Source organism: Antechinus flavipes, chromosome 1, assembly GCF_016432865.1.
Source record: "Antechinus flavipes isolate AdamAnt ecotype Samford, QLD, Australia chromosome 1, AdamAnt_v2, whole genome shotgun sequence".
Taxonomy (NCBI): Eukaryota; Metazoa; Chordata; class Mammalia; order Dasyuromorphia; family Dasyuridae; genus Antechinus; species Antechinus flavipes.
Genome location: NC_067398.1, coordinates 14,097,437 through 14,241,615, shown reverse-complemented (window position 1 = coordinate 14,241,615; position 144,179 = coordinate 14,097,437). Strand labels below are relative to the sequence as shown.

Sequence of the window (144,179 nt, the reverse complement as noted above, 5' to 3'; positions counted from 1 at the left end):
CAAATCACTTCTGTCTTACTTTTCTCCCCTAGGAGGAGAGGGTTGCTCTAGATATGCTCTAGATATCTCTAGAGTACCAACCAGCTCTAACTTCCCAGGAGTCTTTCTTTCTCTCTCTCTCTCTCTCTCTCTCTCTCTCTCTCTCTCTCTCTCTCTCTCTCTCTCTCTCTCTCTCTCTCTCTCTCTCTCTCTCTCTCTCCTTCCTTCCTTCCTTCTCTCTCTTTCTTTCTCTCTGTCTTTCTCTCTGTCTCTCTCTCTTTCTCTGTCTTTCTCTCTTCTCTCTCTGTCTCCTTCTCTCTCTCTCTTTCCTTCTCTCTGTCTGTTTTTCTCTTCTCTCTCTGTCTTTCTCTGTGTGTGTCTTTCTCTTTCTCTCTTCTCTGTGTGTGTGTGTCTTTCTCTTTCTCTCTTCTTTCTCTCTCTCTGTCTTTGTCTTTCTCTCTGTCTCTCTGTCTCTCTGTCTCTCTCTCTCTCTCTCTCTCTCTCTCTCTCTCTCTCTCTCTTTCTTCCTTCCTCCCTCCCCCTATCAAACCAGAATTCCTTCTCTTTCTTCTACCCCTCAATGAGCTGGAAAAGCCAGAAGTCTTGTTTAATGATCGACCCCCTAGGTAATGGAGAAAGGCATATGGCAGACTCGGAAGAAGCCACAAAAATGATTTTACCCAACCTCCTTGGCCCCAAGGAGCTACCTTGCCAAAATCCCTGACAAGCCCAGGCCAAGTGTTTGAACATTTCCGATGATGGAGGGCTCACTACTCCATTGGCCAGTCACAAGGCAGGCTGACTGTTCCATTGCTGGACAGTTCTCAAAGTGTTAGAATGTTCCTGTAATGAATCACCCGGGAAGAATGTGGAGTCAACCTTCACAGCTGCCGGTCCCTCTCTCCTGGCTGCCCGGCTCCCTAGTCTCTCGTTCCTCACCCTTGCCAAGTTCAACAGGGAAACCCCTTCCCCCAACTCTTAAGTCTATATAGCTCAGACAAGGGCAGAGATTTTTCCAAAGGAATTGTGATCAAGAAACTGAAACAATCAAAATGTGGAATTCAGGACTGGCTGGAGGACAGAGGTCAGATCCAAACCTCCATGAGATCTAGCCCCAGATCGACTTGGCTGGCTAGGGTAATTCCTGTCCCCTTTGTTTCCTTCTTCAGCCCTCTCTGGATGGCTCAGAGGCCATCCAGTCCAACTTCTCATTTTACAGATGAAAAAACTGAGACCAAGACTGAGACCAAGACTCATCTAAGATCACAAAGATGGCAAGTAGAAGTCAGAATTTGAACTCAGTTCCAATTGCCCTGAAATCTATTGCCCGATTCATTTCTGGTTGTTGGGCATTTCCTCCACCCACAGCCTTTGGCTTTTTCATCCAACAAATGTATATTTTGTACCTACTGTGTGCAGAACATTGTGCTAGGTACTGGCTTAGGTAGAAGAGCCTGAGGTTTTTGGGTAGTGAATCTCCCTCAGACTCTAGTAATGTCAACAAGTTAGGACAGAAGGAGAAAAAAAAAAGTATAAAGACAAATGTTATTCCTCCCTTCGAGGAAAGAGGCGTGGAAGTTCCTTGGGGGCAGAGGCCCGTTTTTGTCCTTTGTGTGGTCAGTGCTAAGCACAGTGGCTGGCACGCAGTAGGTGCTTCTTTGATAATGGCTCCACTACCGTTTGAAGCCAGTGACCTTGTCCAAGAGACAGCGTGGTATATACTGCAAGGAGCTCTGGGTCTGTGGCCAGACAAGCCGGGCCTGGATCCTGCCTCCGCCACCTGTCGTTCCAAACAAGTCACAAAACCTCGGCGTCTCGGTTTCCTCATCCGTCCAACAAGCGAGGCCGGGCTCAGAGTCCCAGAAGTTCTAAATCGTCATCCCCCTGTCTTCTCTTCTCCTGGACAAACCACCTCCAGCCCTGAGACCTTGGCTCAAGTGACAGAGACTCTGGACCGCACCACCGTATCGGTCACCTATTTTGACAACATACGTTTGTCAATGACCCTCGAAAAATGCAGCGCCCGGAACTGAGCGCAATGCTTCACATGTCATTTGACCGGGACAGAGGACGGGGAGGGAGCTGGCTGATCCCCTCATCATTCCGGACACCAGATTCCTGCTGCTCTTGGAGCCTTAGCTGGCAGGAGGGCTCGGAACAGGCGCGTCGCCCTGTTGGCCAACACCGGCTTTGTGGGCTAGCGAAAACCCCAGGGAAGCCGGCCAGGCCAGATTTCACAACCCTCACATTTATTTTCTTTTTCTTTTTCACTTAAACGCTTACAATCCGTTCCGATTTAAATTTTTACTGATCAGATCAGCCCACTTCGAACCTTGCCAACCCTGAAATCCTAACTCCTGTCCCCATCTCCTTCTCTCCATTCACACATCACCTCTCACCCAGAAACCATTGCAAGACTCCTAATTGGGCTCCCTGCAACTAGACTTTCCATTCTCAGACCAATCATCCACATGGCTGTCAAAATAATTTCCCTAAAGCTCAAGGAGTAAGGGGTAGCAGAGAGAGTGCAGGCTATTGTAATTCTGACACATTAACTGCGTGACTCTGGGCATGTCACTTAATCTTTGCCTCAATTTCCCCATCTGTAAAGTGGGGATAATAAAACCGCCTATTTTCTAGGGTCGTTGTGAGGACCAAATGAGATCATAATTATAAAGTGCCTTGGGAACCTTAAAGTGATTATAACAATTATTACAAATCTTATTTTCCACCAGTATTTAAGGAGATTCCATGAAGGTAGCCATTTTAAATGTTTTTGTAATGTCAGTGCCTTGTATATAGTAGATAATAAATGCTTGTTGAATGAGATTGATTTGGGTCATTCATCATATTCATTATTTCTCTCATCTCTGAGTCACCTACAAACTGATAAACAAATGCTAAAATAGTTCCAGTTCACATTTAAGGACAAAAGACCTGTGGCCCGCCACTACGAAAGTCCTTTTTAGGCTGACGCCGATCAATAGCCCAATACGCAATAGTGTAAACATCACAAGCCTCAGAACTGGAAGGAACGACGGATGGCATCTATCCCAGACTGTTCATTTTACAGATGGGGAAACCGAGGCCCAGAGAGATGAACGAGTTTGCTCAGAATCACAGGCACTGTCTCTGTCGAGGCAGATCTAGGTCTGAGCCCATGTCATCAGACTCCGATGAAGTGTTCTTTCCATCTCACCTGCTTGACCACGTGGGAATCAGGCCAGTTTTGTTCAAAGGGATGTAAAGAAATACTCTGCCAAAGAGTCACAGGCTCGGAGCCAGGAGGACCTGAGTTCGAATATTGCTTGTAAGGAAGTTCCTTAACCTCTTTTACCCCTTCTTTTCTATAAAATGGGAGTAAGAACTTGCCTGCCTCATCGTAAGCATTTAATAAATGCTTGATGACTGACAATAGGGTTGTTGGGAGGACTGAATAACACAATACATCAAAACCACTTTTCAATCTTAAAATTCTATATACATATTATTATTATTATTGTAAAATCCACATCCATTCTATCTGTGGCGCTAGTCGAATAACCCAGCCAAAAGAGATGGTTATTTTTGTGTTAGTTTTTCATAGGGAACCTGGGCTAGGTCTTGGTGATCACCTCTCTTCACCAAGTGCTCATAAAACATTTGCTTCATTATCCTGCTAGAACCTGTTGAGGTTATTGGCGTTATCTAAAAGGAGTCATCCCCCTGTCTTCTCTTCTCCCGGACAAACCATCTCCAGCCCTGAGACTTTGGCTCATGTGACAGAGACTTTGGATGGCACCACCATATCGGTCACCCATATTGACAACCACACCTTTGACATTGTTTGGACTTAATGGCATTGTAAGAGTGGAAAGACCAAATGGAAACGTAAGCGTATGGAGAATACCTGGGGGAGTCAGGGGAGGAGGGGGTTCAAGGTCCAAAGTCATGTTCTGAGAGTGTCCTCCTCTCTACCTGACCCAAGATCCAGGTCAAGTCTTGCCTCCTTCTTGAAGCCTTCCCCAGCCACTCACATCGATCATCTTTAGACTCCTTAGTGTCTGCCCCACTCACTCCGCCACCCAATCATACACTGCCTTGTATTATTACCCAGAAGTAAGCAAACGGCGATGGACCTCAGAAGCCACACAGCCCAGCCCCTATATTTTCTAGAGGCTCAGATAAGTAAAGTAATTTGAGATCACAAAATGCGTCTTTTCCAGACCCAGGTCTCCTATCTCCTAACTTGGTTTTTTTCCCCATTTCCCCATATAACTCTTGGCAATCCAATCTTGCTAAAGGGGGCGCACCCCTCTGCCCGTGCCTCTCTGGCCCCCAACTCCCTCATCACTCTTCTTACACTCCCTCCCCCACACCCACTCAACACTCCGGCCAAACCAGACCTCTTTCTGTCTCTCATTACATGCCTATTTCCAATTTCCATGCCTTTGCACAGGCTGCTCCCCAAGCCTGGAATCCATTCTCAGACCCCCTTTCTCCCTCTAAGAGGGCAGCTCAAGCACCATCTTCTACATGAAGCCCTTCCCCGCTGGCAGCCCCAGCCAGCACCTCCTATCTGTTTTGTCCACATTGCACCTATATTCATATCGTCCAGACTTCTGATAGAACGTAAGCTCCTTGAGATCAGAGCCATTTCCCAAAGGCAATAACCATTGAATGTCCAGAGCTTAAAACAGGTCTGGGATGCAGTTGTATCTATTAAGTGCTTGTCGATTGGCTGATTGATTGACAGTGATATATTATAACAAAGCTTCCAAGTTCCATAAGAACTAAAGAATCACCCAGTTTTTAAAAATCGGATTCTTAATAGAGGGAGAAGTGAATTTCCCAATAATATTATGTAATAGAAATAATGTAATACTACCTAACGATAATAATGTAATAATAACACCTTATGTAACACTCCACATCCTAAATCTTCACCTCTACACATGGAGTCTCTTGGGTGTCCATGATTCCTCAAAGATAAGGCACAGAGTCACCCATCCAGACGAGTTTTGTTGAAAACCCTCTCAGTCACTATTTCCCCTTTCTCACTGGGCCCAATCAAATCTGTTTCCACAGGACAGATAAAAGTCTGGTGTCTAGTCTGGGAATAATCCCAGATCTATTTCATCCCACCCAAAGGAAAATGCTTATCTCTCTATTTAGAAAAGACACAAGCAAAGTCCAGACTCGGATTTCCTGATATTTCATACTTCAGCAAAGTCTCCGAACCCCCATAAATCCCTGGGATCTCTCAGTGGGGGCCTCCCTTTCCATTTCTCCCTCTCCCCCTCCCAGGTACAGTCCAAGCTCCTCCCTGCCTTCCCTCCTCCCCATAATCCTCATTCCCAACTTCATTGACTATGTTATCCCAGGCAGGTCTGGTCCCAGTCCCACCTTACTGGAGCTGTGTGATGAGCGCTTTCTAAATCAAATGACTATTATTTGTAATAATAATTTTGGTTACTTGAGTTGGATGGAACCTCGGTCATCTGGTCCAACCCATACCGAGCACAATCTATATGATATTCTTTGAAAAGCCTGCTAGTGACAAACGACACATTGCTTAGCAAAGTACCTCACTCCCCCTTTGGACAGCTCTAACAATTAGGAAGTTTTTCCTTACAGCAACTGAAATCAGCCTCTTTTCTGCTCTGGCTCCTGGTTCTGGGATCATGTAGAATGGGCTAATCCCTCTCTCCCCATTCACCCCGTGACAGCCCATCTGAAGGCAGCCACTATGGCCCCCGAGTCTTCCCTTCTCCAGGCTACACTTCCCTAAATTCCTTCAACAGATCCTTGTTCTGCAGGATTTCCAGTTCTCTCAACGTCCTGGGAGCTTTCCCCTGGGCCTGCTCTAGTTCATCTGTCTTCTTCCTGAAATCTATCTTTCTAAACTGGACACGATCCCTTCCAGAGACCAGGGAATCTGATTATTTAAGAGTCTAAGGCCCTCTCTGCCTCCCCTCCCTACTTTCTCTAACCTGAAAAACAATAGTATTGCACTTGATCTCTCAGGGCTAAGTATTCTCAGATGGAAGAGCCGAAGAGGAGGAGGACACAGTAATGGAGACGACAGACAAATGTGTCACCCCCTTCTGGGTGACATGAATGTATTTCAATAGCTGCCTTCTGACAGGAAGACTTAAACAAAGGAATGAAATGCTAAGGGCAGAAATTTAGGCACTTGGGTGGGCTGGTGGTGAGACAGGGGGGCTTTCTCAGCGCCTCTTAAATCAGGGTTGGGATTATTCTTTAAGACAGCTATTCACTTCGTCTAGATATAAGACCGGCTCTGGGCAGCCTACTCAAAGGTCCTTTTTTCAGCTAATAAGAACAATATTAATAACAATCACAACGATCTGCATGTATTGTGGGTTCTTTGATCAGATAGACTGAATTCAGAAAGACCACTGAGGTTATCCAGTCTATGCTCCTTACTTTACAAAAGGGGAAACCGAGGCCCAGGGAAAGCAGCTTTTGTGCCTCCCAGTTTTGTTTAAGCTCGTTGCCTCTCAGACTCACTAATTTCCTTTGGATCGATGTATCTTTACTGCCTTCTAACAATGGACAGAGAGCTGGACATTGAGTCAGGAAAATCCTACCTCATGCACTTAGCTGTGTGACTGTGGGCAAAGTCACTTCCTCAGCTTCTGTTTCCTCATCTGGTAAATTGTGACACTAATAGTATCTACATCATAGGATTCTGTGGAGATCAAATGAGTATTATATCTATATCTTTATATATAGGGATCAAATGAACATATATATCATCTATATATAGGATTGTTGTGGGGATCAAATGAATACATATATAAACCCCCACACATATATATATATATATATATATATATATATATATATATATACGTATATATGGCATTTCACACATTTTTCACTAGCTATACAAATGCCAGCTATTATTCTTTTGGAAAACAGTTTTAAGCTAGGCTGATTGGAAGCACGGCTGCGTAGACAGCCCTATTCAAAGGTAGCAAGGGGGAAATGCTCTGTGGAGCTGTTTCTCAATCATGTTTTCAGACTTTATATTAATGCATCTATTAAGTGCTTCCTGTATGCAGAGACGTGCTTTGCTGGGTAAACGATTACATTTCCTTGGGATTCAGCATCTTTATCAGTAAATGGCTTGGGATCAGAAGACCCTTTTTCTGGGATCGGAAAACCCTCTTTCTGGGACGAGATCCAGGGATTTAGGGAGGGCAGATTTCAGCCGCTTTGGGGAGTTTCTAAAGTCTTCTCCCAGGAAATTCTCAGGTGGGTCCGGACTCCTTTCTTTACCTCCTCCTAGGGTTAGATTCGGAGGCGGGCTAGCCCAGCGGGGTCCTGCCTTAGCCCAGCGGGGTCCTGCCATAGCCCAGTGGGGAGCCGTTCCCGGGAAGTCCCGGCGTGGAAAAGCCTCCTCCCTCGGGCGCCGGCTGGCCAAAGCGCACGGCGCAGGTGAGGCCGGCGCGGCCTCCAACTGGCTGGCGAGGCAGCTGGGTTTCAGTGAACGTCTTTCTCCCGGGCCCCTCCACCGGTCCTGAGGGACGTTTGTGCCCAAAGCCTCCGAGAGAAAAGCACGTGGGCCAGAGGATGCCTTAGGGCAGGGGAGGGAGCCCGGGCCTGGCGGTGCCGAACTGCCTGCGACTGCTCTCCGGTCCCATTCGTGGGGTAGGGGAAGCAACCTCCCGCCGCACGTTCCCACGCAGGGACTCCCAGGACCTAGCAAGGAGGGGGATGGAAAGGGGCCCTTTCAGCCCCATCTTCAGTCTCCAGTCCCCGGCTCAAGTTAACCCACTGGTCCCGGGACACCGGGGCCTCCAGAAACACGCAGAAACGCCTTCACAGACGGCGAGGTGCTCCCCCCCAGCTCCATTAAGAGAGAGAACACAGAGTCAAGAACCATCTCTAACCACCGCCCCCTCCAGCACAGGTAGTAGAGATCTCTTCCAGTCCAAGTCACAGCACACGACCAAAAGGCTTTGCACACAGTAGGTGCAAACGAAAAACCGTTTCAAAGGTATCTCCAAAGAAAGCGAGATCTTTCTCTCTTCAGAGAGATTATCGAGACCTCCCCCTTCCATCCCCCCACTCCCCTACACACACACACACACACACACACACACACACACACACACACACACACACCCCAGAGAAAACAGTAATCGGACAGAAATCGGGAAGACACCTGCTCCAAAGATGAGGGGACCTCTTCCCACCATTCCAAGCTTCTCTTGCCTGTCAGCTAACGTCCTCCCCCTCCTGTCCAACCTGAGAACCCCCAGTCCCCGGGAGCCCCCTCCCCCAGTCGTTCCCTCCACCCCCCCACCCCCAAGCCAAGGCTGTTCTGACCTTGGGGGCTGCTCCGTTCCACAAATTCAGGGTCCGAGTCTTCCTCAAACCCCAGAAGAAAAATAAAAACCACGATAGCTGGGGAGGGGGGGGGGCTCGAAAAATCTAAGCAGAGCTTCTAGTTCCCTTTCTTCCACTGGCCCCCAACATCGCCACAGTGACGGAAGGAAGCTTCTACCAGGGGACTGGGACTGAGGCGGGGGAGAGGGATGGGGGGGGGGGAGACGAGGACACTATTGCCTGGAGACGTTTCCTGAGCACCCGGAAGGTTGGGGAGGGGACGAGGGGTAGAGAGGAGGGATTCCTTCAAGCTTTGGCTAGCTGCGTCCCTGCTTTCCCGACCTGGGGAGGGGGGGGGGAACGAAGTCCAGGATAAGGGGTCATGGGAACGCAGAGGGAGACTCCGGGGGAGGGGATTCTCCCAGGGAAACCTCTGGAGGGGGTGCTGGGGAGCCCCGGAGGGGCGCGGGAGGAGGAGGGGTTAGCAGCAGGGGCTCGGCGCACCCTCGGTCCCAGGGGGGCCGCCCGTAGCGGCAGCAACGGCAGCAGCAGCGGCGGCGGCAGCAGCCCCGGGGCCGCGAGGAGGGGCAGCATCTCCAGCTCCGGGGCAAAGAGCGAGCCGCCGTCGGCCAGTCCGGGGACAAGAAAGTTGGGCGCCCCGAGACCCGCAAGGCGCCCGGGACGACGGCTGCCTTCAGTCCCGGGGTACGGGCCCGCCCGCGGGGCTGCTGTTATAGCAACAGCCCCAAGCGCTTGTTTCTCACCTGCTCACTCGCCGGCTCGCTCTCCTGGCCGCCGCCTCCCGTTCGCTCCGGCTCCGGCTCGGGCACCGGCTCCGCCTGGCGCGGCTCGTTCCCCACCGCCCGGCTTCTGCGCTCAGTCGCTCGCTCACTCGGTTCCCGGCCGCCCGCTGCTGCTGCCGGGGCCGCTCCCGGGGAGGCGCGGGCAGGAGGGCCGGCGGGCGGGCTGCCTGCCTCTGGGGGCGGGGCGGGGCGGGGCGGGGCGGGGCAGGGGCAGGGTCCGGCCTCGCCCGCGGCTCCGGGCGCTCGTTCGGCGCTGCGCCGCGGCCGCCTCGCCGGTGCTGGGCTCCGGCTCCCCGATCGGCGGCGCTTCGCCTGCTCTCTGCGCCGGGCTGCGCGCTGCGCGGGGCTGCGCGCTGGACTGCGCTCTCCTCCGCAGCTCCGGGCCCCACACTGCGCTCGCCTCCTCCGCTCTTGCCCCTGCTCTCGGCTTTGGGCCGGGCCTCGCGCCGCTCCGGGGGTGGGGGGTGGGGCGGAGGTGGGGGCTGAGCCGCTCTGCTCCTCCCTGCCCAGCTCCTGCTCGGGACCGGCCGGGAACTTCTCTTACTGGGACGCGCTGCTCCCTAAGCTGAGACACGTGGCGGCCTCAAGGCTGGGCTCAGTGCCGCTTGCACGCCCGCTCTAGTACCGTGCACCTCCACGGGTCCACGCAGTGCCCCCGCCCGCGTCCTCACCAGCACAAAAGACCCGGACGGGAACGAAGCCGTGTGCGGTCCTCACGGACTCCCCAACACCCCCAGGGGTATCCACAGCTGGAGAGCCCGGGCTTGGAGTCAGAGGAACGAGGCTGCAGCCTCCATCCGACGCTGAGGAGCCTCGTGTCCTCGGGCCATTCTCCAGAGCTCCCCGAGCTCCTCTAAAATAAAGCGCAGGCCCACCTTTCACCTTTGACGCAAACTAGCAGAATTTGGCCCTAATCTTTCTGCTGTTTTGTTGTTCGAGCGTTTCAGTCGTGTCCGACACTTTGTTGATCCCATCTGTCTTCCTGGCAGAAATCACTGGAGGAGTTTGCTATTTCATCGCCAGCTTATTTTACAGATGAGGAAACTGAGGCAAACAGGATCAAGTGACTTGCCTAGGTACATGGCTAGTAAGGTCCGAGGTTAGATTTGAACTCAGGAAGAGAAATCTTCCTGATTCCAAGGCCGGCATTCCCTACGCTGTCCCGCCAGCTGCCGTAACTTCTAGGACCCTTTACTGAAGGCATCGTAGTGGGCATGAAATGCCCAGTTGTGATCCAGCAAATGGAGGAATTAGCTTAGACAGATATCCTCTAAGAATGTCTCTTTTAATTCAAACACTTTTGATTCTTGTTTCTTTTTCTTTTCTTTTTTTACTTCCTTTACTTTGGCATCTCCAAGATTTCCTGGAGATCAAATAGAACCAGCTTCAAGGGGGCAGCTTCTCCACATCCCTCCAGAAATAGGGGGAGGACGTGGCCTTTGTCCTGGCAGCTGAGTCTAGACTGACTCTGGGGAGTGCTAGATTGCTAGGCTGGTACTAGAGAGATGGCTGTGGGTGAGCAGGGTAGGGATATGACCATTTCGAAGAGGAAATCAAAGAAGGTGACAAGGAGAATGGGAAGGGATTCAATATAGCACAGGGGTAAGAAGGCACATGGTGTGTTTGGGAGAGTAGTCAAAGCTAGCTCCAAGGTTGTGCATGAACATGGAAGTCAGGGGAAAGGGCAGTACCACGGACAGAAATAGTGAAGAAGGAACATACCTAGTGGAAAATGTAACAAGCTCAACTTCTGGACCTGTTGAGGTGGGGGGGGGGGGGGAGGTGGGATATGAGGGGTGGATATTCTGGATGTGATGGAACATAGGAGTTTGAAGTTCAGAAGAGAGGTTATAACTGGTTTCTTGTCCATAGGGAAGTTGAGGAAGGTGGAGGAGGAAGTGAATTATTTTTTCAAGGGAGGAAGAATGAAGGGAGAAGGGGAATTAAGGGCAAACCCTTGGGGAAATCCTATGTGTGGGACCAGAAAGAAGACTAAGGATCCTTGAAAAAGATAGAGAGGATGCTGCTCGAGAAGTAGGGAGAGAACCAAGAGACCAAAGTGACTCTGAAGCCAAGGGAGGAGGGAACTCAAGCATTAGGAAGTGGTTCAGTCTTGAAAAAGCAGCAGGGGGTGGGAGAAGAGGAATATGGGAAAAAGGCCATTGGTTGTGATAAAGAGAAAGTGTTTGATAGTTATGGAGGAGTAAAAGGATAGAGGCTGGGTTACAAGAGTGAGGAGGCAGTAACAGTTTTGGGTATCAATAACTTTTCTCCCAGAAGTTTACCAATAGGAAGAGGAAGGTCATGGGTTTGAATACTACTTCAGACATGTAGGACCGCAACATCCTCTATCCATCATTGGCAGGGATCTCACAGACCATTTCCTGGACCTTCTTATTTTACTGATATGGAAACTAAGGCCCAGGGAAGCTGGGTTCCCAACATTACTCAGGCAGTTAAATTCTGGAGCTAGAATTTGAATCTAAATCTTCTGTCTTTAGAGACAGTGCATTTATTAATTACATGGCCCCGTCATTTCCCCCTCTCTCAGCTTTAGTTCCTTCGCTTGTAAAATAGGAAGAAAATTATAGCATCCGTCTCAAAGGATTACTGTAAGGATCCAATGAAATAATATGCAGACATTGCTGAGTGATATGACAATATCTAATATTTATATGGTGCTTACTATCTGTAAGCATGGTGCTTGACAGATAATATATTATATTAATTATTAATATAATATAATCATTATTATCTCCTTCAAACTTCACAATTTTGGGAGATAGGTGCTATCATTACATCCATTTCACAGATGAGGAAACTGAGGCAAACAACAGACAAGTGATTTGCCCAAGGATATACAGTTAATCCTTGTCTGAGACCAGATTTGAATTCATATTTTCTTGAATACTCTATCTACTGTGTCTACTACTGGTTATTACCATGATTATCTAAATGGTAGATGGGTCAAGAGAAAAAATAATTGGGAGATCTGGATATGTTTATTCCAACGAAGAGAGGAAGGAAGGAAGGAAAGAAGAGGAGGAAGATGACAGATCTGGTAGCTAAAGGGAAAGAGAAGGGAGGGTGAGGAGAAAAGCAATAAAATATCATGTTCAGGAAGTAGAGCCCCTGAAAAACATTCATTATTACTTGGATGGACATCAAAGGACAGAGGCAGAGCAGTCAGTGTCTTCTGTAAGGGAGAGTGAGCTGCAGTTACACCTAGGGGCGGTGACAGTGAAGATAAGTCACTTCCAGCCCCTTGGAATCACCTTCGACTAAAATGATCATCGTTGCTGTGTTCCCTGGATTCCTGGGTGGATGGTGTACAGAGTTGAAAGGACCCTTGTTACATGGATCAGATGTCTCCTCCTACTATAGCCTCCTCCACCTCCCTCTGTCTCCTGCAGGAACCACAGCTTTGCTCTCCCTGTTCGTGGCTCCAACCACTCCCATGTCCACTCCCGAGCCTCCGTTCCCTTCCACTCACCTAGTGAATGGCAAATGCCAGATGGCTGATACTCTGACCTTCACTCTTGGAGGCAGGGAGAGCAGCTCCTGGATTCATATCCTGCTCTTCTCTGGATCTCAATTTCCTTGCCTGGAAAATGAGGGAGAGATGGTACGATGCAGTGAAGAATGATGGGAGTCAAGAGGACCCGAGTTCAAATCCTCACCACCACTTTTACTCATGTGATATTGGCTGCCAGTGTTTCTCTGTGAGCGTCAGTTTCCTCATCTGTAAAATGGAGATTTTTAACTTTATGGTCTCCAAGGTCTTTTCTGGTTCTAAATAGATGAGCCCGTGATCCAAAAAAAAAAAAAAAAAAGCTACAAAATTCACCCAGGCACTTACAGTCAGTTCTGAGACTTCAGGGACACTCATTTATGCCTTCTACAATCCTGCTTCCTTGAGTCAAATATTTACGCATGCTAAGTCATCCAATGAACGAATGAATGAGTGAGTGAAAGTATTTATAAAGCACTTACTGTGTGTCCAACATTCTGCTAAGCAAGGGGATTCAGATATGAACAAACAAGAGAGTCCCTGATGGGAAGGTTAAGGATATATGTGAATTGAGAGGTCATTGAATCCAACCCCACTGGTTTACAAATAAGGAAACTGAGTTCCAGAGTGATTTGCTCAAGATCATTCAGATGGGATTTAACCTCCTATCTTCTGACTCCAATATTGCACTTCTTTCCACTGTGCCTCGGTCTTTCCATTATGCTGAGGCTTCCTCCTGGGAAAAGTTCTTCAAATCTGCCAGGAGGAAGAGAAGAGACAGTGCACAAGAAGCCCTGGACAGCTGCTTGTTGAAAAATGGGAACTAATCAGTGGATAGAGTGCAGGTCTGAAGTCAAGAAGACTCATCTTTGAATTCAAATCTGACTATGTGATGCTGAGTGAGTCACTTAACTCTGTTTGCCTCAGTTTCTCCATCTGTCAAATGAGCTGGAGAAGGAAGTGGCCAATCACTCCTGTATCCCTCCCAAGAAAATTCCAAATGGAGTCACAAAGTTGGATATGGTTGAATAACAAAAATATTGACTCTTGTCTAATAATTCAACTAGGAAATATTTGCTGTATTTAATGTCCATTTAAAAACTGTAATCCAGATGATTTTGTGTGATTATAGCAAGTAAAGATCGGGGACCAGCTTCTGAGTAGAATCCATACATCTTTAAGTTTTTTGGAGGTAGTTTGGGGCTAATGGTACAAATCATCCAATTTCCAATAGTGTGGGAACCAAGCCGGCTGAAGGATGAAAAAAAGATCTGGAGGGAGGGCGCTTTGGAGGCGCCTGCTGGAACTCAAGCCCTCTCCTGCTTCTGGCCCTCTCCTGGGGGATGCTTGGGCGTGTCAGCCCTTTGCAGACAGGGCCTTGGGAGTTTACAGCTGGACACTGCCCACCGCTGGCCCGGAGTTTAACCAACAGCTCCCACTGCTGGCCTTCGAGGAGATGGCTGAGGATTCTTAGTCCTTCAGTTCATCCTGCAAAGGAAGGCCAGGATGGTTAGTGTGGGCACAAAGGGAGAGAAGGAAGGAACCCAAATTCTGTTCAGTCTGCCTTTGCTTAAAATCCGGGAAAGCAGGGAAATGAGGCTGGGAACCTAAAGACTCCCTGATCTTTCTTCCTAACACCAAGGAAGACCCAAGGGGAAGGAAGGACAACTTTGAAGGGATATATTGGGTCCTACTCAACAAGGATATTTTAATATTCTACCATGTGTCGGGCTTGCCGAACACCAGAGTTCAAAGTTCTCTCAGTGGTCTTAGAACAGAGACAATTCCATTCTTTGTCTTGACATTTCCAGTGTGGACTGTCTGACACATGGGAAGTTCTTAGGAAACATTTGTCCCTTGATTGATTTCGTTCCGCGTTCCTCGGTGGGATCTTAATGCCTTAAACTCTGCCTGAGACAAAGGAGAAGATTAATAAATGATTCTTTGACTGAGTCAACTATAGGTAGACATTATGATGATATTTTAATAATATGAATTTTAATAAAATAAAATTTAATAATATAAAAATAATATTTTAATAATAAAAATGTACATAGTTTTATACAGATTAGATCATTGGCGTCTCACCACAACTCTGGAAAGTAGTAATTAGTACTCTAAGTAAGGTAGTACTTTTAAGTATTATCATTTCCAATTTTATAAATGAGGAATCTGAAACTCAGAGAAGATAGATACTGCCCATGGTCCCACAGCCAGGCAAAGGTGAGATTTGAAATGTTCAGGAATCTATCTGCTAATCACCCTGTCTCCCAGATGAGTTAATATGAGATAATTTGAGGAGAGGGAAAATGCTAAGGAAGTGAAGATTAAGAAAAGCTTCCCTTAGGAGGTATAGCCTAAATTGACAAGTAGGGATTTGAAGAGATTGGCTGTGTGACATTGGGCAAGTCATTTAACCTATCTGCCTCATTTTCCTTAACTGTAAAGAGAGGATAATAACAATACCTACAGCTATTGTGAGGATCAAATAATATCATCCTTGTAAAGTACTTAGCATAAAGGCTGACACATAGTAAGTGTTACATAACTGCTTCTTTTGCCTGGTTCTCCCTACCCCTCTCAAGAATAGAGCAGTTTCTTTTGAGATTTTTTAAAAATGTAGTTTAATTTTCTTTTAGTTTTCAACATTTACTTTTATAAGATTTCTATTTTGATTTTTATCTCCCTCCTTCCCCTCCCCAAACTCTCTCCAAGATGGTAAGCAATCTTATATAGGTTATACTAGTACAGTCATATTAAATATTTTCCACATTAGTCATGCTGTGAAAGAAAAATTGGAACTAAAGGGAAAAACCACAAGAAAGGGAAAAAAAACCCAAAGTGAAAATAGTATCTTTTATCTGTATTCACACTCTATAGTTCTTTCTCTGGAGGTGGATGGCATTTTCCATCATGGTTTTCTGAAATTTTCTTGGATCACTGAATTGCTGAAAAGAGCTCAATCCATCAGAGTCGATCATCGCACAATGTCGCTTTTACGGCGTCCAAGGTTCTCCTGGTTCTGCTCACTTCATTCAGCATCAGTTCGTGTAAGTCTGGGTTTTTCTGAAATCAGCCTTTTCTTAGGGCACAACATGGTTCTATTACATCGATTTACTGCAATTTGTTCAGCCATTCTCCAATAAATGGATATCCTCTCTGACTCTTGGTTTGGAGGAGAATGTCAGGAGTGATGAGCTGTCACAGAAAGGATACAGAGTTCGTGTTGGGTAAGACGAGTGATCTCAGTTTCTTTATATATAAAATACGGACTGGATACCTCCAACCATGTTACTCTCTTTCTCAGTGACTTCAGTAGCTCCCTAGTGATTCAAGCTAAAATGCAAATTTCTCTACTTGTTAAGACCTATCCTGCTCATCTCTCTAGACTTATTACCCATGATTCCCCCTCATGTTATCCTCAGCCGGGTAGAGTACAGCCACACCGAATCTCTGTACACAACATTGTCTGCCACCCTGCCTTGGCAAGGGCTGGCACCCTTGCCTGTAATGCCCTCTCTCCTCATCTCTACTCCAGGGAACCTCTAGCCACATTCTCCCATTTAAAATTAACATTTGATTTTGAAAATAATAATAGATAACATTCAAGTTATGCGTTAAAGTTTGCCAAGAAGCTTTGGGGTATCACCCTTGGGGTAATCTTTTTATCCCTTTACCTCTTAGATTTAATCTTTTACCAAGTCCTGGAGGCTTCATTTGTTCAGCCTCACCTAGTTCCCTGGTCTATCGTGCCCACTCTCCTCTTCCTCAACTTCCCAATTTCTGCCTTTCTTTTGAAGTACCAGCCACTCACCACCTCCTCTGAGGAAACCTCTTGTGACCTTGCCCCCCCATTTGGTGACATCTCCTTTCCCTTGGCCCTTTGCTGGCACTATGTTTCATTCGGTATTATAGGTGTTTATCTGAGGATATAGTGAATAGGGAGATGGACTTAAGATCTGGCTGAAATCCCATCTATCTTTGGTATTTCTTACTTTTTAATCTATCTATCATCTATCTATCTATCTATCTATCTATCCATCCATCTATCTATCTATCCATCTGTCCATCCCTCTGTCTGTCTATCTTTATTAAAGCTTTTTATTTTTCAAACATATGTGTGGACAATTCTTCAACATTGGCCCTGGCAAAAACCTTGTCTTCCAAATCCCCCCCATGCCCTCCTCTTGATGACAAGTAGTCCAATATATGATAAACATGGTACAAATCATGTTAAATCCAATATAAGTATACATATTTATACAATCATCGTGCTGCACAAGAAAAATCAGATCAAACTGGTAAAAAAAAAAAAGAGAAGCAAAATAAAATGCAAACAAACAACAACAAAAAGCGTGCACATTTGGTATTTCTTAGCTGTGAATCTAAGGTAGAAGACCTGGGTTCAAATTTGGCCTTTGACATTCAGTAACTGGGTGATCCGGGCCAGTTATTCTACTTTGATCTGCCTCAGTTGTCTCATCTTTTAAATGGGAATAATAATAGCACTTATTGTCAGATTCATGATGAAAATTAAAAGGAGATTTTTTTTAATAAAATTCTTTGCAAACCTCAAAGTGCTATGTAAAAGCCAGCTGTGTTGATGGTGATGATGATGTCTTTATCCCCTGGAGCCTCTGGCAATAATTCAGGCTGCCAATGGCAGACTGGTTGCAACCTTGCTTTGGGGAAGGATGCCATCACCTAGGAAACCACAGGTCCTTGCCTTCCTGTTTCCCCAGTACACTGGAAGTTCCATGAGGGCAGGCTTGTTTTTCCCAGGAATCCCCCTCCAGGCAGCTCTTAACAGAAGCTGATTGAAGTGTATTGAGTCTTTTCTCTGCTCTCTGTTTCCACTTTCTTTTCTCACCTCTGTTGCTTCCTTTCCTGATTTCCTTTAAGACTCTGCTGGAAAGCAGCCCTCTTCAGGGGGCTTTTCCTGGGCCCTGCAGTGGTTTGTACCTTCTCCTCTAAGGTTATCTCCTGTCTGCCATTGCATGTATCTTATATTGTGCCTGCTTTTATAAGTGATTTCTTCCTCTTTAGACTGTGAGCTCCTTGAGGGCAGGGACTGTATTTTGTATCTCCAGCGCTGTAGGGGCTTAACAAATGTTTATTGATCATTGGTTGGATTCTATAGTTGGAGGAGATGTCTTTGTGCTTCTGATCCAGCCCAACTTAAAAAAGGACCCCTCCACTATAACACACTTGATAAACAGTCATCCGGCTCCGTTACTGAGGAGAACCTCCTCCCTCCCAAGGATAGCGGTTCTGCTTTTGGATAATTCCTGTTATTCAGCTGTTTTTCCTGCCTTGTGACCCGTCTCCCTCCTCCTGGCAACCCTCTGTGCCTGGTTCTATCCTCGAGGGCAAGATTAATGCCTCCACGTACAGACAGCCTTGACACATTTGGACTTGGCCACCTTATTTTGGGGAATCTTCTTTTCTCCAGGGTAGCTATTGGCAATTCCTTCCCTTGGTCCTTTTATGAGGTACACTGATGTGTAACCTCGTGGGAACAGAGATTAAAGACGAGACACTGAAAGCCAGAAGGGACCTGAGAAATTGAGACCAATCCTCTTATTTTACAAATGCGCAACTGGAAACTCAGAGAAGATTCAATCACGTGCCCAGGTGCCCAATTGCCTAGAAATTGGCGTGGAGTTCTGACCAGTTGTGGACGTTGGACGGGGACCATCATCCCAAGGATCTTGCCTCGTGCCCCTGGATGGCCTGGATGGGAGGTGGCAAGAAGGTGACTTCCTCTCCAATTTATCCATCTCCTAGCTCAACTGGGGCTCTCATGATGTTCCAGATGTCAGCTGAGCAGGGTGGAAGAGAAGGGGGACACTCATCCTCCAGGAAGCTCTCAGAAGTGCCCCATAATGCAGCCCAAGGCACTTATCACCACGTCAGACCCGGCAGGACACTAAAAGCCCCAGAGATTTTCTCTCAGTATTTAAAAGTGGTTTCTGTCCCAGCTGAACACTGTGCAGGCCCCAGTCCCCACCCCCTCTGCTGGCTTCTACAGGAATAGCTTCAAGCGTGAGGACCATGGGAGCATCCTCAGGCCTTCTAAAACCTGCCACAAAACATCAGAAAGCATGATGGGCTCTGCTTCCGCTAACACCCCGCCCTGTGCCGGAGCGGGGCCCCCATCCCTCCGGTTTTTACCTGTGACATTTTTTTGTTCGGCTGCCTCGGAGAGGGAGCTTGCTAAGTGCTTCTCTCCTGGCCAATCTTTCTTCCCACAGTAACAAAGCAGAACCTGTCATGTCACTAGATGAGATTTTGGTAGGGAAAATGTAATTCATAACGGCTCCGTTTCACACTTAGCAAAAGGAAAGCTCTGACTCGTGTCACTGGGAATTAAAAGCCTTGGGTTGGAATACCGGCTCTGCCCCTTATTGCCTCTGGTGATCCTGAGCCTCGATGTCCCCGTATTGGATCAGGATGGAGATCATCCAGATCTGTGGCCCGGGATCTCTTAGGTGGAGCTTGGCTTTCTGGCATTGTCAGGCAGATTGACGGATACCCCCGACTGGGGCTTCCTCCTGGTGCTCCCAAGGATCGTCTCCCCCAGGCTGATTTCATGAGATCCTGCCGGTCTATGGCTAATGAGGGAAGCTGCTTATTGGTTATTAGACAGGATGGGAGGAAGCTTCCTGTCACTGTTGGCCAGGCTTGAAGAAATACAGAGCACTGTATGGGCAGCCTTTTTCTGGGTTATTTACCCTGAGTCTGGCTCTCTACTTCCCTTTGCAGAGCTTTTCATGCTACAGTGAAACAGGGGTCAGATTCCCTCTGGAGGCTAGGAGGTTGGCACTGGACTGTGTGTGCCGTGCCTTGTGCAGGCCAGGATCCCCCCCCGGCCCCGGCTGGAGGGACTCGGTGCCCAGAAGAGATTTAGGGAGGCCCTCCCAGGAGTGGGAAGCCCAGCCAGCCTGATGCTCAGCTGCTGTGGGTTTTTCAAGGGACCTCAGTCATCCTACCTACTTGGCTACAGCACTTGGAGGCTGAAGCCTGGGAAACCAGAGTCCTCGTCTTCTTCCCAATAATGGAGGAGGGAGTGACAGGGGTCTGGTAACAGTTGACTGAGTCCCCCACCCTCGCAGCCATTGAGAGGAATAAGAAATGTGTTCTCGCCCTAGACTCTGAAGTCAGTCAGTCAGTAAGCATTCATTGAGCACTTACAATATACCGAGGCCTGTGCCTCTCCTCTGCCGGCCCCTTGCCTAGAATGCCCTGACTCTAGGATTCCTCTCTTCTTCCAGAACTCGGTTCGTGGGCCTCCTCCTCCAGGATGCCTCCTCCTCCAGGACGCCTCCTCCTCCTCCAGGATGCCTCCTTCCACCACTGCCAAATGGCTTTGTTTTGTGAATACACTTACGTGCACATGAAGCAGAAGCTTCTCCAGGACAGGGAGGCTTTCGTTTTTGTTTTTGGATCCCTCACATCCTGCACGGGACCTGGCGTTGAATGCTGAGTCTTGATTTGTCCCCTGCAAATGCCGCCTCCAGATGTCAGAGTTGAGTGTTTGCAAAGTGAAGAGGGAGCCAGCACCCGAGCTGCCCTCAGCAGAGCCCCTCAGACTCGAGAGGGGGGGCCTCGCTCCTCTGCACCCCTCAGGGACCATGATGATGCCCCCAGGGAGAGACTCCGAGAGAAGTGAGCTCAGGGAGGGTGTTGTTGACCCGGGGTGATGCGGGCCTTGATGATGGTCCCATCCAAGGTCCACAAGTGGTCAGAACTCCCCGCCAATGAGGCTCTTGCCTCGTGCCCTGGATGGCCTGGGTGGGAGGCGGCAAGAAGGCTACAGTAGCTACTTGCTCCCAACAACTCCTCACCCACTCATCCAGAGCATGAAATGAATAGGTGTCGCTCCTGAGACTCTAGGCCTGGAACCCTCAGAGGCCATCAATCTAACCCTCTTCCTTACAAATAAGGAAACTGAGGCACAGAGAGGTAAAATGCCTTGTGATACTCACACACATAGGAAGAAGCAGCAGATACAGCAGCCTGGCTCCAGCAAGTCAGGGAGACCCCCCCCTCCCCACAATCAGAGTGCTGTGGCTAAAGGGTCAGGGTCACAGCTTTCAAGTTGGGAGAGACCTCAGAGTCCCCTAATTCTGTAGGTGAGAAGTTGGGGTCCAGAAAAATGGTGAGACCTTAGGAGCCAGGTGCTCTGACTCCATGCCCGATACACACAAACCATCCCACTGAGCAGTGGCTCTCATTGTCAGGGCATCTTCCCGAACCTCAGGCTCAAATGTGCCTCCTCGGCTCCTGCCCCTTCCTTGTGCCTAAGGCTGCAGCTAGAGTCAAGGAGAACGCGCCAAACCCTCCTGTGATGGTAAAGGCAGAATCCTCCAGGCCAGAGAACCCCAGCTCCTTCCACTGTTTTGCCTATGACCCCATCTCGGGGATCTTCCCTGGCTGGTTGCCCACATCTGAACACTCTTCTTCTCCAGGTGAAGGGGGCAGAGTCTATCCGATTTCAGCCTGGGTCGCTGGTCCAGAGCGCTGACACATCCCCACCGAAGCAACCACAAAGGAAAGAGGAAGAAAGGAAGGAAGACATGAAGCAAGAGGGAAGGAAGAAAGGAAACAAGGAAAAAGGAAGAAGAGAGAAGAAAGCGAGGAAGGGAGGAAAGAAAGAAAGAAGGGTTTTCCTTCGGAGACAAGCCTCAGGTCCCCAGGAACAGCTCTTCTCCACACTATAAATTGTAAGAACGATTCATTTATAACATAGCTGGCTCTGAAACCAGGATGCTGGTAGACAGACCTCAACTTTGACCTTGATCTTGAAGGATGAGTAAGGTTAAAGTGGGAGAAAGCAATGCACACATCCCTTAGTGGGAGTCACAGTGTGTTGAGCAGCTGAATGAGCCCCCCCACCCTTGTTGGGAGAGTAGTGCAGAGGAGCCTTCCCCCCTCAGGCCTTCACCATCACCTCTCACTCTCACTATTGCTATAGCCTCTTAATTGGACTCTCCTACTCCAAACTCCCAGAATTGGGCCACTCCTGTGCTTGCTTTCCACTGTTTCCACTTTGCCTTTAGGACAATATAAGTCCATTCAAGAATTCCCACAATCTGGTTCTGGGTTACCTTTCCAGACTTACTTCCCATTGCTCCCCCTCAAGCACTCTTCCAACGGAACTGGCTTTCTGACTCCCAATACTCAGCCTTCCATCTCCTACCTGCATACGTGCATTCCTCATCTCCATCTTATCTTTCAAGGTGCCACATTTTAAGGAAAGCTTTTCTTACCTCCCAGTTCCTGCCCTTAAATTGTCAGGGCAAACTGTTGAGTAAACTGAGGGATGGAAATCATACCCTTCTTCTAGTCATCTTCTGTTGGGAGCCAGATTTTAGTTCCCTTTTGATCTGCACTCCAAGTCCCTGGCACATAGTAGGTGTGGCGAGAACAATTTTATCGGACTGACTCACAAAACAAAATGGCGGTGGGGACCAGATGAGACTGGAGAGACGTTGAATCAGTGCAGACCAAAAAGAAGGGCTAAGGAGAGATGGTCCCGTCCAACATCCACAAACAGTCAGAACTCCCCGCTAACGAGACTCTTGTCTCGTGCCCCTGCTCCGGCCACAGGAGCAGCACCAGGTAAGAGAATCTCCCTGCTATAGAGACAGGCAGAACACGAGCATGGTGGGAGCAGCGAAGGTTCTCCAATGGAAAGACTGGATTTTGACACATCCCACCAGTCTGGCTGATTCTCCTTTGCAGGGGCTGTGGGATGATACCCTCCCTTCTAGTTCTTTCCTTGTTTCCTACACCTTTTGACTGATGAAGTCACCAGTAAAGCCAATGACAGTTTTTATCCCAGAGCGTGCTTTTAGCTGAAAAGGTCTTTCAGCAGATGGATGAAAAGCTGAACTTCCGTAGCACAATTGTGTTTTGTATCCGCTGACAGCACCTGCACATCTGGGGCTGTCAGGTCACAGAAGAAAAAAAGAGACAAAATAATCCGGGGGAGAAAAGGAGCTCAGCAAGAGCCTGGAGCAGCTCATTGGGGTAGTGGAGGGCACTAGTCTGAAGTCACAAAGATAAAAGTTCAAATCCCACCTCAGGTACTTACTACCTGTGTGATCCTGGGCAAGCCACTTGTCTCAGCAAAATGGGGATAATAACAGCACCTTCTTGTAGGGTTTTTTGAGGAGCAAATGATATAATATTTATAAAGTGTTTTGGACAGTGCCTGGAGCACAGTAGGTGTTCTGGAAATACTCAATCCTTTATCCCTTTCCCTTCATTTAGGAGATGGTGCTTGAGAAAAGCTTCCCCCATCCTTCACTACAAACAGGCTACCATATTGGTCTGATATCCATATCTTTGGATAGAATGGAAACTCCTTGAAGGCAGGAATTCTTTTGCTTCTGTTTTTGTATCTCTAACAACCAGCACAATCCTTGGCACGTAGTAGGTGCTTAAAAATGAATACTTGTTTGTGTCTAGGTAGTTGGTACATATGAACCTGCTTACAGAGCTGCCTGTTTCCCTCTAAGTTTCTTATTTCCCTGCCTTTGCTCCCATGATTTCTCCAAGCACATTTTCAATTGTATTAACAGCTATTTAGGCTTTATTAATAATAAGCATTTTGGCTGATCTCCCGCTGCTATCTCCTTTCTGGAATGTTGGTCTTTGCCTCCCGGGCTGTCTAACCAAACATGGAAGTGAGCCTGGCAGAGGCCCCCTGGCCCTGGTACCGGTGCCCTCCGCTGCCCTGCTGCGGATCCCTTGTCAGGCCAGCCAGCCAGCACCACCCAGTGGTCAGCTCCTGGGCCAGTTCACCAGCCGGTCCAAGTTTCCACCTTGGCCAGTTCCGAGCTGGAGGCGGGAGGCATTCTGTGAGTGGGAGGCATTCTGTGAGTGGGAGGCAGCTCCAGCCCTCCATTCTCCTGTCACTCTGCCTTTGAGAAAGCTGGCTTCCTGAGCCCACCTAGCTATTGGGAGCTGCGCACTCCACAGCTCTTTCTTTCACAGGCTGATGTGCCCTTAGAGAGAAGGCAGTTGTGGCTCCTTCATGCTGTTCTGACCTTTCCAGTTCTTTGGCATGAATTAAAGAGGTAATGTTTCTACACAGTCAGTGTACTGCTGTGGAAAGTTCCTGGGCTCTGGCATCGGGCTGAGCTCCAATCCTGGTTCTAAACCTTCTTTCCTCCGACCTGGGACATGACTCTTGTCTCTGGACCTCAGTTACCACACCAGGGAAAGCAGAGGGCTGGACCAGCTGTCCTCAAGGGCGTCTTCCAGCTCTCAACCCCACTGTCTTCAGTTTTCCTTCTCTCCCTCTCTTCTAACCCTGCATCGTCTGGTTTCTGACTTCTTCACTGAAGGGAAACTGCTCTGTCCAAAGTACCAATGAGCTCTTCCTTAATTGCCAAACTGACCAGCCCTTTCCTATCCCTTAATGGCTCTGGAGCCTTGGACCCCGCTGATCACCCTCTCATCCCTGGGTTTGTACAGCTCAGTTCTTCCTCTCTGTTAGGTCCTTCCTTTCTCAGTTTCCTTTGCTGGTTCTTTCCTCAGGAAGTTCCACTAACTGTGGGTATGCCACAAGGCTTTTTTTTTTTGCCACCATATGTACTTTTCTCCCTCCTTTGCTCCCTCCCGATTTGCATCCTCTCTCACAGATGTTTATTGATAGGTGAGGGATGGGACTAAAGCATGTGGGACAGATGCTCCCAGACCCTGGAGGCTGGATTACTCGCGTCCTCTCCTTCCCCCAACCAAAGAGTTCTAATGTTTATCTTAGACCTGGTCCCTTAGCCCTGTAATGTGCTCCAGCTCCCAGAGACACTAGAGGGCAAAAATGAGTCAGATGCCTGCACTCTGTCTCTTGGTCTTGGTCTTTGGACAGCAGAGGGCTCAGCAAGGCAGGCAATGGCCCATCTTTCCACTGAAGCCCCCTCCTTACCCCAAGGCCTGTGCATCCCCCCTCCAAATTAGTGGAGGAGGCTACTTCTTCTTCTTAAATAGCTTCTTCCTGTTCTGGGAATTTCATCTCACCCATCCTGCTGCCCAGTATCCTGATGGGGATTCCGATGTTTTCTGTTTGATTCTATGAGTTAACTTTTATACTATTAAGTTTCATAATAATGAGAGGCAGTGTGGTATAGTGGATAAGGAGTGGGTCTTGTTGTCAGGAAAATGTGGGCTTAAGTCCTGTCTGTGATACAAATACAGGTTGCATGACCTGCCACATAGAGTCAACTTCTCAGGGTTCTAAGATATCCCTTTAGAACATATCAAAATAATACAACATCATTTAGAGGCTGATGCATTTGCACTGGGAGGAATCATAGAGAAAGTTAGGTGTAAAAAGAGATCTTAAAGGAAGGACCCACATGTGTGAAAATGTTTGTGGCAGCCCTTTGTGTAGTGGCAAGAAACTGGAAACTGAGAGGATGCCCATCAGTTGGGGAATAGCTGAATGAACTATGGTATATGAAGGTTATGGAATATTATTGTTTTGTAAGAAATGATCAGCAGGATGATTCCAGAGAGGCCTGGAGAGACTTATATGCACTGATGCTGAGGGAAGTGAGCAAAACCAGGAGATCATTGTACACGGCAACAACAAAATTATAGGATGATCAATTCTGATGGACGTGGCTCTTTCCAACAATGAGGTGATTCAGGCCAGTTCCTATGGTCTTGTGATGAAGAGAGCATCTACAGCCAGAGAGAGACTGTGGGGACTGAGGGTGGATCACAACATAACATTCTCACTCTTTTTGTGGTTGTTTGCTTGCATTTTGTTTTGTTACTCATTTTCTTTCCTTTTTGATCTGATTTTTCTTGTGCAGCAAGAGGATTGTATAAATATGTTTAAACATATTGGATTTTTATATATTTTAACATGTATAACATATATTGGATTGCTTGCCATCTAGGGGAAGGAATGGGGGGAAGGGGGAGAAACCTGAAACATGAGACTATGCAAAGGTCAATGTTGAAAAAATTATCCATGCATAGGTTTTGAAAATAAAAAGCTTGAAAAATAAAAAAGAAAGCTGGGCATGAGTTGGATTCTGAAGAAGGGTAGGCATTCTAAGGGGTAGATGTGATGAGGGAGTGCATAGGAGTCATGGAGCACAGCCTGTGCAAATGCATGGAGGTGGGAAATGGGTGAGAAATAAGAGCAAAGAGGCCAAGTTAGCTGATTATAAAATGGAGAGTGAGAGCACAGAATAATCCTGGAACACCAATTTGGGGAGCAGCCCTTGGGCAACTGTGAAACGCAGATCAAAGGAGAGATTTGAGGCAGGGGACTAAACTGGAGTCTTACTTAATGAGTCAAAACTGGCCATGGGAGGGGAGAGAGAAAAGTTTCTTCCTGCTCTCAAGGAGCTCCCAGTTTAACAGGAGATATAGCAAGCAAACAGCTATGTCCAACCAAGCTGTACAGGAGAAATTGGAGACAGAAAGAAGGCAGCAGCATTGAGGGACCAGGACAGGTTTCTTGAAAGTGGGATTTTAGCAGGAATCCAGCAAAGCCAGGAGACAGAGAGGAGGAGGAGGGAGAGCAAGTCAGGCTTGCAGGACAGGGAGAGAAAATGTCCAGAGCTGGAAGACGGAGGGTCTTGTGTGAGGAAGAACTGGGAGGCAGCATGGGGCACAAATCTGTAAGATGGACTGGAGTAGGATGGGTGGTTCCCTGGCCACCCAAGGGCCCTTCCTCCCACCCTCCACCCCGAGAATCAGATTCCAGAGGAAGAACTGATGATGTCAGACATGGGGATCTGCATGAGGGAGCTTGTATTTTATTCTAGGGTGAAGATGGAGCCCCTGGAATCTCAAAGGCAGAAGGAGGAGGCAGAGGGCTCCAGAGGTGCGGAAATGAATGAATAATCATAACAATAACAATGGCATTTACCTAGCGCTTAGAGGTTTGCAGAGCACTCTCCCAACAATGAACCGCCTACCCCTGACTTTCCTCCAATTCCTAAGTCCTGCTCTGGGCCCCATCCGGATGCCAGGAAAAGCTTAAGGGAGCCGGGGAATGGCAGAGAGCCAAGAACTCAGTCCCTCCCTGAGAATTACTTAAGGGGACATGCTGATTTCAAAGAAATTAACTTTAATTCAGGAGAATGATTGGGCTGCCAGGTCCCTCCTGGAGAATGGCTGTGTTCCCAGAGAACAGGCCAGCTCAGAAGGCAGAGACCTTGGCAAGCACACGCAAGGAAAGGCTGCGGTCAGGTCATCTTGCCTGTTCCTTGGAGAAACAGACCTGCCCACCTGGCCCCGACAAACAAGTTGAGAGCAGCTGTAGGATATGGGGACCCTTGGTCTCCGCATTCCCCAAGTCAGTTCCTCACCTCCTGTTCTGAGGAATAAGCCGGATCTGCTTGTGAGTCATGATCAGCCCCTGGACAGCTCAGCTCTGTGATGCTGGACTGAAGCTAGTTGGGGATGTGGGGTGAGTCTTGTCTCACAAGTGCAATGGTATCCTTGGGAGTCACCTGACCAGCTTCTGGATGGCAAGGCAACACCAGACCGGGCCCTTCTTCTGATCTCTCCCCACATCCAACCGCACAGGATCTCAATTTGCTCCTGGCAGCATCTTGGGGGTTTGTCTGAACCCGTTATCCTAGCAGATACTTCCTAGACCTTTCCTCTAAGATGTGTCTGGTGGTCCTTTAGTTCATAGACTCTCTAACAAAAAAGTAGAACTAGGGTGAGTGAATCAGTGCTTTGTCTCAGGGTGTTAGGTTTTGAGGGTGCAAATGGCATCCTCATTCTAGAGAAACACAAAAACAAATATATTCAGCACTGAATTTGGGGGATATTTAAAAATGGATCTGTGATTATAAGGAATGTCTGCCCCTTCTCTGCAACTTACATTTAGGGAATAGGGGTGATAGGAGGGATGAAACAACTTTACACAGGGACTGGGATTGTGATTTCATTGGTCAAGGGAAGTCCCAGTGAGGAAACTTCCTTTAACAAATGCAGGTCAGCATTTGCAACCTCTGATCTTTTTAAAAAAAGTTATTTATGTTTATTTATTTTAAATTAATATATATTTATATTAATTTATATATTTATATTGATTTCTATATATTTATATTTAATTAATATATTTTTATTTATTTTTAATTAATATATTTTTTCAATCTCTGGTTTTAGAGAATTGCCTGGAACTCTAGGAGGTTAAATGCTCCTCCCAAGGTCACACAACCAGGATACATCAGTTAGTCAATAAATATTATCTGCCAGGCACTGTGCTAACCTCTGAGGATATAAATAAAGGCAGAAAGCATCCTTGGTCTCAAGGAGCTCATAGTCTAAAAAGGAGACAACTTGCAAATAGTGATGTGCAATCAAGCTATAGATGGGACAAGTTGGAGGCAATAAGCCAAGGGATGGCGCTCTCATTAAGGGAGATCAGGAAAGGTTTTTAATAGAAGGTGAAATTTTAGCTAGAACCTGAAGGAAGCCAGGAATCTGACAAGTGGAGGATGAGGAGGAATGGCATTCCAGGCAGGGTGGAGCACTGGAGAACATGCTTGGAGGCCAGAGAAGGAAAGTTTTGTTTGAGGAACAGTCAGGAGGTCAGTGTTGCTGGATTGCAGACTAAGTGGTAGAGACTGAAGCCTAAGGTATAAAAAACATAGAGGGTGGGGTGGGCTGGTTATGCATGACTTTGAACACTCAATGAATTTTAAGCACTAAATATAAGATTTTATAACTGATCTTGGAGGCACTAGGGAGCCACTGTGGTTTATTGAAGGAGGCTGTTGATGGTGATGATACCATCAGACCCAAGCTTTGGGAAGGTTACTTTGAAGGCTGTGGCAGGCAGAGCAGCCAGCTAACACCTGAGTGTTCCAAGTGTGAGATGAAAAGGCTTTCAAATAGCCCGGGTTGGAAGCAGCGGCAGAGAGGACACGAGTATGGATCCAAGGAATATCATCAAGAGCAAATCCACTGAAGTTGGGAACAGATGAGATGGGGGCAAGGGAGCAGGAGGAGCTGAGAATGATTACTGTGAAGTGCTCTGCAAACCTCTAAGTGCTATGTGAATGCCATTGTTCTTGCTGTTGGGATTATTCATTCTATTCTTCATCTCTGGAGCTGCCTCCTCCTGCCTTTGAGGTTCCCGGGGCTCCCTCTTCATCCTAGAATAAAATACAAGCTCCCTTATGTAGCATCCCCACATCTGACATCATCAGTAATATATTTAAGATGTACAACAGGAGCCCCGGTGTTGCATAATGTGGGTCCCCTTGTTTATAAACCACATCTCCACATGGCTCAGGCTGTAGAGATGAGGAGTAGATTGGTCTGTACTTCATGACTGGCTGGGAAACTTCCCTCCTAGGGAGGAAACACTGGCTTAATGCACTAGAAGGTTTTGTGTTTGTTTTTTTAAAGCAGAAGGCCATGGACAGTCTGGGAAGTCTGTACTAAGCTGTCTCTTCATCCTCATGTTATAAAAAAGAGCAGAGAAAAGCAAGTTAAAAAATAAAAAGAACAGAACATGGTATTCTTAGATGAAGAGCAAGAATAAGGCATCTTCATGTCCCAAGCAAAGTCTGGAAATCACCATCTCTGATGTGACTGTCCATGGAAGGCTTCTAGCCTGAAGTAAGAAGCCTTAGCTAGTTATAAATTATGGAAAACTGGTCTTAAATATATATTCACTTATTAAAAAAACTCATATTAAAAAGCATTCTCTCTTGCTCCTCCCTAAATACTATTCCCTAGGAGGCTCCTGTACTTCCTCTCTCTAGTTCCAGCTCTTCTTGAACATTCTTCTCATTGAAGAAAGCTTCTTTTTTAAATAACTTTTTATAAATTTTGTAATTTACTCATTGTCGTTGAAAGAACACTGAACTGGGAAATCAAAGACCTGATTTCCATTTTGGCTTAGCCTGAGATAGTAGTTGACTTGCTCTTCATCCCCAGGATTACCATCATGACTCAGTAGGATTCCTAGGAGTTGGGGAGGCCCAACTCCTCCAAAGGCAAATACCCAGGCTGAGACCTTGCCGTGTCCTCCACATATTCCGGATGTTGGGGGCGTCAAAGAAGACTAGCTACCGTCCAATGGGTGAGGACCTCGGCAGCTCAGGGTGAAAATGGAGTGGGAAACTCCTGGAGTGCAATCCTGAGCTAACCGGGAGGAGCAAATTGCTGGAGAGTTAGGGACGAGAAAGAGAATGTGTATTTATTCTCTGCAGTGAGCCCTAATGTGAAGGGGGGAATTTCAAGTAAGTCTGAATTAGAGTTCTTGGGCTTTTTGCAAATAGTGAGATCACTGGCAGGAGCAGAGACCATTTAAATCTGTATTCTTAGAGCTGAATACCTGTGCTTGTCACTTAGTAAGTGCTCAGCCAATGCTTTTCATTCATTCCTTTTGATCTGAAGGGTCAATATCTGTTCTGTGTGAAGTCTTGGCAAGGGGATCGAGGGTAGTGGGCTGAGGATGTGGGGGGTGAGCACAAGGTGGCAGCCCCAGCATTCAGACCGTGTGAGAAGTCAGTAGTAACAGTGTGCCCGATGCCCTGTGAGTGCACGTGAGTGGTCTATGGCAGGCACTATGGGTGGGACAGCCCTTTGCAAAGCCCTGTGCAACTCCAAGGGATTATTTTAGCATAATTCTAACTATTTTGGATATATGAAATGGGCTTTGCCTTCAAGAGATTGTATCCTACAAAGAGAAAAACAACTTGTAGACAGATAATGACAGGGACTGGTACTATGACTGTAGTGGTGGAGGGAGGAGGGATTTAATTCCTTGTTACCCACACTGGTGGGCACCTCTCCCTAATTCACAGTCTTAAAGAGTTGTCTGGAGCACTGAGAGATTTAAGAGGGCATGTAACTTGCTCAGAGTCACACAGCCAGAATACATTAGAAGTGGGTAACTGTGGAAATATAGGTCTTTGAAAATCATTGTTAGTCAAGATTAGTTATTATTGCTGTTATCATTTTATCTCTGCTGCCATGTTATGTTTTCTTGCTTTTACTATAAATAGTGGATTAAAAGAGAATGCCCTAAATCTTGTTTTTCTGCTCACCTGCTTTCTCCTTTTTTAGGGACTAGAACAAGGAAAGAAGGGGAGAGTACAATGGTCATGGTCAGTGAGCAAGGGAGAAGGAAAGGGTGTTGAGAGTTTTCTGTACCCAAGGGAATATTGGGTCCTGATTCTGAGCTGAGCTGAAGAAATGATATTCACTAAAGAATCCTAGGTCAGATCAGCCCGGCTCACTCAGGGACTGGAGGGACTCCTGGACTTGCTTCTCCTTTCTTCTTATTATAGTCAACATCCTACAATTGCCTCCCTGATGCTCAGTTTTCTCATTTAAAAGGTAAGGGGCTGAGATTAGAGCGAATCTAAATGTTCTTCCAGCTCTAGAGTCAAAAAGGCACATTTAAGCTTGATGTTGCAAATGTCCAAAGAGTAAGAGCAGTAACCTCTGCTCTCATGGTCTTGGATACCATCTCCCCAAGAGCAATTAGAAGTAATGACTGCAATTAATCTAGCTGTAAAACACCAAAGGCAGAGGAAGGGAAGAGGGTAGTGTTAATGATAAATACCAATCTCATTTCATTTTAAAATGTGCTTTAAAATGGATTGTTGGTCTTGACAGTAAATCTCCTTTTTTTTAAAAAAAAATCTACTTTAATAGCTGTACCAAGTTCTTTTACAGCATCTCCAGGGAGTAGTACATTGGGCCAGAGGGGTGACACTGGATCTCTAGCATGCAGCCATGCAAAGTTTTAACTAAGGTCTCAGGTCCCCATAGGTGACGCTTGCTGGCCTGCCTCTGAACTCCAACATGCTGGTAATCATTCCGATCCTGAGAGTTTTCCCCTTCGGAGTCTCTGCTCCTCTTGTCTTCCCAGCAGAAAAAGGTCAGAGGAGAGAGGAGGAAACTCCTGGTGGTCTCAGTGACAAAGCTCGGAGAATAAAGTTCTTTATTCTTTATAGAGATGTTGGAATTCACATCTGTATCCCACCCTGTCCATGATGAAGATTGAGTCTTAGGGCAGGTAGGTCAAATAAAAAATTAATAAAGTTCAAGGGGTGGATTTTCTCTCTTTATCCTCTCCAGGATTGTAAGAAATCCAGTTTCAGTTACCAAAATTAAGAAGAAAAGAACATGAAAACGCAATGTCCTTGTTTTGATTTTTAAATGAAGTTGGGGCTTCGGGACTTCCAGCAGAACAGTTAGTTCTCCCCAACTAGGGATGGTGGTCCTGATATATCTATATGCTCTTTCCCAGACCTCCTTCCCCCTGGCCCCTGGCATGCATTTATGAGAGATGGGCTGAGCCTGAGGGGCCATCTGTGGTCAGGAAAAAAAGCTAAGGGTGCATTAAGAATTGTGTACGAGTCTGCAGAGCAGATTTCGGAGCTGTCCAGGGTACTATATTGACGAGGCTTTGTCCACGACCTGGGACGGCTGCTCATAGCCAGCATCTTCCTCGTTTATGCCGGTATCGGATGTGTCCAGCTGTCCTTCCTCACTGAGGCCTCTGGTGACACTGTCATAAGATGGGGGGAAGGACATGGTCGATGCCGTTTCTGACTTGTCTGGAAGCCCGCTGTTTTCCTTCATCATGAATTCAATCAAGCCTTCATCTTCAGTGGCCCTCTCACACACCCGTTCCCCAGAATTATTAGGACGTGCATCGAGGACCTGTCGGAAGGACTGCTGGATGAGGTAATTTCTGTAGGCCCTTTGAATGATGGAAGCGGACACATTTTCCTGTTTTGATCTCAGAGTTGTTGCGATTGGTTCATAGGACTCTTTAGAAGGATTAGCTGCCATGAACTTTTCCTCCATTTGGGCTTTCAGTGTGTCCATATCCCCAGATTCTCCCAGCACTCTCTTGGTAAAGGCAAACAAGATGTCTAAGCAGTGGATCTTGTCCCCCGTGACCAAAGGCAGGTCCATCTGGATGAGCGTATTCTGGTTGGGTTTTGGAATGCGAAGGGGTTCTGTCAGAGCATCTGCAAAATCTGAGAGGGCTGAGAACGTAATGAACTGTGTGGCCTCCGGGTCAAACTTTTCCCAGGTCTCATAGAACATGTCGAAGTCGTCCTCGCTCAGCGGCTCCGTGCTCTCCTCCGTGGCCACGTTGAAGTTCTCAAGGATGACGGCGATGTACATGTTGACCACGATGAGGAAGGAGACGATGATGTAACTGACAAAGAAGGCGATCCCGATTGTGGGATTTCCGCAGTTTCCTCTGGATTTATTGGAGTGTATTAGATCTGGGTCACAATATGGCTGCCCCCTGTTGAGGATGGGGCTGAGCAGCCCGTCCCAGCCGGCCGACGTGGTGATCTGGAAGAGGCAGAGCATGCTGTTGGCGAATGTTTGGAAGTTGAACATGTCGTCGATCCCGGCCTCCCACTTGACGTAGGCAAAGTTGGCCATGCCGAAGATGGAGTAGATGAACATGACCAGGAAGAGCAGCAGGCCGATGTTGAAGAGGGCGGGGAGGGACATCATGAGGGCAAAGAGCAGCGTGCGGATCCCCTTGGCCGCTCGGATCAGCCGCAGGATGCGGCCGATGCGGGCCAGGCGGATGACTCGGAACAGCGTCGGGGAAAAATAATTTTCCAGTGACTTCATGATGCCAGAAAACACCAAACCTTTAAAAGAAAGGGGGAGGGGGCTGTAAATTTTTAAAATTCTAGGATCCAAATCAGAACAAGGACAACATAAATTGTCATCTCTTGGTCAGTTTCTTGACTACTATATTTCTTCTTTCCTCCCTTCCCCTTTTTTCTTGCTTGTTCCTTTTCTCCCTCCCTCTTTCTCTCTCTCCCTTCCTTCTCCCCCTTCCCTTCCCCTCCTTTCTACTTTCCCTCCTCTCTTTCTCCCCCGTCTCTCCTCCCTCCCTCCCTTCTTTCTTCATTCCTTCTCTTTAGTACAGGGCCCTGTCCATAGTGGATGCTAGATAAATGATTGTTAACTGAGAGGCTGATTGAATGCTACTATATACATCTTAGAAAGGCATTACTGCCAGGGATGTCACAGTGAACTTGGATGTAAGTTCTGGGAGAATTTGCTAAGCAACCATTGTCCAGTGCTAGTCTAGAAGCTTTTAGTCTCTTTGAAAATGACTTGGGGGAGAATCCATTTGGCGCTAATGGAAGCTAAAAGAGACTGGAGAAATGAATAGGGAGAGGGGAGCATGATGTATTTCCAGGTATTTTTCCTCCTCTCCATTTCTACCACCACAACCAAGTGAAATTTTGGAAAGGAAAAACAAGGACTTATGATAGTTTTGTGGTCATGGTTATAATCTGAACCTAGATTAGGGAGATTTTTACATAACTGAGTATCTGAAAAAATCAGGTTCCAGTTTTCTTTCCATCAGGAAAATATCATTAGAACAAAGCCAATGATTATGGCAACAAAATACAGAGTTTTCTTGAGAACATGACCCCTGGTTTCCATCTGGGAGGGACACCAGCAAACATGGCTAATGTCTACACAAACTGGTTCACTTCCCATAATGCATTCTCTGGATTATATAGAACAGTTCTCCCCCCTTTTAAAGGGGGTCTGGATGTATGATTTCACTGTTACTGGGAATCCTCCATGAGGAAATTCCCTCTTTCAATGGCGATGGGCAAGTGTTCTGGAATGTGGAGTTTCAGAGAGTTGCCTGGAACATTGAACGATCAAGTCACTCTATGAAGCCCACATAGAATTCCAATCCCTCTATTTTTGTCCACCTGCATTTTCGATTCCCTTCACAGGCTAATTGTACACTATTTCAAAGTCCAACTCTTTTTTGTACAGCAAAATAATGATTTGGACATGTATATTTATATTGCATTTAACTTTTACTTTAACATATTTAACACGTATGGGACTACCCGCCATCTGGGGGAAGGGATGGGGAGAAGGAGGGGAAAAGTTGGAACAAAAGGATTTGCAATTGTCAAGGCTGAAAAGTTACCCATGCATATATCTTGTAAATAAGAAGCTATAATAAAAAAAAAAGAAAGAAAGATCAAGTCACTTTCCCAAGATCACATGGCCCTGACACATGTCAGAGATGAGATTTGAACCCAGCATCTCCTGACTGTGGGACCAATTCCTTCACCACTCTCACGGCACACAGTTTGCTTTAACAATCTCTGAAGCACTTGCTCTAAGCAAAATGTCTCAGCACTAAGAAAACTTCAGAGGTCAAGGGGACTTTGAGCTGGGTTCCTGGATCAATGAGGTAAGTTCAAAGAAGCATCCCATCGTGGTTCCCTCATCAGTTTCTAAGCCAACTCTGCCCAGATCACAAGCTCAGGGCTCCCCCTCCCTCCACACGATCACTTACTTGTGATTGAGAGGACCACAACAATTAAATCAAATATGTTCCACCCATTGATGAAGTAGTAATGTCTCAGAGCAAACACCTTCAGAACACACTCTGTTGTGAAGACGGCAACGAAGAACTGATTGATCCGGTTAAGGATTCTGGTTTTCTCTTTACTCTGGTCATCTGTCTCCACCATCATGGTGATCATATTAAGGCAGATGAGAACCATGATGGCCACATCAAAGGCTTGCCGGGTCACGATATCAAACACGAAGCCTTGGTATTTATTCTGGGAAAAAGAGAAGAGGTCACGTTAGCCAGCCAATAAGCATTTATTTATGTGTTAACAAGGTTTGGAAATGGGAACTCCATAGCATGGTAGAATTGCTGATGCTTTGGACAAGCACTTCACTCCAAAATGCTTTCAGGATAAGAATATTGGGAATGTGAATGTGTGTATTTGTGTGTGTGTGTGTGTGTGTGTGTGTGTTCTTTTATGTGTGTTTTTATAGAGGGAGTGAAGATCGAGCATGGACAAGACTATGAACCTTAGAATATGAGGCATCTCCTATCGAAGAGGAGGAAGCTTCCCATCTAATAGATGAGTCTAATTCACTATGTCTGGTAAAAAGAAGTATTTTCCACATCCTGGAGCAAACTCTGGACATCCTCCCCTGGTCATAGGTCTGGGTAAGGGTTCTTTAACTAGTACGTATTTTCTTCTTCTTCTTCCTCTTCCTCCTCCTCCTCCTCCTCCTCCTCTTCCTCCTCCTCCTCCTCCTCCTCCTCTTCCTCCTCTTCTTCTTCTTCTTCTCTTCTTCTTCTTCTTCTTGTTCTTCTTCTTGTTCTTGTTCTTGTTCTTCTTCTTCTTCTTCTTCTTGTTCTTGTTCTTCTTCTTGTTCTTCTTGTTCTTGTTCTTCTTCTTGTTCTTGTTCTTGTTCTTCTTCTTCTTCTTCTTCTTCTTCTTCTTCATCTTCATTTTTTGCTGAGGCAATTGGGGTTAAGTGACTTGTCCAGGAAGTGTCTCAGGTCCTCCTGACTTCAGGGCTGGTGCTCTATCCACTGCACCACCTAACTGCTCCTTATATGTATGTTCTTACCTTTGGCTTCCTGCTTTTTTTCTTCCTTCATCAATCTGCTCCCAAGCTATGCTGATTCTTCCATCAAAGAATCTCTCCATCCTCATTATCACAATCAAATCTAATTCTTCAATGTCTCCTACCTGGATTAATTTCCTGGACCCTTAAGTGTTCTTCCAGAGTCTTGCACCCTTCCAATTCATGGGCATTAAAAGTAGGTCCGAGGCAGCTGGGTAGCGCAGTGGATAGAGCACCAGCCATGAAGCCAGGAGGACCTGAGTTCAAATCTGACCTCAGACATTTCCTAGCTGTGTGATCCTGGGTAAGTCACTTAACCCCAATTGCCTCAGCAAAAAAATAAAAATAAAAAAAAGTAAGTCTAATGAAAATGATGTTGATTTTGGAGTCAAAGGGCTTAAGTTTGAATACTGGGTCTGAAACTGACAATGTGATCTATCTTAGATAATTTTACCCACTTAGCTCTCCTTTTCCAGACTTCTAAAATGAGGGACCAGATGATCTCTGACTTTGCTCCCTGCTCTTCATCTATTATCCTACAGTCCTATGACAAGAATTATATTTAGCGGTAATAAAGACAGCAAGATTGGCAACAGAAGAAGAGATTGGAAAGGGCACAAAAAGCAAGTTGGTGACCATGGTTTAGTTCTTTCTTAAACAACTGTGAATACTCTGGAGTTGATGGAGCCATGTGGGATTTTATTTTGTATTTCCTTTTCTCATCTGAAGTTTTGCTGTGTCAGTGGCTTTGTGTTGAATTGGTTCTTTGGCCATGTAACCGCATTCTAATATGAAAACTTCTTCATCAAAGCAGACCAGGAACAACACCTCTGGAACTTAGAGTCTTGGGGAGTTCACTGGGAGCATCGAAAGGCTATGCATTGCCCAAGGTCACAAAGCCAGTAAGTGTCAGAGGTAGGATTTGAATCCTGGTCTTTTTGGCTCCAGGACTGATCTGTTAGCCACTATACCACACTGCCTCCCTGTTGATGACTATTAAGTTTATAAGAAAAAAAATATATACATATAAAAGCACAAGTAATTCTAAGACTTACCAGTGGTCTTGGGATTGGTTTTTGAGGCTTCTTGGATCCCAGTTTTTTCATGGCGTTATAATATTTCTTTTGTTCTTCGGTCATGAATATATCTTGACCACCTAAGTACAGCAGTTAACATTACCATTAACAAAGAGAATGGCCAGCTGGACACACACACACACACACACACACACACACACACACACAGAGAGAGAGAGAGAGAGAGAGAGAGAGACAGAGAGAGAGACAGAGAGACACAGAGAGAGAGAGAGACAGAGAGAGAGAAAAAGAGACAGAGAGACAGAGAGAGAGAGACAGAGAGACAGAGAGAAAAAGAGAGAGAGACAGAGACAGAGACAGAGAGACAGAGAGAGAGAAAAAGAGAGAGAGAGAGAGAAAGAGAGAGAGAGAGAGAGAGAGAGAGAGAGAGAGAAAGAGAGAGAGAGAGATCAAATTTCAAAGAATTTGAAATTGGAAAGGACCTAAGACAGCTCCTAATCCAGGCTCTAGAAGTCCATGGAAAGTCACTCTTCTGGACAGTGACCATATTCAACTTCACTCTCCTCCCCTAATGACTTAAACTCTTAATCTCATCATCAGCTCCAAGTCTAGGACCACAAGGCTATGTCCACCTGTAAATTCAAATTCTCTTTCCACAAAATTCATCACAGCCAGTCAGGGGCCAGACCTTGTTTGGGACAAACCTGTGGCCAGCTATAGAGGCAGAGAAGGATGCCCTTTATCTAGTCTTGGGATTGTAGTCATACACAATAGCCTCAGACAACTGCCCATTCGACCTGCCTTTCAACCCGGCTGTCCCCAGTCCAGCGACACATGTTTATGTTCGATCCTCATCCATGAGGGTACAGACCATGCCATAGGCTAAACCTTTATCCCTCCATTACCAAGTGTACACAGTAGAGAGTCAATAATTGTTTTCTTGAATGACTTGAGTGAATCCCTGGATAGAAGAGAAATAGGGACCCAAAAGGTTCTTTCCTGGCCACCTCTACCCCCAGGCTACCACCACTAGTCAGAGAGAAAGAATTGCATTAGAATGGGAGTTCCCTGAGCTCAGACTGTCTTTCCTTTTTATCCCTTGCAGTTAGCACAGTGTCTGGCACTCAGTTTGCAATGTTTATTGACTATTGGCTATTGCAAACGACTCCTGCACCAGTCTTTGAGGGCTGGAGCTAGCGACTCAGAAAGCCACAGGTAGGATCATTGAAGAGCTTCAAGAGATTATCCACTTAAGAGAGACTTATCTTTTTCTTTTGTTGATTGAAATTGTCGATTATAACTCCAACGAAGAGGTTCAGTGTGAAGAAACCCCCGAAGATGATGAAGATGACAAAATACAGGTACATGTAAAGGTTGGCCTCCCACAGGGGCTGCTCCTCTTGCTATGGCCAAACAGAGCAGAAGCATTAGGAGCCCAGGCCACAAGCTTGTGTGGACAAAGATAAGCTGAGTTATCATGAACCCAGGGACATCCTCCAAGGATTGGCAGCCCAAGGGTTCAGGTTTGCCTCAGTCCCAAAATGGACCTAGAAGGGAAGCTCATGGCAGGAAATGAGATAAAGTCATGAAAAGATTTGATTGAAAAGCAATAAAGCCCTCCCAAATCCCAAACAAATCAAAATAAAACAAAAAACCAAACCACAAATGAGGCTTTGATGACTGAGCAGAATCTTGACCACTCATAGGTGGCCATTGATAGGACTCCTGGGAGATCCTGTGCCTGTGGGGACACTAAGAAGGGCTTCCTTTCCTTTTTGCTTCAGTCACCAAAGTTAAAGGTTGTTTTGAGATCTCACTTCTCCAGAAGCTAAAACCACAGGGGAAGGAGGTGAGAGGTTCTAAGATGGCACCTTTCTCTAAGCATCTTTCCCCTCTCCTGACACCAGGCCTGAAATCACCCCCCTTAAAGAGTCATTCCTTGGCTAAGTCATGGGCTTATCTAGGTCATTGTCTCAAAATGCAAATTTTGAGGGGGAGAGATTGGAGAGACATGGTCAGTTTGTATTATTTTCCAGAGAATGATTATGTCAAATTGATGCAAGGGATTGTTGGAAAATATCTTCACCTCTTCCCACCCTCCCTCCATCCCTTACATGGGTATCTCTCTCTCCAAAGCTCCCTTCCCACTCCTCAGCATTTATGTTGTATCTACTACTGCTTTGTCGATGTTATTTCCCTCATTGGAACGTAAGCCCCTTGAGAACAGAAATCATTTTTGCCTTTTTTTTTTTTGGCATCTCCAGTATTTAGCACAGCTCCTGGCCCAGAGGAAGCCCTTGAAAATGCTTGTTGACTGATTGATTGATTGCCTGAAATGCTACTATTAATTACATCACATCAAAAGAAGAATTGCTCTCTCTAGTCTCCTCTTTTCCAATCTCACAACAACTCAGGGAGAACCTCTCACAATCTCTAGCCTCTCATCAAATCCTTCTTCTGAGAGGAGGCCCAAGGACAGAGGGAGCTACAGCGGTTGGGATGCTTTGGCAACAGCTGGTGCTATGGACAAGAGATCCCCTTTCCTCTCTGGGGCAGCTGGGAAGGGCTTTTTTGGAGGTGGGAGGAAGACAGTTCCAGTCACCTAAACCTCATTCCCAATCCACAATAAATTCTAGCACGTGGCCACTTCTTTTGCCGTCACCTATGGAACAGGGGGATCATGATGTTGGTACAGGCTGAGAACGATTACATGAAGACGTGAGGCGGCAAGAATTCTACTCCAAGCTCACCGACTCACCTTCCGGGAATCCACAGCAGCATACATGATATCCATCCACCCTTTGAATGTTGCCTGCAAACAAGGGCAGATGGCAAGTCTCAGAGTCGGGCAGCAGCACGGGCCTGAAATCCTATTTTCAAATACTTTCTATTTTATGTCCCCAGACAATTGGCAAAGAGTTCTTGCCTCAGTTGTCTTCATGAGATATATATATGTGTGTGTGTGTGTGTGTGTGTATATATGTGTGTGTGTGTATATATGTGTGTGTGTGTATATATATATATATGTATGTATATATATATACATACATACAAACTGCTTTGCATATGGAACTGAAGGAGCTTTCAAGGCTCTAAAACAAGGTTAGGAGACAGGAGCAGGGCAGAGGAGAAGGTTCCTAGAGATGTGGATAATCACTTAATGTCAGGAAATGTGGATTCAGCCATTATGTGGGTCTGACCCAAAGCCCTTTGCATAGGTGGGGAATAGTGGAAAGAATGCTGGATTGGGCAATTCCCAATCTGGGGATCTGGGTTAAAATCCTGCCTCTGACCATACCTGGGCGACCTTGGATTTGACACTTAAAATTTCAGACCCAAGTTTTCTCTTCTGTTAAACAAGGGAGTTGGACTAGATGAGCTTAAAGATTGTGTTCGGCTCTACATTTATGGTTTAAATCCCAGACCTGTTATTTACTGCCCATGTGTCATTAGTGGCACCGTGGATAGAGTGACAGGTTGGGAGTCAGGAAAAACCGAGTTTAAATCCAGCCTGAGACACTAGCTATGTGACTGGGCAAGTCACTTCTCCTTAGTCTCCTCATCCCCCACACGGGGATAATAATAGCTCTTACCTCCCAAGATTGTTTTGAGGACCAAGTGGAATAATTACTGTAAAATGTTTAGCACAGTGCCTTGAAAGTAGCAGGTACTAAATAAATGTTAGATTAACCTCTGTGGGTCTCAGGTTCCTCTTCTATAAAATAAGAAGGCTGGACTAACTGATCTTTTAGGAGCTTTTCCATTCTAACTTTGTGATCTGATGATTCTAGTTGATGCCTGACATATGTTTGATGGGGAGGAGGAGTCCGTTTTTTATATTTTTCTATATTTCTACTTTCTCTAAGACTCTCCATAATCATGGCTCTGGCACGTCATTCATCCTGGCTTATATCTGAACAAAAATCCCTCCTATATTATCCCTAACAAGCAGTACTACAGCTTTCCTTTGAAGACCATTAATGGTGAAAAGCTCATGACATTTCAGGCAATGCTTCCCATTTGGGGGAAATTTTCCTTAGAACCTGAATTTGCATAAATCAGAATAGTCAATTTCCCATAACAATCTTGTAGGTATTTGAAGACAATTATCCCGTCTTTCCCAAGGTTTATTTCCTCCAGACTAAATATCCTTGGTTCCTTCAATGGCTTTTCCTAAAACATGGTAGCCAAATGAAGGACCTCGGGTCAGATATGTAGGGTGAGCAAGGAACGCACCTTGAAGCCAGTGGCTCTCATGTTGAAAATATATTGGTCAAACAAAGGAATGGGAACTCCCATTAAAGAAATCCCCTTTGCTAATATAGAGCAATACCCACCCTATGACTTAAAAGTCTTGTAGGGTTTCCTGCATCACTAAGAGCTTAAATAATCTGCTAAAGGTCAAACAGCCAATATTTGTCAGAGACGGGATTTGAATTCCAAGCCCATTTCTCTAGCCATCCTTTACCAGAATGGTTCTTTTTCTGGACACCATGCTTCTCTCAGATTAGTTTGTCTCCTTTGATTATCAGGCTATACTTCCTGTTCCTACTGAGTTTATAGATCTCTATATGTCTCTAGTGTCTTATCAGATGGCTACCATCTTACTTGTACCAACCTGCCCTTTATACATAGCTGTCACTTGACACTGGAAGAAACATAAACATTATATATTCTCTGTAGTCCCTGGAAAGTTTCTCCTAAAGAGGAAGTGAAACAGTTTCCTTTCCATCCCTCCTTTCTCTGTCGTTCTTAATAGTAGCTCTTGTGGATAACAGTCTGTTTGCCATAACCAGGGATTAGTTGTGATGGTGAAGGAGTGTCTTTGGTGAGGTTTTATTTATTGAAAAGGTTCCCCCCCTTTTCTTTTTCTCTCCATTTCCCCAGTTTTCTTGTGAGCTTCCTCTTGCTTGCTCAGCTGGCTTTTATTCCTAATTAGTAGAGGTAGGATTCCAAGGCTCCAATGCCAATAGATTTTGCTGGCAGCTATTGTCTGTAAGCAGCTCTTAAACAGAAATCAAGCCGACAGGCCTCTCTCACCTCTGAGATTGCCCACTTTAATCCTTTCCCAGGGTCCCTCTGTTCCTGGCATATTACTTGAGCAAGACTCAGATGGGATGTTGTCTATGAAAGTAGATGTAAATGGATGATTGACCCAAAGCACAGCCTCAAGATGTCAGGAAGCTAGTGCAGGAAGTGCCAGCAGTAGGCTGTTTTCATGAAGGGTTGCTATTGGCCAGTTTCGGCATGGCAGCCACCCCAGGACATCAACACCGGTATTGGCTCCCTAGGGATGTTGAGTGATGTGAATTGTGCCCATGGGGTCCTCTGTGTCCATACCGGCTGATGTTCTGTTAGAGAACTGGTCGCCATGTTTGCTTTTACCATCTTGGATAAATCCTTGTGTCCCCACTGCTGAGCTGCCACGCTGTAGCCTTTTTCCAATGATTTGTGAGGCCCAATCTCTTAGTGGAAAAGGGATAGAGGAATCTGGAACATGAGGGAGATGGCCCAGCCACCTCTGCTAGGAGGGTCCTGAGTTCCCTGCTGGTGAACTGAGGTATAGCCCAGGTGGAGGAGCTGTTCAGTCTTCTGGCTGAGATAGTATCAGGATGGTGTTGGAAGATATCCATGTTGTACAGTGGAAACTGTATGGACTTTAGAGTCCATATCACTCCCAGACAACCATGTCAACCTCTCTGAACCTCAGTCTTCTCATTAAAATGGAGAGAAAGACCCTTGCCTTCTGTGCCTTACAGAGTTGTGGAGATGACATCATTGTAGGGAATGACCAGTGTAGAAACTCCTTTTGACGGTCAAGAAAGAGGCTGGTTTTGGGATCAAAGGACATAAGCTCAAAATCCAATACTACCAATTTTAACATGGGGGATCTTGGATAAGTCATTTTTCTCTAAACCTATATTCTCCTCTGTAAGATGAGACCTGAAAGCATCAGAAGAGACTTTAGAAGCCGGCCTCTTCATTGTGTGCACAAGGAGACAGAACCACAGAGGTTGAATGAAAGGGTTGGGCCAGCTGGCCCTGACAAGCCCCTCCTAGCTCCAGATCTAACAGCCCACCACACAGAGAGCTGCTCTCCTGCAGCTTTTTTATTCTTAGAGAGATGCCCAACTTGCCCAATGTCTCACAACCTGCATGTCAGCAGAGGAACTTGAGTCTCCTGAATCTAAGACTAGACAGACCTCTGTCCACCTGTGGAAACCTTAAAATGCTATAAAATCCTGTGAGTTCTCGGTACCATGCCCCGGTTCCTGGAATGAGGCAGTGGCTTGATGGCATCTAGGAAGGGCAACAGAGCAAAGTTTCGCAGAATCACAAATTTAGAACTCTGCAGGACTTGAGTCATCTGGTCCAAGCCTCTCATTGTAAAGATGAATTAACACACAGAGCTGGGTCTGTGTCCCAGGTCCTCTGGCTTCAGACCTGATGCTCTTTCCCTGGAGTTTGCCTGATCTCTTACTGATTACATTTAATTAATTAAATGTTCATTAACCCTTTGCTTATTCTGTTGTTGCTGTAGACTTGAGAAAGATGCAGCAGATCCCTCAGGATTCCCATAGTGAGAGAGGCGATACAGGCCCTGGGAAACAACAGCTTTTGTACTGGACCCAGTGAGCAGGAATTAGATGTGCTTTCTGTTCTGAACCTTGCGACCCAGGGCAAGCATCGGGGAACAGAAGCAAAGAGCTCAAACTGGAGAAGTCATTTTCTGGGGGGATCTGTAGGAGAGGATACCATTGCATGGCCAGGGGGATGGGGTGAAAGTTTCCTTTCTCATCTCTTCTGCTCTGCTTATTCTTTAAATATCTTTTGCCTTGGACTAACAAACCTCTGGCTGGTTTAGTAAAACAACATTTGTAAAGGTTTAAATGAAAGCTGATTTAAAACATGCCTTTAACCTAAAGTTTTTTATGCTTAGAATCTATAATGATTAGATTACTTAGATTGAATAGAAGACTTGTCCATTTCTTTCTATCATTCTTTTTTTTTTGTTTGTTTGTTTGGATTTTTTGTTGTTGTTGTTGGTGTGGCAATTGTTAAGTGATTTGCCCAGGGTCACACAGCTAAGAAGTATTGTGTCTGAGGTCACATTTGAACTCAGGTCCTCCTGTCTTCAGGGCTGGTGCTCTATCCACTGCACCACCTAGCTGCCCCTCTTTCTGTCATTCTTAAAGACAAATGGAATGGCAGAATGCTCGGTGACCTTCGGTTTTTGCAAACTCTTGCTGCCATTTGGCTTTTGGATGCCATATTTCTATGACTTCTCCTTGGCCATTGTCGCCATCACATTACTCTCCCAATGACAATAGACAAGAAAAGGACTTACCACCTGCAGAAGAGCAAGGTAACCTATTCCCACATTATTAAAGTTGACTTTCACAGTGTCCCAGAAGAGACCTGAAGCACTCTGGTTATTACATTGGGCCTTGTCATTGGCGATGGACACATTCACAGGGGAGAAGTCTCCCACAGTGAGGTTAACGCATCTGCCAAATTTTCCTGAAAACAGATTCACTCCCATGATGCTGAAGATGAGCCAGAAGATAAGACAGACCAGAAGGACATTCATGATGGAAGGGATTGCACCAACCAGGGCATCTACAACCACCTGGAAAGAGAGAAAGACACAGAGAGGGACAGAGACAGAGAGGGAGAGAAGTAGAGACAGAGAGACGGGGAGAGACAGAGATACAGAGAAAGACAGAGACCAAGAGAGAAAGAAACAGAGAGAGAGACAGACACAGAGAGAAGAAAGACAGAGGCAGACAGAGAGAGATGAGAGAGAGATTCAGAGAGAAATGAAAACAGAGACAGAGACAGAAAGATAGAGACAGAGAAGAAGGGGAGAAGGAAAAAAGGGAGAGGAAGAGAGATAACAATGACTATTGTTATAAAATGAACAAGTTACAGAAAAAATGTACTGATTGGACAGTAGAATACTTTCTGTCTTTGGTAAAATATCAAGATTAGACACTCATTAAGGCTGCAGAATTGGATTTCTGGAGGGTTTTTAGAAAAAAAAGTTTGACTTTCACTAGTTAGGGATGGATTCAAAATACTTCTCCTGGGACAAAGAACACCAGAGTCCAGCAGTGGAATGGATAGAGCACCCCACCTGGAGTCAGAAAGACCAGGGTTCAAATCCTGTCTCAACCCACTTGTCAGCAATATAATTCTGGACAAATTTATTAACTTTCCTGAGCCTTTTTCTTAATTATAAAAAAGGAGATAACAAGATTGCTTTGTCAATCTCACAGGATTGTTGGGAGGCTCAAATAAGGCGATATATGTATAAAGCTCTTTACAAAGCTTCAAGGATTATGTGAACATCAGTAACTAAGAGATAAGGACAATTTCATAAGCATAGTGAGCACACACACACACACACACACACACACACACACACACACTCTCTCTCCACATCCTTGCTTTGATATAATGAATCACAACCTGGAAACTGGTGCTGTGTCTCTCCAAAGCAGACCCAGATGCACCTGCCACTGGCGACTGTAGCTGCTTTTTCCCCCCAAGCATTTTTAGGTTTGAAAAGTGCTTTCCTTACATTCTCTCACTGGAGCCTCCCAGGAGGTGGCTACTCTCCATATGATTATGAATGAAGAAATTGAAACACAGACAGATTAAGTACAGAGTGACAAAGGGAGCAAGATTGCAGATTTGTCATTTGAACTCAACTTCATTCTGACTTCCAGTCTATGGAGTTCTATCCATGCTAACGTGATTCCTCTTCAGCTGTTGTTGTTTGTCCCTTGTTCTGGAAGAGGACCATGACATCAGAGAGCTGATGCCATGACATGTAAGGGAATTGGATTTGAATGAGGGAGTGCTGGGCAAAATCACCAGCCTCAGTTTCCCTTCCAGAGCCATCTAGGTTTAGTGGCCAGATAGATCAAGACCATGTAGTTGTCTCTACCTCAAGCATCAAACTATGAGAGTCTTTCCTTTTCCTTTTTGTGGTCTGCATCTTCCTCTTACCCAGGCATCTATACTTGGACTTGAGCTCTAAGCTACTTTTACCAGTTACCAGTTACTAAGGTAACCCTGGTTCTCAAAGTTCTTAGATGGAGCAGGACCTTTCCCTTTTTCAAACATCAATGGTTCCTCTGTGGCTACTCAGTCAGCAGCACTTTCCTTTTAGGATAGGGTTTCTACCAAGGATCTCTAGAGAACTTTTTAGGTGTATATAACTTTAGGGCCACTTTTGGCCCTTTTTGCATTGGGGAAAGTGGGGAAATTCAGTGATACCAATCTTCTTCCTGAATCAAAAACCTCTCCTTAATATGACATGGCAATAGAGAAAATTCATGGGTAGGGGAGCCACAGTGAGTTGAACTCCTCTCCAGCACTCAGTCTCACACAGATGCTTGCCTGTCCGCCCATACGTGTGTGGTAGAACCCCAGTCTAGCGCCTACAATTATAATTTTTATTATTCTTGTGACACATTGCTTTTATTACCGATCATTGTTGCAGGAATTCTGGAGGCAGGGCAGACACACACATGCACATTAAGGCAGATTATGGCAAGAAACCAGCCACTTTGGAAATTTGGTAGATAGGACCTGCCCAGGTAATAATCAGAACTGACATTTGTAGAGTGCTTTGAGATTTGCAAAATGTTTTATGCATTATCTCATTTACATAGGACTACTTGATTCGAGACTAGAAATACAGTCAAATTAATTTTAAAAGCCCTTTTATTTGATAAAAGTTACAACTGTGACTTCAGAAATAATTGAATCAATTAGGATTGCCCTTTTCCTCATTATTAAAATGAGGAAAGAGTGTAATATTCTCGAAAGAACCACTACCCCAGAAATGAGAAAGTGTGAGTTTGAATTTTGGCTCTGCTCCCAAATGCCTGTTTAACATTTGCATGAACAAAGATGATGTGGTGGGAAAGAGGGAAGGAACATTTATTTGGAGCAGCAGCAAGCAGCTGGTTTGGATGCATTGTCAGTTACCTATGCATAGAGAAAGTGCTTATTCAATTTTTCTGGGATTGGATTGGGTCAAATGTAGGAAAGAAGGAGAAAGTAAGACTGACTAGGGAGGGTAAGACTACATAGTATAGGGTCTTTAATGCTGGGATGAAGAAACTAGAATTTGTCCTATAAACAACAGGGAATCATGGAAGATTTTGGAACAGAGAAGTGACATAATTGGAACCACACATTAGTTGGGTTCCTCTGCTGGTGCTGTAGTTTGGATTGGAGAGAGAAGGCAGGAGGCTTTTGAGATAAAGAGCTCAGATTTGTCTGGTGAGGCAGTTCTTGGATATGAACCTTAAGGAAAATAAATAGGAGTAAACAAACAAAAAAAGAATGAAAGAATGAATAGATAGATAAATAATTAGATAGATAGATAGATAGATAGATAGATAGATAGATAGATAGATGTGAATCATTGCATTGAAATTGACTATGATGTAGGTCCAGCTTGGAATTCTTTCCAAGGGGCTCTTTCTATAGGGATTAGGAGGACCTGACCCAGCCTTATTCCAAGTGTATTTACTTACCAAAAAAATGTAGCCACTATCAGAAACATAATAGCATCTTAAGGTTTATAGAATGTTCCTATACATTATTTCATTTGATTCTCATAACAAGCCTGAGAATTGGGTGCTACAAATCAGCCTTTCTCCATTTTGCAAATCAACAAATTGAAACTTGGAGAGGTTGAATGGTTTGCCCAGGATCACCTAGACAGTGAGTCTCTGAGGCTAGCTGTGAATTTATCTTCTCGACTCTAGATCAAAGGAGTGAAAGGACACTCAGCTGTGGTGGGGACTTTTATTCACATGTTTTATTCACATTCACAAGGGTCTGTCCCACTTGATGGATACAGCGGGATAGAAATTGAGAAATCTTTCTGAATATCTCAGTTGGATATCACTCTTTCCCTGTAGTGGAGATGGAGAGATTTTAAATCCAAGTAGATTTTGGAATAATTTGGCCATTTCTCAAATGTTCCTCAGCAATAACTCATTGTTTTTCTTAACCTTATCCAGACTACGATAAGCACCATTTTTTTGTGTGTATCAGGTTTGATAAATGTCAGTCTGTAGAAAGAGATCTGCATTTAAGTCTGAAGATCTAGGTTCAGATCCTAACTTTGCTCTCTGTGTGACCTTCAGTCAGTCACTTCATTTCTATGGGGATCCATTTCCTCATCTCTAAAGTGAAAGGAGTTGGACTTGATGGTCTCTAAGGTCTATTACAGGTTCTTAATCTATAAACCTAGGGGAAAGGAAATGCTTTGGAATGGAGATCATTTTACCACGTTTCCCATTTCAGCCTTACCCTCATGCCTTCAAAGCGTGACAGCGCTCTCAGGGGCCTCAGCGCCCGGAGTGTCCGGAGGGATTTAATGGGACCAATGTCAGAGTAGCCAAGAGTACTTGCTATGAGGCTTATCATTGAAACCTGAAAGAAGGCCGAAAAGTTAGAGAAGGTCATTCTTTGAATTAGTTTTCTTTACAAAGAGGAAAAAAACCAATTCACAGAGTTGGGAGAGTGAATGCAGTGGAGGCTATCAGGGTTCTGCCGGTAAAGGTTTCACTGACTCTTTGGGGGGAAGGAGGGAATGTATCCATGACACTTTTAATCCGTTGTTAATTTTCCATCATTTTCTCATGTCCAATTAATAAAAAAAAAGCCAACAACAAATTAACTTAACTTGTGAATTACTCACATTGAAAATTCAACAATTAACTCCATGAGCTGGGATAATTTGACTCCAGCATAGGCTTGGGCCACGGTGGAAATCTCAAGAGATCTCCACACACTAAAACATTGGCTGGATCACATCAAATAGGGACAAATGTAAAATTGTACACTTGGGTTAAGAAATTGAACTTGCCAAATATGGAATGAATGAAGCACAGAGAGAAAACATTTCATGTGAAAAAGGTCTTTGTGTTTTCATGGACTAAAATTCTGGCTTCTCCTCTGGTCAGACACAATCCTGGCCCTCCACCATGAGTGGGATTCTCTCCCTCCTCATCTCCACTCCCCAGTTTTCTTCAAGTCCAAGCTAAAATCCCACCTTTTCTAAGACGTCTTTCTCTATCCCTAGTTCCACTGTCTCCAAGTTTATACTGTACGGATCTTGTTGTATTTAGTTGTCTCTCCCACTAGAATATAAGCTCTTTGAGGAAAGAAATTGTTTTTGTCTTTTTTTTTCAAGTTTTCAGTGCTTAGCACAGTGTCTGTGCTGAACACATAATAAATGCTTGCTGACTTGATCATCCAGGAGAGGATGATTGAACTGGCAAGAGGTGAGGAGAATATCTTTTCTGTGCCACCCAACCCAGGGGAGGAGACGGTCCATGAGGGCAGTACTCACATCCACAATGAGGAAGTCCAGCCAGCACCAGGCGTTAGTGAAGTAGGTCTTGAAGCCGTAGGCCACCCACTTCAGCAGCATCTCGAGGATAAAGATGTAAGTGAACACCATGTCAGCAAACTCGAGGATAGCTTTCAATGTGGGCCTGCTTTCCAGATAAACATCTTCGAAAGCCTGCAATGGAGAGGATAATGATATGCCCACCTATAGTACCCCTTTTAGAAAAATTTTCAAGAGATCCTAGCTCTCATCCTCTCTGATGGCCTTCTAGGATAGCAATGACCCATTTATTCCTATCTCCCCACCCTCCTGTCTGTCTGTATATATAGAGAGACATATATATAGCATACATGGTACATACACATACATGAAATACACACACTCACACACACACACACACACACACACATATATATATATATATTTCACAATTCACATATTTCAATTCAGTTACCAAATACCCATTCTATCAGACCTGGTTGGGATAAATGGGCCCATTCAAACAATCATGGGGAGCCCTGAAAACAATAACAAAAGGAACCTTTCCCAGGATCCAGATGTTCTTAACATTGGGATTGTGATCTTGTTTTGTTTTTGCTTTTGTTTTTTTAATTTGTGGATAACTTTATTTGAATACAATCAGTTTCCTTTGTAATCCTATCTATTTTAATGGATGTATTTGAAAACATCATTGTGAGAAGGGGCTTTGCCAGACTACCATTGGGAGCCACCAAAAGTTGGCAGAAAAGACCAACATCCTTGACAGGCTCATAGATTGAGAAGGACCTCCAAAGTCAAAGAGGAACCCGAGGGAGATGAAGTGGCTTGTTATGGCCATACAGGTTATCAGCAGTGTCGGTAGGATTTGACTCCCAATCCAGCACTCTTTCCATTACACCAGGCTGCCTTTCATTGGTTGTTTCAGACTTTGGAAATGAGCCCGAAGGAGCTTATTAGGAACTGTAGCTTGCTTTGTTTAAAGCAAAGGTACTCCCATATTTTCATACTTGAATAATTTGTGCTTCTCATCATTGTGGGTAGTCTTTCCACTAATCCAAATCTCAACCCATCTGTGCTTTCCCATCCTATGCTGCTTCTGTCTCTACTTCCTGTAACTCTTCTTGGCAGGGCTTCACCCCATGTCCTAGGGCCTCCTTTTACTTATCTGGACAATGAGGAGATGGACATTGATGGACTATATACTGGTCATGCCTCACTCTTGCCATGGGACTGGCCCAATTTTTCCCCCATTATACATTTTCTTACTAGAATGGGGATTGGACTTATTGCAAATATATGAGGAGCATTGGGCAGTGAGGAATGGTTCAGGTTTAGAAAGTCACAACTGTGTCAACTTTAATAACTAAAAAAAAAAACCATGACAGGGGCACAGGTGCTGTGTCCCAGAGGACAGACAAACTTCAGCATCAGGAGGAGAAGGAAGAAGGAGGGGTCGTAGGAATAGTGAAGAAGGTATTAGAGTTGGGGGAAGAGACTCTAATCTGGTTGCAACATTTATTACTAGCTGTGGGACTCTGAGCAAGTCTCTGAACCTCTGAAGTCTAAGTAGCTCTGGAGGACCATAGATTCTGTAAATTTCAGAGGGATTGCCCATGTGATTTAGCACCTGCTCCTCATATCCCATTGATGCACTCACAGATCCAGAACAAAATAAACCAAAAAAAAAAGTTTGTTTTGTGAATTTATACTCCTGCTTTCAGTAGGCAACAAGGTTTTTTAAACTTTTTCCACTTGTGATCTCTTTTCACCTAGGAAATTTGTATGCAACCCCCTGTATGTAGGTATATAAAATAGATGTGCAAATCAAACATTTACTGATAATAAATCATAATTTCATGACCCCCACATTCAGTTATGAGATCCCATATGAGGTCATGACTCACAGTTTAGAAAACTTTAAGTTTAGAAGTTTAAGTTAAGATGTTTAAATATAGAGGATAGAGCTGGAGTCAGCAAGATCTGAATTCAGTTCTTGTCTCAGATACTTAATGATCGTGTGACCTTGGACAAGTTAACTTTGCCTCAGTTTTTTCAACTGTTAAATGATAATAATTATAGTAGCTAAGTCACGAGGATCAAAAAGGATCAAAAAAGATAAAATTTATAAAGTGCTCAACACAATACATGGTGCATTAGGTGCTTAATTAATGCTTATTCCCTCCCCTTCCCATTTTATGGGTTAGAATGTAAGTTCTAAGGGGGCTGGGATTGTTTTGTTTCTTTGTCCTCTCAGTACTTAGAGAAATGCCTGATACAGTAGCTTTATTCAAAAAATGCTTGGTAATGAATTCAATCTGACTTCAAGAAGAAGCATTCTACTCATTATCCCACACTGCCTCCCTTGCTCCCAATTCAAAGCTCCAATTACCAAGGCTCCACTGCTCAGCAGAATCATGAAAATGATAAAACTCTCAAACCAGTTGTGTTCCACAATATGGTAGCAGGTTTTTCTCAGGTTCCAGAAGAAAGATCCAGGAGGCCTTCCTGTGTCCACTGCACAGCATGGACAGCGCCGAATGCAGTCTGGAAGAAGAGAGGGTGTTGAAGTAGGATGTACAACATGGCAGCCGGACAATCTCCCTGTCTTCAATTCCCCAATCGTTATCCATAACCTAGCTTCTTTTTTTTTTTTTTAAACTTCTAGCTTTTTATTTTTCCAAATACGTGCAAAGTTAGTTTTTAACATTAACCCTTGCAAAACCCCGTATTCCAAATTTTTCTCCCTCCCTCCTCCTCCTAGACAGCAATAATCCAAATATAAGTTAAACATTCACAATTCTTCTAAGCATAGTTCCACATGTATCATGCTACATAAGAAAAATCAGATCAAAAGGGAAAAAATAAGAAAGAAAAAACAACCAAACAAATAACAACAACAAAAAGATGAAAATACTATGTTGTGATCCCCATTCAGTCCCCATAGTCCCCTCTTTGGATGGCATCTCTCCATCACAAATCTATTGGAATGAATCACCTCATTGTTGAAAAGAGCCAAATTCATCAAACTTGATCATCACATAATCTTCTTGTTGCTGTACCCAATGTTCTCTTGATTCTACTTATTTTACTTAGCATTAATTCATACAAATCTCTCCAAACATTTCTGAAATCATCCTGCTGATCATTTCTTATCCATATCCATATCCATTCATATACCATAACCTATTCAGCCATTCCCCTGATAGACATCTACTAGATTTCCAGTTCCTTGCCACTACAAAATGGGCTGCTACAAACATTTTTGCACACGTAAGTCCTTCCTCTTTTTAAATGATCTCTTTGGGATATAGATGCAGTAGATCAAAGAGTATGCACAGTTGGATAGCCCTTTGGGCATAGTTCCAAATTCCTCTGGTTGGATCAGTTCACAATCTACCAACAATGTACTGGGGTCCAGTTTCCTCACACTCTCTCCAATATTTATTATTATCTTTTCCTGACATCCTATCCAATTTTAGAGGTGTTAAGTGATACCCTAGAGTTATCTCAAATTGCATTTCTCAAATCAATAGTGATTCAGAACATTTTTTCATATGACTAGAAATGACTTTAATTTCTTCATGTAAAAATTGTCCATTCATATTCTTTGACTATTTATCAATTGGAGAATGGCTTGTATTCTTATACATTTGAATACATTGTCTATATATTTTAGAAATGAGGTATTTATCAGATACCTTGGATATAAATTTTCCCTCAGTTTTTTACTTCCTTTCTAATTTTTATTGCATTGCTTTTGTTTGTACAAATCCTTTTTAATTTAAAATGATGAAAATTATCTATTTTGCATTTCATAATGTTCTCTAGTTCTTCTTTGGCCATAAATTGCTTCCATCTCCACAGTTTGGAGAGGTATCCCATTGTTCTCCTAATTTGTTTATAGTAATCCTCTGGCTCCTATGCTTTCGCCAAGGATAGCCAGAGGAGATGGCTCTAGAGGTCATCTGGTCCAACCTTTTTAGTCTACAAATGAAAAAATTGAAGCCCAGGAAAAAGATGCCTAGGGAAATTGTAGAAAGGAACATTTTAAAAAGGGTTAGGGACTACATAGAGAAGGGAACAGGAGTTATAAAGGATCGGTGTAGTTTCATCAAGAATAAGTCAAAGTAATAACTAGTTCAAAAATTTTTTAAATTAAATTTAAAAAAAGATCAGGCCATGCTTCACTAATCTTTTACCTTTTTTTTGAACAGAATAATAAACCAGATCAGGAAAATATATTTTTATCTAGATTTTAGAAAAGTATTTGATGAAATCTTTTAGGTTATTCTTGTAAAAAATACGGAGAGACATGGGCTAAAAAGAGTATATAATTATATGGTTTCATAATAAGTTGAGCTTTTTTAGTTTCATTCATGTAACTATTTAGAGATATGATATTTCCCTTAAGAACTGCTTTGGCTACATCCCATAGGTTTTGATACATTGCCTCATTATTGTCATTCTCTTGGATGAAATTGTTGATTGTTTCTATAATTTGTTGTTTGAATCACTCATTTATGATTTAGATTTAGAATTAGGTTATTTAATTTCCAATTGGCCCTGAAATGAATATAATTTTATTGCATTGCAGTCTGAAAAGAGAACATATATATTTGCCTTTTTGCATTTGATTGTGCCCTAATACATAGTTAATTTTTGTGTAGGTTACATGTACTGCTGAGAAAAAGATATATTCCTTTTTGTCCCAGTGACTTAAATAGAGATTCAATATACTTATCAAATTTGCAAATAAAGGGGAATTGGGAATAATGGCCAATACACTGGATCCAAAAAAGCTATAGCAGCCTACGGCACTGAGAGACTTGAACAAAACGAAATTAAAAGAAATAAATTTAAAATCTTGGATTTGAGTCCAGGAAATTGATTTCATGAGTACAAGAAGATGTTGGGGCATAGTTTGTCTGAAAAGGGGTCTTAGTTTATTGGAAAGGTTAATATGTGTCAAAAGTATGACGTGGCAACCAAAATTTTACTATAATTTTTGGTTAATTTAAGAGAGGTATTTTTAGTCATTTTTCCCCCAGTCACATCTGATTCTTTGTGACCCCTTTGGGGTTTTTTGGCAAAGTTATTGAAGTAGTTTGCTATTTTTTTTCCAGTCCATTTTACAGATGAGGAAACTGAGGTAAACAGGGTTAAATGACTTGTCTAGGGTTATATAGCTAGTAAGTGTCTGAGCCAGATTTGACTTCAGGAAGATATGTTTCAGACTCCAAGCCCAGCACTATCTACTTTTCCATCTAGTTATCCCAAGCTATGTCCTAAGAGAGAGAGAACTTCTAGAAAAGAAGATAGTTCTTTGATAGTATGTCTTAGTTCGACCATACTGGGAGTACAGGGTTCAATTTCAGCCATTATATTTTGAGGATAATGAGAAGCTTGAGAGTATCCAGTTAGTCTTGAACCAGTAGAAGGAAGTAAGAATGTTTAACTTAGAAAAAGCTTGGAGAAAAGAAGACTCAGTGGGGATATGAGAGCTGTCTTCAAGTATCTGAAGGGTAGTCATGAGGAAAAGGGAATGGGATTGTTCTACTTGATCCTAAGGAGCAGAATTAACAGTAATGGGGAAAAGCTGGAAAAAGGTCATTCAAGCTAGAAGTCAGGAAAACAAAATAACTCCCAAAGAATGAGAGCTGTCCAAAAGTAGGGTGTGCTGCCTCAAAGGCTTTCCCCTACTGGGAACCAAAATATTACTTTGGGAGTTACATGACACCAAGTTGTGGATGTCATAGAGAATTTTTTTAGAGGTATACATTTCATTAAATGATTTCTGAGGTCTTTCCCAAGTCTTAAAATCTGTGTTTCACAGAATGAATTTCTCTGTTTCTCTAATACTGTCTCTGTGCTCTCTCCTTTTCTCCATCCAACCCACCCTCCATCTCTGTTTTGTTTTTTTTTCCCTTGTGAGAAACTGAGAAGTCTTCACTCCTGACTCAGCATGTTCTTCTGGGGTTAGAACAGGTACGGATTTATAACTCAGTACCTATCTTTTCAGATGGATAATTGTATGCCTTATATTTTTAGTATTCTTATGTAATCTGCTTTTATTAAATGGGAGTCATTATTGAGATAATTCATTGTTGATGAGTTCATGGTCCCTATGCTTGATATTTCAACTGCAATTGAATCAATATGTTCATTATGAAGCTGTGAATTTCTTCATAGGCTATAATCTTATGGTCCCTGTTAAATAGAGCTTCCATGTCATTATTTTGTGGATTAAACTTACTAAGATGAAAGCCAAAGGAACCTAGGATTTGAGATAGCCTAACTGATTTGGAGATATAGCAGACTCAAGAACTGGAGAAAGTTGGGGATTCACTTCCAACTTTGTATCCCATTCATGCTAACACTATGTTCATGACCCAGATGAAATGGGAAGCTTTCTGTATCTGTCATTCAAGCTAGAAGTCAAGAAAACAAAAAACTCTCAAAGGAGAGTCTTCCTCCAGGACTAACCAGGTACTTAAATGAACCCAATTACTGACCCTCTGTGAAGCAATCTGCAGGTTCCTCCAAGCTCTCACTGAGATCTGTGATTTTCTTTAGAATTATCTCTGGATCAGGGATGTCCACAGTGCTGCCTTCAGAGCAACTCGAGACATCTCCTTTCTGCAGGACAGAAGCACAGACCAGTGAATCCCTTACGGTCAGAGAGCCCAAGATGATGAAAGCACCTAAGGCATCTGCTACTACAACTCATTCGGGAAGAAATTGTAACCCAGAGGGGGGAAATCATGTGTTCAAGGTCAGACAGGTTGCAAGTGGTAGAACCTAGACCTATCATCACAAAGGTTGCATTGATTTTGATACTCACATCTCTTCAGGACTCTTCTGTCCCTGCCCCTCTGGAGGCAGGAGAACTGAGCAAATATCTCCTGAAGCCCCCATTTAAAGAGGACTCAGAAACTCAGACAATTCATTTGCTACCAGTTGCACTGATTGGATTGACTCCACCACCATCATGCCCTTTTCCCTGAATACCTTCCCTTCCTTTCGTTTTCAGCTTTCTTTTGTGTCTTGTCTCTTTTCTCCCCTGCCTCCCAACCTCCTCTGTTTCTAGTTAGAGTGAAAGTTCCTTGAGGGCAGGGACTTTCTCTTTTTCCTGTCTGATTACTTAGCATTTAGCACCTTTGTCAGCACATAGTAGGAGCTTTATAAAAACTTGTCGCTGATTTCTTCAACTGAGGATCTATCTTTTATAGCGTTTTTGGATTTTCCCCAGCAGCTAGGATCTTTCATTCTAAGGTTACCTTGTATAGACTTTGTTTGCATCTTTAATATACCCATTATTATATATGGTACTCATACCATTAATATGGTACCATTAATATGTCTATATCTTTAATATGTATATTTTTAGTATTGATAAGCCTACCATTTTATCTTTAATATATTTATTGTATATATATTTGTAAAATTATTTTGTATTGTTATTTGTAATTGTAATTAAAATTTGTAATTGTAATTAGTAATATTATTGTGTGTATCTTTAATATACCCTTATTCCACTGATAAGCCTATTATTGTGTCATTAATATCCTCATTACATATGGATAGCTTTATATCATTGATGTGCCTATTATTGTATCTATAACATGCCTATTTATACACACACACACACACACACACACCATATTAGATAAGAGCTACTTCACTTTTCTTATTCTCTTCCCAGGATTTAGCCCATATACTCTAGACAATTAATAAATGTTTACTGATCAATAGTGGGAAAAGAGGAAAATGTCCAAATCTGACCTCTGTCCTTGGTTTCTCCTTGCTTGCTTTCTCAGAAACCCAACTTTTTCAGCTCATCAGTCTCTCACATGATTCTTTCTTTCCCTCATCCCCAAGCTTAGCTCTTGAACATAAACCAGCACTGAAACTCTGCTGAGGCTCAAATTTGTTTATTTTTCTCTAAGGCAAGCTGAAATCTTTTGGTCCTGGGCATCTCTGACTCTAGGGATGGATTCATTTTGCCTGGTGCCCCTACTCAGAGAAGAAAAGCAGAGTATTAAAATAACACTGGTCTGTATTAATAGACCAAATTGGTTAGCCTCCTGCTCTAGTATTAAAATACCCAGCATTACCTCCGTGGGGCTGCCAACAGATTGGATATCCTTCCATTGCTTATTGAGGTATAAGGCCAAATCTTCAGAAGAAGTGTCAGATGTGAGGTGGTTATTGCTCTCCTGTAGCCTTCCTCCTTCTTGCAGTGGGACTTCCTAGTGGGAGAGATGTTCAAAGATCATTTATCTTCAGGGTCAGCCCTGAGAGGGTCAGTTATCCTTCCCTTGGTGGGGAGGGATATCTTATATAACAACAATAATAAATGTGAAGTTAGAAGCCATTGCATGAAAACTCCCTCAATAAAGCTTCTCAGATCATCACTCACACTTTCCTTCTTGACTTCCTTCATGAAGAAGACATAGCTCATCTCTCTATCAGTGCCCAAGACTCTATTCCTACCCACATCAAAAATGGATTGTAAAGTCAATAGGTGGAGGACAGAAGAATTTCTCTTTACCACCAACAGGACCTTATTTTATGTCTGATCCCTTTCCCCCCAAGCACTTAGGTAAAGAAGGATAACAGGAGAATTCCCCTTTATCCCCCCAATAGGAACTTATTCTATCCCTGATCCCTTTCCCCTGCAAACACTTTCAATTTCTCCTTCTCTACTGATTCCTTCCCATCTGGCTTCGATATGTTCAGATCAACTGAAACCTAAAAGGTCTTTCTCTGCTCCTCTTATATCACTTTTGCTACTATCTCATTCCTCTTGTCTTTTTACTGACCAACTCCTTGGGAGTAGGGGGATGTCACTCACTAGCGGGCTGCCAGTCAAGCCTGGCCAATAATGCTGAATATATCTAGCCTTCTTTATCTTGAGTGTAACCCATGATTCAATTATTCTTGAAAAAGATGTCTCCACTTCTACACTAGCCGTGCTCTTCTCAGTGCCTTAGAATCTGACACTCTCTGCCACATTCTGCATTATCTAAGACCTCATAGTCACCAAATCCAATGGCTTTTTAGTTATTCTGGGGGAAAAAAAAGATTAAAGAAGAGATAGGACCTTTGTTTGGGGTGGATGAAACCATGGTAACTGACACTAGAGAGAAGGCAGAGATATCTTCATTTGTTTCTTTTTTCTCTTCAAAGGAGAATGACCTTTATATTATAAAATGGCAGAACAAAAAGACTGGTTGTTGTCCTTCATTCTTGAAGAGGACCAAAATGACATCACTGTGTTAAAGCCAAGTTACAGTGGGTCCAACTGTGGCTGATCAGACTAATATGATCTTGGAATGGTCTCCCACAGGTTAGGTACAAATAATTCCTGTTTCTTTTTCTTTTGAGCTATTTCAATTTTGCTCTGCTCATGGAGCACAGCATCTTCTCTGAGAAGGACACGCCATGCTGGGTAGTCCTGTACCAGTGTCTCCCATGTCATTCAATCATATTCTAAAGTTCTCAAGAGTGTACTTGTATCTTTTTCTGCCTACTCATGAGCAATTGCCCTATGTGAATTCTCTTTAAAATAGTCTTTTTGACAAGTGTATATTTGGCATTCACGCAATGAATGTTGCACTCTCTGCAGTAGTTTGAATACTTGGCAATTTAGTTCAAGAAAGGACCTCAGTGTCCTGTATCTCATCCTGCCAGGGGATCTCCAGAATCTTCCTAAGACAATCCAAATGGAAATGATTATGTTTCCTGGCATGGTGCTGGTAGACAATCCAGGTTTCAATGACATACAACAATGAGATCAGCCCCATGGCTCTGTAGACCTTCAGTTGGGTAGTCAGTCTGACACTTCTCTTCTCCCACAGACATACACCAATGAGATCAGCACCATGGCTCTGTAGAACTTTAGTAGGATAGTCAGTCTGACACTTCTCTCCCACAAACATACAATGAGATCAGCACCATGGCTCTGTAGACCTTCAGTAGAGTAGTCAGTCTGGTACTTCTCTTTCACAGACATACACCAATGAGATCAGCACCATGGCTCTGTAGACCTTTAGTAGGGTAGTCAGTAGGACACTTCTCCTCTCCCACAGATATACAACAAGATCAGCACCATGGCTCTGTAGACCTTCAGTTGGGTAGTCAGTCTGATACTTCTCCTCTCCCATAGACATACACTAATGAGATCAGCACCATGACTCTGTAGACCTTCAGTTGGGTAGTCAGTCTGACCCTTCTCCTCTCCCAAACACTGAGCTAGCTCTAGCAATTTGTGTTTCAAACTCATTATCAATGTAGACATATCTGGAAAGTATACTGCCAAAGTAAGTGAACTTCTCCACAGCATTCAGAACTTTTCCATTTGCTGTAACCAATGGTTCCACATATGAATGATGTGATGCTGGCTCATGGAGTACTTGTGTGATATGGGTGATATACCCATATCAGCAAAGAAGCAGAGACTCGATCTATACTTTGTTGCATCTCAGCTTTAGAGGCTACAGTGAGTGCTCGAGCATCTGCAAACAAAAACAAAATCATAGGCCAACAATTCCTCCACTTTAATTTTGATTTGTAGCCTTTTCAAAAGGAAAAACAAATCATCAGTGCAGTAGCTGACCTTGATGCCAAGATTGTCCACATTGAAGTCATTTGATAACATGATATCAAGCTGAAAAGTATGGGAGCAAAGTCCATGGCTTTGTTTCACCCATTGGAGCCTAAGAAAACATCATAAATTATCCAAAACCTGGGCAAACCTGACATTATGAACTTGATGTACCATATTGATGAATTTTTCTGGAGAATCAAATTTTACACAATTTTCCATAAGCTCTCATAACTAATGGTGTCAAAGGTTTTGGTCAGATCTCGAAATGTTGGGTACAGACATTTCTGCTCCTGGCATTTCTCCTGGAGTTGTCAGGCAGCAAACACCATATAAACTATTCCTCATCCCCTTCTGAAGCCACAGGGGCTCTCAGATGACCATTTTCCAAGAGAAGGATCAGCCTATTAAGGAGGACTTTGGCAAGAATCTTATCAACAAAAGCTAAGAGAGAAACTTCATTGTCACAGGACAATTTATTCCCTTTACTTTTATAGATTTGGACAATGGCGGCATCCTTGAACTGCCAATATAACCTGGAAATTTTCAGTTAGCTTTTTGTAAGAGCAATGGACCCTCTCCTCTATCCTGTAAATCTCAGCTGGAACAGAATCAGCACCAGGTGCTCTGCTGCACAGATGGAGCCTAATGGCATTTAAAAGCTCTTCTTCAGTCGGGGAAGCATTGACTTTAACCTGAGATAAACGGTCAATGGCTTCAGCATTGATGTGATTTATGATGGTCTATTGAAAACGTCTTGGAAGTATTCAGTCCATGTCCTTGGGGTCATGTCCTTATCACTAATCAAGGTGGCTCCCATAGCACTGGGTATTGGAGATGCCATAAATGACCTTCAGGGCTTCATAAAAGCATTTTGGATTGTTGCTATCAGCTTAAGACTGGATTTCACCTGCTTTCTTACTGAACCAAGAGTTCTGCATCTCCCTAAACTTTGTACTTTACTTTTGATGGAATTAAATGCTGTCTTCTTAGAGATGGAGCAACCATCCTGCTGGTGTATCTAGTCCCTTCATTTAGCAACTTCTGAATTTCCCTGTCATTTTTGTCAAACCAGCCTTGATGTTCTGAGTGTTTGGTTGAGTGTTCTAAATCAGGTGAATCAAAAGTACATATTATAATACAATATAAAACATATATTATATATATAAATATGTATTAGATCTCTGAAAGCTGCTCACTCCTTTTCTGCTCCACTTGTTGCCAACCACACGTTGACTCAATTTTTCTTCTAAGTTGGCAATAAACTGTTCCCACTAGAGAAGTTCTCTAAACTACTGCTATTAATTCTTCTGGAAGTCTTTTTGCCTTAAGACTGCACTTTTATTGAATATGAAGATTTAGCTAGGAGAGCATAAATCTATGATCAATCCAGCACTTTGAGCCATACATTGACTTCATTACTCTCACATCCTATCTGTCTCTTCTCCTTACAATAACATCACCTTTTAAATGCCAATGTTTGCTGTGAAGTTGCATCTATGAAGTATTGTTGCATTTTGATATCCCGAAGGCATTTTGGGAGAAGTCATGAGATGCACAAGTCTTCAGTAGCAAGTGACCATTGCTATTTCTGTTTCCAATTCCATTCCTCTGCCCTGTGTGGTCGTTTGAGCTTACTCGCCATTAAAGCTCAGAATTACAAGCTTGTCATCTTTTGGCACATTGAAGATAAGGGTGTCCAGGTCATTATACAATTTTTCTTTGACCTCAACAGGGTTTGTTATGTACTGACACAGATAATGGTGGAACGGCATTTTCCTGCGAGTGGCAATTCGTTGTCATAAGCCTGTTGTTCACTCCTTTTGGTGGGCATTCAAGCTTGTGACTAGATTAGTTCTGATGGCCAAACCTACACCAGCTTCATTGCACCCCCTTGCACTTTGGCCATGCCAGAAAAACGTGTATCTAGCTCCGACTTCTGAAAGTTGGCCCTCATTCGCCAGCCTCGTTTCACTCAGGGCTGCTATTAGGGTGTGATACCTAGTGAGTTCTCTCACCACAACAGTCGTTCATCTTTCTGGTCCACTAGAATTGTGGGGATCCTCAAACTTTTTAAATAGGGGGCCAGTTCACTATCCCTCAGACTGTTGGAGGGCCGGACTATAGTAAAAACAAAAACTTTGTTTTGTGGGCCTTTAAATAAAGAAACTTCATAGCCCTGGGGGGGGGGGAGATAAATGACCTCAGCTGCCGCATCTGGCCCGTGGGCCGTAGTTTGAGGACCCCTGGATAGTGTGTGCATATTCCATTTACTGATGATGGGTGGAATCAATTCTGTAGAAGTTTTTATACTTTTATTTTGTATTTTAACCACAGGGTGGGGGGGTCCTTGCCATACAACTTTCTGTAAGCAGACAATTTTAGGTCACCTTTTCTAGCCAGTTCCTCACACCAAGATGTGAGCAGTGCAATCCTTAAAAGGCTGCAGACTCCCTGGGGGCTGCCGAATCCCACTGCTGTTTCCAATGAGCAGATGATCAGGGATGCCTGGGTGCAGAGTTCTAACTACAGCTCCCAATGTATCTGAACCTGCTGCTTCATCACTTTCCCATTGCCACGGGACTTTGGGGTAAGTAGAAATGGTAAAATGGCATGGGTGGTGTCTTTTGATTCATGAATAAATTGGATTTAAATGAAGCAGAGTTTCATGAAGTCATTGGCTTCATTCTCTCTGCCAGAGTCATCACCAGACTCTGTCAGGACAAAGTCAAGACAGCTGGTGATGGTTTAGGAGGCAAGTGGATCCCTTTGGTATCTGAATGAGCTCTAAGCTACCTTTATGGCATATTCTTCTCATTTGATCATTTCACCAGGAAAAGTCTTTAAATGTTTGGGATAGAAACCCTCCAATTTCACCAAACAGAAAGGCTAAGTATGAAGTCATCATTGTTATAAGAAAAAGAGTTTCTTTGGATGCCCTCAGGTCTCCTGGTTCAGATGAACCTGTTCTGGATAGGAAGTCCTGGCAAAGATGATGCCATGAAATAGTCTCTGGGAGCTTGTGTAACATAGATTGGAGACACTCTCATCCTTTGGCTACAAAGACCCAATACTTTTTGGATTTCCTTTTATCTCATTGATCTTTTCCTCTTTCTATTTCCTTTGCTTTATCCAGATGCTCCTTTCCTAATCCCTCATGGCAAATGATTTCTAAATGTAGGCACCTAAATGGGACAGTGGGAGAGTGCTGAACTCAAACAAGTCTTGAGTTCAAATTTTACTGAACTTACTAGCTCTGATTTTTGAGTCTGCCTCAGTTTCCTTGCTTGTAAAATAGGATTAATGATAGCACCTACTTCTTCCCATTGTTATTATGACTATAACCTTATAAAACTATATAAATGTTAGCTGTTATTATTATTATTCCCAAATATATGCCCTTCACCCTTTTCTCTACTCTTTCCTTTGACAAACTCATTCATTCTCTAAGCTTCAGCTCCCATCTTGACATAGAGATCTTCCATATTTCTCTGTCCTCCTTTTTCAAACTATAGGTTTTCAAACAACTTTGCCTACAGATGAAGTCACAGTTTCTATACCTTACAATGTTATCCTATTATATATTCCAGGTACTAAGCCAGGTGTTGGACCTAACACGATAATAACGGTTATATTAATAACAATTCATATTTGAATAGTGGTTTAGGGTTTTTAAGGCACTTTATAAATATTTTCTCACACAACCCTGGGTATTATTCTTTCCACTTAACCAATAAGGAAATAGAAATAGACAGAGGTGACTTGCCCAGGGAAAGTCCCACATCCAGTCAGTTTCTGAGGCCAGATTTGAATTCAGGTCTTGCTGATTCCAATGCTCTAACCACTATTCTTCTTAACTACATCCAGGGAATGGTAAAGCACTCTACAAATATATAACTCTGTATGTATCTATATCTACATGTATACACATTAAGCATGTATACATAGATGTATATCTAACTTAGAGATTTCCCTTTCATCATTTGCCCTAAATGATGCCTCAATGCCCCAAATGAAAAATCTTCACCTGTTTTGGAGGAGCCATTTCTAACGCCGCATTTGGCTCATCATCATCATCATCATCTTCAAGATCAGATTCTGCTGTAGCTATAGGAACTGAGATCTCCAAGTTGCTATTGATCGTGAAGTTCCCAGGTTCATTAACAGGGCACATGGCCAACTCCAAGGCCGGCCCATTGGGAGCTGGGTTATCTTTGACCCTCCCAACACTGGTGAGAAGTTGGGTGGTCATGTGGTTAGGGGCCCGTGATTCTGAAAGGGCCATTTTCACCATCTGTTTCTGTTTCTCCTCTTTGGCCTTCGAAGTCCAGAACTTTCTGCCCCAAAAGTCCCGAATGGCCTGCCCTACAAGATGCGCAAACTTCTGGATTCGGGCCAGGGCTATCTGGAGATTGTTCAGCTCCCCATCATCTTCAGAGGCTAAATTGTCGGCACTGAAAGAATTCAGTAGCAAAGCAATGAACAAGTTGAGGACCTGATGATGAGAAAGGAAAAAAAAATCAAATGATAGACCACATTACGGAATCCCTATGGATGGTGCTTTCTTCAACTTTAAAAGGGAAAAAGGAATTGTTGAAACCCTGAAAGTGAGTATTGGGATAGAGTCCAGAGAGTTGCTAGGATGCCCCTGACACAGCTTTGCAGCCCAGGAGATGGGTCTACAAACAGGGACGGGGTCCCCTTAAATGGAATCTGGCCACTTACCACCAGGTTCCCCAGCATCATCACCATCAAGAAGACGACAAGACACATGTAGGGCCCGTTCACTTGCATACAGTCCCACATGGTCTCTATCCATTCCCCACAGAGGATCCGGAACACGATGAGGAAAGAGTGGAAGAAATCGTGCATGTGCCAGCGAGGCAGCTGCCCCGTCTCGTCACTACGCAGCCGCTCGTAGTTGTCTCCGAACAGCTGCTTTCCGACCACTGCGAAGATGAAGACGATGATGGCCAGGATCAGGGTGAGGTTGCCCAAGGCTCCCACAGAGTTGCCGATGATCTTGATGAGATTGTTCAGAGTCGGCCAGGACTTGGCCAGCTTGAAGACCCTCAGCTGGGGAAGAGCAAAAACATGGCAGGGGGAGCTGGGTTATTCAATGTCATCATGACCCACTCAAAGGCCCTTAAATCTTCAAAGAAATCATTTTTCTTGAGAGATAGTGGACTGAGAAAGACCTGAATTTTCAGACCTGGGACCAAAGCTTTACTTGGCCACATGCTTAGCTCTCATGAATCAACATGAACCTCAGTTTCCTCACTTGTCAAATGAAGATAATGATGTTTGATCAAGTGAGTAGATGCACACAAAATGCTTTGAAAACTTTAGTGGTTTATTAGTATCAGCTTTGTTATTAATCCATTGATCAATCAAAAATCAATTAGCAAGCATTTATTAAAAGCCTACTATGTGCCAGGCCCTGTCCTAAGCACTGGGCATTTAAAAAGAGGCAAAAGACAGTCCCTGATCTCAAGGAGCTTACAATCCATGGAGAAAAAAATATATATATATATACACATATATATCCCACGATAAATAGGAACTAAATAAAAGGAAGAGGCAGTGGGATTAAGAGTTTAGGGAAAACTTCCTGGACAGTATTGGGCAGCTGAAATAGAGTTTTTAAAAGGAATAGCTTTTGGGTCCCTGTCTTTCCAGTCTGATTTCATGTCCCTCCCCCCTTTACACAGTCATCCTTCTAGTCAATCTGGTGGCAGGCAATCCCCTGCTCATTTTATCCCATATGTGTGACCTTCAGACAACACAGCCCCTCTACCACTTCTATCTCTTAGAATCCCAGGTTCTTTCAAGGAACAGCTCAGGCTCCGTCTCCTACTTGGGACTTTTTTCATTCTTCCCAGCGTCAAGCGTTGCTCTTCCTCTGTGTATCATGACCACTCATCTTTGTGCATGTTGTACACTCTCCTGGTGGCCAGAGACAGTTTGGACTTTGCCTTCATATCCCCAGTGACAAGTATGATGCTTTGTATACAGGAGTCCTTTAATCAATATCTGTTGATATGAATTCTGTCATCTTTTAGAAAATTTTGACTGAGTGTGGATCCCAACATAGCATTTTCGCTTTTTAATTGTTTGTTTGCTTTTTGTTTATTCATATTTTTTTTCTTTTTGATCTGATTTTTTTTCTTGTGCAGCATGATATTTGTGGAAATACAGAAAGAAGAATTGCACATGTTTAACATATATTGGATTACTTGCCATCTGGGAGAGGGAGAAAAAATTTGGAACCCAAAGTTTTGCAAGGGTGAATGTTGAAAACTCTCTATGCATGAATTTTGAAAGTAGAAAGCTTTAAAAAAAAGAAAAAAAGAAAGAAAGAGAGAGAGAGAGAGAGAGAGAGAGAGAAAGAAAGAAAGAAAGAGAGAGAGAGAGAGAGAGAAAGAAAGAAAGAAAGAAAGAAAGAAAGAAAGAAAGAAAGAAAGAAAGAAAGAAAGAAAGAAAGAAAGAAAGAAAGAAAGAAAGAAAGAAAGAAAGAAAGAAAGAAAGAAAGAAAATTTCTCCCAGGCTTAGCTGGACATATATGGGATCAAGTTCTATGACTTCAAGTTTCCAGTCTCTGGCTGGGGGATCAGAGGACAACAAGGCCGGAGTTGTGGCCATTCTGTGGGTCATCTGGCTCCCTGCTGTTCCATAAGCGCCCCTTACCAACAGCTGTCTGGTGATTATGTGCTTTGGGGTTCGGGTTTGACAGGGGAAGGGGAAAGGGAGCTGGCCAGGGTCTTTGGATGAGTCAAAACAAATTCATCCCCCAGCCTGGCAGAAATAATTCAGAATCTAAGGCCTGAATCTCTAGTTCGGATCATTGATTTAGGACTGCAGGGAATCTTAGATATGTTTAACCTAAGTCCCTCATTTTCATCAGCATCTATCTGTGAAATGTTCTCTGAGTTCTGAGTACTATGTGTGGGATACAGAGACCAGGTTCAAAACCTTTCCTTGGGGAAGCAAAGGAAGGGAGGAGAATGCTGGGCAAGGTCTCAGAGAGGATTCCAGCTCTGTCACTTCTACCTGTGTGGCCAAGAATAGACCAGTCACTTTCCTTCACTAAGCTTTCAGTCCCAGCTAGGGAATCCCCTGACACTGTGTGTGACTACAAGGGGGCTGCTCACTCTCCCTAAAACTTAGTTTTTTTCACCTAAAAAGAAGGGATTATGGGGTCCTTCACGGAGAGTGGTCAGGAATCTTTGAGGCTGCTGAGCCCAACCCCCTTGTTTGACAGACAAGGAAATGGGGACCAGCAGGATAAAGACATCATCCAAGGTCTTGCAAATTGGAAGGGGGAAAACTGGGGTTTGAATTCAAGTTTTCTGACACTCCGTCTAATACCTATTTTACTTGAGAAGGTGGTTCTAAGGTAGGTGCTTTGAAAGCCTTAACCTGCTGCACAAATATGAACTATTGTTATGAATAATTAGCATTTATAATTTGTAAGGGAAACTGAGTAGCTCAGTGAATAGTGTTGGGCTTAGAACCAGGAAGATTCCCCTTCATGAGTTCAAATTTGGCCACAGATACTTACTGGCTGTGGTCCTGGGCAAGTCACTTAACCCTGTTTTGCCTCAGTTTCCTCATCTGTAAAAATGAGCTACAGAAGGAAATGGCAAACCAATCCATATCTTTGTCAAGAAAACCCCAAAATGGGGTTATGGAGAATCAGACATGACTGAATAACAAGGTTTGAATATACTTTTACTTGTAACATTTGTTAGTTTATTATTTTTATATAATATATAATTAAATATTTTATTATTATTGTATTTATATATTAATAATTATGTTATTATATTATATAATTATAATTGTTGTATGTTATATAATATATAATTATTCGATATTATTTTCAGAGTCAAGGCCCAAGCCAAAGTCATCTTAATTTTCCAACCACAAAAATGGCTACAGCCTGATGCAAGACAAAAGTACAAAACCGAGTCTGAAATAGCAGCTCCCCTGACTGAGGAAAGCCAGCGTCCACCCCTGTGAAAGCCAGCAGGGAGATAGCAGGCTCAGACCAGGATGGGGCTGCTGTCCTGGAGGGGAGTGTCCCCTGAGTCTGGGAGGAGTTTGCCCCAAATCCTTCTGAGTGAAGGGCAGGGAGCAGGTTCCATGGCGGACACCCACCATCCACTTCCTCCTTAAGGTCAGAACAGTAGCAATGTCTGAGACACAGCGTGGGCTCCATCTAAGGGTTCCATCCCCTGCCTGGTAAACTGGTCCCTTTCCAAGGGTGAAGGTAGCAGCCGAGGCTCTGACACCCAGGAGCCTTCGGGCGAGAGGAAGATCCAGACACACTATGTGCACTTCCTGTGGCTTTCTCGCTCAGAGACAACTGGAGAAAGTCTCCATCAGGTGGCATTGCCCGGGTACTTCCCAAACACTGGCATCTTCCCTGTGTCTGATTCTCATTCTACAAACAGCCAGAATTTGAGAGGTGGGTGGGACCTTAGTGGTGACTTAATCTATTCCATACATAGAACAACCTGCATCAGAAGGGGTCAGTCAGCCTTGCCGGAAGGTTTCCGGGCCCTCCCCACCCGAGGCGGGATAGCCCAACATGGGATGGCTCTAAAAGGGAGGGAGTTAACCTGCACCTCAAGCCTAAATCTCCCCCCCCTGCAGTTCCTGTCCTGCCTTCTGGGACCAAGCTGAGCGGGACTAACCCTTTCTTCATGTTGATACCTCACGTGGGCCTTTCAGGAACTGGGTAAAGCCTCGGGAACTCTGCTCAGAACCATCATTTTAAATGTATAAAATAAAAAAACCAGAATTACCAAAAAAACTTATTTATTTTGGAGTCATTCTCCACACATCAAAACAAACCCAAATTCATGGATCCCGTATTAAGAACCCTGGGTTTAGATCGGTTTCCTTATTCTAAAGATTAGGAAACTGAGCTTCCCTGAGGACTCTGTGCACAGTTAATGGCACAGTGGGTTCTAGACTTCAGGGCTCCAGACTCCATGGTGTCTTTATTTGCCTTCCAAAGCCCTTCCCAGCCTGACTCCATTTGCCCTTTTCAGGGAGAACAACATTACTGATAAATTATATTAAAAATAATAAACTTTTCTTGGCATATTCTACATTCTATTAAAGCTATTGTTACTCTCATGTCCCTTATATTCGAATTGATGGCTGAGCTATAATTCCATGGATATACTAATGGTCAGATAGATGGCCTGGAGCCAGGAAGACCCAGATTCAAACCCCACCTCAGACACGTACTAATCTCTTAACCTTTTTCTGTCTCAGTTTCCTCAACTGTAAAATGGGAATAATAGTCACCTCAACCTCCCAGGGTCGTTGTGAGGAAATATCTGCAAGTCCTTAGCACGGTGTCTGGCACACAGTAGGTGCTATAGAAATGCCAGCTATCCTTTTATTACAGTCCCCTCTTCCCCAGTAGAGGGGGAGTCCTTTGAGGGCGGGGACAATTTTGTGGGTTCCCCTCCCCTCGCACACCCAGCGCCAGAGGCTCGCTGCCTGTGTGATACAGGCTTGTAGAGTGCGGATGAGCGACTTAAATTGAACCAAGGGGCATTTCCCACAGTCCCCGAGAAGAGCTCTCACCAATCTGAAGGAGCGGAGCACCGACAAGCTCGCTTTTTGGGGCAGGCCCAGCTCCACCAGGCTCAAGGTGACAATGACGCTGTCAAAGATATTCCAGCTCCTTTGGAAGTAATAGTAGGGATGGAAGGCAATGATCTTGAGCACCATCTCGGCAGTGAAAATCACCGTGAAGAACTGTGGAGAAACGAGGTTTTCAGTCAAGTTGGATCCTAAGCCTTCCTCCCCCTCAGGACCGAAGCTGAGGGTCTGTTCCCCCATATACCTTCCTGCTTAAGCTCCCTTCGGTAGGACCTAGTTACCAGAATCCTCAGCCTGGAAGATGGACGGAGAGAATGACAGCGGAGGTGGGATGACAAGATATTCCCTGGTCTGGACCCACCTGCCTTCACACACTTATACACGAGCCTGAATATTACATGTATCTCTATGGTATGGATACACATTACATATCTCTATTGTATATTTATACACATACATGTGTATCTATACACATACACACATGCTTATACATGAGTATGGATATTATATGCACATGTATTGTAGGGCTACACATACGTATAGATCTGCTGTAAATCTTATACATACATGTATCATACACATAGACACATGAGCAAGTATCTTATATGCACATTTATTGCATAGATACACACACATATGTATCTATCTGTATATCCCGTGAATCACAACATGCATCTATTGTATATCTATATACATGTGTATATCCATACATGTATGTTTATAAACGAGATGTATAGTGTATGCACGTATGTGGATAAACACGTGTATCTCTCTATTTGTATGTCTCTATAGTGTGTTTAAGGCAGCGAGGTGACACAGTGGAATGAGTGTAGGACTTGGAATCAGGAAGTCATGAGTTCAAATCCTGCCTCAGATGCTAAATGGGTGACTCTGGGCAAGTCATTTACCTCAGCCGGCTTTAGTTTCCTCATCTGTAAAATGGGGATAATAATGATACCCACTTCCAAGTGGGTCAGATTCTATAGAAATGCACTGCAAACTATAAAACATGTAAATTCTAGTTTTTTGTATGGCTGTATATTTGTATGTGTACATGATGCATATATACATAATCCACGATCACACAAGAACATGGAAGGTCCATATGAAAGAAAGCTTTGCTCCTGATGGGGAGAAGGAGCGTCTCTAATGACTCCTGTTCAGAGAAGCTGTGTCTGGTCCACTACTAAACTTCCTCAATGAAGTGCAATTAATGAGAGGAAGACTGATCTCCCCATCCCCCCCGATAAAACGCAGTGGATGAATATTTCTCCTGCCTCATTTATGGCCTCCAGCCCGACGGGCCATGTATTGACTTTGGGCCCCATGTGCCGGCTGAGGAGACGGGGCTGGGTGATAACGCCGCCATCTCCATCAATAACAACAGCAGCCTCCGTGAGGCCCTTTGTCCGGCAAAGTCCATCACACACATGATTGGGTTTGGGAAGTCACTCTGCGGTTTCTGACCTCAGCCCGCTTACCGCCAAGGCTCTGGGTCATGGAAGGCGGTGAAGGCAGAAAAATGAGAACCAGTGAGAGCCCAAAGGTCGCTGCAGAGATGCAGGGCGGGGGGAGAGAGTTACCCATTCTGTTTGGAGGGGAAGAAGTGGAGCAAAAGTCTGCACTGGAAAGCAAAGTGAGAACGAGGGACGGCGGATCAGAGCTGATGCCCTTGAAAGAAAAAGTATGGCCAGAGACCCTGGAGAAAGGGCAGCAATGAGAGGTTGCAAGCTGCCTCCCGGGAGGGAGCGGCTCCATTACCAAAATCACCGATGGCCCAAAGTGCACTAAGTGCAAGGCAGGCAAAGGTATTTTTTCCTTATACTGTGATGGAGCTGACGACTGCATGGCTCCTTGGAGAAGGATCCCATAGGATCCAGCACAGCCACTAAGATTGTTTCCGATCCTAAAATAGCAAAATTTGGAGCCAGAAGAGACTTGGAGACTCGCTTAATGGCTTGCCGTCAGACTGATAGCATATGGAAAGAGGAGGCAACTGAGGCCTGTAGAAGTAAGATGGCTCACCCAAGTACACACAGTTAGTGGGGAAGAAAATTAAGCCCGGCTCCCCTTCCCGGCACTTCAGTCACATGAGCTTGTCACCCGCCTCATGGCACAATCTGAATTTTGCTATTCCCTTTGTCTTCTGCATTCCATCCTACCCACTTTCTCCATCCTCCTTCTCGCTCCCACAATCAGCCTCCTCGCTAACTAAGGGTCTCCTCCAACCACCTGACCCCTGACATAACCTTTCCTCAGTGGTATGTCCATTCCTTCCATCAGCTGAAGTTTGACGATGCCCCCTTTCCCACCAGTCGGTTAATAGAAAATATGATTTACTATATTGCCTGTTTGGAGCATCCAAGAAAAGGATGGGGTCATGTTATAGTGCTCCATGGACATGAACAGAGTGTTGGCCACAATGCAGAGGGTGACGATGAGCTCCGTGAAAGGGTCCATCACGATCTTTGCTATCAGATCCTTGAATTTCAGCCAGGTCTCACAGCATTCCCAAATCAGATACTTCCGAGCAAAGCGGATCCAACAAGGGGGGCACCTCTGCTCAGATTCTTCAAGTTCTAAATAAGATAAGAATCGACCCATAAGCGCTCGATTATATGTTAAAAGAAAAAAAAAATCTAAGGACAGAATGGAAAGAAACTCAGACTCTGAGCTAGGAAGGACCTCATGGGGGGTTCCAATTTTTAAAAAGAGCCTCAGGGATAGAAATTCCAAACATCCCTCTCTCCCCTGGCCCAGGGTTAAATAATGGAAAGTTCCTCTCTGTGTTTAACTGGATTCTTTCTGGCTGCTTTAATGAAGACTCCCAGCCCTTTCTGGAGCTATAACATTAGAGGGGAGGATTGAGTTATAAAAATGCTTTAAAGATTTGATTAATTTGTCCCTCAGTCTTCTTGTATCCAGGACAATCTCTTCCCAGCTCTTTCAATCTTGCCTTAGAGAATCATTTCCTTAGAGAACCATTCCATCAGCTCCATTGATCTTGTCTGGATAATTTCTGGTTTCTCTATTCAGTGTTCAGGATGGGATCTCTCATTCATCTCACTAAACTTGCTGGCTTTCTTCCTACCTTATAGAAGTTAAGAGTTAACGCATCACATGTACAAACATGAGTCTGCAGACTTGGTCTTTGGAACTCTTCATCTCTGTATCACTCAAAATTCACTGACCAGATTTTGTTCATTTGCAAAAATAGAGAAAAGGGAAAAGGAAGGGAACACTTCAGACTGACTGTTCAAATTTCTGAGTTTATAATTATTTCTTTGGAGTAAACACTTGGAGAAAACCTAACCCTGACTCTAAATGTTTATTAATTGATTCATTATTGTAATCACACAAATGACTTTCCCAGTTAGTAAGTTCAAGAAATAGAATTTGAATCCAGATATTCCTGACTTCAAATCCACTGTCCAATTATTACACTTCTTGATAAGGTTTAGGTGACAAGTTCTTAACCTAGTGTTCTCTATCTGTTTTTAAAAATATTTTAATAACCATATTTAAATATAAATGTCTCCCTCTGTGATTATATGTATTCCATATATATGCATATGTATGAATCCATATACAAATTTTATGCCTTTAAAAACCATTATTCTGAGAGGGGATCTGTGTGGACTTCACTACTCCCTACTGAGCATGACAATGTCATCCCTTATCTGCTTGTCTCCTATACCCAAAGGGAGAAGACATAGAAAACCAGTCTCCAAACCCAAAATTTCAACAAATTTATATTTTAAAAATCTATTCCTTTACCTCCTGAGGAACGTTTCTAAAACCCAAACCTGAGCAATTAGGTGTGATTTATTTGAGGACTTTTGTTTATTATCCACAGCCCACTGGCTGCTTCCCTGTCATGAACATGGTGGAAAGACCAGCTGCAGAGTGAATGTCCCACAGGAGACCATATCCATTATCACATTCCATGGGGGCTCAGTCTCCTTCTTCCTCTGGGGATTTAGGTCTCCTGCTCCTGTCTTTGGGAGAACTTCTTTTCAATAATCATTTGGGGATAGATATATTTCATAATCCCAGCTCCTGACTGTTCTCAACCACCTAATTCAGTCACTCCAAAACAGTTTCTCAAGATAAAGCAAAGTAACTGAATGATAACAACTGACATTTATATTATACTTAAAAATCCATGAAGCACTTTATGAGACAAGCTTCATGGATACCCGTTAGGGTAGATTTATTTGGCAGGTGTGGTAACCTGGATTCGAGAAGGGTAAGGGATGTGTCCATGTTCTCACATAACTGTCATGTGTCAGAATCAGGATTTGAGCTCCTGAACTTTTTGAGGTCTCACATTAGCACTGGATTCTCAACATTGCAACACCAATGGAGAACAAGCTTTGGCTAACTGGTTCTATTGGGGACTTTCTGGATCTTTTTTCTAGATTTCTAGTGTTTGAGTCATATTTTTATCACTCCTATAGTATTACTTATTCTCTACTAGGAAATCTCTACAATCCTCTAGTCTCAGTTCCTCCATCTCTTGAACCTATTTGTCCAAATGGCTCATCTCTTGACCAAGATGCCTTCAGACCTTCTAGTCCTTCCTATATGTTTCTCTTTACCTGTATGAGTGCCCTTCACATCAGAACATACACTAGAAATTCTTATGCTCAGGTTAGAAAAGCTATACATTGACCATACATTATTCCCAGAGCAAGTTCTCTGTTAATATGAAATTAGAAGTGACATGAGAGGAAGCCCTATTATTTCTGATTACAAGATGCTAAATTTGGCTGTTTCTCTGCTACTCCAGGAATACAGGACCCTCTAAATTTGATGCCCTAGGACAAAGGTCTGATGACCCTGCCCTAGTAATTGCTCTGTCTCTTGTTCTGTTCTGGATTCCTGTTTTACTTTGAGATGTAATTTTAGTTTTTTTCTCTATTTTTATATTTATATGTCCCTTGTTAGAGGGCTAAATCCACAATTTCCTTGGTGTAAGAAACTCCCAATAAGAAAATATACTCTATCACTGTAGATTGGCAACTATTCTATAGCTTAGATTCTCAAGAGAGCCTTTTGGGTCCCTGAGACATTAAAAGACAACTGGTATGGATCAGACACAAAATTTGACCCCAACTTTGAATCCAACTCTTTATCCACTACACCATACTGTCTTGCTGCTTTGCACATAGTAAGTACTTAATATATGTTTGTTGAGTTGAGTTAAATGGAATCTCCATTCTCTTACTCTATTCCTATTAGCCAGCTCTGGGTCCTTATAAAGTTAGTTCTTCTCCTAAATCATGCTGATGTTTTGCCTTCAAGAAATGACTCTGGCTTTAGTCAAGTATTTCTAATATCCCAGTGTGGACTGATGGGGGTGGCTGGTGATGAACTTCCATAAAGATGTGAGAGGCAAAACCACATGGGCAGGATGAAGCTAACTTTGGTGGTAGATCTTAGCAAGGACTGTAACAAAAGCAATAAAGAGAATATATTAAAGTGAAAGACAGTTTACCCTCAAGGACAGAGGTAATGATACTGACTACACTCACTGCCCTTTTCACTCGGAATGGTTCATCGCAATACTCTGCAGACAAGGTGTGGGCTGCCAGGGTGTTCTTCTTTCTGGCTTCCTCAGAAGTCTGTGGACATACAAACATGCAGTCAGAGGGGAGCCATCCCACAGGACTCACTCAGCGTCATCTCTGGTAGGGAAGGGTGATGTAGATGCAAATTGTAGGGGAAATATGTAGAGGGGGGCAATAAAAGGGTGACTCACACAATGTGGCAACCAGGTTTCTGAGAAACTATTGGGGAGGGAAGGGATGCCAGGAGTGGGTGGGTGGGAGGAGCTGTACTCTCTGCCCTGAAACACCTCTCCTTCTCATTGGATGGCTTTTCTTGGAACCCCCATTTAAGGAGGGCACCCAGACCATCATACTTCCTCTGCCATATTCCTCCCCACTCCCCATTTCCCTTTCTACTCGTTATTCCCCCATTAGAAGGTAGTGGTTATCTTTCTTTCAACTGGCTTTTGTATTTCCAGCATTAGCACATAGTAAGCACATAATAAACATGTGTGGAATCGACCAACTTGGAGATCATACAGTCCAGTCCCTATTATCAAAAGCATTCCTGAAATTGGTGGAAGTTTGGACTGGCTGATTTTTGAGATCCCTTCCACCCCCAGGTCTCTATGCTTTTTCTCGATTTTACAAATGAAAGAATTCCCCAAGAGGGAAAGTGATTTCTCTAAGGTCACACAACTGGTCAATGGCCAACCAGGACAAGAATGCAGGTGACCTGATGACCCCAGTCATATTACTTTTTCTACTTTTTATCTGCTTTATCTAGACTTTCTATGACATGTGTCCTAGTGAATCTGAGACAAATAATTTGAATCTAAGTCACAAAGTGAATATTGAAATTCTGCCAAAATGTGAGGGAAATCTCGCTGAGGATTCACTTTAAAGTGAAACCAGATCTATGAAGGACCTCAGGATCATGGAATGTGAAGGACAATTAAAGAAATTAGAAATGATGCACCAGAAGAAACGATGGGTAGGAGTGGAAAGAAAATAGGATAATAGTTTTCAATTAACCAAAAGATTGTCATGCGACAGAGGGATTTGATCTATTCTTCTTGCCTCTAGAGAAAAAGAATCAGGGCCAATGAATGGAAGTTTCAAAGAGGCAAATTAAAATTTGATGGTGGAAAAATTTTCCTAATAATCTGAGTTATCCCAAAATGGAATGGATCATCTCATAACAAAATAGGTTTCTTCCCTCCCTCCATTCAAACTCTAGGCAAAAAGTAAGATAGCCATTTGTTGAGGGTGCTGGTGAGGGCATTCTCATTAAACATGGGGAGGGACCATATGGCCTCTGAAGTCCTATCTCTCTCAAAGAGTCTTGGATTGTTCCATTCTAAATCCCAGACTACACCAATACTGGCTTTCCCCACTTACCATATCTACTTTTCCAGATATTTCGATCTCCCCCGAGGATGTGACATTCCCAGATATGGGGTCTCCACCAAGCAAAGAAGGCTTCCCATTGCATTCCCCAGGGTTGCTTTGCTCTTTGCCGTCCTGCCTGGAGGTGGGTATGGGAGATTGAGATGAGGCGATCCTTTGGTTTTGCATACTCAAGCGTCGCCCCATATGTGCCAAAAGCAACGACCCTCGTCGACTCTCATTGTCCTTACTGGTGGTTTTCTCATCGTCAGTAAAGACAGAATCCAGACCATCTTGATTCTTGAGATTAAAGTTTCCGTAGCTGTACCTTCTCTTGCCTGAATTGCCATTGGGACCATAATTGATGCTAAGGAAAGACTGGGTACCATCCCCAGAGGAAAAAGGAGAAAGCCATAGTAAGAAAACAAAACAAACAAACAAACAAAAAACCAAACAAAACAACTTACAGAACAACAGAGCCATCTTTAATTGAAACTGGCCTTTTCTTATTTCCTGAGAAATCTTTTGCCCCGACAATCACCCCTTCTCTTAATTTTCCAAGTAATTTATTCTCTTATTATTTTCCAGGTTATATTCCAGGCTCTAATAACTCATAATTCTATGATTTTTATGGGAATGAGCATTATTGCCATATAGTATTATAATAGTGCAGTGTGGGGAATAGGGAGCTGGCTTCAGAGCCAAGAAGTTTCATTTTCATGTCCTTCCCCTGACCCATCCTGGCTGAAGGACCCTAAGTAAGTCCCTCAACTTCTCAGTGCGTTAGGCAACTCTTTGAGGCAATAAACATTTAGATGAGCTATCAATTTGTATCAGTGAAGGATATGTCCCTACAAGGAGTTCCTTGTGCTGTTAAATTACAGGCTGAGACCAAAAAGGCATAAGGAACTACACTACTAGGTGCAAATTTGATACAAAATCAAACAGGAGTTGGCTTTCTACTGAGGCTGGCTTCAAGAAGCTTCCATTTGGAAACCCAGGCTTTCCTCTATGTTACAATGAGGCATCAGAAGCTAGATATAGAGCTGGGAGGGAGCAGAGAGGCCATCAAATCGAATCCACTCATTTTATAGAAAAGGAAACTGAGCCCCAGAGTATGGAAGGGACTTGTCCAAAGACAGGATGCTACGAGGAAAAATAGATTTTAGTGGAGTCCAGTTAAATATATTTCTGAAATAAGATAATCCTGTGAGGGTATTTACTGGGGGTAGGAGTGGAAGTGGACAGAAAGAGTTGAGTGGTTTGTGGTTTTTCAAACATAGTTCTCCATTAAGTATGAGGAAAAGTTTCATAATTTCCAGTGGGGATAGTGGAAGGTATTGGCAACTCTATTAAAACCTGATTATCCAACCTTTACTTCTCTTACCAGACTATATTATAAATACAGGAGAGATATAGGGCTATAGAATATGGGAGTTCAGTAGGCTCTTCACGGGGACAACTCAACCACTGACCCATCTGCCAAGAATATATGCAGCAGTGAGGATCCCAGGTTTCAGCTTATCAAGAGAAAGGATCCACAACAAAACATCAAAAGAAAAGAGTCATAGACTCCCAGAACCTCAGAGATGGAGAACACGTTCTGATCCCTGGGCTGGATTGAGAAAAGTCAATTTCAAAGGGTTTAGAGAAATTATAGGCAGGGTCTTATTTCCTAAAATTAATTCTATATGACAAATTAGCTTTAAAAGTTTAAGAAGTTCTCAAGGATGCATTTTCAAAGACAAAAAAAAATTACACAGGGCAGGAAAAGGGGGAGAATAAGTTAAAGAGACTGATGTAGCTGCAGAAGGAACTTATCAACCAATTCAGATTAAGCAAGAAGGGGTAATTGAGGGAACTCTAAGCATAGTGTCAAAAATTCACAAAGATCTGAGCCTGTGGTGAATGCTAAGCAAGTAAAGGGGCTACTAGAATGAGGGGACAATCAAAGAAAGAATGGAATCACTGATCAAAGTGGATGGGACAATGATAATGGAAGATCAGGTAAAAGTGGAACCACTCAACTTATATTTAATTCGCTTCTTTTGCAAAGATAAATGATTTTTATATTGGACAGGAAAAAAAAAAAAAAAACGACTATTAGAGAATTGAAACTCTCAATGAACTCAAGTCACCAAGCTCAGACAGATGACATCATATGGGATTAAGAGAACCAGCAAACTTAATTACTGAATAGCCAGAAATCTTTGAAAGATTATATTGAGTAAATTTAGAGTTCAGGATTGGTGACAGGCAAACATTGTGTTGTTTTTTCCTCCTTAACAAATTACTGTTGACATCTGTTAACTGGTGACTGGTGACCCTGACTTTGATTCTTGGCAAGATTCTACAATGTATTATTAAAACGATGGTTAGTAAACATAGAGAAAATGAAGTACTGATTACAAAGATAACATGGCTTTACTTAGGACAGGTCATGTCAGACTAAACTCTTTTACTCTTTAGATTGGATTACTAAGAGGGGTGTGTTGGAGCAAGCTGAAATGGCTTATGAGAATGGATGGTTTAATTCTTAGAGTGAGGTTTTCTACCTCCTATAATGCTTCAATGCTATCAAGGCCAAGAAAAGCATGGGAATTTGCTCACTTGTGCTTGATTGTTACAAAGGTATTCTTTCCTTCCTTCCTTCCTTCCTTCCTTCCTTCCTTCCTTCCTTCCTTCCTTCCTTCCTTCCTTCCTTCCTTCCTTCCTTCCTTCCTTCCTTCCTTCCTTCCTTTCCTTCTTTCTCTTAGTTGATAAGAAGGAAGAAAAAATGCTTGATAATTGAAAAAAGTCTTAAAATTAAAAAAAAAATAATAGTTTTGATGAACTGTAAAATTATATTACAGAAGACAACATAGTGGATGACACAATGGAAAGAAAAAAGAAGCTTCAATTATGGAATTGGAAAAAGATCTAGAAGCAAAGCAGACAAATGTAAGTATACATTAGATAAGAGAAATAAAATTTAAGAATCATAATTTTTCTTGAAAACTGGAAAGAAAAGAAACTGAACTTTAGATTTTGTCATTATACAAAAAAATCTTTCCTCAAGTATTAAAATGAATAGATTATAAAAAATTCTCAGAATGTCAAATGAACCCCAAATTAAAATCATCTAGCTATATCATTATTAAGCCTCAGTATTATAAGATAAAGAAAGTGATCCTACAGTCAAGATAAAAGGTATTACATATAAAATAGTCTTTTGAACTTCACAAAATTGAAAAATAACAGTAGTTGAAATATTATATTCAAAAATATAAGGGGAAGTTCCAATTCTTTCCTGCCCCAGGTCAGGTGATATAATCACTTGATAGAATCATGGATGATAAAGTATTAATGTATTGAAAAATTATGAACACTCTCATCTAACTCTCTACAGTAAGAATACTCTTTTCTTACAGTATCAGAATGGGCAAAGCCTTTGGCCGCCCCAAAAGTTGACCAAACCCCTGAGGGTTTTTAAAGGGATGGAATGAACACAGTTCCAGCAGGAACTCTCCCAAGAGGGACCCAAACTCTGGTGGAAGTTGGAGAATTTATTTTTCCTCTTCCCCCATTCCTTATCTAATAGGAGAATTACTTGCTCAGAATAAGATTCTCTTTTCAGGAATTGGAAAATAAATCTGAGATTTTTCTGGGCCACCTAGAAAACCAAAGGGATATAAACTCTTCAGGGGGGAGAAACAGAGAAATCATTTAAGAAGTGTAAAGGCTTGCTATGAACTCAAAAAAATAGTTTAGCTTTGGCATTTAAGAGTCAAGATGTGGAAAAGATGAGAACCTGGGAATTCCAGTACTGAGTCACTGGAAAAGCAGAGAAAATGTATCCCAAATGAAGACCATTCAAGAAAAGAAAGGATCTAGAGACGCTAGGTTATCACAATTGTGAATTGTCTTGGCCATATACACATCCAACTTATGGGTGTGGCTTCTAAGTGTGTGCCCACTTTCTCCAAGGAAAACACATGCCTTTGGGGGTGAATCTATCTGGGGAAAGTGCTTGGTAACTACTGAACTGTTAGTGCTTTTGTTAAGACTTAATTATGTTTATGGACTGACTATTCAGGGGGAAATTGTGGTAGGAGATTGTGAGTAACAGTTTTTATGAATGAATAACCACAGGGGATCCTCAGACCCTGAGGGTAGTATCTGTCCTTTAGTAACCCAATCTATGAGGAGGAGTGAAAGTGGAGGGAGTTTCCCAGAAGAGGTGCTACAGAAAGATGAGAACTAGAGAACCCCAAATTAGCCTCCCAGCAGTCTTTCAGAAAACAAAAGGCTGACATAATAATCAATTTGATTATTTTCAACAATTAATGGACAAAAAGGCCCTAAGCTGGAGAAGTTTTTGACTGGAAATCAGGAGAAGCCTTCAAACAAACTGGGTCATAAAACTAAATGCTTTAATTAGCAAGTTCTTTACAATGGTGACTAAGTAATTGCTATGTTAATATAATCACCACAAGAGGGGTTAAAAAACAAAATTGTTGTATTGTTTTGGTAAACTACTGAATGACATAATTGGGCTCAAATGAACAAAAGGAGACTATCATTATAAATGGATTTATTATCATCATTACAGACAGGAAAAAAAGGGAGTGAAAAGCAAAACTCTGAGGTAAAAAGGGTGGGGATAATTTTTAAAAAATAAACAAAGGTATGGACTAAACTATGAATTTACTGAGATAAGGAACACCTAGGTAAGAAATTCTCTTCTTTAATGCAGATATTGGATAGACCAGTGAAATGTATTAGTTCATAAGACACAGTAGTCTCATTAGTATACTATTACTATTATTATAGTAATTTAGTATCTGATAAAACAAAAGACTCCAGTTTCTGGGATAAGAACTCACTATTTGACAAAAATTGCTGAAAAAACTGGGAAATAGTTTGGCAGAAACTAGGTACTGACCAACATTTAACACGCTATACCATGATAAGGTCTAAATGGGTTCAAAATTTAGACATAAATGGTGATATGATAAGCAAATCAGTAGAACAAGGGATAATCTACCTCTCAGATCTATGGAGAAGGAAGGAATTTATGGCCAAAGAAGAACTAGAGAACATTATAAAATGCAAAATGCAAGATAATTTTGATTACATCAAATTAAAAAGATATGCACAAGCAAAACCAAATGTAGCCAAGTTTAGAAGGGAAGCTGAAAGCTGGAAATTTTGTTTTTTGCCAATGTTCCTGATAAAAATCTCATTTCTAAAATATAGAGAGAATTGCCTCAAATTTATAAGAATACAAATCATTATCCAATTGATAAACAGTCAAAGGACAGACAATTTTCACATGAAGAAATTAAGATTATTTCTAGTCACATAAAAAATATTCTAAATCACTATTGATTAGAAAAATAAATTAGAAAAAAAAATTAGATAAAACACAAAGATAACACTTCACACTTCTCAGATTGGCTAAAATGACAGGAAAAGTTAATGATAAATGTTGGAGGGAATATGGGGAAATTGGAACATTAAGGCATTGTTAGTAGAGTTGTGAAATGATTCAGCCTTTCTGGAGGACAATTTAGAACCATGCCCAAAGAACTATAAAACTATGCATACCCTTTGATTCAGCAGTCTCTCCTAGTACCGTACCCTAAAAAGATCATAAAAGAAGGAAAAGGACCCACATATGCAAACATGTTTGTAGCAGCCCTTTTTGTAATGTGTATCTGTCCTTTTTATAGTAGCAAGAAACTGAAAACTGAGCCCATCAGTTGGGAATGACTCAATAAGTTATAGAGTATGAACATAATGGAATATTATTGTTTTATAAAAAATGATCAGCAGCATGATTTCAGAGAGGCCTGAAGAGACTTATATGAATCTATAAAAAGCGAAGTGATTAGAACCAAGAGAACATTGTACACAGCTATAAAACTGCATATTCTTTGATCCAGCAGTGTCTCTACTGGGTCTGTATCCCAAGGAGATCATAAAAAAGGGGAAAAGGACCCATATATGCAAACATGTTTGTAGCAGCCCTTTTTAATGGCAAGGACCTGGAAACCAAGAGAACATTATACACAGAAACAACAAATTTATGTAAGTAACTGTGATGGACTTGGTTCTTTTCAATAATGAGGTGATTCATGAAAATTCTAATAGACTTATGATAGAGAGAGCCATACATATCCAGAGAGAGAAGGATGAAAACTGAGTGTGGATTAACACAAAAAAGAAAATAGATTTAATAAACATATAAACAGAATCATATAAAAAATCAGGAATGTTGAATTTTATTCCACACATATATTTGAAACACATAGAGAAAATGGAATTTTTATAAAAATTGATCATGTATTACGACACAAAGGGAACATAATTTCTGTCATAAATAAATGGGGACAGAATTCTATCTCAGTCCTTCGATCAAGTAAATGTAGTTCTAATCTTCAAAACCATCAGAAAATGAAAACTAAAGGTCAATATCATGTACTGATCTTCTCTGCAGAACTATTCAATTAAATAAGAAACATTCATTATGATAACCAGGAATACTGGGATGGTTCAGTATTAGGGAAATGATCAGGATAAGAAATTATATTAAAAAGAAAAAAATGGAAATCTTTCAATAAATGACAGAAACTATTGATAAAATACCATGCTTTTTAATTAAAAAAAAAAAAACACTTAAGTATAGACACAAAAGGATTTGTCCTTATCATGAACTCCTTCCCTCCCGCTCCTCCTCCCCTCCCCAACATTTATCAAATACCAGTATTACAAGTCATGGAAAAATGTTAGAGATTTTTCCACTCAAAAAGAAGAATTAGTCATTCTAATTATTCTACATTGGCATAGAAATACTAGTTATAGCAAAAAAGGTAAGATCAAAAAAGTTAAAGGAATAGAATAGAGGTGTAAATCTTTCTGTTTGCAGATAGTATGGTCATAGATTTAGACCCTAAGAAAATTTATCAAAATAATATATATATATATATATTTGCATTATAGCAAGATATCACATAAACCCACCAAACCTTAGGATTTTAATATATTTCTAACAAAAAAATTAGAAGAAATAAACATTAGGAGGAATACTATAGCCAAAGTGTTAGACTAGGGGTAAGGAAAGTCTGGGTTCTATTCTGTCTCCTGACATTTATTGGTTCTTTAACATGGGAAGGTCACAGCATCACTAGCTCTAGAGCTGGAAGAAATCTCTGAGATTATCTAGATCAACTCCCTCATTTTACAAAAAAGGAAACTGGCCTGGTGAGAGTAAGTGACCTGCCCAAGTCGAATTGTCCACGCACCAGAAGTGGGACTAGTTTTTATTTCCTGATCCATTACACAGCTTCTCACTTGACTTATCTAAGTCTCAATTTCCTCATTTGTAAAGTGAGATATACAAAAGATCACTACCTCAGGGAGCTGTCATGAGGTTCAAATGAGATCATATTTGTGAAGAATTTTGAAAGCTTTGAAGCATTCTACAGATCTCTGTTATTGTTAATGAAAAACTATTCAGTACTTCTCCCTTAAATGTCTATAAAACACTTAAGTCCTATAAAAAGACAAAAAGAAAACAATTTTAATGAAAATAATATAAAAATTAAATAATTGGAAAATTATCTGATGGACACAGGTAGATCATACTTATATCATTAAAGATGAAAATCCTACATGGATTAATTGTTATTGTAATAGGTTCTAATTCCAATGCCAGTGGGGTATTTCATAGAATTACATAAAAGGCTGGTAATTCTATCCACAGTAATCAATGGACAGAAACACTGAAGTGATATACAAAGGAGGGAAGGAGGAAAAAATACTTCCAAGGTTAGATCTCATCTTCTAAATGGACAGGTATCAGAACTATTCTGGAGTTGGATTTAAAAATTACAGATCAATAGAACAGAATGTTTTAGAAATAGAGCTTTTCACTCTAGAACTTCTAGAATGGAACAGGATTAAATAACACTAAAGCAAGGAATCATTATTCAATAAAATCTATTAGGGAAAATGGAGAAAAGCATCAGGAAGAAATGGGATTAGATTAACAATGAATTCCCAATGCATAAAGGATAAAGATATTTTAAAAAAAATTAGACAGAAGAAAATGGAATAATATATGCCCTATAAGCATGGATAGGAGGGAAATTCTTGTCTCTTTAAATAATAAAAGAAATAGGCACCAAATGGGTAGATAACTGATATGACAGTGATTTCACTACTAGAATATACACACTGAGGATGGTTTTGATAATGGAGGAAAACTACACAAACACAAATATTCATAGAGGTTTCACTCAAAATAACAAAACAACCAACCACCACATAATACCTTAGAAACAGCCTGTGTTCCCAGTGATTAGGGTATGATAGAATAAATTAGTTGCCACGAATTTATTGGAATATGTCTTTATCATCAGGAAAAATAGATGTGAAAAATGATGGGAAGATTATGTAAAGTAATACTGTGAACCCAGAGGACCTGGGGGTTTTAAAACTCCAACTTCACAAATTGCTTAATTCAAATCATTCCAATCCAACAAAGATGTATGAAAATGCTGAATCTACATAGGTAAAGAAAGAAATCCCAGTAAAGGGGGCTTTCCCGCTCAGAGGCTGAAGGGATCTTAGAAATTAGAAATTCTCAAGTCCAACCATTGCATCATGTAAAAAGGGGAAACAGGGGAGTCTCTTTACCCATCTGCAAGACACTGGGCCACTTTGGTGATGCCCTTTCCCCCATCCCAAGTTTGTGTCACTATTCTCAACTGCTGATCTCAAACAAGCTTGTGAAAGATCACTTGAGCATGGTAGGGGTGGGGATGGGAGTAGGAGTGGGGGTATTGAGGGGCTGAATTGTTTTCCCCCATTACACTTACATTGGACATTCAAAAAACCTAGCCAGTTTCTATTACCAATCAGAGTGCTGCCCATGACAATCTGCTAAATGAATGAATGAATGAATGAATGACTTCAATTTATTAAAAAGTTTTGTGTTAATTTGGCTCCTTGACTCCTAACTCTGTGAGGTGGCCTCTGTATCTGCTAAGTAACAGAAAAGGGCTTTATCATATTAAATGCTTTCAGAATTCCCCAAGGAAAAGCCTTGGAACTTCATTAATGTTTTCCTCAAGTCGCTGAAAGGAAGAACTCCAATCTAATTGCCTGGATGAAATAGTCAATTTAGCCTCATTTCCCATCAGTTCTGCCATGGAGGGGAATTGATGACTTCCAGTAGTCTATATGCCTCACCCTCCCAACTGTCCTCCAAGCAACCCCAGTGAGCTTTTGAGTATTTTACTGGCCAGTTTCCTACTACCCTTATATCTCTAAGATCAACTCTATCCCAGCTGGGAGAACATAAGATTCAGTTCCAAACAGATTTTCCAGATTTTATTTTATATTGCTTCCGTACACAGCCTGGGTTCTGTTGTCATAGCTCATGCTTGGAACGTACCCTCTCCTCACCTCGATATCCTTATGCTAATATCCTTCCCTTCCTCCTAAACTCAGCTAAAGTGCTACTTTTTCCAGAAACCTTCTCTAATCCTCCTCTCTCTCACTTTGCAATATGTTATGTTTGCTTGTTTGTGATCCTGTTGTACCTTCCTACCTCCCTTCAGTGGATTATCATTTCCTTGTGTATAGGGCCTAGGATTTCTTTGTTTGCTTGTTTTGCCTCTATATCTTTAGCACTTAGGAAGGAAGGAAAGAAGAAAGGAAGGAAGGAAAGAAGGAAAGAAGGAAGGAAGGAAGGAAGGAAGGAAGGAAGAAAAGAAGGAAGGAAGGAAGGAAGGAAGGAAGGAAGAGAGGGAGGGAGGGAGGGAGGAAAGAAGGATGGAGAGAGCGAGGAAGGAAGGAAGGAAAGAAGGAAGGGAGGAAGGCAGGCAAGGAGGAAGGGAGAAAGGAAGGGAGGAAGGAAGAAAGGAAGGAAGGAAGGAAGGAAGGAAGGAAGGAAGAAAGGAAAGAAGGAAGTGAGGAAGGAAGGAAGAAAGGAAAGAAGGAAGGGAGGAAGGAAGGAAGGGAGGGAGGGAGGAGGGAGGGAGGGAGGGAGAGAGAAAGGAAGGAAGAAGGAAGGAAGGGGAGAGAGGAAGAAGGAAGGAAGGAAGGAAGGAAGGGAGAGAGGGAGGAAGGGAAGAAGAGAAGAAGAAAAGAAGGAAGAGAGGGAGACAGATAAGGAGGAAGGGAGAAAGGCAGGGAGGGAGGAAGAAAGGGAGGGATAGAGGAAAAGAGGAAGAAAGGGAGGGAGAGTGGAAGGGAGGGAGGAAGAAAGAAAAGAAGGAAGGAAAGAAGGAGAGAGGAAGAAACGAAAAGAGGGAAGGGGGAAGGAAGAAAGGAAGGGAAGAACACACATGTTTATTAAATAGCTATTATGTGCTAGGTATTATCTTATTTGATCCTCACAAATACCATGGGAAGTAGATGCAATTAATATTCCCATGTTATAGATAAGGAAATAGAGGTAAAATTACTTATGCATAGTCACACAATTAGTAAGTATCTGGGGCTGGATTTGAGCTTAGGTCTTCCTGATTGCTGGTGTAAATTCTACTTATTATGGAATCACTTAGCTGTCTCTTAGCTAAGCATCTATTAGATGCTTAATAAATATTAGTTCAATTGAATATCAAGTCAATCAGACATTTTCCTTCTTGTGAACGACTTGGTCCATCTGTAGATTAAATTATATTAGATTTATTTTTTGTTCCTCGGAATAATGACCTTCTCTCAACTTGTGACCCTGCCTTTGAGGTTCAGTCAAAAGAAGAGGATAACTCTGGATATCAGAAGAGTTGACTCTAACTACTAGGAGGACCAGTGTAAGGAAGCATGATTAAGTTTCATCTGCTTGGCCCCGGGAAGGCTAGGGTAGGAACTGGAGAGGGCCAGATTTCTGATGTCATGGAAAGATTTCTAACAATTAGAGTCATCCATAAGAGGAAAAGGTGGCCCGAGGAGGCAATGGGTGTCCATTCACGAGAGGGATTCTAGAACAGGTGGCTACTTAATGGATGCTTGTTGACTGACTGACTAATCATTCTTTCCTGATCTAAAGGCATAGGCATGGATACCAACATGATCACCCCCTGCCCCCCGCCACACACATATATCTATAGGAAAAGTTGTATTTGAATGGGTCTTGAAGATCTCTAGTAATCCAGTCATCCAACCTAAAAAGGCATCTAGAAAAGTGTGCTACACTAACAAAATCATAAATTTCTAGGTGAACTGTTACCATCTTCCTCTGGTGAGGGTAGCTGGTATCTTCTATGGAGTCCTCAGATTTCATTTGATTCCTCTTATTTCTTCTTTCTTTGTCATTTTTGAAGGCTCGAGGAGACGTTTCAAAGGAAAGAAGCGAGCTTGTGTCAATTCCCATGGCAGCCAGGACCTGAAAAAAAAAGACATTGAGACCCTGGACCCAGAAGGCACCCATGTCAAATACAAGCATCATTGTGAAATGCTTAGGAACCATGGTATATTTATGCTCTGGGCTATTCTGCTCAAAAATTATTTATTGGGAAAAGAAGCTTGTTAGGAAAGGCAAGGGCAGAGTGAAATAGTCAAGCACACCCACTGGAATAGAAGAATTAAATTTCAGAAAGCTTACAAGTGGCAATGACTTTAGAAGCCGGTTAGTTCACCCCAGGTTATTGTTGGTTTTGTCTGTCCTTTATTCTCAAAAATGACCTTGATCTGCAAGTGAATTGGATTTGAGAGAGGGAGGAGAATGCAATGTCACCTGCCTCACTCTCCCCTCCAAAGCCATTTGGGTCCAGTGGCCAGATATAGATTAGGATGATGGAGATGGCCCTGGATGCTATAGGAGACATTGGCCTTTTCAAGTTAAGGTCTTTAATAGGTCTCAATTTGATTAAGATAATCAAATTCCCATTCTGTGATTAAGGCTAGTAGGTATGAAAGAAATGAGGCAAAAATGGCCTTTTTTACGGCCAAAAAATTGGAAATCAATCTGGAAAGAGAAGGCCTGGACTTGAATAAGGAGGGAATGAGAGACATAGGAAGATGAAAGGAAAAAAGTAAAGGGAGAAAGAAGGAAGGAGGGAAAGAAGGAAGCATGAAGGGAAGGAAGAAAAGAGAGAAAAACAAGGAAGGAAAAAAGAAGGAGGATAGGAAAGGGGAAGGAAGAAAGAAAGTAACAAGGAACAAAAAGAAGGAAGGAGGGAGACAAGGAGGGCTGGCTCACTAACCTCTTGCTCTTTTTTCAGCATCTCAAGGGCCTCCTGAAACTTCTTTTCCTTTGCTTCTACTTCAGCCATCGTGGCTTCATTCTGCTCTTCATAAGCCATAGTCACAACTGCCAGGATCAAATTGACCAGATAGAAGGACCCCAGAAAAATGACAAGCACGAAAAAAAGCATGTAAATTTTCCCAGATGCTCTCAAGGTCTGTTGAGGAAAGAGAGACAGAGGGAATTAGCCAGCTGTCCCCAGGTCCCCCAGACTCTCTCTCAAAAACAAGCCTCCAGAAGGCACTTCCATATTTAGACAAAGGAGACACATTATGCAGGGGACACCCCATTCTATATAGGGCAAGAATCCCTTCTGTCTCTCCTCTATTCACATATGGCCGAGACTGTGAGGGAGTCAAGATAAATTCAACCACATCCTGAGCCAAAAGCTTGAGTTTCCAGAGAGTGAGCAGCAAACCAAGGCCATCCAAAAGGCTAGAGATAATATGATGGAGGCAGAAGGATCCTAATTGAGGCATTGCCCTTAAGTACACTGGAACCAAGGAATCTCACCAAAGGGATCAGTCACATCAGTAAGTGTGATGTGAACTACCACAACCCTTGGGGGTTTAACTTACCATTTTCTCCTTGAGTTCTTGAAGATCCATTTTTATTTTTCAGTTCAGACCTGTAATTTCATCAATCAGTCCTGATATGGAATATCTTTCTACTAGTCCTTAAAGCCTTAGATAATTACTGGGACATTACAAAATTAAATGACTTGCCCTGAGTCACCCAGCCAGTATATGTCAAAGACAGGATTTGAATCTAAACTTAGCTCCTTTTCCATTTGCTTTGCTGCCTTTCAACTCTCCAAAGACAGCTAACAAATGAGGACTGAGCACAGATTTGTCACTGAATTTTGCCAGTGCAGAAAGAACCACATTGTCCTAATGAACAGGAAAATGACATCAACTATTCTTTATATAAAATCTTGTGTGCTCAATGTTTTTTTCTCTAGGAATGATTTTGGTTCCAGTCAAAGCTGGTTTAAAGGTTCAACTATGGAAAAGCTAAGTTTGATTTGGGAAACCCCTCTTAATTCTTCTCCCTCTGGACACCCAGGATATTCCCATGTCCCTATGTCTGTGTGGGCCCCTTAATATGGTAATTCACCAAAACCTGTTCATTTCATGGAGTGAACTGACCCAGACCTACTTCTTGACATCAAAGTCAAGCCAGCTCTCAAAGCTGTTGGAACAGATCTGATAAACTAACTCAATTCTAAGATATCAATGGCTGGTGCGATGAAATGTGTGCTGGACTTAGAGCCTGAGTTTGAGTCTTCTCTGTAGTGAATTTGAGGGGCTCCATTACTGGGCTAGTCATTGCATGTTATGGCCTGAGTTTCCCTATCCATAAAATGAGGTATTGGGGCTTCTGAGGATCCTTCCAGCTCTGAATGTATGAACCTCTGGTGGTTTCAGGGATTACTCATCCTAGGAAAATTGACTTTTGAAGAAGGAACAATCCCCTAATCCAGCTTCCAACATAGGGTCTGGTACTTGCTATGAACCTAATGAGTGCTTGTTGAATTTCAGTGAATGATGCAACATTAGACATTGGATAGTGTCTAGTGGGAGAGTTTCCCATTGCCCTCTGTGATATCACCCACTGAAAGGCACAATGTCCACCTTCTAGAGCCAGTTCTGATCCTGCTTCTTGGGGCTTTAAAATCTTCCCTTGTGCCTGCTAACAGCTTTCTTTACTTTTTTTCACTTGGCTCTTATCTACAATTGGCCCATTCAATAACCCAACACTTTAATTTTGTGACTCTGGACAAGCCACTAGGCCTCAGTTTCCTCATTCCTTCTTCCTGTAAAATGGGGCTAATTAACACTAGGTTCTGGTGAGAAAAGAGTTTTGCAAACCTCAAGCTGCTAATGATGCACGGGCTTTTCTTATTATTACTATGATTATATAACATATAATTCTGTAAACCTCCTCTAATAGGGTAAAATTGTACATTAATACACTTAAAGATAAATTAGCTGGGGTCCTAAAAATACTTCATTAGGCACTGAGTTAAGTCAGCACATTGTTCCCTGAGTAATAACAACAACAACAACAATAATCACTAACATTATATTCTACTTTAAGTTTGCCAAGTACCTTTCAATTGTTATCTCACAGATGCTCATAGCCCTGGGCATAGGGGTGGAGGTGGAGGCTATTATCAATTTTTATTTTACAGAGAAGGAAACTGAAGCTGAGAGATTTGTTCAGGATTGTATTGCAAGCAAATGTCTGAGGTAGGATTCAAACTCAGATCTTCCTGATGCCAACTCTGGTGCTTTCTCTACTGTGCTACCTTGATAATATCATCCATTTAGAACTGAGAGACCTTGGAGATAATCTAATCTGACTTGCTAAATTTATAGATGTGGCGACTAAAACTTGTGGAGGGAGAATAGGAGGGACCTGCTTAAGGTCACACAGGCAATAAATATCAGGTTCAGGATTTGAACCCAGATCCTGACTCCAAATCATTGCTCACTCTCCTTTTTGTGCCATTTATATATCTTCCCTTGGATGATCAATTTGTTTTCCATTCTGGAGATTAGATCATAAAGTACAATCAATAAAAGGGAAGAAGAAACAAGGACCACTTATTACACAATGCTGATCTTAACTTGCTAGGATACTCATGAAGTTAATCTTTTCTTTTAAACATTTTAAAGGTGCAGAGACTGAAGAGTCTGCAAACCCTATGAGAGACCTGCTGGTAGAGCCGCTCCCAGTAATCCTGTGTCATCAAGCGGAACAGAGCCAGGAAAGCCAAGCCAAAGTTGTCAAAACTGGTGTAGTTATAATCTGGATTGTCTCCTATCTTTAGGCAGAAATAGCCTTTGGGACAGCTCCTGTGGGCATAAATAAGATAGAAGGTGAGATTGGGAAGATCTGGTCCAAAGTCAGCATCAGGACAAAGCAACAAGAATAAGGGGCTGTATTTAAAGGAAGTTTTCCAAAGAAAATCAAATAACCAATTTTAAAAATGAAAAGGGTGAACTTACCACCAATGAAGAGGAAATTAAAGCAATAATTAGGAGCTATTTTGTCCAACTGTTTGCCAATAAATTTAATAATGAAACTGAAATGAATGCTTACTTAGAAAATATATTGCCCAGATTAACAGAGGAGGAAATAAATTACATAAATAGTCCCATTTTATAAAAAGAAATAGAACAAGCTATTCATGAACTCCCTAAGAAAAAATCTCCAGGACCAGATGGATTTACAAGTGAATTCTATCAAACATTTAAAGAAAAATTAATTCCAATATTATGCAAACTATTTGGGAATATAGGGGAAGAAGGAGTTCTACCAAAGTCCTTTTATGATACAGATATGGTGCTGATACCTAAACCAGGTAGGGTCAAAACAGAAAAAGAAAATTATAGACTTTTTTTTCTAATGAATATTGATACAAAAATCTTAAATAAAACATTTGCAAAGAGAGTAAAGCAATTTATCACCAGGATAAAATACTATAACAAAGTAGGATTTATACCAGGAATGCAGGGCTGGTTCAATATCAGGAAAACTATTAACATAACTGATTATAACAATAACCAACTAATAGAAATCAAATGATTATATCAATAGGTGTCGAAAAAGCATTTGACAAAATACAATACAATTGACAAAAATACAATACCCATTGCTAAAAACACTAGAGAACATAAGAATAAATGGAGTTTTCCTTAAAATAATAAGTAGCATTTATCTAACACCATTAGCAAACATTATATATAATAGGGACAAACTAGAAGCATTCTCAAAAAGATCAGGAGTGAAATAAGGTTGCTCACTATCACCATTGCTACTCAATATTGCATTAATTAGTATTAAAAGAAGAAAAAGAAATGTAAAAAATTAGAGCAGGTAATGAAGAAAAAAATTGTTACTCTTTGCACATGATATGACAGTATATTAGAGAATCTCAGAAAGTCAACTAAAAAACTGCTGGAAATAATTAAGAATTTTAGTAAAGTTTCAGGATACAAAATAAATCCACATAAATCATGAGCATTCCTATATATTATCAACAAATTTCAGCAGCAAGAGATAGAAAGAGGAATTCCATTTAAAATAACTTCGACTATTATCTAAAATATTTGGGAGTCTACCTGCCAAGACAAACCCAAGAACTATATGAACACAATTACAAAACACTTCATACAAATAAAGTTAGATCTAACCAATTACAAGAATATCAAGTGCTCATGGGTAGGCAAAGTAATATAATAAAGATGGCAATTCTACCTAAATTAATCTACTTATTTAGTGCCATACTAATCAAACTGTTAAGAAATTACTTTATGGAGTTAAAAAAATTAATATCAAAATTCATCTGAAAAGAACAAAAGGTCAAGAATTTCAAGGGAATTAATGAAAAATGCAAATGAAGGTGGCCTCTCTGTACCAGAACTAAAACTATATTATAAAACAGCAGCTAATAAAATCATTTGACATTGACTAAGAAATAGATTAGCGGATTAATGGAATAAGTTCACAAGATACTTCAGTCAATGACTATGGTAATCTAAAGTTTGATAAACCTCCAAACTCCAGCTTCTGGTATAAAAACTTACTATTTGACAAAAAGTACTGGAAAAATTGGAAAATAGTATGGTCAAAACTAGGCATTAACCGACACTTAACACCCTATACCAAAATAAGGTTGAAATGAGTTTGCGATTTAAATATACAGGGTGAAACTATAAGCAAATTAAGAGAATAAGGAGAATAACATTAGTGGAGAAGGAAGGGATTTATGGCCAAAAAAAAAAACTATAGAACATTAAGAAATGCAAAATGGATAATTTTTATTATATTAAATTTAAAAGGTTTTATACAAACAAAATCAATGCAGCTAAGATTAGAAGGAAGGAGAAAACTGGGGAAAATTTTACATCTAAGAGTTCTGATAAAGGATTCATTTCTAAAACTATAGAGAGAATTTCTCAAATTCGTAAGAGTACAAGTTATTCTCCAACTGATAAATGGTCAAAGGAGATGAACAACTTTCAGACAAAGAAATTAAATCCATTTCTTGTCATATGAAAAAATGTGCTAAATCACTATTGATTTAAATTAAGACAACTCTGAAGTACCACTTCACACCTCTAAGATTGACTAAAATGACAGGAAAAGATAATAATAATAATAATGAATAAATAATAAATGCTAGAAGGAATGTGGGAAAACTGGGTCATTAATCCATTATTGTTGGAGTTGTGAACTGATCCAACCATTCTGGAGAGCAATTTGGAACTATCAAATTGTTGCTATCAAACTGTGCATTCCCTTTGAACCAGCAGTGTTTCTACTGGAGCTGTATTCCAAAGAGATCATCAGAAAGGGAAAAGGACCCATATGTGCAAAAATGTTTGTAACAGTCCTTTTTTTGTAGTGACAAGAAACTGGAAACTGAGTAGATACTTATCAGTTGGAGAATGGCTGAATAAGGTATAGTATATGAATGTAATGGAATATTATTGTTCTATAAGAAACAATCAGCAAGCTGACTTCAGAAAGCCCTGGAGAGAATGCTAAGTGGATGCTAAATAGAGTAGAACCAAAAGAACATTGTACATAGCAACAACAAAATTATATGATGATTAACTCTGATGGACTTGGCTCTTTTCAACAGTGAAGTAATTCAGACCAATTCCAATAGGATTGTGATGGAAAGAACTACCTCCATCCAGAGAGAGGACTATGGGGACTGAAAGTGGATCACAATATAGTATTTTCATCTCTTTGTTGTTATAGCGGTTGTTTGCTTGCTTAGTTTTTTCTCTCTATTTTTTTTTTCCTTTTTTGATATGATTTTTCTTGTGCAGCGTGATAAATGTGCTTGTGTTTAATTTATATTGGATTACTTGCTGTCCATGGGAAGGGAATGGAGAGAGAAAAATATGGAAACAAAGTTTTGCAAAAGTGAATGCTGAAAACCATATTTGCATGTATTTTGAAAAATAAAAAAACTATTATTTTAAAAAAAATAAAGGAAGCTTTCCCATTGACCCTTTTCTTGAAGGAATGGTGATTTCCATGGTTCCTTTGCCAGGCTGTGTCTGCACACTTGGTTAATGTTCCATGCTTACTCTTGGTGCTGACAATGTAGTTAGAAACAACAGAATTTGGCCCCTAGTTGGCAAGAATTTTTAAAGCAAGAAGGAACTATAAGAGATCCTGAGGTGGGTGAACTCCCTCAACATGTCTTGTTTCCTAGATTCTGACTACTTCCATCCCATGCTATTGCTTGCCCCAAGTGCAAAAATTCTGAGCTATGGCTCTGGCCTGGTGCATTTGAAATTATTTTACTGAGGTTACTGTCCCAAAGCAGGAAAAGGGAAAGGACATTTCCCATGAGCCTTTACCTTTTTTCTTGCTAAATCTAGGACTGGTGTCACATTTTCCCATTCTCTCTGGGCTCCAGGACATGAGCCATCAAGAAACCAGTTTGTAAAGCTCTTTCTGACAATTATATCAGAATAAATCCAAATAGGGATTAGAATGACATTTATATAGTACTTTAAATTTTGCAAAGGACTTTCTGTCCACTATCTCATTTGAGTCTCCACAAAATTCTATAAGTTTGGGATTATACATAGTAAATTTCCTAATCTTTAAAATGAGGGAGCTGAGATTCAGAGAGATTGACAGACTTGCCTGCCCACCCAATAAATATCACCCCATCTGAATTCAGATCTTCCCAACTCTAAGTGCAGAATTCTTTTCACTATAGTGCTCCCTAGTTTCAAGGGGCACCTCAGGGCTGTCTTTCCTTGCAGTGAAAAAGTAAGATAAGAACATTGAAAGTGAGTAAGCATTGGCTGACTTGATTTCTTTTGCCCTTTCCCTTTAATTAGAAACTGATATTCTGCTTTCACTTGTGGCAATGATGAGATATAGTGATTAATATCCCAAAGAAGGTGCTTTTACTCATCTATATTTACAGGAAGACACTTGTAGAGGCAGCAGGGCATGGTGTAGGACATAATCCAAAGACCTGGGTTAAAATCCTGCCTCTGATACATCTTGGCTGTATGACTCAGGAAAAGTAACTTCACTTTTAATATCCCAGGCAAATCTCTATTAAAAGAATAAGTTACAGGGGATTTGCTGGCTTATCCTGCTTTGATAAGTTTCTCTATCTCCATGCAATAGCAAATTTTGACCCCTTCTCTATACCCCCCACCTGCCACCTTGCTGACCTTCTATTCCTTTGGTTCTAGACCATTGTTTCTTTTTTCCTACCTATCATGGCTGACATATGTTCTTTAAGCTTTGCTTCTTCCCTTGCATTTATGTCTATTATGTAGAGTTACTACTTTCTGACCCCATGCTCAGAAATGAGAAGCAACTGCATTTCAGTCCAAGGCTACTCCCTCACTCCAGAAAAGAGAATATTGCTTACTGATAGCAGCTACCTCAGTTTCATCATTTGTGAAATGGGGAAACTACTCTCCATACCATATATTTCAAAGGGCTTTTTGATGCTCAAAGGAAATCAGGTGGTGAAACACTCTGTAACTCCTATGTTTTAGATCTTATCATTAGAAGGAGATCTGTTCACTTTGGAAAAGCCACAGTGAGAAAGGGGTTAAAAACTTGAGGACATAGACCAGAACTTGGACTTTTACCAAAGCTCATGAAGTCCAGAAAGAAATGATGGCTATGTACTGTTCCTCAGACCAGGGTATGGGGCAGGCAGAGCAAAGGAAATGTCATTGTTTCTATTTTACTTTCAATTAGGGTTTCAAGCCAACCCTGGGGTGTCATATGTGCTATGTATTTGTGATTTTGGCTTGGTGGAGGGAATGCTGAGCGTGATGTGATATGTAAAGGGTGGAATTAGTATAAGAACTTTGGGAGAGGAGAGATATTCTTATTTCTTCTATAAGAGATACATGTTATTCCAAGTTCTCTTTGGGGACAGACATGTGGAAAGAGAAAGATATTGGAAGTGGCCAACATGTAGGGGAATCCGATTCCTCAACCAAAAGTAAAGTCATGTATACAAAGTCTGAAGTCATGTATACAAAGTGGGCAAAAAACCACTGGGAATGCAGATGATCCGATAGTCTCTTGACAAGGATGTCAGACACCGAAGAAGGCTTAGCTAAAATGATAGTCACTCACACCGTCTTCTACTGATTTCCGGATAGTTCCATCAATAATATTCCAAACCTTGTTCCCATTTGGCTTCAATATCACTACCCTAAAGAGCTATGTAAATATAAGCTGTTTATTGTTAGTAGTAATAATGTTCGTTTCAAAGAAATTACTTCATTCCTACTGACTGAGCAGGTCAAAGATCTAAAGCAATAATCTGCAGTCCCTTGTAAAAGACACTAGAATGGAAATGTAGAAGCCTTGTCTCTACCTAACTGGCTTCACTACTGCCTTAATTTTATAATTAATTATATATATATGTACTTTATATATATATGTATATATATATTATACTTAATTATATATATACTTTATATATAATATATATTTTATACTTAATTATATATGTATACTTTATATATATTATATATATTTTATACTTAATTATATATATATACTTTATATATTATATATATTTTATACTTAATTATATATACTTTATATATATTATATATATATTTTATACTTAATTATGTATATACTTTATATATATTATATATATATTTTTATACTTAATTATATGTATATATACTTTATATATATTATATATATATATATATATATATTTTATACTTAATTATACATATTTGTTCGCAGTCACACCCTCAGGCATCACTGCTATGTTTTGACAAAGAAAATCTTGTTTTTTTTCTCCACTCTTCCCTTTCCAATAAAGAATTTGTCCAGTTCCTTGAGACATACTTCCCTATATGTTATAAGCAGTATAAAATGATATGTAACAGAGTTCCAGGTACTTATTCCAACCATGTAGTACAAAATATATGCACACACATACTATATATTACATTCATCCCAGAACTGCATCCAGTTTGCCAAGGCCAGCTCTCCAAACACTGGTATGCTAGAGCAGATAATTAAGGTTCACAAAACATGTGACAGCATCTACAGAAGGATCTATCATGAAGTAAATAAGAGCACTTCAATAATAGACACTGGTTGCTCGCATGAGTACCCACTTCTCCCATTTCTTCCAATAAGTTTGATCATAAACCAAAAACTTATAATAAGATATACAGGATTTAAACCTATAATTTAACTATGGCAAAGTTATATAATGATTGTTACTAATGTCTTCTTGAGAAAGTCATAAAGATTATGGGGTTCATTTGAAATCAATTTTTGAGGGTGCAATTCCTTCCTTTCTTGTTTTAGGATTTAATAAATATGGGTTGCTCAAATGTGTGACCACCTATCCTGTGACTTCAGTCATTGTATAGCCCACTCTATTGTGAGTTGGTGGATGTCTCAGAGTGCCTGCTACAATCCTCAGCCTCCTCAGCCTGCGATCTCAGGCCTGAGCTGATTGTCAGTGTCTTCAGGCTCTACCTGTAAAGCTATGTCCATTATCGGAGTATTAGGTCAGAAAAAGGCAATCTCTGAGTTCAGCCTTCCCTCCCTCTCTCCACTTCCTTGTGCTGGGATCTTAGCTCTCCCCAGACCATAAGCTCCTAGAAGCAAGACCAAGGCCATAATCACACCTCCAGCTCCTGGAATCCTGCCTCAGGACCTTGCATAGCATGGGTTCAAGACTCACCTGTTGAATGAACAAATAGCACATTGCTATATGGCATATACTCACCCTACTTCAGAGCCATTGCCACAGAGTAGGTGATCTTTTGTGCCAGGCTTTAACATCAAGTAATCTACATAACATGGAAAGGAAGAAGATCAGATTTCAGGAAACTTTTGCACACTCCTCCACTAACCCTTTAAGAGCTGAGGAATCCGGATTCTCCAGGGAATCTTGGGACATGAACTGGATGGCACATCAAAATGGCTATTACAACTAATGAATTATTTGTGTATTTTTGGTTTACAAAGAACCTTCAAATTGAGATATCTGTAAAGTGCTTTGCCAGCCCGGAAGTGCTGGTGTTATCATCAGTGCAAAATGTTCAGGGGATTTAATCTCTCCCCTAAACTCTGTGTAATACAAAGAGGGCTCAGATTGCAGTAGGAAGGACTTAAGTTCAAATCCTGGCTCTGATATCGGTGAAATGACCACAGATAAGAAATTTAATCTCTCCAAGCCTCTTTTTTTATCTGGAAAATGGGGACAATAGTGCTTATACTGTGTACCTTATAAGGTTGTTCTGAGGAGTATACATGATAAACCTCAAATTCTAAAAATGTGAGTTATTGGTATTATTATAGGGCAGGAATCCACTCAGAAGGAGTATGAAGACATCAGCATATTTGGACAAGTTCACAAAAGAGGATGTTGTTGTCTGGGAACTTCGGACTGCCCAGGGAAAAGCAGAGGGTAGTCGAAAGCTGAGGCCGAGGGATTTGTTTAAAGGGGCCAGATGTCCTACTTTGTGTTATAATCAAATTAGATGATATGTTGCAAACTTCACGCTTATGCCCTGTGAAGTAGCTGTCCAAGGTCTGGACAATCCCCACCAAAGTCATGGCGTTTCAGGAGCTATCCAAGGTAGGCTTATTGGGACACCTGCATTTTGCTGCTTGTTCAGTGTCATTATTTTGTGAATGATTATTTCTAGACTAAGTAGATAATAAATCAATGAGAATTGCACAGGTAACCATCTACAGCTTAGAGCCTGGGATCCTTTTTGTAGACATGACACTAGCCCCTAAATAATCCTCTTCTAGTACTAGAAAATACAAAGTCTGGGCTTGTAATTCTTTTGCTTCTCATCTTCACCTCTGCCTTCCTAGGCTTTCCCAAGTCCCAGGTAAAATCCCACCATCTCCAAGATGCCTTTACATTGTCCCTTACTGTCAGTGTTTACCAATTCTATTGATTATCTCTAATATAACCTCTCTATATCATGTATATCTAGTTTTTGGAAGCTTTTCTATCTTTTGCCTTATTTGTACTTCAGCACATTACACAGAACCTGGCACAGAAGAAAAGTTTAAAAAATGACTATTTAGAGATCCTCTGTTACCTGGTTCTCTTTTCTCCTTTGCTCTCCAGGACTTTTCATCTCTTCCATGTGACACACCTTCCCAGTCCCTCCAAATGCTACAGACACCTGGGCACCTGACTTTTCTTTGATAGGAAGATAAGATCCTTGAGGGCAGTGGCCATTCCCTGGTGTCTAGCCAAGTACCAGGCACACAATAGGTTCTTTAAGGGGAAATGCATTCATTAGGTATTTCCTATATGCAAACACTTTATAAATGTTTGTTGATTTAAACTCCCTTGCTCATCCCCATCAGTTTCCTGTGAAAAGCAAGCTCTCCATCCTGAGCTGCATTGATCTCTATCATCTCACCATCCCATCTCTACCCTCTACCCTCCCTATCGCCCCTGACCATTAGACACTGACATACCATTGACAGGATTCCAAGTCTTGTCTGATGTATTGGAGAAGGACTCTATCTATTATTGGGTTTGGATTTGGATGAATTTTGATCAATGTGCACCAACAATCAAGAATTAATTGTTCATTATGACATTATGTATAATCCACTTTCTCTCTTCACCCCAACAATGACCAATGTTGGATGAAAAAAAGTCCAACACCATTCAGCCTATTTAACTATCAGTTCCCAGGCAGTCTGGGCTACATGTTGAAGATGAAAATCTCTTTCAGCCTGAACATTCTAAGAGTGACTAGTTCTACACATTTGGCCAGTATGGAACTTTCTAATTCAACATATTGAAAGACTTGGGAACTGAAGGTCTTTAATATCAATTCTACTAAAATGCTGGGTATGCTTCTCATAAAACAAATCAACCCTGAAACTCTCAACTTCTCCTTACACTGATCTGTGTACATAGTATAATTTCCCCTCTTGATAGCTTTGAATATAAGCTATCTGAGGAGACACCATTTTGTATTTATCTTTGCATCCTCAGATCCTAGCACAGTGCCTATCTTGTAGTTGGCACTTCAGTTCAATCTAACTAGTCTATTAAATTCAAATGATGTGGCAAATACTATGCAAGGCACTGGGCCTACAAACAAAAGCATCCAATAATGGCTGATTGCAAAAAGTATATATTTTATGGGATGTGTGTTGAATGAATAGATGAATGGATGGATATACGGACAAATGAACAAATGAAATAGTCATCCTTTCTCCCTGTCTGAGGAAAACAGAAACCAGATTCTGCCCTTGATTCTCTAACTTATCAGCTTTTTCTTCCACTTGGCTGCCAATCAAATTTGATGTTTGAAGCTATCTGAGGACTCTGTGCTGGAAGCAGACACTGTGGAGTCCTGGATCCAAACATCTGGGATTTAAATCCCTTCTTTGTTACTGGCTTGTGACTTTGGGTAAGTTGATTCACTTCTCTAGCCTCAGTTTCCCTGTCTGTGAAATGAGGGGGCTGTACTTGGTTTTTTCCAGACTGCTGCATGCAGAGATCTCTGAGATGAGGAAAAGGGAAGGAGTATAAGTCATGGAGAGCCAAGGAGAATTCATGCATTCTGGTAATTTCAGTTATTTCCCAGATAGCAAAGGGTCATTTTCAAAATTTATTCTATTTAAGAAGTTCATCTTCACTTGCCTCAATGTCCACATTTCTCCTGTTGCCGTTTACCTTAAATTTGTGTTGTCCCAGACTATGAGAGAGAAAGTTCTCTGACAGTCCTTAAGTTCACATGTTGAAAAGAAATTCTGTTCTTTGGAAGTGTCCTTACTATAGGGTCATAGAATATTGGATCTAATTAGATCTCAGGGATCATCCAGTCCATCCCTCACCAAATACTGAGGCCAGGAGAAATGTTATGATATGTCTTTTGGTAGGGCTATATTTAGGAACCTGGAGCTCTGGAGGAAACATGAAAGATGAGAAGGAGCTCTCCCGAAATATATCCATGATGGTTATTGAGGAGATCTGGGAGAAAGGTCCTCAGACCCACCAGATATATCCTATGGAGTTAAAGAACTGGCCACAACTCCTCTGGAAGGGAAAACATCTCTATGGGACACTATAGTAGGTTTCCTATAAGAATTGGCAAATTGGGCCAATGCCCCAGTTGTCCTACCCTAATTATGGTTCTGCCTAACAGCTCTCTCTCCTTCCTGTTGTTGGGCCTTATTTGTGAGTGTTTTAGCAGTGCTAAGAGCACCATGGTACTGATCTGTTAACTCTGTAAGACACAAGTACAAGGGGCTTTTGAATGCACAGCAGTTTTACCAGAGTCATTTTTGCAGAAATCCCATGTCTTGTTTTCACCATAAGAATCACTGGTCGTGTTAAAAAATGTACAGTTCTTAGTGCATTTGTGCCTGAGATTCCCCTTAAAGAGCTGCAAGGCTACGAGGGCGAAGACGCTCAGGCAGAAGAGTGTCAGCACCATCACATCCGCCAGCTTCTTCACAGAGTGGATTAGGGCACCCACGATCACCTTTAAGCCTAGAGAGATCAAGGAGCAATAGCTTAGAAGCCCCATAACAGGAAGAAAGCCAAAGTCTTTCCTACAACACTGAAACTGCAACATGTGCTTCCAGGGTTTAACTGGGAGGGGGGTGGGGGGGAACTGGGATGATTCTTCAGGGAGCTGACATTTAGAGGGTGCTACTGCAGTGACTGCTGCATGCAGAGATCTCTGAGATGAGGAAAAGGGAACTGAAGTGCCAAGAAAATAACTGAAATTATCAGAGAAAAAGGAAGGGGTATAGGTACAGAACAAGGAAACATGGGAACATGACGAGCAAGAATAGCAAGTGCAAATAAGAAGATACTGAGCAGTGTACTTCTAGAGGCTATGACTCAGGCCAGCCTCCTCCAGGCCCCACTGGGGCAGCATCCCACATTCTAGGGGCTCTTCTTGCCAAGGTGTCTTTGGTCTTTCACCCTTCTCGTGTTTCTTGCTGTTTGCTCCAAGCACATTTTGTTACACTCCAGGCAAGCATCAACATGGCTCCTTCTGGGTGTATGTATGTGCTTCCTACAATTATCTGAACAATATTCACGCCTTGTGGCATTCCAGATTTAGGGTTCAAGATCAGGAGGAGTGTTTGTCGAGGAAATGAATATGGGAATCCTTTCATCTCTACTGCAATTTTTGAATGATCCCAATCAATCTTAATCATCAGCAAACTTTCATTTGGTTTCTCTCATTTGCCTCTTTCCTCATTGTCAAAAAGAGAATAGATGTGCATAAGACCTTACCATGTACAGTGGGTAGCAGGAAACATCCATCTAGAGCAAAAATTGATATTTACTTCATTTTTTCACTTCAGTGAATTTAATCACTCTCTGCTATTGGGAGAACAGTTTGGCATAGAACCCTGAGCTGGGAGTCAGTAATCTTGGCCACTTACCAACTATCAGACCTCGGGCAAATGACTCATCTGGAAAATGAAGTACATGGTTCAGTGGTTTTTAACCTGGGGTCATTTTTTTCTTATTTAAATTTTTTAATTACTGTATTTTAATAAAATTGGTTTCCTTTGTGGTGCCCTATATTTTATTTTATGCATCTGAAAACATTATCCTGACAGAAGACACAAAAAGATTAAGAATTCCTGAACTAAATGATCTCTAGGATCGTCTGCAATTCAAGCATCTTCTCTGACTCTATGGAAAGTAGAAGACAATGATGATCCATGATCTCAGAACCTAGAAAAGAGATTTTGGAGCAAGTTTTGATCTCAGAGCTCTGCTTTGTCCCTGGAATATTGAAACTGTTCTCACCAGTGGAGGCTTTTCTATGCCTGAACCCAAAGACTCTTAAGTCTTAAGATGAGGGTGCCAAAGGAATTGTAATTTATTGAGATTTGGCCAATATGGCAGTTGTATTTCTTCAGGAAGGAAATAGTGGAACCTAAGTCTTAGCTAAGACTCTGTAGAAAATCCACAGCCCATTGGCAGCCAAGACCCAAAGTCTCTGTAACTTGTAATCCATCTATAGGACTGCCAATCAAAGCAAACAATCATGATAAAAGCCATGTGAGAACAAAGTGAGATCTAGGTCATCTCCTGAGTAGCTGAGGCTCCTAAAGGTCATGGCCTATAGAGAAGAGTTTACAAATCACTGTTCTTATCTAAAAATAAAAATTCACTCGTACAAAGACCATCGAGCAGGACAGCATGAAGTTAGGAGAGACAGGACTATTTCTACATGGTCTCAGGACCATTTCCATATGAATTCTATTGATGATAATGAGAAGAATGAGGCAACAGTAAGAAAACTAAGATTTGGGTGAGTGCATTTTAAAGTTAGCAACATGCTCCTCTTCCAGAATCCCATCTGATGAACAGATACTGCAGGTGAGGAAACTGAGGCTCAGCCTTACTCATTGACTCATAGCTATTAAATATCAGAGTCAGAGCTCAAATCTGTCTTCCTTACTCCAAGGCTAGAGTTTTGACCATTGTGCTCTAATGTCTCTGAGAAAACTCTAGGACTAAAAGAACAGCAATACTCAGCCCACAAACAGTCATTGAGAAGATGGTCTTGTCCTAAATCCTAAATCTGTGCTGACAATTCTGATAAATTGAGGCAGGCTGGCCTTGACACGGGGAGTGTGCAGGGAAGCCACCCTAGGGAGAGGAAAGTCCCTGATTGAGGGTAGACCTCCTTCTAATTCCTCTCCCAGTTCCTCTCTAGCCTTTTACTGGCTCTGAGACTGTTCAGTGGTAGGAGGTAACCAAATTCCCTGTAAGAAAGTGAACAGTTTCCTTTAGATATTTAGATGTTTACCTGACCAGCAATTCAATCTCCTTACCTGGGATCACCGAAACTGTTTTCAGAGCCCGGAATACTCTGAAAGTTCTTAGAGCTGAAACCCCTCGTAGATCTGTAACTTCAGCAATATACCTGCCAGATAATAGCAATCAATAAACATTTATTAAATTTATTAATTTATAATTTAAATGTATAATATAATAAATATAATAAATAATTATTTATAATATAATTTTAAAAATTAGTCAATCAATAAACATTTATTAAATGGTTATTATGCACCAGGAAAAGCAGAAACAGCCCCTGTCTTCAAGAAATTCATGGTCTGGGGAGGAAACAACATGTAAACAACTATATATCAGAGATATGGACAAAATCGATGAAAAGATGGAAGAAAGCCTTAGAGAAGTATTGGGCATCTAAAGGAGTCTGAGAAAGGTCTTCTGCAGAAGGTCATATTTGAACTCAGCCTAGAAGAAAGCAAGGGCTGTTAGGAGGACGAGGAGAGAAAGGAGAGTCTTTTAAGTATGGGGGACAACTGCTAGCGCCAAGGAGACTGGAGAGGGACTGTCAGATTGAGGACCAGAAGGTGATCTAGAATGCTTTGTATTGAAGAGAGTAAAATGTAAGGACATTAGAACATAGGAAGTGGCCAATCTCCACACAACTGTGTGGATAATCCTGAGCAATGGATCTGATCACAGCACTGGCCCATTCAACAGGCTTCTATGACTTCAGACTGCCTCTAATTTAAATACAGATGTGTTAGTTTTTGTCTTTGTGTCCCCAGGGGCACAAAATGTATAATGTCTGTCACAGAGCTGGTGATTAATAAATGGTTGTTGAAATTGAATTTGATATGAGGAACGACAAGGAGAAAGGAATGAACACTTATTAAGTACCTACTATATGCCAATTATGCTAATATCTCATATAGGAATATTAAAAATATTTAGTTCATTTAAAGTAATGATTGGGGATTAAGCCCCTGGTGACTCTTGTTACTAATTCTCAATTACCTAATCAATATCCACTGCTATGCTAGGTGCTTGGAGATTCTTTTGATCCAGGTGCTTGGAGACGCTCTTGACCCATCTTTGGAAGACTGGACTTTTATCTCTGTTGAGTCCCATCTTTGCTTCTATCTTCCTGTGGGCCCATGTAATCTCATCCAGGTAGGCAAACTACCCTACTTTTCGTCTTGTGTGGTTTCTGATAATTACCCAGAGGGATAAGAAAAAATGCTGGATTTGTATGTTCCAGGGAACCTGGATTCAAATCCTGGCTTTACTCCTTACTACCTTTGGGCCTGTTTCCTCATCTAAAATGAAGTGTCAGGCAATGTGCTGCCTGGGTCTCTTCCAATTCTGGGTCTTTGATCTTATGGCACTAACACAGACTTTACACTGGCAGGAGGAGCACTCCTGGAAAAAAATCCCTCTATAATTTATTGTTTTAGGGAATTAGAGTGCAAAGGGTTTAAATAATTTGCCTAGGATCACATAGCCAGTATACACCAAAAATAGGACTCTGTCCCTTCTTTACTCCAAAACTAATACAAAATACCATGCTGTCTCTTTATCACAAATCAGTGTCAAATCCTTAACTTCTCTCAACACACCCCTTTTGCCCCATTTCCTCTCTTTGTCATGTCATTTGTTCAATTATTTTCTGTCATGTCCAATTCTTCATGACTTTATTTGGAGTTTTATTGGCAAAGGTAGTGTAATGGTTTGCCATTTCCTTTGGTTCTATAGCATGAATTCACATTTGCACACATGCATATGTATATACATGAGGATTACTTACGCCAGGGAAATCACACAAAAATCCAGCCAATTCCATGGATCTCGAAGGTAGGTGAATTCATTCAGACAAAATCCTCGAGCCAATATTTTTATTAAAGATTCAAATGTGTAAATGCCTGTGAAGACATACCTATGAAGGCAGAGAAATACAGGGGTATTAGTTACAATAGGAGAACAATGATCTGTTCATTTTTTCTCCTTAAATCTTTAGGGATGAATTTCTAGCAAATGGAGAGGGGAAGAACATATTTGAATAAATATATTTTCTAAAAGCAAAAATAGCAAAAAAAAAAAAAAAGATTTTCAGCAAACAAATTGGAGGGTAGAAACCAGATAGCAGAGTAGAGGAAACATTCAATTGAGCCCTTCCAATATTCTAAACAACTTTAGAATAATGCCTCAAATCAAATTTTGAGATGACAGAGATAACAAAAAGGTCAAAGTGGGGCATTCTTCCAGTCCAACACAATTTAGGAAGTAAGAAGGAGAGATCAGTGATATAGAGGTGGAACCTGGCTCAGAGCTCATATGGTTGCACACCAGTAATGAAACTAGGTGGTGGTAAAGAATTGTTGTGATGAGAGCAGCTTCAGGAACTTCTGAGAAAATCATAAAGAGATTACAGGCACTGGATGCTGGGTTATATATTGTTTGGCATTCCTTTGCCATTCCACTTCTGGGTCAAGTTCAAGAATGGAGAAGAGCAATTTTGATTAAGAGGGAGTAGGGGCTCTGAAAAGCAGTATCACCTCCAATTCCAAGAAAGCAGAGATCCTTTCTGGGTAAGAAGCAGAGCAAAGACCAAGAAAGCTATGGCTACATCTCTCCCCAGATCACACCACTATGGAAACACTGAAAACTTCTAAATTCACAGAACTAGCTGTAAAAACATCAGTATAGAAAAAATCTGAAGCTTATGACATCCAATTTACAACAAAGAAATAGGCTGGGAAAAATAAGGGAACAACAAAAAAGAACCTGACCATAAAAATCTATGATGAGGACAAAGAAGATGGAAGACACAAACTCAGAAGAACATAATGAAGTCAAAATAGCTCCAAGCAAAACCTCAAAGAAAAAAATGGATCTTGTACACAAGCCCAACAAGAATTACTGGAAGAGCCTTTAAAAAATCAGATAAGAATGGTAGAGGAAAAATAGGCAAAGAAATAAGAGCAAGAAAAGAAAATGATAAAAAGATAATTAATAGCTTGGTTTAAAAAGGCACAAAATAGCCCCTTAAAAATATCCAAGATAATTGGTAAAATGGAAAAAAAAAGATGTACAAGTATTGACTTATGAAAACAACTCTTTAAGAATTAGAATTGAATGGGGCAGCTAGGTGGCACAGTGAATAGAGCACCAGCCCTGAAATCAGGAGGACCTGAGTTCAAATTTGACCTCAGACACTTAACATATCTTAGCTTTGTGACCCTGGACAAACCACTTAACCCCAATTGCCTCATCAAGAAAAAAAAGAATGGAATAAGTGGGCACTAATGACTCCATGAGACACCAAGAAACAATAAAATAAAACTTAAAAATGAAAAAAGAGAAGAAAATGGGAACTATCTTATCAGAAAAACAACTGACTTGTAAAATAATTAAAGGAGAGATAATTTAAGAATTATTGGACTCTCAGAAAATCATAGATAACAAAAGAGTCTAGATATATTTCAAGAAATTCTAAAAAAAATCCCAACTGATTGATATTCTAGAACCAGAGGCCAAAATGGAAGTTGAGAGAATCTATCAAAAGGATCCCCAAAATAAAAAATCCCAGGAAAATTATTCCTGAATTTCCTTGTAAAAAAAAAAAACAAAATAATATAAACATTCAGAAAGAAACAATTAAAACATTGGGAGGCACAGTCAGGATCACACAAGATTCAACAGATACCATGTTAAATGAACAAAGGTCTAGAATGTGATATTGCAGAAAGCAAAACAATTACAGAATTAAGAATATCATACTCAATGAGAGAAATAATTCATTTTGGACCCCTACTCTATTTCAATCAGTATTAAGCAATTTGATAGAATCATATCAAAGTTCTGTATATAAGGCCCTAGAGCTGTGAGCTGCAGGTTAACCTGCTTATTATAGGAACTTAACTAAAGGCCTTCCACTCTTATTTTTCCTTGGAAAGGTGACCAAGCCCAGCTTGTCAGAGGTGACAACTATACCAATCACATGTGCAATAGGAGCAGTTGACTATGTTAGGTCACTGACTATGATGGCTTGTACCATTTCCTCCTACCCAAATTAAGGAGAAACCTGTATGTGGAAATATTCCTTGCTTTACCTAACTTATGACCCTGCTGACATATTGCTTATTCAGTGAAATTATACTATATTTGTCATATCTGTTCCAGAATGACTGGACATCTAGCCCTGAAAAAAGGGCCCTGGAAGGAAGTGGCATCTCAGATTGTGAGAAAGATCTGAAGGCCACTTCATTAGAGTGGATCATGGATCCTTTAAAAGAGTACCATTGGCTCAAACTTCTGCCTCAGTCTATCCTATTGTAGATGGGATAATTTTAATCTCCACAGCAGCAAAATTAAGTATAATCCTTCAAGGGGAAAAAGCTAATAGTTAATGAAATAGAGTACTTTTAAGTATTTTTGATGACCAAAGTTGAACAGAGTATCCAAATTCTTTTTTAAAAAGGTAAATGAATTATAGGAGGAAATTAGGCAGCAAAACTATACTAATGGGGAACTCAACTTTTCCCTTTCAGAAGTAGCTAAGTCTAACCATGAAAGAAGAAAGAAGTTAAGGAGATAATTAGAATCTTAGAAAAATTAAGATATGACAGAACTCTGGAGAAGACTGGATAGAAATATAAGGGATTATATCTTTTCCTCAGCAATACATGGCAGCTTCATAAAAAATGAATATGTATTAGAGCATAAAAACTTCACAATCAAATGTAGAAAAAGAGAAATAGTAAATGCATCCTTTTCAGATCATAATGCAATAAAATTACATTCAATAAAGGGCAGTTGGAGCATAGATTAAAAATTAATTGAAAACTAAATAATCAAATCCTAAAGAACGAGTGGGTCAAAGAATAAATCAGAATTCATCAACAACTTCATTGAAGAGAATTACAACAATGAAACACATCAAAATATGATCAATTCAGCAAAAGCAGAACTTAGGAGTATATTTATATTTCTAAATGTGTATATCAATAAAACACAGAAAGAGCAGATCAATGAATTAGTCATGCAACTAAAAAGACTAGAAAAAGAACAAATTAAGAATCCCCAATGAGAGAAATGATTATTAATAACTAATAATTTAAGAAGATTAAAAGCTCTCCACTACTTCCAAAGTCCTGATTTTAAAAATTCAGTCTCTTGAAGAATTATGATCATTATGATAATGAGATTGAATTAAGTCTCCTCAATCTTAGTCAAACCTCACTCAACCTTACAAGAAATTTATATAAGGTAAGGAAGCCCACTGTATTCTGCTCAAACTTGTAAGAAGCCAGATTTTTATTTTGTCTAGATAGCCCAGGCTGGGAGTGATCTGAATTGAAAGATAGTTTCTCTATTAAAGGGTACCACTTTCTGCATCTCATTGAACACCTATTTCTTTGAAGGGTATATAAACTGTGACCCCACTAGCATGATTATCTTTGGTCTAAGAAAGATGGCCAAGTGAACAAATAACATGTTGACCTTATTATTAAAATTATTAAGTTACCCAGAAAATGTGTCTCAAACCTTTTAATTGCTATACCAATTAAATACCAAATTAAAAGCCCAGAAAACAAAGGATAAATTAATAAAATTAAAAGTTAAAAAACCATATCAAGCATATTTTAAAAGTTTAAAAAACATATTAAAATCTGGTTCTATAAGAAAAAAATAAACCTCTGGTTAATTTGATTTAAAAAAGAAAGAAGAAAATCAAATTACCAATATCAAAAATTAAAGGAGTGATTGTCCCACCAGTGAAGATGAAAGTCAAGAAATTATTAGCAGTTATTTTATCCAGTTATAAGCCAGTAAAACCAATAATATAAGTGAAAGTGATGGATATTTACAAAAATATATACTGTCCAGATTAAAAGGAGAGGAAATGGAATACTTAAATAAACCACTCTTAGAAACAGAAAGAGAACAAGCCATCAGTGAAGTTTCTAAGAAAAAATCCTCAACATTAGATGGATTTATAAATGAATTCTACTAAATATTTAAGAAACAATCAATCACAATATTATATGAACTATTTTTTTAAAAATGGGTAAAGTAGGAATCCTATAAATTTTTTATGACATACTTATGGTTTTGATACCTAAACCAGGAAGAGCAAAAACAGAAAAAGAAAACTATGAACAAATTTCCTTAATGGATATGGTTGCAACCCTAAAAAGAGATCCCAAAGTCCCAAACCATAAATATAAAATATCATGGAGGGCTCTGTAAATATTTGCTAACAATTCATTTAATAAAGATTTATCAAGTATACATGATGTGTGAGGTATTATGTTAGATATTGGGGATGCAGAGAAAAATGAAAGTCTTTGTCCTTAAAGAGCTTCTATTCTATGAGATGGTGAAGATGAGGAGGAACAAAAGAAGGAGGAGGAGGAAGAGGAGGAAGAAGAGGAAGAGGAGGAGGAGAATGAAGAGGAGAAGGGGGAAGAGGAGGAGAAGGAGGAGGAGGAGGAAAAAAAGGAGGAGAAAGAGAAGGAGAAGAAGAAGGAGAAGAATTTTCAAGATAGATTCAATAAAGTAGTAGGGGGAATTAGTAGTTTATAGAAGAGAACACTAGCTTCTTGTTTTTAAATGTGTGTGTACATAAAATTTTATTTCATTGAATATTTTTCAATTATATTTTTAAAAAATTTAACATTTAGAAAAAATTCTGAGTTTCAAATTCTCTCTCCTTTCTGCTAAAGCCTCCCCCCACTCACTATAAGGCAAACCTTCCTGTTTTATAACAGTGAATAGATAGCTGGCCTTATAGACAAGGAGACCTGGATTCAAGATCCATTTTGTGTGACTGGGTAAAGAACTTTTTATTCATTTCTCCACAACTGTAACTCAGTTATTTCTAAGGTATTAGACAGAATGTACATATTAAATTTTTTGTGCTCTCAACCAAAGCTTTTCTTACTCCTTCATAGTTATGACTTCTATTTCTTCTATAAGGAAATATGAGAAATATATAGGTTGAGAACATTACCAACTAGTAAGTCTAGTGAGAAAACCAGCTAGGAGGGGAGGAAGTGAGTGTAAGATAGAGACAGAAAGTGACTTTCTTGATAGAAGAGAGATCACTTAAGAATTTTATAAGGAATATTAAGACAGATTCCATCCTTGGGGTCTTCCTAGATAGGCTCAGCTAGCCTTTGGGAGCTACAATTTAATTCCTCCTTGGAGCTGCTTAATATGATCCTTGCAGCCCAAGCATGTGTTAAAGAGGCTTCTCTGCCTTTTATCTGAGCAGTGACTACATCAGCTGCAGGGTAACTACCTTTGGGCCTGTTCCTATTTAAACATCATAAAAATTCTAATTAAATTGTTTCCAGGAGTTTTATTGCATTTATTACCTCAGATTCTCACTGTCTGTATATGACATGACTACAAAAGCTTCAGTTTTTTTCAACTGTTAAATAAGGATAATAATACTTATGCTAATTATTTAATATGGAGTTTCAAGAGAAAAAAGTTACTTTGTAAACCTGCCAGAAATGGGAATTATTATATTAATTTCCATGCCAAGATAAACAAGTCCAGTAGAATATAAGCTTCCTGAAGGTAGACTACAAGCACACACACACATAGTTTTTCCCTTTGTACTCTTATTACTTGGCATAATGACTGTGAGGCTTCTTTTGGTTTACTCTAAGAATTTATTTAGATGCTAATTTTCTTACATTTCTAAGTTAAGAGTTTTCAAAGGAGACAGAAGCAGATGATAGAGAACAACCAGGAAGTTGTCATGCTCTCCTCAGTCTCCCTCAAAACAACATTAAATCAATTCTCTAAACAAAAAACACACAGAAAAGTTGAGTGAAACAGTTTTCCAGCTCAAAATAACTTCAAAGGACTGAAGGAAAAGTCTATCTCATTCGGGTAAAAGAAGAAGAGTGTAATCAGTACTATCCAGGCAAGCCAGTGAGAGGCTCCTAGCCACAAGACAGATCAGCAGCCAAGGCCCCATGGTCCTGACTCAAAAGGCCAGTGGCACAGTAAGCTAGCTGTGAGGCCTCCAGCCCTTGCAAACTGCTAGCCTTGGAACTCCTGGCACAACAGACTAGAGGTTGGGCCACTCCAGAAAAGTGGGCAAGCTGCCAGCCCCAGAGGCCCTGAGGCAGAAAGCCAGTGACCAAGCCCCTGGCCCCTAGCACAACAAACTTGGGAGAGTGCTCCCTAGACCTCAGGAGCTGAGCTCAACTTTAAAAGTCACAAAATAGGCTAGAAATGTGGAGGAGGATCCCTGACCACAAAAAGCTGCTATGGCAATAGGAAAGATTAAAAACAAACTCAGAAGAAGACAATGTCAAAACATCTACAGCAGAATTCTAAAAGAAGTTTATGAATTGGCCTGAGGCCCAAAAAGTCTTCTTAGATGACCCCAAAAAGGATTTTAAGAATCAAATAAGAGAAGTGGAAGAAAAGTTGGGGAAAGAAATGGGAGTGACAGAGAGACACATAGAGAGAAATGGGAAAAGTAGGATAAAGGGAAATACATAATTAGTAATCCTAACTGAGAATGTGAATGGGATAAACTCTCCCATAAAACAAAAGCATATAGCAAAATGGGTTAAGAACCAAATTCCTACAATTTGCTTTTTATAAGAAACACATTTGAAACAGACAGACACACACACACACACACACACAGAGGTACAAGGTATAAGACTAGAACAGAATCTATAATGCTTCAGTTAAAGTAAAAAAAAAAAGTGTAGCTAGTAATCATGATCTCAGACAAAGCAAAGGCAAAAAGAAATCTAATTAAAAGAGACAAGGAAGGAAATTACATATTGCCAAAAGGTACTCTAGACAGTGAAGTAATAGCAATGTTAAATATATAGAGACCAAATGGTATAGTATCCAAATTTCGAAAGGAGAAGTTAAATGATTTACAGGAAGAAGCATACAGTAAAACTATACTACTGAGGAATCCCAATCTTTTTCTCTCAGAATTAGATAAATCTAAGCATAAAGTAAATGAAATTTAGAAAAGTTAGATATGAGAGATCTCTGGAGAAATTTAATGGGGATAGAAAGGAATAAATCTTTTTCTCAGTGGTATGTGACACTACACAACAATTGACACATATTTGGGCATAAAAACCTCATGATCAACACAGAAAGATGAAATATTAAATGCACTCTTTTCAGATCATGATGCAATAAAAATTATATGTACTAAAGGGCAGTGGAAAGATAGATCAAGAATTAATTGGAAACTAACTAATGTAATGCTAAAGAATGAGTAGGTCAAAGAATTTCTAAAGTCTTCTCACATTCATTAATGCCTTTAACCTTCAAAACATTCCTGTGGGGTAAGAAAGACCAGGACCTATTTCTTATAATTATTTTTCTGGCTCTTTAAAGTAATTTCTTGGCAGTTTGATTGGAGTGGAACTGAATAAATAGATTAATTTAGATAGAATTGTCATTTTTATTATATTATATATATTAGTAATATATAATATAATACCTATATTAGTTTGGCCTACCCATGAGCACTTGATATGCTTTTTTTGAGGCAACTGGAGTTAAGTGACATACAGCTAGGAAGTGTTAAGTGTCTGAGACCAGGTTTGAACTGGTGCTTTACCTAGCTGCCCCTTTGATATTCTTCCACATTGTTCAGATCTGACTTTATTTGTGTGAAAAGCATTTTATAATTGTGTTTATATAGTTCTTGGTACTGTCTTGGCAGATAGACTCTCAGATATTTTATATTATCTATAGTTATTTTAAATGGTATTTCTCTATCTCTTGCTGCTAACTTTATTGGTGAAATGCTGGTGATTTATATGGATTTATTTTATATAGCTAAAATTATTAATTGTTTCTAGTAGTTTTTTTAGTTGATTCTTTAGAATTCTCTAAGTATACCATCACCTGCAAAGAGTGATAATTTTGTTTTCTATTACCTATACTAATTTATTCAATTTCTTTTTTTCTCTTAATGCTAAAGCTAACATTTCTAATATAATTTTATTGAATAATAATGGTAATAGTGGGCAACCTTATTATAATGGTGAGAGATAGTGTGTAATAATAGTAATAATGGCTAATATTTGTCTAGCACTTTAAGGTTTGCAAAGCACTTTATATAGAGTGACTCATTTGATCCTAGGCACAGACTCTAAGAGTCAGGGAGACATGAGTTCAAGTCTTGCCTTTGGCATTGCACTCAGCCATTCAACAGAATGTCCCTAAGACTATAAACTACAGCATGAATACTTCTCTGCATTATAGAAGGTCACTGGGAATTCCCTAGATAGAAAAACTCATAGGTCTAGACCCGCCCCCCCTACTATCCAAAGATAATCATTATTCTCAAGAGAAAATAGAGATTAAGCAAGGTTTATGAAACATCACTATTCACACAGCTAATGAATGTGAGATGAAAGACTTCTTCCAAAATCTCTATTTAGATTATTAACAAGAAATCTGCAAAGCCAAAGCATATCAGGCAGAGAAGTGGGTAGGTGGAATAGAGGAAGATAAAAGGAAAACATAAGCTGAGACAGGGCTGCCAAATGAGGAGAAACTACTTACTCAACAGCCGGTGGAGTTTCCGTCTTGGTCATGAACACACAGTTGACCACAATTGTCATCATGATGAAGAAACTGAACAGGGTGAGGAGGATTTGTTAAGGAGAATGTGTGACTGATTTCAGTGGGGACAAGAGACTTCCTTCCTGGAGGATCTTCTCCAAATGGGCTTGTGGATGAGTCAATGGACAGCTGCAGCAGGTCTCTATTGAGAAGGAGGGAGGGCTGGAAGCCTTTGCTTAGCTATGCTCCCTGAAAGTCCTTTCACAGGACACTTGCTTGGCTAGAAGGACAGCCTTCCCCAGCTTGTCCACACTCTAAGGAGACTGGATTCTAAGGAGTGCAGGTGCACTCACTCACTCTGATGGCAGTAATCTGATGGCAGGAAATAGCTACTCACAGGGGAAAAAGGAAAGGAAGAGTTTATTAAGGCTATTTGACTGACAGGGAGAAGTATTTGCTAATATTTAAAATAAAAGAACAATAATAACAATAATAGTGCGCCCTGCCGAGTGTAAAATAGTAATAACTCCTGTGACCATAAGCACTTTCATGTTTGCTAAGAGATTTTAGGACATGCTCTCATAAGAGCCATGTCATGTCACATGATTGTCCCCCTTTATAGATGGAGATACTGAGGTTCAGAGCTGTAAAATGACTTGGATCAAATACCAAGCAAAAAAGCTGTCAAAGTGCTAGGAGAAACTAGGGACCGGTTAAGTTTAAAATAAATTAATTCTCTTGGAATATTAAGTGAACATTTATTTTTTGTATTTAATCATTCCCCTCACAATAGAATTTTTATCAGAAGATTGACCTAAAGCTGTTTCTGGGAAAGTCAGAGAAATGGATGGGGGAAGAACTCAGCCCTTTGTGTCATTTGGGAGCTTCCTTTCTGAATAATTTTCTTGCAAATTAGAAGATTAAAAACAGAAACCTTTTTGAATGTTCAAAAGTAGGGAAGAGACTCAAGGGATAGAACACTGGGCCCAAAGTAAGGAAGGCCTGAGTGCAAATTCAGCCTCAGACACTTAGTACATGATCCTGTGCAAGCAATTAACCTCAGTCTGCCTAAGTTTCCTCACCTATAAAATAGGTGAGGAAATATCTCCCATAGTGATTTTGAGGATCAAATGAGAGAATATTTGTAAAAGCATTTAGCACAGTGTCTGATACATAGTAGGTGCTTTATAAATTCTAATTGTTATTAAATGGATTGTTTCCAGCTTGGGTTTTTTTTTTTTAAACTACACCTGTGATTTCATTAGTGTGGGGAATTCCTGGGCAATTTTCTTTCCTACAGATCAGCAGAATCAGCATCTTTCCCCTTTTAAATCTTCCCTTTTAAAAACATTGGAGGATTTGAGGCGAGCTGAATGTTCTATCTCAAGAGGACACAGAAACACATGTGGCATCAAGACCCAGATACACTCGACTTCCTTAAAAGATAAAAAAAAATCCATCATAAAGGATATGAATGGACCGATACTTTGATGGCGGTTCTCCTGATGGGATGGAAAGGACTGAGTAACCCCAAAGCCCAGGTCGCACTGAACCGGAAGATTGTCCGCCCTTTGTTTAGCACAATAAATGTCTGTTAAAACAAAAGTATAAAATCCAACCTAAGTAACTAAGCGGACCTGTCCCCACAAGGGAACTTATTTACCTCTACACCTGCCCAATGCTGATGCAAAAGTGGAGCACTCAGCTTTGTCACCAGCATCAGATGTCCTGTGTCTGATTCCCACCCAGCCAGTGTCTTAGGAGATGGGCATCCTCTGCTACTGACTGTTCTGCCTGGGGCCATCTTAGTCAATGAAAACAAAGGTTACAGCACAAAACTTTTGGCCATGCTCCTTAGAAAGTTAACCATGCTTATGTTCTTTCTGCCCATCTCCACCTACAGATCGAGCATCCCATAAATGTGGAAGACCAAGACCAAGGACGGAGTGACAGGGACAAGTTATAGGACATTGAAGGCCATCGACCCTGACTATCTTCAGTTTCAGGGTTTCTTTTACAATCCAGTTCCTTGATTATTGGGACCAAATTCTCATGATTACAGGGGCCAAAGTGCTAACCTGGCTACTTTCTGTTTCATTTCTGGCGTTTAGCAAAATGATCTACTAGAATTCCTCATAAGTAAAATAATGAGGAAAAGGCAGCCCTAGGTTGGCTTTGTGAGGCTTTTGAAGACTGTGTAGATATGCCAACTATCACAAAAGCTTTGGGTCACAAAAGAGGGTCAAAGGTCTTTGCAAAGGGCCCATGGCCAGACTTTTGGGTCCTCCCAGTCACAGCATCAGTATAAGCACAAAACTATCACCTGAGTCAGACTCTGGGATCTTACCTTGTGATTTTTGTAAAAAGGGTCCAGGTCCTCCAGGGGCTCCCCCACCAGTTCTGGGGGAAGGTCTCCATAGAACTTGGGCAGCTGGTTGCAGGCCTTTAGGTCCAGCTGGGGCCGGGGCTTCTCTTCTTTGGCCTTTGAGTCTTTCTCCTCCTCCCCCTCATGTTCCTTCTTCAACTTGTTCTGAAGTTTCTCCTCCTCAATCCGCCTTTCAATAGCAGCCAAAGATTCGGGAGTAAAAGGGTGGAAGTTGTTTGTCTCCAGGGAGCCAAAGGGATTTTCCATCTTTTCATTCTTCTTCAGAAAGCATTTTTAATTCCTAATAGATGAAACGACTGGAAAAAAGAATAGTAGTGACCACAATGTCTGGGAATCAGAAGGCAAGAAGACTTTAATTAAGTAAGTGGTGGTGGACCCTTGAGCATCTCCAGATCAGCATGGCCAAAACAGAGCATATTCTCCACCCTCTTCCCCCAGCACTAGCCTTCTCCAAACCGCCCCGTTTCTATGGAGGGCACCAGCATCCTTCCCAGCACACAGGTCTTGACTCTTCATTCTCCTCATGGCTCCCCATCAATCAAATATTAAATACTTATTATGTGCTAACAACGCACTGAATGCTGGGAGTTCAAAGAAAGGCAAAAACACAGACCCAGTCCTCAAGGGGCTGTCCTTCCAGTACAAATCATTTCCCAAGTTCTATTTGTTTTTCTCTATGATACATCTTGCATTCAGTCCTTTCTCTTTTATACTACCCAACTGCAACCTGAATTCAGACCCCGCTCGCCTCTGACCTGGATTGGTGCAGCTGCCACAACAGTGATCTTCCTGCCTCAAGTCCCTCTCCTGTCTCCAATCCATCCTCCACTCGGCTGCCAAGGCAATTTTCTAAAACCCTAGCTATGACTAAAGCATTTCAGGAGCTCCTGACTTTTCAAGGCTAAAATGCAAAATCCTTTGTTTAGAATTTAAAGTTCTCTCCTTCTGGTTCCAGCCTCTTTCCCCGGCTTACTTCTCATTAATCTCCTTCATAAATTCTGGGCTCCACTCATCCACACCTCTAAGTCTTGGAAGACTTTTGTTGTTGCAAAGTCATTTGAGTCATATTCAAATCTTCATGGCCCCTTTTAGGGTTTTCTTAGCAAAAAAAACTAGAGTGATTTGTCATTTCCTTCTCTAACTCAAGAAACTGAGGAAAATTGCTGAAGGTGACTCCAGGCCTTTTATCTATTGTGAAGCCACTTAGTGCCACCCTTGGAAGGCCTGGCTCTCTTCAAATGTCACCTCCTGCATCAGCCCTTTCCCTTTCCTGATATCCCCACTTGGTAATTCTAACTCCATGTTAGAACAGCAAATCCAGAGTCAGGAAGAGCTGAATTCAAATCCAGCCTCAGACATTCTGTGTGTGACTTTGAGCAAGTCCATTAATCTTTACATGCCTCAGTTTCCTCATCTGTAAACTGAGGATGATAATACATTATCTAACTTTCAGGGTTATTGTGAAGTTCAAAATAAGTATTTGTAAATCACTTTTCAAACCTTAAAATGTCATATAAATGTTACCTATCATTATAACTATCATTGCCTCCCATAACCCAATCCTATACACATTTGCAATTTTTAAAAATTTTGTGTGTGTGTATATATATATATATATTGCTTTTCTGTATACTTGTAGTATCCCAACTCTCCAACGCCCCGGGACTAAAATATGAACTCCTTGAGGTCAGAGACTGTTTTGGCCTTCAGCATCTAATATACTGTTTTGTACACAGTAAGTATTTAATAAATGCTTGCTTACTGACTGACCTATGGCACAACATATGACAAATTGTAGGCATTTGATAAATCATTGTCTAAATGAATTGAGTCTAGTATAACTGAACTGAATTGATCGATTCTTCAAGGACAGTTGAAGTGAAGAGCTCTAGACCTGGGGTCTCTCTTTGACCAGGGAATGGCCCTAAGATGACAAATGTAATTTGCATTTAATTTCTTTGGGGCATTAATGTGATTATGGAACTCTCCCCTACCCAGATTAAACCATTCATTGGGTTCATCTCTAACCAACTCTCTTCAGTCCAATGAGCCACAGTTTCTATATTTCATCAAAGGTCTTCCCTCCCTGTCATGGGTCTCACCCATGTGTGACACTATTTAGATTCTTTGTGGCTGGAAAGTTCACTCCTTGCGTCTGAGGGAGCAACGAGCCCTTTTCACACTTGACGGGCTGATCCTTGGGCAGCAGGTGCATGGGCTTCGGCCTGATCACATTTGACACTTTCTAGCTTGGGAGCCCCGGCAGAACTCGCCCTCAACTGGCACGGCCAGTGGGACTCAGGACTGAGGCCTTGAGCAGGGAGGGACTCCTTAAGATCCATGAATCCCTCCCTTGAGATGATAGCAGCCAGTGGATCCCTGGAGGGGAACTCTGGCCATCATAGAGAAGCTTGGCAAGCCAGAAGACTGTGTGATTGACTTGTTGAATATTTAAACTACAGCCATTATCAATCATCTGACAAGTCTTTTTAAAGTGTTTGCCATCTTTTCTGGCACTGTGCTGGCTGCAGCTCCTAGCAAAGAGCCTCTCTGTGGTCGTCAGACACTTCGACAAACATCCTGAGTGATAACGATCCCAAATCCTAGAGGTATAGGCTGTCCAGGAGCATGGGGACCTCATTCTTAATCTTTTTTTTTGACTCATTGGTCCCTTGGGTGGTCTGGGGAAGCCTCTATATGGACTCCCTTTTACAATCATCATTTTTAAAAAATTTAGTTGGAGGTGGGGGTGAGGATTCCAGGTAAGAATTCTTGATCTGCTCTAATTCACATCTGAAAAGAGTTCCCTCTGACGAGGAGTCACCCATCCATCCTTTGCCCGTAGACATCCATGGGGGGAAGATGATGCTTCCTGCTCTACTTTGAGATATCCAGGATGGTTCATCTTAAGCCTGATGTCCCCTCAAACCCTCAGATCTCTGTGAATGTCCTGGTCGTTTTTCTGGTCAGACCGTGCTCCTTCCATGGATGGGGAAGGAAGACAGAGAGGAAGAACTAGCTACAATGACCATGGACAGAATAATACCAAAGTCATCTGGACAATTCTTGTGTTTATCCCTATTGAGAGAGAGCATGGGACGATGGAGAGGGCTCTGGGCTAGGAGTCAAGAAGGCCTAAGTTTAAATCCTGCCTCTGCATTTACTAGCTGTGTGACTCTGGGCAAGTCATTTAAGCATGTCACCTTTCTATGCCTCAGTTTCCCCACATCTAAAATGAGGGGGCAAGACTTCATGGTTTTCCAAAACCCCTTTTCAGCTCTAAATCTATAATCTAGCCTACTCTAATTAACTTCTCTGAAGGTCTGTTTATCCTAGAATGGCACATTTATAAAAAGGCCCCAGCTCTGTCCTGCGAGTGTAAAACAGTAATAACTCCTATGACCATAAGCCATGCTATAGGCCTAGAATGCCCTTCCCTCCCAGCCTGATGGATTTTTGGCATTCTTTAACGTTAATACAAATATTTCCTCTTCCAGGAAGCTTTCCTTATTTCTCCCCACTCCCTCTTGGACCTCGCGTAGCATTTTCCTTCTATCTCTTTTATGTACTCATCAAATACTATAAATTAGTGTATATGTTCTTTAGGGGTATACTGGAACCACTCCAAAATAATTTGGAAGAGCTTATTGTTAAATTTTCAGTGTGAGCATTTATAGTTATGAAAGTGTCAAACAGTATAAATCAGGACCTGACTTATTGTTTCTAGATTGTCTAGACTTAAGAAAATGATGGAGAAAATGGTAACAGCAGAGATTAAAGCATTTCCCGTGTACATCTTTTGGGGGAAGAGCTGGTTGTTAAATATTTCCCAGTACTCCACTGATGCTATTCCTTTCCCTTATTCCATCTCTACCCTACTAAAGTATAGATTTCCAGAGGACTATATAGGTAACAACATAATGGAGTAGAAATGGAACTAGATTGAGGATCAGAAGACTAGGAACCAACTTGCTTTTCTACCTTTTGGCAGTAACTCCTTGGACAGGTCACTATTTCTGAATCTTAGTTTCCTCATCACTAAAAAGATGAGACTGACCTCAATGATCTCTAACGTGCCTTACAATTCTAAATTTTGTTATTCCATGGCCTAAATTATGTTTAGGAAAGTACTCTGGAAACAGTTGGAACTTAATATTTGTTGAATTTAAATTATTAAGCCTTAATTTGTCTTTGAATGGAAAACAACACTTTTTGTTAAATTCAGAGTTCTGATAATAAAGCCTTTGAAAGTTCAGGTTTTGTGCAAAATCCTAAGAGAAGAGCACTAAAGATGGTCAATTGGTTGAACCCAATCTATAGCAGAAATGGCACTGGAATAAAGAGTCAAGAAATGAACTCAACTCCCAGGTCTCACACTTGCTAGTTGTGCAGCCTTGGGGCAATCACAGAACTTTGCAGGTTCCTTATCCACAAAAGGGAGACAATATTACTTCTGGCCTCCATGATTGGGAAGGAAAAATCGGGCTGTATAAGAAAATAATGGAGGCCATTTCAATTCAATGTACCATTTGTTACCAAGAAAGTGGGGTCTCCTAAAGAATATTTGCTGATTTTGGGTGGCTTCATAAGCAAAAAGAATAAGAACCATTAGACTGTGGTAGGTGAGGTAAGTTAGAGGTATGCTGGACTTGGAATCTAGAACAACTGGGTTCTCATCCAGGTCCCAGCATTCACCATTTGAAATCCCTTCAACTCTCTGAACCTGGTCATTCTTATAAAACAAAGGATATCACCACTTGCCATGTGGCCAAGTCTTCCTTCTAGGGATGCCATTGGGCTTAAATAATTTGATGCATGTGTCTTACTTTTCTAAGATGTTAAGCAAATCCTCTGCTTGGCATTCAAAGCCCTTCATAACCTGCCTCTACCTTTGCAACCTTCTTACATTTTTCTCCCTGACACATACCTCTGATCCACTTACACTGGCCTCCTGGACGTTCCATAACAAAGATTCTCCATCTCTTGGTTGTGGGAATTTTCTCTAGCATCTCTCCCTCCTCCCTGAAATGTTCTCCTTCCTCGTTCCAACTCCTGGCCTCCCTCGCTTCCTTCAAGACCCAGAAAAAAAATCCCACCACTTACAGGAAACCTCCCCTACCATCTTAATTCCAGTGCTTCCTATCTTCTAATTATTTCTTATTTATCCTTTGTAGATAGCTAGAATGACTTATTAATCCATAGATGGGAAAGGTCAGTTATTTTTGCCAGTTCAAGCTGTCCTTGAAAAATAGCTTGGCGAGTGGATTTGTCTGCACTTCCCCACGAGATTGTAAGCTCTTTGAGGGCAGGAACTGTCTTTTGCCTCTTTTTGTAATTCCAACATTTAGAAGCACATGGCTGTGCTTATGGATATTTATTGAATTGAATTGATTTGAATTAAAGGAAGAGGCTTTAGCAGAACTTTGAGCTACTCATAATGCCTAAAGGAGGTCTCTGGTATAGAACGCCATCCACATCAGACTCTTGAGTGGAATTGACTTGCCCACAGCCCTTTGTAAACTGTAAAGGACTTTTTAAAATGTACATTATTCTAAAATTTGAAATTAATTTTTAAATTTAAATTATTCTGAGAGAATCTGGAGACATCTGGGTTCAATACTAGACAGATTTAGAACTCATTCAAAGACTGACATAAAATCCTAGAGATTAGTAAACCAATGTAAACACAGAAGAGTTACTCTTCCTCTGGTTCCTCTGCTCCTGGCCTCATGTTGGTCAACATTTTAATTGATTACTTGGATGAAATCATAGGGAATGGGTTTATCTAATCTGCAGATTACAGGAAAGTGAGGCAGGTAGTTAATATATTGGCTAACACAAACAAGATCTATAGAGACAGGACAGAATGAGACTACAGAACTGACTAATCTGAAATATAATAAGGGCACATATGGTTTTCCACTTAGATTTAAAATATCAACTGCAAAGGACAAGATGTTAGACATTTTATGTCTAATTGAATCAATAAGGGAAAACAATGAATAAAGTATTGGATCCGGAGTCAGGAAGATTTGAGCTCAATTTAGCCCCAGACACATATTAGCTGGGTAAGCTTCAGCAAGTCACTTTAACCTGTCTGCCTCAGTTTCCTAATCTGTAAAATAAGAATGACAATAGCCTCTATCTTCCATGAGAGAACATTTTACAAACCTCAAGATGTTATGTAAATGCTGACTATTATTATACTAGATGTTAGTTCACTTGAAAACAAAACCAAAACTCTGGGGATTTTAGTGGGTAGAAAGCTCTATACAATTAAAGCTAATATCATCTTGAGCTGCATTAAGAAGCCTAGGCAGAGTGAGAAGGATTTGTGAGGTAATGGTTCCATCCCTCCCTCCATTTGTGTCCCCTTCCCAATTGCTTAAATCAGGTGACGGCTGAATGATCTTGCTCAATTTTGAATATTACATTTCGGGAAAGAGATTGACAAGCTCAAGAACGGAACTATGATCAATGAGAAGAAATGGCAGGTTGAAAACTGTCCCCTTCCCCAGTACAAAGACATGGTCCCTACCTCCCTGGAGATTACAATCTTATAGTGAGGGAAGCCATATTTATACTGAATTCATAAGAGAATGTAAGTAAAGGAGAGGTCAGAATTAGGGGGGGTAAAAAAGGAAATTTTCTACAGTTTGGGTCTATCACACTCTCCCTCCATAAATCCCATTGGCTTCCTACTGCAGTCCATCGTCCACTCAGTCAAATTTATCTTCTAAAGTGAAGATCTGCTCACACCTTGTTCCAAGATAAAGTTGAAATGAGTTCATGATTTAGACATAAAGGATGATGCTATAAGTGAATTAGGAGAACAAGGAATAGTTTAGCTGTCAGATCTCTGGAAAAGGACGGAATTTATGGCCAAAAAGAACTAGAGAGCATTAGGAAATTTCATTATGAAATGATGCAAAATGGATAATTTTAACTACATTAAGTTAAAAGGTTTTGCCCAAACAAAACTAATGTAGCCTAGATTAGAAGGGAAGCAAAAAGCTGGGAAGAAAGATAAGTGTATGTATATAGCATATATATGCTATATACATACACTTATCTTTCCCTGTAGGAGAATAAAAGCTCCTTGAGGGCAGGAATGGTTTTCATTTTAGTTCTAGTATTATAAGTATCTAGCAGAGTACTCAGTAAGTACCATGTTTGTTCAGTTCAACAGAGGGATTCAAATTTTAGAATAATGTACATTTTAAAAAGTCCTTTACAGTTTACAAAGGGCTGTGGGCAAGTCAATTCCACTCAAGAGCCTGATGTGGATGGAGTTCTATACCAGAGACCTCCTTTAGGCATTATGAGTAGCTCAAAGTTCTGCTAAAGCCGCTTCCTTTAATTCAAATCAATTCAATTCAATAAATATCCATAAGCACAGCCATGTGCTTCTAAATGTTGGAATTACAAAAAGAGGCAAAAGACAGTTCCTGCCCTCAAAGAGCTTACAATCTCGTGGGGAAGTGCAGACAAATCCACTCGCCAAGCTATTTTTCAAGGACAGCTTGAACTGGCAAAAATAACTGACCTTTCCCATCTATGGATTAATAAGTCATTCTAGCTATCTACAAAGGATAAATAAGAAATAATTAGAAGATAGGAAGCACTGGAATTAAGATGGTAGGGGAGGTTTCCTGTAAGTGGTGGGATTTTTTTTCTGGGTCTTGAAGGAAGCGAGGGAGGCCAGGAGTTGGAACGAGGAAGGAGAACATTTCAGGGAGGAGGGAGAGATGCTAGAGAAAATTCCCACAACCAAGAGATGGAGAGTCTTTGTTATGGAACGTCCAGGAGGCCAGTGTAACTGGATCAAAGCACTTATTAGTTGTAGGATCCTGGGAAAGTCACTTAACACTTGTTCTTCATCTGTAGAATGATCCAGAGCAGGAAATAGCAAACCAATGCAGTCAGTGTCTTCGCCAAGAAAACCTCAAGTGGGATGAGGAGTGTTGGACATGACTGAAAATCAACTGAACAACAAAACTTTCCAAAGGACTTTACAAAGGTTACCTCATTCTCCCAGCAGCCCTGGGAGGTAGGTGTGTGTTATTATATCTTCATTTTACAGATAAGGAAATTGAAGTAAATAGAGATTAAATAGGGTTAGTTAGTATCTGAGGCTGGATTTGAACTTACAGTTTTCTGACTCCAGATCTATTTGCTATCCCCCCGGGACAGAGATCTAGAAGGGTCATTTATGAGCACCTCCCTCATTTTACAGATGAAGAAACTAAGGCTCAGAAGAGCTTACTTACTAAGCACAGGAGGCAAGATTTGAATTCAGATTATTTGACTCCTTTCCATTGTTCTCGTTAGAAGGTCTCCACAGGCTACTGTGGCCAAGACTCCTTCTGTCTCATTTCCACCATAGCACTCTGTAATGAAGGCTATTCTATCATCTGCCATCCTTCCTTAGAGAATCTTGGCCAAGAGCCCACTATCAACCTTCAGACTCCATCTATTCTTTCTTCTACTGCTTGATCAATGTTGTCACTTCCCCAGGGTGAGCATAACAGATTCTAGAAGATAGAACAGGGGGCAGCTAGGTGGTGCAATGGGTAGAGCACCAGGAGGACCTGAGAACAAATCTGGCCTCAAATATTCAACACTTCCTGGCTGTGTGACCCTGGGCAAGTCACTTAACCCAGATTGCCTCAGCAAAAAAAAAAAAAAAATAGAACAGAAGATCCCTTAAGGGATATTTCTATGCTCGGTTCTTATAGGACCTCTTGAGGAAACATCAAATTTGGGGGGAAAAGCTAGGAAAACAATCTTATTTCTCTATTAAGTGAACCCTGGAGTTGTCTTTAAGTATTCAAAGGGCAGTTAGATGGAGGAGCAATTAGCTGGATTCTTCTTTGTCCCAGAAAGGGCAGAGCCAGGAGCACCGAGTGGAAGCTTTGGAGAGGCAGATTTAGATCTAATCTAATGTATTTTATAAATAAATTATATATATATATCATATATATATATACACACTTATCTTTATATATATAATTATCTTTATATATATATACACTTATCTTTTTATACAGATATATATATACACTGATCTTTATGTATATATATGTATATTATATATATGTATAATATATATATGTGTATATATATATACATACATACACACTTATCTTTCCCTGTAGGAGAATAAAAGCTCCTTGAGAGCAGGAATGGTTTTCATTTTAATCCTAGTATTTTAAGTATCTAGCAGAGTTGACAATTAAAGCTGTCCTAAAGTGGAGTCAAAGAGATGGCTCTGAAAGGTACTGAGTTCCCCGTTTCTGAGGATATTCAAGAAAAGCCTGGATTATTGAGAACGTTAGGAGGATAAAAAATATTGTTTGTACTTTGCAAATCTCCATTTGCTAAATGAATTTTAACTGTATTGTTATTATCTCCAATTGAACCTATAATTCCACTGATGGGGAGAGCTCCCAGGTAAGGGAACGTTACTGATGCAGGATGCTAATGAGTAGACTAGAGACTTTTGGGGAGCCCTGAGCAGTCCAGGGATTTGCCAAGAGTCATACGGCATATAGGTGCCTGAGGTGGGTCTCATACCCATAGAACTCTGGCCACTGCCATCATTATTATTAGAGAGGATTCTTGTTCAGGTCTCGGCTGTCCTAGCTCATCTCTGGGGGCATTTCCAGTTCCCAGGTCCTGGGAATCTACAAGACTTTTCTGACATTTCTATTAAGCACTCATTCCGTCCTTAGGGTCCTTAGGGTAGAGTGCTTTTCTCTCCTGAACCTTTACCTTTTCCTCCTTTAATGCCCAAGACCCCTCCCTGGAGACTTGTATCCCAGATTCCTATCACGGTACACTTCAGTTGACAGTTCAGCTGCTCTTGCTTTTGTGAGAGCTTTGAGGGTTGGGAAATCTCTTCAAGCCCCAGAGAATCCCTTTAAGTGGTGAATTGACACAAAAATGTACCAAAGTTCTAGAAGAGAGAGACAGTAGAGACCATCAGCTTCCTGACTTTGGAGCCTGCTGGGGAGATATCGCAGGCTTCTTTCCTATCTGACTCATTTTTATCCTTCTCATAACAATATTCTAAGTACATATCTCACTGACAGGGCCCTTAACAGCTTATTTATGTATCTCTTCCTAAAGTAATACTGTCTGCTGGACTGTGCATTTTATAGATGTTGAAGGAAATGCTCAGAGAAAGTAGTCACTTGCTCATAGTCACACAACTAGCTAGTAAGTGGTAGATTTAAAATTTGAACTCATGTCTTTTGACTAATTTCATTTTTTTCTTTGCCATTCCCCTTCCTCCCTCTAAATCTCTCTTTTTTAATCAGAATTTTATCAGTATAGAAAAATCACCAGTGAGGGAACTCCCTCTTTTAGTGAACATCAGCAATTCATATCTATGTTTTAATCTTGGGGGGTTGCCTGAGGCACGGGGAGGCTGAGACTCACTGAGGTTCACAAAGGCAGTGGCTGTCCCAGGTATGTCTTGAACCCAAGTCTACATCACAAAGCTTCTTACTGTCTCTTAGAAAAGAATCTAAACACACTCCATCGGTTTGGAAAATCTGCATGGCTAGTTGGGTGCTCACCGCCCCAGTTCAGCACTCTATACTGCCCATTCAGCATGTTATAAGGTGTCCCAGAAGCCCACTGTCCTTAGTCAGCGGAGGTGTGACTCCCACTGTCTGCCTGCCTTCCTATAGGAAGGTTTTTTTTTCCCCATTTCATCAATGTTTCTAGAGATATCAACCCAATATTCACCACACTCCCAGCAAAACTGTTCAATTCAGATCTGCTAATTGAATTTTCTCTTCTCCCCCAGGGGACGTCACCCTTGACATGATTTGTTTTACTGGCAGCAGACTAGCAAGTAGACAGAAGTGTTGCTCATTTTACTAGAGGATGGATGGGCTAGTTTGGGGGCCCACCCCGTGAGATAGTCATAAGGACCCTATGGCTTCAGAAGGGACCAAATCTGGATTTTCCTGCTCCCCTTGAAATGTTGGCCAATGAGGATACTAAATGAGAGGACCTTCATTGGGCAGCCTTCACATTTCCCCATAAAGATCCCCAAATTCACCACCATTTGAGGAGACAATTGATCAAATCAAACAAATAAGGGAAAAGTAGAATAATTTTCAGGAGATGAAGAGGGAGAGAAACTTCTAACATTTGCCTTCCATCCATCTGAAAGATTATATTGCCCAGCAGCGATGCAAGCCCGATTCCCCAGGCAAATTGCTAACTTCAAGTAAAAATTAGTGCAGACACTTACATTTTCTCCCTCCTCTTGCTGGTCAAGGTGCATCTCATGACATCCACAAGGATCTTGATGGCCTTTCAGAGAATAGTAGACAATTTTGCTTTATCGGGTACCATTTTAATCTCCAGTCCTGGGTTCCATCCTGGCCGCCTCCCACTGTAGAAAATGCATTATCTGGAAGCAGGGAAGGAGGAAGGGAGGGAGAGAGAGTGTATGCATGCGCCTGTGCGAGCTGAAGAGAGAAAGTTGTGTGTGTGTGTGTGTGTGTGTGTGTGTGTGTGTGTGTGTAGGAACAAGTAACAAATGTGATTTTAAATGATCTCTAGGGAAATCCCGTAACCTGAGGAAGCAAGTCGGCAAACTTTGGCACTTAGCCCAAGCCCAGACTTCTTTCTTCAAATATCGGTGAATGATTTAAGCCCCAAAGCAGGGAGCATCCTGAGAACAGAGCAGATTGTTTGATTCATGCTGGACCAGCCGATGAGAAAGTAGGAAATGGAGAGCTGATGACTAGTGGTTCTCCCTTGTTTCCAGTCCTGCTTCCAGGATGCTCATGGGAGCTTATGGAGGAGACTTTCCTCTAAGTGCCTATGGTAGTCATGTGACCGTCAAACTGTCATTGAGTCTTTGCATTTGGAAAGAGTGGGATCAAGAAAAAACTTTAAGAGTGAAAAGTAGATTAATTCCAGTCTCAGGAAGAACATTCAAGGCTTAGTCTCCCAACCCACATGGGATGAACAGGCCTGGTCCCCTAAGGGGTGCTGGTTATCTTTCCACATCCGAGGTCTAGAGTAACCCTGACAGGTTATATCATTAACTCGAGCTCCCAACTGGCACTTTCCTTAAATATTATTTGCCACTATCGATATCTCTCCAATACCTCTGATAGCCACTTAACCTCTATTAACATCACTCAGAGAGACTGATTTGCAGGCTCTAGGAAGAAGCACAAACATATCGGCTTGAACCAGAGGCACTAACTAATCTACACTTTGGTCCTGCTGAGGAGGACTTCAGACTTAGAGCAGTTGGTATAAAGCCTCTGATTTCATTATCTTTACTTCCAAATACAGCTTGGCTTTTTAAACCTAGTAACTAGCTGCCTTGCTTGCAGGTCACAACCTCCTGGCTCCCAGATTCAGTCACCGGTGGGCTGGATTCTTGGGGCTCTATTGACATCATTTACAATTTCACAAAGCACTGGGTCTTTTAAAGGAAAGAAGATATAACCAGGACAGGGCCTCAGCCCAGCCCCTTCAAAATCCAGGCATTGGATTTCCTAGAAGGCCACATGCTCATAGCCTGACTTAATGCCTGGGAAATCATACCCCCAGCTGGCTCTCCAGAGCTCAGAGAGTCATTCTTATACCTCATGGCCAGCAGGAAGGAAAGAGAGTGAGTTTCTCCATTGGCAGTTTCTGTTAACACTCTTAGTTTTGGTCAGTGTAAACCCAAAGTCTTTTCTCTGTCATTCATGGGACAGGAAGCAATAGTTGTATATACTATGAAAACAAAAGCTAGGTCCTTCCACTCTAGGTCATCACTGATTTCTGGAAATAGGTTCTCCAAGGCTTCATGTGATCTGACAATGGCAGAACCTCCTGTAAATGTCTTAGAAATGGACCTAATTGGCCAACCACCACAGCAGCAATGTCATTCAAGTCAAAAGTCATTCAAAGGCTTCAAACTGTCACATGGGAAATGTAAGGCTTAGAAGAAAGCTTGGCTGTATATTTGAAAATGGACACAAATTTCAGATTACAACAAAAACATTATCCCTGAGGCAGGAGGACCAAGTGAAAACAGTTTAATTCTTGACCATCTCAGTAGCTGAGTTGATGAATTTATATATTTGGACAAAGTCAAAGCTGTATCCCCTCTGTGCTTACCCTCCCTATTCCCATTCCCATTGGCAGATTAAGTCCCCATTGGGAAGCTGATTTTAGAGTTAACTATGAGAGTTGGGACTTCATGCATCCCCATCCAGTGTGATTCCCTAATATCTTTCAACCACTTGACATCAATTATCTTTTATAAAAGGTAATTGACTGAGAAGGCATATCTGAAACAATATTTGCAAAATAATTTTTCCCTCTTTCCACTCCTCCTTGCTTAGATGGAGGGGTATATTCTTGAATAAAAGCTCACGTTTCTGGAGCAAAGTGGGCTCAGACTTAATGTACCAAGATAGCGAGGTACACAAGTAGAGAGCATATGGTCCAAGGATATTCTATGATTCAGTCCTGGAGTCCATCTAAAATTCTCTTCAAGGAATAGCAGTAGTAATAGATGAGTCATTCCTCTGCTTAGTTGGGATTGTTCCTTCTGCTAGAGACATCTTGGTTGATGGGTCCACTGTGGGGTCAGGTCACTCAGGTACTTTCCTGACTTGTGCTATTTTAGCTTTGACTCTGGTGGTCTTTGTCCCCACTGCCAATTGTTTAAGGCATCTGTGAATACTTGTCTGAACTTGTCACATAACCTAGTCAATTCCATCTTCAGAGGCTCATTCACCTAAGATTGGGAAAGACTAGCCACAAAAGAGACAAAAAAAAGGTGTCATGAATTCACAATCACATGGTGACCGGGTGACAGCTTGCCCTTGCTCCTTTCCCCATCCAGCAGCACAGAGCTGTCATTCTCACTTGGTTGCTCAAATCCTTTTGTATGTTCATAATTACTTGATGGAATTTTATAAACTTACATTTATTGTCTTCATAATTACAAGTAAAGTAGAATTTACATTTTATAATTATAATTATATAATGTAATTTTTATTCTGGTGTCTTTTGGGACAATTGTAGCTATTGTAAACACTTAATAAATTTGAAAGAATATTGTGAGTAATATATTAAATCATCCTGGTTGTTCATAACACATTTTTATTGTTGTTGAAAGGGGTTTGAGAAATAAAAAATGTTAAGGGTCCTTCCAGCTCTATTGACCTTTAAATTTATAATTTTACAGTAACTGTTCAGGGTCAGGACAGAAATCCATAAAGAATCCATGGTAGAATTGTACTGAGAAATATAAAAGCAGTATTGAAATAATATTTACAAACTTTGTTTTCCTTAAGGTACAAAGTAAGACCTCTTCTTTTGAGAATGGTCTTATTGGGTGATCTTTCCAGGATGAGTTCTCATACCTATTTATGCCATCAGCCATTGTTGGCAGCACTTCCTAGCATTTCTTGCATGGTCCTGGGACTCCTTTGCTGCCACAATTTTGTTTCACTTCTATGGTGATCATCATTCAAAATCTATGCTTTCCCACGACTATTTTTCTGCTACCTGTCTGCTACTGTCTGTTTCTTCTCTAAGAAAGTTGCATTTCTATTTTCGAGTGAGACCAAGATTAATAGAGTCTTGCTTCTACTGTTAGTGAACGTCATAACTTTTTTCTGGTTGGTGAATTGATGGAGTTGGGTGTCAGAAGCAAAGCATTGGTGAGACATGAAAAGGTGCAAAGAGAGAGAAAAGTGTAAATAAGGAAAAAGTAGGATGGAAGAAAATACACAGTAATCATAACTATGGATGTGAATGGGATGAACCTTGCCATAAAATGGAAGCAGATAGAGTAGATGAAAAACTATAATCCTACAATATGTTGTTTGCAAGAAACACATTTGAATCAGAGATATACACATAGAATGAAGGTAAAAGGATGAAACAGAATATATTATGCTTCAGCTGAAGTAGAAAGAGGAATAGCAATCCTGATCTCAGGTAAAGCAAAAGCAAAAATAGATCTAATTAAAAGAGATAAGGAAAGAAACTACATCTTGCTAAAGGGTCCCATAGATAACAAAGTAATATCAATATATAGCACCAAGTGATATAGCATACAAATTCTTAGAGAAGCTAAATGAGTTACAAGAAGAACTAGGCAGCAAAACTATACTAGTGAGACATCTTGACATCCCACTCTCAGATATAGATAACTCTAATCACAAAATAAAGAAGAAAGAAGTTAAAGAGGTAAATAGGATTTTAGGAAAGTTAGATATGATAGACCTCTGGGGAAAACTGAAGGGGGATAATAAGGAAAATACTTTTTTCTCAATGATGCATAGCACCTACATAAAAAATGACCATATATTAGGGCACAAAATTTCACAATCAAATGAAGAAAGACAGAAATATTAAATATATCATTATATCATTTTTAGATCCTGATGCAAAAAATTGCATGTAATAAAGGATCATGGAAAAATAGATCACAAATTAATAGAATCCTAAAAATGAGTGGGTCAAACAAAGAAATCATAGAAACAATAATTTCATTCAAGAGATTGACAACAATGAGACAACATACCAAAACTCACAGAAGGCAATCAAAGTAGTTCTTAGGGGAAATTTTATATCTCTAAGTGTTTTCAGGAATAAAATAGAGAAAGTAGAGATCAATGAATTGGGCATGCAAGTAAAAAAAAAAGCTAGAAAAAGAACAAATTAAAAATGCCCAATTGAGTTTCAAATTAGAAATTGTCAAAATCAAAGGAGAGATTAATAAAAGTGAAAGTTAAAAAAACTATTGAACTAACAAATAAAACTTTTTTTTAAAATGCACTAAAATAGATAAGCAATTGGTTAATTTGATTAGAAAAAGGAAAAAGAAAGACAAATTACCCATATTGAAACTGAAATTGAAATTGCCACCAATGAAGAGGAAATTAAAGCATAATTAGGATTTAGTTTGCCCTACTTCCAATAAATCTGACACTCTAACTGAAAAGGATGAATATTTATAAAAATACAAAATTCTCCCATTAAAATTACTTAATAATGGAAATAAAATACTTAAATAACCCCATGTTGAAAAAGAAATTGAATGAGACATCCATGAACTACCAGAGAAAAAATTCTTCAGGTCCAGATGGATTTACAAGTGAATTCTACCAAACATTTAAAGAACAATTAATTCCAATATTATATAATTTATTTGGAAAAATAGGGGAAGAAGGAATCCTACAAAATTCCTTTTATGACACAAATATGGGTCTCATACCCAAATGTGGAAGAGCCAAAACAGAGAAAGAAAATTATAAACTAATTTACCTGATGAATATTGATGCAAACATTTAAAGTAAAATATTAGTAAAGATATTACAGCAATTTATTATCAGGATAATACACTATGATCAAGTGGTTTGTACCAGAAAGGCAGGGCTCATTCAATATTAGGAAAATTGTCAACATAATTGACCACATCATTAACAAAACTAGCAGAAATCACATGGTTATCCCAATAGATTCAGAAAAGGCATTTGACAAAACACAGCACTCATTCCAATTAGAAACACTAGAGCACTTAGGAATAAATGTAGTTTTCCTTTAAAGATAAGCAGTATCCATCTAAAATCACCAGCAAGCATTATATATAATGAGGATAAGCTAGAAGTTCTCCCAATAAAATCAGGAGTGAAACAAGGATGACTGTTATCATCACTATTATTCAATATAGTATTAGAAATGTTACCTCTAGAAATAAGAGAAAAAAGAAATTGGTGGAATTAGAGTAGATGATAAGGAAACAAAACTGTTACTTTTTGTAGATGATATGATAGTATATTTAGAGAATCAATAAAAAAACTACTTGAAAAAAAAACTTTAGCAAAATTGCAATCTATAAAATAGATCCATGCAAACCATCAGCATTTCTATGTTATCAGCAAAGTCCAGTAGCAAGAGATAGAAAGAGCAATTTTGTTTAAAATAACTGTAGACAATATAACATATTTGGAAGTCTACCTGACAAGATAAATCCAGGAACTATAGGAATACAATTACAAAACTTCACACAAATAAAGTCAGATATAAACAACTGGCAAAATAATAATTGGCCATGGGTAGGCTGAGCTAATATTATTTTTAAAATGACAATTCTGCCTAAAGTAATCTACTTATTCAGTGCCATACAAACCAAACTGCAAAAGAATTGTTTTATAGAGTAAATAAAAAATAATATCTAACTTTATCTGGAAGAATAAAAGGTCAAGAATATCAGGAGAATTAGTGAAAAAAAATTCAAAGAAAGGTGACCTAGCTATGACATATCTAAAACTGTATTATAAAATAGCAGTCATCAAAACCATTTGCTACTGACTAAGAAACGTCAGTGGAATAGGGTAGGCAAATAAGAAACAATAGTTAGTGACTATAGTAATTTACTGTTTTAGAAACCCGAAGACTCAGCTTCTGGGATAAAAGCTAACTATTTTGCAAAACTTTTTAGGGAAACTGGAAAATATTATGGCAGAAACTAAGCATAAACCAAAATCTCACATCCTATACCAAGTAAAAACAAGATGAATTCATTATTTAGAGATAAAGAGTGATAATATAAGTAAATTAGGAGAGCAAGGGATAGTTATCTGTCAGGTCTTTAGAGAAGAGAGGAATTTATGACCAAAGAAGATAAAGATAACATTACAAAACACAAAATTGTTCATTTTGATTATATTAAATATATATTTTTATTTGTGCACAACAAATACCACAAACAAAACCAATGCAATCAAAATTAAAAGGGAAGCAGAAAGCTAGGAAACAAATATTATAGCCAGTGTTTTTAATCAAAGATTCATTTCTAAAATATATAAAGAACTGAGTCAAATAAATCAGAATAGAAGTCATTCCCCAATTGGCAAATGGTCAAAGAATATGAACAATTTCCATGTGAAGAAATTAAGACTATCCATAGTAACATGAAAAAATGTTCTAAATTACTATTTATTAGAGAAGTACAAATTAAAACAACTCTGAGGTACCACCTTCACACCTATCATATTGGATAAGATGACAGGAAAGGATAATAAAGAATGTCAGGGGATATGTACAAAAAAAACTTGGATACCAATTTGGAACTATGTCCAAAAGACTATAACACTGTGCATATCCTTTGATCCAATATTGTACTACGGGGTTTATGTCCTCAAGAGATAATAAAAGAGAGAAAAGAATCCACATGTGCGAAAACGGTTGTAGCAGCCCTTTTTGTATTAGAAAGGAATTGGAAATTGAGTGGATGCCCATCAGTTAGGGAATGGCTGAATAAATTATGTTATATGAATGTAATGGACTATTATTGTTCTGTAAGAAATGATTAATAGGCTGATTTTAGAAAAGTCTGAAAAGACTTATATGAACTGATGCTAACTGAAGTGAGCAGAACTAAGAGAACATTGTACATAATAACAAGACTGTGTGATGATCAACCATGATGAACATGGCTCTTCTCCACAATGCAGTGATTTAAGGTAATTCTAGGACTCAGTACTCACATAGCTCAATTCCCAGATTCAGCCTCTCCCAACGGTACTTTGGTTCTTCTGCCCCCAACTCTGCTTTCAAATAGGGAGAAAGAAACTATCTGGAGTACATTGTAAGATATGAAACAAGCATTTATTAAGTACCTATTATATACCAGGAACTGTGATGAACACTTTAAAAATATTGTATCATTTGTCTTCACAACCATCTTGAAAGTGAGATACTTAGTATCCTCATTTTAGTTGAATAAATGGAGACAGAGACATTTAGGGTCTGAGACTCTATTTGAATTCAGATCTTCCTGACTCCAGCTCTATCCACTTGGAACATGCTCCTTGGTAATGGGCTAGTCATTTCTAACTTATTCAGAAGAGCCAACCAAAATCAAATTATACTGCTGACTTCATCCCATGAAATTCCCAGCAATCCAATCAACATTTTTTTGGTTACTTCCATGTCTGTGGGTAAGCTACCTGCAAAATGACCCTGTAATTTTGGGGAAATAACTCAGAATGAGATTTGAGGATCTCACAGTTGGAACTGAATTTAAAGGCCATTCAATCCATTTGTACTTGAATAAGAATCTTTTTTACTTCATCACTGATGAGGGAGTCATCCATCCTTTGAATAAAGATGTCAATCAAAATGTATTTTTATGGATGAATGACAAAATAATAATATGACAAAGGACCTTAGCATATTTGATCTCCCTCTCCCCAACCCTGTGGTGGCTCTGTGGAAAGATAAGCACAATACTTGCAAAGGATGGGTAGACATGGATGGGTTGCGGTCTGTACCATTAAAAAATATTACTCTAGGGAAATCTCAGATTCACTGGAGTCTCTGAAGGCATCAACCAGCTCCTGAGGCAACCTCTTGTACTTGGGGATAAAGTTTTCCTTATATCAAATTCTGCCTCTTATCAATGAGAAACCTGAAACTGTGGAGCTGGAAGGTACTTAAAATACCATCTAGGCTGAAGATAGACCTTCAGTCTTTGCCAATGTATTTATTCTTTCATTTCAAGTAAAGGAGGAATCAAGACCTTGTAAGTAACAGAAGATGAGGAAAGCAAGCCATGAGCAGATTCAGGAGTAGGTCCCATGTTGGGTTTACCCATTGAGAGGCACTGCCACATCTCAACATGCATTTGATGGTACCAGTGCTATTTGGAAAGTACATTAAGATGGAGCCCACTCTCCCCAAAAATCAAGGTGTACAGGAGAGGATACACTTCTGAGAGGTTTGGGGAAATGTTTATATTTCTGTTCTTGATATATTTTTGAGTAATTTTCCTTTGTAAAGACTTTTAAAATAAGGAAAGAAAAGATACCCTTTTACATATTCATTGACTTTCATTGGATATGCGACTTTTTTTTCCCCCTGAGGCAATAGGGGTTAAGTGACTTGCCCAGGGTCCCACAGCCAGGAAGTGTTAAGTGTCTGAGACCAGATTTGAACTCAGGTCCTTCTGACTTCAAAGCTTATCCTCTATCCACTGTGCCACCTAGCTGCCCATGACTATGCAACTTTGATTAAACTACTATAATCAATATACCCCCCCAAAAAAAAAAAATCTAGGTCTGAACATCACTAAATATTTTAAGTTCATAGAATTTGGAAATAATTGTTATAAAATTTCTGTCCAGTCTGGTTTGAGGGGGAATACAGAGAATGGACATAATCAATGACTCAATTGTTGGCTGAGAAAGAGAACTGCTCTAATTTCAGCTTCCTGAAGGCCCAGGCCTCCCTTCAAGGCATTCTGAAATTGTCTCAACCAGCTTTGAACAAGTTCCTAGGAAGCATGAGGAGACATTTCCTTTAGGCTTAACTGTTTTGTATTTGATTTTTAACTGGAAGGCAGAGCCAAGGCTGACTGTGCTGTCTGCCCTGAATATTCTAGAAAATATTTCAGCTGACTCTGAAGTGAAAATGAGACAGAAAGGAAATTTAATGGCACACTGTCCAGGTTTTGACTTGTTTTTTAAGGGAAAAAAAAGAGAATAGTGAAGTCATGAATTTCTCAAAGCTTTTTTTCAGGGGAAGGGGAGGAACTCTTGATTGTAAATGCTATCAGCAGGCTGCCTGAGTCTTCAAAGGTGAAATAAAGGAGACTTTAGTGAGAACCAGATTGTGAGCAAAGAATAGTAAGTGCAAATATAATATACAATATCACAGTTACATTTGCAGAGACTAATGGAGCTCCCTGATGTCAAGGGCACTGTTTGCGTTGCTCTACTGAGAGTAGCAAAGGTTTTCTGAAAGCTCTGTGTATGTGTGCTCAAAAGATGAAGCACTTTTCTAAAAGACTCTTTTATTAAGGGATTGATGAATTTGCTTAGAATTAATTCACAAGAGGATGACAACCCTTTCCCCTGGACATCTTGATTAAGGGAAGCCTTTCCATTGAAGGCTAACTTTGAATGGTTCTTGCTAGGTTCCAGATTACTAGCTTCAACCTTTCCACTTATTCTACCAAGAGCACCATGCTTGATCTGCAAGAGTCTGAATCTTGTTTAACACCAGAAGAACAGATTCGGTTTCTAGTATCCTAGGGAGGGAAGAGGATAATGACTATTCTGTAGGTGGGTGGTGGCTGGGAATTACCTTGCCTTTTTTTGGTCAGTTTTAGTTCAAATCTTTAATTAGCTCAGGGATTCTCATACTGAACATGTTCAATATTGAACTGCCTAAATTTGTATAACTGAGCAAATTAAGAAACTCCTTGAGTCTCAGTTTCCTCACTTACAAAATGAGAAATTTGAGGTTTGGAAAGAGTGATCTATCATCTCTGAGATCCCTTCTAATCTCTAACACTTTTCAATTTCACCTTTTCTATTTCTAGCACCACAAACACTTAATATCTCATGGATAAAAACTTGGGGTTCTCTTTGGCTCTTCTCTCTCTCTCTTGTCTTTCAAAACTAATCAGGTTCCAAGTTTTAGTGACATCAACTCTGTGATATACTTTGCAATTGTCCTTTCCTCTCTATTTCTACTGCCACCATTATAGTACTAGTCCCCAGTACTGACTTAATGGACTATTAAAAAGCCCCATGATAGAAGATACCTATGAGAGATACTCTCACTTCCCTCCAGACCATTCTTTACTTGGCTTCCTGACAACTTCCTCATGCCTAGATCAGGTGCTGCTGCTGCTCCTCTCAAAGTCCTCCTACTTGTCTGCCAAGGTATCATTCAAGCTCCAATGCCCTGGCATTGCTTCAGCTTTCCAATTGTTATGTTATACTACTCCCTCCCATTTAATCTTTGTTCTTACCAAACTGGACCAGTTTCTGCCCACTATCCATGTACTGTAATTTTCTGCCTTGATGTCTTACCCTGTGTTCTTCCCTGTGTCAAGAATATGGTACCCAAAAGGTACTGAACTCTTGAAAGTCTTGTTGAGATCCAGCCTCTTCTCAGAAACCCAGCACGGGCAATGACTTTTTCCCATTGCATAATGCTTGGCAATGGCCTCTATTATGTATTGGTTTCGTCATGTATCATGTATTTTTATTATAGATACAGACATAGGTATAGAGATAGCTAGTTGACACAGTGAGTTGAGTGCTGCATCCAGAATCAAGAAGACTTGAATTCAAATTGCGACTCAGACACTTAATAGCTGTGTGATTTAGGGCAAATCACTTGCCCTCTGCCTACCTCAGATAACTCAAATGTAAAATAAGAATAATGGTAGCAGTGATCTCCTAAGGTTGTTATAAAGATCCGATGAGATGACATTTATAAAGTGCTTAGGACAGTGCTTGACACAAGGTAGGCACTTGATAAATGCTTGTCTCCTTCCTTCCTTAATTATAGATGTAAGAAGCTCAGCAGTTTGATTGCTAGGAGAAAACAGTCTCAGTCATCAGTAATTTTCTGTCTTCTCTCCTCAGTCCCTCTGTCTGGTATCATGAATGTAGAAAGGAGTTGAAGGACATTTTCTCTAATAAATAATGGTTTACACAGAAAGACTTGTGGGGCAGTGAGAGAAAAGGAATAAAAAACATGTTTTGAATCCCTAAAGGTGTCTCTAGTTCACAGCCAGATCATGAAATAACTAAAGAGTCAACAAGATCATGGCTTTATGAAGGAGAAGAGCTGATAGATCCCTCCCCCTGGAGCAAAAGATGCAAAAGTTTCTGAGAGTAGTAGCAGAGAGCAATGGAGCAGCAGCAGAGAGCAGCTGAGTACTGATGGAGCAGCAGCAGAGAGCAGCTCAGCACTGATGGAACAGCAGCAGAGAGAAGCTCAGAACTGATGGATAAGCAGCAGAGAGCAGCTGAGTACTGATGGAGCAGCAGCAGAGAGAAGCTCAGCACTGATGGAGCAGCTCAGCACTAATGGAGCAAGCAGCAAAGAGTAGCTTGCACCAAAGACAGCAGAGGTTCCTGACTCAGTGGAGACATCACTAGAAAATAAGGGCAGCTCTGATAAAGGACAAGCAACAGTATTAGAAGCATGAGCTGAACCAACTAGGAAGTCCCCTGCTGATAGTATTTACAATGTCCCATGACAGGATTCTCAGGAAATGACTCGGCCTCTTCTCAGTCCAAATTTGAGGCTCCTATGAGGAAAACCACTCCCAAGGCCCAAGATGTGCAACCATCTTATAATAATGTGAAATAACGGAGTTCATTGAATGACCTTAACAGCAAGATGCCTTCATCAGAACTCACTGTTCTTGGATCTCTTTCAAATCCCTCCTTCTGCTGGAAGTTTTTCCCTTGTTCCCCCAAGCTGCTAATAAATTCCCTTTTTAGATTACCTTTGAGCTTGCTCTCTCTTCGTCTCTTTAGTCCCTTTCCTCTGCCCATTTTCCTCCCACTTTTCTCTCTACATATTTATACATATATATAATATGCATTTATGTATAAATGTATACACACACAAATGAGATTATGTGTAGTTGTTTTTATCTATACATCTTCCATGGACTGAGATATTTATATCTGTCTTCCCCATTAAAATACACACTTCAGTCAACAAACTTGCTGAATAAGTTGTGATGTATGGTTGTGATGGACTTAGCTAGAAAAATGGTAAGCCCAATTATCTTAGAAAGTCCTGGAAAGACTAGCCTGAAATGATGAACAAAGTGAGCAGAATTAAGAAAACATTGTATACAGTAACAGCAATATTGTTTTAAGGATGATTTTGAGCCAATAAGTCATTTTGACTATTATAAATGAATTTAAAATAATGGACATATGGAGAAAGGTGCTATCTGCATCCAGAGTAGTAACAGATAAATAGAAGCATATATGGAATAATTTTACATATACATCCCTGTTTGTGTCTAATGGTAGTCATCTCTAGGACAAGGGAGGGAGGGAAGATAAAAAAGGAAATAAAATAAATTTACATAACTTTGCTATATATGCAGTTTCATAATTGTACTGTGATATGGAACACTTATTTTGCTCCATGACTTGAAAATAAAATAATTTACAATAATAATATAAAAGGAATATTCACTCCTTGGAAACAGAAACTGGATTGTTGTTATAGTTGCTGTTGTTTTTGCCTTTCTTTGTATCCCCAGAACTCATTACAATGCTTAACATATAACAAACTCTTAATAAATGTTTATTTACTGACTGTTTATACCATTGCCACATGTTTTTTGTACATGTTTGCTTTACTACCTTTGTACTTTAAGCTTATAAACGCTCCTCATAAATCCTATATCGAAAACTGTACTTTGTAGGAAATGGATTTTTGTGCTAACTATTGCTTTTGGTCTTCTATCTCATAAATAACTTTTGCTAAAAAAAAAAAAAGCTAGTTAAATCTGGCTGATTGTCAGTGGGAAGCATATTAGTAAAGACTTTGAGTAAGAATATTAGAAATTATATCCCCTGATAGTTAGCCCTAGAATTCTGAGAATAAAAAAGTTGCTCCCTGAGGACTTGGCCTCCCAATGGGCATAGAAGTTGGGGAAGTAACCTCAGAAGGTATGTTGCATAGTATTAACCAAATTGATTCTCATCTCTTAATAACATTTCTGAAACTTTTTCCATTTATGACTCATTTTTTGCCAAGAAAGTTTTACATGACCCTGGGTACTATAGGTACATAAAATTAGGTACATAAATCAGACACTTACTGATAATCAATCAATTTCACAACCCCCACATTTAGTTCTGAGACCCCATATGAGATGACAACCTACAGTTTAAGAAGCTGGATTTCAAATGACCCTCTCTTTCCTACTATATAGTTTAGCTTTGAACTCCCTGAATCCAGCCATTCCTACAATCAGCAGCATATAGCCATGTCATGAGAGAAGCGTACTAATTTGTTGTGCTTTTGTATAGACTAACCCCCCATTTCTGGAATGAACTCCTTCCTTCCTTTCCCTACTTAGAAAGCTTTGTTTCTGTTAAGGCTCAGCTAAAGTGAGGCTTTCTACATGAGGCTTTTCTGGATTTGCCCACCTACTAGAGGTTTCCCCTGATATTACTTTATATTACTTTGCATATAATTTTTAAATACTTGTATGTGCATATGCTGTTTTATCACATGAGATAATATTTATAAAGCACCTAGAACACTGCCAGCCACATAGAAAGTCTGATAACAGTTATTCCCCGCTCCCACCCTTGGTTTTTGACCCAATAAAATGATCGTTTCCTGAAAGCCCAAACTGTATCATTTTTGTCTTTGAGTGCCAACCTAGCACATAGTAGGCGATTGATAAATGCTTTTTGGTTGACTCATTGATTGACTTCATAATAAATTGTCTGAAAAAATTTTGGGTGGGAAAGAAAAATTAGCATCCAGCATTGTGGATGCCTAAGAATCTGTTTGCCGAGAGAAAAGTCACAAATGAGCTCAAGGAAGCAGAACATTTACTGAAAGGGTAAGTAAAGCCCATGAGGATTGGGAGCTCAGAAACGTCTTCATCTAAATGGACAAAGAAATACTGAAAGGATGTTAATGGATATTTTAATCTCTCATGAATTACTATCCAAAGGCACATTTCAATACAATATCTATCTATCTATCTATCTATCTATCTATCTATTTACCTACCTACCTACCTACCTATCTCTCTATCTACCTATCCATCTCTCTCTCTCTCTCTCTTTCTCTCTCTCTCTCTGTGCCATTTAGCACTGGTATCAGCTTGAACAAGTCATATCACTTTCCTGCGACTCAGTTTTCCCATCTGTAAAAGAAGAGGCTTGCCCTTAAATGGTCTCTGAGGTCTCTTGAGAGCCCTAGCTTTATTATTTAAAGACTTAAAGGACCTTTCCAGACCAAAAACTGTGATCTTGGTTTCCAATTTGTTAGCCAAGTTGTTTTCCTCAGAAATGAGACGTTGAGAGGAAGTGAAGCAGCCCTCAGCTAAAACAGGATGTTGATATCAGCCAGTTTAGAAGGATCCCTCCAGGTACCAAACGCCTCCTAGATGAATAGCACAGGAACTACCTGGCACATGGTTCCTGGCTTCCAGCTGACTATCTTATTATGGAGACAAAATGTCTCTGCAGAAAGTAAAGGAAAAATTTTAACCAGGCAGCAAGTGAGTAATTTGTTTAGAACCAAACAACCTGGCTACTGTGCTTGAGGTTGGGCATTGATCAGCAAGAGAGTGTTCCAAAGAGAGTAGCCAAAATGGCAAAAACCCTGGAGCTCGCGCCTTCTAAGAATCCATTTTTGAGGACCATTGACTACTTTAGGTAAGAGAGCTGTCTTCAAGTATTTGTCTCCTTGGTGGGAGTCTCCTTCTTGGTCATAGAGGGAAGAACCACAGGTAATGAATGCAGATTCCAGGAAAGCCAATTAAAGTTCTGTATCTAGAAAAACTTCCTAAGATAAATCAAGTCAGGGACAGTGAGGTGGTGCAATGGATAGAGCACCAGCTTTGAAGTCAGAAGGACCTGAGTTCAAATCTGGCCTCAGACATTTAACACTCCCTAGCTGGGTGATGCTGGGCAAGTCACTTAATCCCAATTGCCCCAGCCAAAAAA

The 144,179-nt window shown here is 41.0% G+C and overlaps 1 protein-coding gene across 1 annotated transcript; it reads right to left on the bottom strand.

The window, feature by feature from the left end:
- Positions 1-31,341: 31,341 nt before the first annotated feature.
- On the bottom strand, positions 31,342-117,909 carry SCN10A (sodium voltage-gated channel alpha subunit 10). Its single transcript, XM_051979262.1, has 27 exons — positions 117,625-117,909; positions 116,750-116,868; positions 115,278-115,358; positions 106,507-106,635; positions 104,738-104,829; positions 102,252-102,419; positions 101,624-101,641; positions 100,092-100,100; positions 98,664-98,727; positions 91,596-91,737; positions 88,836-89,033; positions 87,854-88,015; positions 75,198-75,315; positions 72,038-72,276; positions 69,680-69,853; positions 64,799-65,149; positions 64,101-64,568; positions 55,980-56,103; positions 51,857-52,011; positions 49,468-49,641; positions 48,423-48,545; positions 44,431-44,712; positions 39,837-39,894; positions 38,344-38,481; positions 37,101-37,201; positions 34,967-35,237; positions 31,342-33,272 (listed from the first exon to the last, which is right to left on the bottom strand). Exons 1-27 carry the CDS (start codon positions 117,907-117,909, stop codon positions 32,038-32,040), a joined length of 5,478 nt encoding a protein of 1,825 aa, XP_051835222.1. The 3' UTR covers positions 31,342-32,037.
- Between the last annotated feature and the right edge of the window lie 26,270 nt (positions 117,910-144,179).

Bases quoted from the DNA above. Each gene is read 5' to 3' on its own strand.
- SCN10A (XM_051979262.1), bottom strand. From the start codon at position 117,909: ATGGAAAATCCCTTTGGCTCCCTGGAGACAAACAACTTCCACCCTTTT. The intron at 104,830-106,506 runs GTAAGTAATCCT...ATTATCTGGCAG, and splicing joins TTTTGTGTGATTTCCCTGGC to GTATATTGCTGAAGTTACAG. The intron at 102,420-104,737 runs GTAAGGAGATTG...TGATCTCTCTAG, and splicing joins AACAGTTTCGGTGATCCCAG to GCTTAAAGGTGATCGTGGGT.